The sequence below is a fragment of the Oncorhynchus keta genome, unplaced genomic scaffold, assembly GCF_023373465.1.
Source record: "Oncorhynchus keta strain PuntledgeMale-10-30-2019 unplaced genomic scaffold, Oket_V2 Un_contig_2347_pilon_pilon, whole genome shotgun sequence".
Lineage (NCBI taxonomy): Eukaryota > Metazoa > Chordata > Actinopteri > Salmoniformes > Salmonidae > Oncorhynchus > Oncorhynchus keta.
Window position 1 is genome coordinate 103830 of NW_026283402.1, and position 101171 is coordinate 205000.

Consider the following 101171-nt stretch of genomic DNA (forward strand, 5'->3'; position numbering starts at 1 on the left):
TTATCTCAACCTCTACTTCTCAGACTCTTTGCTGCAGAATTTGGAACTGAAAATTGTTTTGAAATTGAAACATGCTATGGTGCCTCTGTGGGAAAATATACGATCATGGGGTCACTTGAGGCAGAGGTTTTGATCCCTCCTTATGAGAAATGTAAAATTGAGGAAGTGAAATATAGAAACACAGTCAAAGACCTGTGGTGCAAAGTTGTTTTCAAACTGAAAAGTGCAACATATCTAAGTGATCTGAACTGTGCTTTAGTGTAAATACAGATCAAGCCCCTGTTAGGAATCAGATAATGATTCTACTACTTTACCGTATGTGGAGAAACAGATAGGTAATATATCTGTACCGTATGTGGAGAAACAGATAGGTAATATATCTGTACCGTATGTGGAGAAACAGATAGGTAATATATCCGTACCGTATGTGGAAAAACAGATAGGTAATATATCTGTACCGTATGTGGAGAAACAGATAGGTAATATATCTGTACCGTATGTGGAGAAACAGATAGGTAATATATCCGTACCGTATGTGGAGAAACAGATAGGTAATATATCCGTACCGTATGTGGAGAAACAGATAGGTAATATATCCGTACCGTATGTGGAGAAACAGATAGGTAATATATCCGTACCGTATGTGGAGAAACAGATAGGTAATATATCCGTACCGTATGTGGAGAAACAGATAGCTAATATATCTGTACCGTATGTGGAGAAACAGATAGGTAATATATCCGTACCGTATGTGGAGAAACAGATAGGTAATATATCCGTACCGTATGTGGAGAAACAGATAGGTAATATATCCGTACCGTATGTGGAGAAACAGATAGGTAATATATCCGTACCGTATGTGGAGAAACAGATAGGTAATATATCTGTACCGTATGTGGAGAAACAGATAGGTAATATATCTGTACCGTATGTGGAGAAACAGATAGGTAATATATCTGTACCGTATGTGGAGAAACAGATACGTAATATATCTGTACCGTATGTGGAGAAACAGATAGGTAATATATCTGTACCGTATGTGGAGAAACAGATAGGTAATATATCTGTACCGTATGTGGAGAAACAGATAGGTAATATATCCGTACCGTATGTGTAGAAACAGATAGGTAATATATCTGTACCGTATGTGGAGAAACAGATAGGTAATATATCCGTACCGTATGTGGAGAAACAGATAGCTAATATATCTGTACCGTATGTGGAGAAACAGATAGGTAATATATCTGTACCGTATGTGGAGAAACAGATAGGTAATATATACCGTATGTGGAGAAACAGATAGGTAATATATCTGTACCGTATGTGGAGAAACAGATAGGTAATATATCTGTACCGTATGTGGAGAAACAGATAGGTAATATATCTGTACCGTATGTGGAGAAACAGATAGGTAATATATGTACCGTATGTGGAGAAACAGATAGGTAATATATCTGTACCGTATGTGGAGAAACAGATAGGTAATATATCTGTACCGTATGTGGAGAAACAGATAGGTAATATATCCGTACCGTATGTGGAGAAACAGATAGGTAATATATCTGTACCGTATGTGGAGAAACAGATAGGTAATATATACCGTATGTGGAGAAACAGATAGGTAATATATCCGTACCGTATGTGGAGAAACAGATAGGTAATATATCCGTACCGTATGTGGAGAAACAGATAGGTAATATATCCGTACCGTATGTGGAGAAACAGATAGGTAATATATCCGTACCGTATGTGGAGAAACAGATAGGTAATATATCCGTACCGTATGTGGAGAAACAGATAGGTAATATATCTGTACCGTATGTGGAGAAACAGATAGGTAATATATCCGTACCGTATGTGGAGAAACAGATAGGTAATATATCCGTACCGTATGTGGAGAAACAGATAGGTAATATATCTGTACCGTATGTGGAGAAACAGATAGGTAATATATCCGTACCGTATGTGGAGAAACAGATAGGTAATATATCCGTACCGTATGTGGAGAAACAGATAGGTAATATATCTGTACCGTATGTGGAGAAACAGATAGGTAATATATCCGTACCGTATGTGGAGAAACAGATAGGTAATATATCTGTACCGTATGTGGAGAAACAGATAGGTAATATATCCGTACCGTATGTGGAGAAACAGATTAGGTAATATATCCGTACCGTATGTGGAGAAACAGATAGGTAATATATCCGTACCGTATGTGGAGAAACAGATAGGTAATATATCTGTACCGTATGTGGAGAAACAGATAGGTAATATATCTGTACCGTATGTGGAGAAACAGATAGGTAATATATCCGTACCGTATGTGGAGAAACAGATAGGTAATATATCCGTACCGTATGTGGAGAAACAGATAGGTAATATATCCGTACCGTATGTGGAGAAACAGATAGGTAATATATCCGTACCGTATGTGGAAAAACAGATAGGTAATATATCTGTACCGTATGTGGAGAAACAGATAGGTAATATATCCGTACCGTATGTGGAGAAACAGATAGGTAATATATCCGTACCGTATGTGGAGAAACAGATAGGTAATATATCCGTACCGTATGTGGAGAAACAGATAGGTAATATATCCGTACCGTATGTGGAAAAACAGATAGGTAATATATCTGTACCGTATGTGGAGAAACAGATAGGTAATATATCTGTACCGTATGTGGAGAAACAGATAGGTAATATATCCGTACCGTATGTGGAGAAACAGATAGGTAATATATCTGTACCGTATGTGGAGAAACAGATAGGTAATATATCCGTACCGTATGTGGAAAAACAGATAGGTAATATATCTGTACCTATTTGCATTGAGATTTAAGTTCTTAATATGACATCTTGCATTTATTGAAATCTGTCATCTAGATGGTTCCTCTGTCTACAGCTTCTATCAATACCAACAGTGTCACATGTTATAAACCACTGCCATAAAATGTAAGTTATGTCAACACGGGAAATGTTGTTAACCTCATATTAGTATACAAGTTCATTCAACTAAATTGTACATCCAGGGTAAACTTATATTGAGTGAATACAGCAAACGATTGAGTCATGTGCGTGGTCCATATCTTTCTGAGAGATACATTCATCGGTTCATTTTCCATGAAGATGTTTAAATCAAACAGGTCTACCTCTGCTTTCTTAAACTTTTTTTAAACAAATATATTTTGTTATACAAACATATTTTCAATGTTAGTTATATTTTAATCAGTTAGTGGGTCACTGTTATTGTTACATTCTGACATCAGGACACAGATATTAAGATGTAAGTCAATAGACTTGTAGTGTGATGAAGGATGCGGTGACAGTCTTGTGCTCCCCACACTGAGTGAAGTTTGGTGTGCCTTGTGATGAAGTATGCGGTGACAGTCTTGTGCTCCCCACACTGAGTGAAGGTTGGTGTGCCTTGTGATGAAGGATGCGGTGACAGTCTTGTGCTCCCCACACTGAGTGAAGGTTGGTGTGCCTTGTGATGAAGGATGCGGTGACAGTCTTGTGCTCCCCACACTGAGTGAAGGTTGGTGTGCCTTGTGATGAAGGATGTGGTGACAGTCTTGTGCTCCCCACACTGAGTGAAGGTTGGTGTGCCTTGTGATGAAGGATGTGGTGACAGTCTTGTGCTCCCCACACTGAGTGAAGGTTGGTGTGCCTTGTGATGAAGGATGCGGTGACAGTCTTGTGCTCCCCACACTGAGTGAAGGTTGGTGTGCCTTGTGATGAAGGATGTGGTGACAGTCTTGTGCTCCCCACACTGAGTGAAGGTTGGTGTGCCTTGTGATGAAGGATGTGGTGACAGTCTTGTGCTCCCCACACTGAGTGAAGGTTGGTGTGCCTTGTGATGAAGGATGCGGTGACAGTCTTGTGCTCCCCACACTGAGTGAAGGTTGGTGTGCCTTGTGATGAAGGATGCGGTGACAGTCTTGTGCTCCCCACACTGAGTGAAGGTTGGTGTGCCTTGTGATGAAGGATGTGGTGACAGTCTTGTGCTCCCCACACTGAGTGAAGGTTGGTGTGCCTTGTGATGAAGAATGTGGTGACAGTCTTGTGCTCCCCACACTGAGTGAAGGTTGGTGTGCCTTGTGATGAAGGATGTGGTGACAGTCTTGTGCTCCCCACACTGAGTGAAGGTTGGTGTGCCTTGTGATGAAGGATGTGGTGACAGTCTTGTGCTCCCCACACTGAGTGAAGGATGGGGTGACAGTCTTGTGCTCCCCACACTGAGTGAAGGTTGGTGTGCCTTGTGATGAAGGATGCAGTGACAGTCTTGTGCTCCCCACACTGAGTGAAGGTTGGTGTGCCTTGTGATGAAGGATGCGGTGACAGACTTGTGCTCCCCACACTGAGTGAAGGTTGGTGTGCCTTGTGATGAAGGATGTGGTGACAGTCTTGTGCTCCCCACACTGAGTGAAGGTTGGTGTGCCTTGTGATGAAGGATGCGGTGACAGTCTTGTGCTCCCCACACTGAGTGAAGGTTGGTGTGCCTTGTGATGAAGGATGCGGTGACAGTCTTGAGAAAACCCAGTGGCGGCATCCTTTATTTATTTGTATGTATCTGGGGAGCGGTTTCCCAGACATAAACATTTATCAAAACATGTTTTGTCATGAAGTGTTGCAAAGTAGCCGGAGACGTGGGAATATTTAGTACAGGGATGGGCAACGGGCGACCCACAGGCAATTCCTTCTCTACACCCCATGGCAAAATGAGTAGAATTACAGGAAATGAGCTGTAAAACAGCTGATGTTCCTCTTCGCCCCATGGCAAAATGAGTAGAATTACAGGAAATGAGATGTAAAACAGCTGATGTTCCTCTTCGCCCCATGGCAAAATGAGTAGAATTACAGGAAATGAGCTGTAAACCAGCTGATGTTCCTCTTCGCCCCATGGCAAAATGAGTAGAATTACAGGAAATGAGCTGTAAAACAGCTGATGTTCCTCTTCGCCCCATGGCAAAATGAGTAGAATTACAGGAAATGAGATGTAAAACAGCTGATGTTCCTCTTCGCCCCATGGCAAAATGAGTAGAATTACAGGAAATGAGCTGTAAACCAGCTGATGTTCCTCTTCGCCCCATGGCAAAATGAGTAGAATTACAGGAAACTAGCTGTAAACCAGCTGATGTTCCTCTTCGCCCCATGGCAAAATGAGTAGAATTACAGGAAATTAGCTGTAAACCAGCTGATGTTCCTCTTCACCCCATGGCAAAATGAGTAGAATTACAGGAAATTAGCTGTAAAACAGCTGATGTTCCTCTTCGCCCCATGGCAAAATGAGTAGAATTACAGGAAATGAGATGTAAAACAGCTGATGTTCCTCTTCGCCCCATGGCAAAATTAGTAGAATTACAGGAAATGAGCTGTAAAACAGCTGATGTTCCTCTTCGCCCCATGGCAAAATGAGTAGAATTACAAGAAATTAGCTGTAAACCAGCTGATGTTCATCTTCGCCCCATGGCAAAATGAGTAGAATTACAGGAAATGAGCTGGAAAACAGCTGATGTTCCTCTTCCCCCATGGCAAAATGAGTAGAATTACAAGAAATGAGCTGTAAATTAGCTGTTCATTATCTCCAGCACAATGCCAGAGTCTAAACATGTTGTCATCTTCATGTTCATTATCTCCAGCACAATGCCAGAGTCTAAACATATTGTCATCCTCATGTCCATTATCTCCAGCACAATGCCAGAGTCTAAACATGTTGTCATCCTCATGTCCATTATCTCCAGCACAATGCCAGAGTCTAAACATGTTGTCATCCTCATGTCCATTATCTCCAGCACAATGCCAGAGTCTAAACATGTTGTCATCCTCATGTCCATTATCTCCAGCACAATGCCAGAGTCTAAACATGTTGTCATCCTCATGTTCATTATCTCCAGCACAATGACAGAGTCTAAACATGTTGTCATGCTCATTATCTCCAGCACAATGCCAGAGTCTAAACATGTTGTCATCCTCATGTTCATTATCTCCAGCACAATGCCAGAGTCTAAACATGTTGTCATTGTCATGTTCATTATCTCCAGCACAATGCCAGAGTCTAAACATGTTGTCATCCTCATGTCCATTATCTCCAGCACAATGCCAGAGTCTAAACATGTTGTCATTGTCATGTTCATTATCTCCAGCACAATGCCAGAGTCTAAACATGTTGTCATCCTCATGTTCATTATCTCCAGCACAATGCCAGAGTCTAAACATGTTGTCATTGTCATGTTCATTATCTCCAGCACAATGCCAGAGTCTAAACATCTTGTCATCCTCATGTTCATTATCTCCAGCACAATGACAGTCTAAACATGTTGTCATCCTCATTATCTCCAGCACAATGACAGAGTCTAAACATGTTGTCATTCTCATTATCTCCAGCAGAATGCCAGAGTCTAAACATGTTGTCATCCTCATGTCCATTATCTCCAGCACAATGCCAGAGTCTAAACATGTTGTCATCCTCATGTTCATTATCTCCAGCACAATGCCAGAGTCTAAACATGTTGTCATCCTCATGTCCATTATCTCCAGCACAATGCCAGAGTCTAAACATGTTGTCATCCTCATGTTCATTATCTCCAGCACAATGACAGAGTCTAAACATATTGTCATCCTCATTATCTCCAGCACAATGCCAGAGTCTAAACATGTTGTCATCCTCATTATCTCCAGCACAATGCCAGAGTCTAAACATGTTGTCATCCTCATGTTCATTATCTCCAGCACAATGCCAGAGTCTAAACATGTTGTCATTGTCATGTTCATTATCTCCAGCACAATGCCAGAGTCTAAACATGTTGTCATCCTCATGTCCATTATCTCCAGCACAATGCCAGAGTCTAAACATGTTGTCATTGTCATGTTCATTATCTCCAGCACAATGCCAGAGTCTAAACATGTTGTCATTGTCATGTTCATTATCTCCAGCACAATGCCAGAGTCTAAACATCTTGTCATCCTCATGTTCATTATCTCCAGCACAATGACAGTCTAAACATGTTGTCATCCTCATTATCTCCAGCACAATGACAGAGTCTAAACATGTTGTCATTCTCATTATCTCCAGCAGAATGCCAGAGTCTAAACATGTTGTCATCCTCATGTCCATTATCTCCAGCACAATGCCAGAGTCTAAACATGTTGTCATCCTCATGTTCATTATCTCCAGCACAATGCCAGAGTCTAAACATGTTGTCATCCTCATGTCCATTATCTCCAGCACAATGCCAGAGTCTAAACATGTTGTCATCCTCATGTTCATTATCTCCAGCACAATGACAGAGTCTAAACATATTGTCATCCTCATTATCTCCAGCACAATGCCAGAGTCTAAACATGTTGTCATCCTCATGTTCATTATCTCCAGCACAATGCCAGAGTCTAAACATGTTGTCATTGTCATGTTCATTATCTCCAGCACAATGCCAGAGTCTAAACATGTTGTCATCCTCATGTCCATTATCTCCAGCACAATGCCAGAGTCTAAACATGTTGTCATTGTCATGTCCATTATCTCCAGCAGAATGCCAGAGTCTAAACATGTTGTCATCCTCATGTCCATTATCTCCAGCACAATGCCAGAGTCTAAACATGTTGTCATCCTCATGTCCATTATCTCCAGCAGAATGCCAGAGTCTAAACATGTTGTCATCCTCATGTCCATTATCTCCAGCACAATGCCAGAGTCTAAACATGTTGTCATCCTCATGTCCATTATCTCCAGCACAATGCCAGAGTCTAAACATGTTGTCATTCTCATGTTCATTATCTCCAGCACAATGCCAGAGTCTAAACATGTTGTCATCCTCATGTTCATTATCTCCAGCACAATGCCAGAGTCTAAACATGTTGTCATCCTCATGCTCATTATCTCCAGCACAATGCCAGAGTCTAAACATGTTGTCATCCTCATGTTCATTATCTCCAGCACAATGCCAGAGTCTAAACATGTTGTCATTGTCATGTTCATTATCTCCAGCACAATGCCAGAGTCTAAACATGTTGTCATCCTCATGTTCATTATCTCCAGCACAATGCCAGAGTCTAAACATGTTGTCATCCTCATGTCCATTATCTCCAGCACAATGCCAGAGTCTAAACATGTTGTCATTGTCATGTTCATTACCTCCAGCACAATGCCAGAGTCTAAACATGTTGTCATCCTCATGTCCATTATCTCCAGCACAATGCCAGAGTCTAAACATGTTGTCATCCTCATGTCCATTATCTCCAGCACAATGCCAGAGTCTAAACATGTTGTCATCCTCATGTTCATTATCTCCAGCACAATGCCAGAGTCTAAACATGTTGTCATCCTCATGTCCATTATCTCCAGCACAATGCCAGAGTCTAAACATGTTGTCATCCTCATGTTCATTATCTCCAGCACAATGACAGAGTCTAAACATATTGTCATGCTCATTATCTCCAGCACAATGCCAGAGTCTAAACATGTTGTCATCCTCATGTTCATTATCTCCAGCACAATGCCAGAGTCTAAACATGTTGTCATTGTCATGTTCATTATCTCCAGCACAATGCCAGAGTCTAAACATGTTGTCATCCTCATGTCCATTATCTCCAGCACAATGCCAGAGTCTAAACATGTTGTCATCCTCATGTCCATTATCTCCAGCAGAATGCCAGAGTCTAAACATGTTGTCATCCTCATGTCCATTATCTCCAGCACAATGCCAGAGTCTAAACATGTTGTCATTGTCATGTTCATTATCTCCAGCACAATGCCAGAGTCTAAACATGTTGTCATCCTCATGTCCATTATCTCCAGCACAATGCCAGAGTCTAAACATGTTGTCATCCTCATGTCCATTATCTCCAGCAGAATGCCAGAGTCTAAACATGTTTTCATCCTCATGTCCATTATCTCCAGCACAATGCCAGAGTCTAAACATGTTGTCATCCTCATGTCCATTATCTCCAGCAGAATGCCAGAGTCTAAACATGTTGTCATCCTCATGTCCATTATCTCCAGCACAATGCCAGAGTCTAAACATGTTGTCATCCTCATGTCCATTATCTCCAGCACAATGCCAGAGTCTAAACATGTTGTCATCCTCATGTCCATTATCTCCAGCACAATGCCAGAGTCTAAACATGTTGTCATCCTCATGTCCATTATCTCCAGCACAATGCCAGAGTCTAAACATGTTGTCATCCTCATGTTCATTATCTCCAGCACAATGCCAGAGTCTAAACATGTTGTCATCCTCATGTCCTTTATCTCCAGCACAATGCCAGAGTCTAAACATGTTGTCGTCCTCATGTTCATTATCTCCAGCACAATCCCAGAGTCTAAACATGTTGTCATCCTCATGTCCATTATCTCCAGCACAATGCCAGAGTCTAAACATGTTGTCGTCCTCATGTTCATTATCTCCAGCACAATGCCAGAGTCTAAACATGTTGTCATTGTCATGTTCATTATCTCCAGCAGAATGCCAGAGTCTAAACATGTTGTCATTGTCATGTTCATTATCTCCAGCACAATGCCAGAGTCTAAACATGTTGTCATTGTCATGTTCATTATCTCCAGCAGAATGCCAGTCTAAACATGTTGTCATTGTCATGTTCATTATCTCCAGCACAATGCCAGAGTATAAACATGTTGTCATCCTCATGTTCATTATCTCCAGCAGAATGCCAGAGTCTAAACATGTTGTCATTGTCATGTTCATTATCTCCAGCACAATGCCAGAGTATAAACATGTTGTCATTGTCATGTTCATTATCTCCAGCACAATGCCAGAGTATAAACATGTTGTCATCCTCTTGTTCATTATCTCCAGCACAATGCCAGAGTATAAACATGTTGTCATTGTCATGTTCATTATCTCCAGCAGAATGCCAGAGTACAAACATGTTGTCATTGTCATGTTCATTATCTCCAGCACAATGCCAGAGTCTAAACATGTTGTCATCCTCATGTTCATTATCTCCAGCACAATGACAGAGTCTAAACATATTGTCATCCTCATTATCTCCAGCACAATGCCAGAGTCTAAACATGTTGTCATCCTCATGTTCATTGTCTCCAGCACAATGCCAGAGTCTAAACATGTTGTCATTGTCATGTTCATTATCTCCAGCACAATGCCAGAGTCTAAACATGTTGTCATCCTCATGTCCATTATCTCCAGCACAATGCCAGAGTCTAAACATGTTGTCATCCTCATGTCCATTATCTCCAGCAGAATGCCAGAGTCTAAACATGTTGTCATCCTCATGTCCATTATCTCCAGCACAATGCCAGAGTCTAAACATGTTGTCATTGTCATGTTCATTATCTCCAGCACAATGCCAGAGTCTAAACATGTTGTCATCCTCATGTCCATTATCTCCAGCACAATGCCAGAGTCTAAACATGTTGTCATCCTCATGTCCATTATCTCCAGCAGAATGCCAGAGTCTAAACATGTTGTCATCCTCATGTCCATTATCTCCAGCACAATGCCAGAGTCTAAACATGTTGTCATCCTCATGTCCATTATCTCCAGCAGAATGCCAGAGTCTAAACATGTTGTCATCCTCATGTCCATTATCTCCAGCACAATGCCAGAGTCTAAACATGTTGTCATCCTCATGTCCATTATCTCCAGCACAATGCCAGAGTCTAAACATGTTGTCATCCTCATGTTCATTATCTCCAGCACAATGCCAGAGTCTAAACATGTTGTCATCCTCATGTCCATTATCTCCAGCAGAATGCCAGAGTCTAAACATGTTGTCATCCTCATGTCCATTATCTCCAGCACAATGCCAGAGTCTAAACATGTTGTCATCCTCATGTCCATTATCTCCAGCACAATGCCAGAGTCTAAACATGTTGTCGTCCTCATGTTCATTATCTCCAGCACAATGCCAGAGTCTAAACATGTTGTCATCCTCATGTCCATTATCTCCAGCACAATGCCAGAGTCTAAACATGTTGTCATCCTCATGTCCATTATCTCCAGCAGAATGCCAGAGTCTAAACATGTTGTCATCCTCATGTCCATTATCTCCAGCACAATGCCAGAGTCTAAACATGTTGTCATTGTCATGTTCATTATCTCCAGCACAATGCCAGAGTCTAAACATGTTGTCATTGTCATGTCCATTATCTCCAGCACAATGCCAGAGTCTAAACATGTTGTCATTGTCATGTTCATTATCTCCAGCACAATGCCAGAGTCTAAACATGTTGTCATTGTCATGTTCATTATCTCCAGCACAATGCCAGAGTCTAAACATGTTGTCATTGTCATGTTCATTATCTCCAGCAGAATGCCAGAGTCTAAACATGTTGTCATTGTCATGTTCATTATCTCCAGCACAATGCCAGAGTATAAACATGTTGTCATCCTCATGTTCATTATCTCCAGCAGAATGCCAGAGTCTAAACATGTTGTCATTGTCATGTTCATTATCTCCAGCACAATGCCAGAGTATAAACATGTTGTCATTGTCATGTTCATTATCTCCAGCACAATGCCAGAGTATAAACATGTTGTCGTCCTCTTGTTCATTATCTCCAGCACAATGCCAGAGTATAAACATGTTGTCATTGTCATGTTCATTATCTCCAGCAGAATGCCAGAGTATAAACATGTTGTCATTGTCATGTTCATTATCTCCAGCACAATGCCAGAGTATAAACATGTTGTCATTGTCATGTTCATTATCTCCAGCAGAATGCCAGAGTCTAAACATGTTGTCATTGTCATGTTCATTATCTCCAGCAGAATGCCAGAGTCTAAACATGTTGTCATTGTCATGTTCATTATCTCCAGCAGAATGCCAGAGTATAAACATGTTGTCATCCTCATTATCTCCAGCAGAATGCCAGAGTCTAAACATGTTGTCATCCTCATTATCTCCAGCAGAATGCCAGAGTCTAAACATGTTGTCATCCTCATTATCTCCAGCAGAATGCCAGAGTCTAAACATGTTGTCATCCTCATTATCTCCAGCAGAATGCCAGAGTCTAAACATGTTGTCATCCTCATTATCTCCAGCAGAATGCCAGAGTCTAAACATGTTGTCATCCTCATTATCTCCAGCAGAATGCCAGAGTCTAAACATGTTGTCATTGTCATGTTCATTATCTCCAGCACAATGCCAGAGTATAAACATGTTGTCATTGTCATGTTCATTATCTCCAGCACAATGCCAGAGTATAAACATGTTGTCGTCCTCTTGTTCATTATCTCCAGCACAATGCCAGAGTATAAACATGTTGTCATGCCATGTTCATTATCTCCAGCAGAATGCCAGAGTATAAACATGTTGTCATTGTCATGTTCATTATCTCCAGCACAATGCCAGAGTCTAAACATGTTGTCATCCTCATGTTCATTATCTCCAGCACAATGACAGAGTCTAAACATATTGTCATCCTCATTATCTCCAGCACAATGCCAGAGTCTAAACATGTTGTCATCCTCATGTTCATTATCTCCAGCACAATGCCAGAGTCTAAACATGTTGTCATTGTCATGTTCATTATCTCCAGCACAATGCCAGAGTCTAAACATGTTGTCATCCTCATGTCCATTATCTCCAGCACAATGCCAGAGTCTAAACATGTTGTCATCCTCATGTCCATTATCTCCAGCAGAATGCCAGAGTCTAAACATGTTGTCATTGTCATGTTCATTATCTCCAGCACAATGCCAGAGTATAAACATGTTGTCATTGTCATGTTCATTATCTCCAGCACAATGCCAGAGTATAAACATGTTGTCATTCCTCTTGTTCATTATCTCCAGCACAATGCCAGAGTATAAACATGTTGTCATTGTCATGTTCATTATCTCCAGCAGAATGCCAGAGTATAAACATGTTGTCATTGTCATGTCCATTATCTCCAGCACAATGCCAGAGTATAAACATGTTGTCATTGTCATGTTCATTATCTCCAGCAGAATGCCAGAGTCTAAACATGTTGTCATTGTCATGTTCATTATCTCCAGCAGAATGCCAGAGTCTAAACATGTTGTCATTGTCATGTTCATTATCTCCAGCAGAATGCCAGAGTATAAACATGTTGTCATCCTCATTATCTCCAGCAGAATGCCAGAGTCTAAACATGTTGTCATCCTCATTATCTCCAGCAGAATGCCAGAGTCTAAACATGTTGTCATCCTCATTATCTCCAGCAGAATGCCAGAGTCTAAACATGTTGTCATCCTCATTATCTCCAGCAGAATGCCAGAGTCTAAACATGTTGTCATCCTCATTATCTCCAGCAGAATGCCAGAGTCTAAACATGTTGTCATCCTCATTATCTCCAGCAGAATGCCAGAGTCTAAACATGTTGTCATTGTCATGTTCATTATCTCCAGCAGAATGCCAGAGTATAAACATGTTGTCATTGTCATGTTCATTATCTCCAGCACAATGCCAGAGTATAAACATGTTGTCATTGTCATGTTCATTATCTCCAGCAGAATGCCAGAGTACAAACATGTTGTCATTGTCATGTTCATTATCTCCAGCACAATGCCAGAGTCTAAACATGTTGTCATCCTCATGTTCATTATCTCCAGCACAATGACAGAGTCTAAACATATTGTCATCCTCATTATCTCCAGCACAATGCCAGAGTCTAAACATGTTGTCATCCTCATGTTCATTGTCTCCAGCACAATGCCAGAGTCTAAACATGTTGTCATTGTCATGTTCATTATCTCCAGCACAATGCCAGAGTCTAAACATGTTGTCATCCTCATGTCATTATCTCCAGCACAATGCCAGAGTCTAAACATGTTGTCATCCTCATGTCCATTATCTCCAGCAGAATGCCAGAGTCTAAACATGTTGTCATCCTCATGTCCATTATCTCCAGCACAATGCCAGAGTCTAAACATGTTGTCATTGTCATGTTCATTATCTCCAGCACAATGCCAGAGTCTAAACATGTTGTCATCCTCATGTCCATTATCTCCAGCACAATGCCAGAGTCTAAACATGTTGTCATCCTCATGTCCATTATCTCCAGCAGAATGCCAGAGTCTAAACATGTTGTCATCCTCATGTCCATTATCTCCAGCACAATGCCAGAGTCTAAACATGTTGTCATCCTCATGTCCATTATCTCCAGCAGAATGCCAGAGTCTAAACATGTTGTCATCCTCATGTCCATTATCTCCAGCACAATGCCAGAGTCTAAACATGTTGTCATCCTCATGTCCATTATCTCCAGCACAATGCCAGAGTCTAAACATGTTGTCATCCTCATGTTCATTATCTCCAGCACAATGCCAGAGTCTAAACATGTTGTCATCCTCATGTCCATTATCTCCAGCTCAATGCCAGAGTCTAAACATGTTGTCGTCCTCATGTTCATTATCTCCAGCACAATGCCAGAGTCTAAACATGTTGTCATCCTCATGTCCATTATCTCCAGCACAATGCCAGAGTCTAAACATGTTGTCGTCCTCATGTTCATTATCTCCAGCACAATGCCAGAGTCTAAACATGTTGTCATTGTCATGTTCATTATCTCCAGCAGAATGCCAGAGTCTAAACATGTTGTCATCATGTTCATTATCTCCAGCACAATGCCAGAGTCTAAACATGTTGTCATTGTCATGTTCATTATCTCCAGCAGAATGCCAGAGTCTAAACATGTTGTCATTGTCATGTTCATTATCTCCAGCACAATGCCAGAGTATAAACATGTTGTCATCCTCATGTTCATTATCTCCAGCAGAATGCCAGAGTCTAAACATGTTGTCATTGTCATGTTCATTATCTCCAGCACAATGCCAGAGTATAAACATGTTGTCATTGTCATGTTCATTATCTCCAGCACAATGCCAGAGTATAAACATGTTGTCGTCCTCTTGTTCATTATCTCCAGCACAATGCCAGAGTATAAACATGTTGTCATTGTCATGTTCATTATCTCCAGCAGAATGCCAGAGTATAAACATGTTGTCATTGTCATGTTCATTATCTCCAGCACAATGCCAGAGTCTAAACATGTTGTCATCCTCATGTTCATTATCTCCAGCACAATGACAGAGTCTAAACATATTGTCATCCTCATTATCTCCAGCACAATGCCAGAGTCTAAACATGTTGTCATCCTCATGTTCATTATCTCCAGCACAATGCCAGAGTCTAAACATGTTGTCATTGTCATGTTCATTATCTCCAGCACAATGCCAGAGTCTAAACATGTTGTCATCCTCATGTCCATTATCTCCAGCACAATGCCAGAGTCTAAACATGTTGTCATCCTCATGTCCATTATCTCCAGCAGAATGCCAGAGTCTAAACATGTTGTCATTGTCATGTTCATTATCTCCAGCACAATGCCAGAGTATAAACATGTTGTCATTGTCATGTTCATTATCTCCAGCACAATGCCAGAGTATAAACATGTTGTCGTCCTCTTGTTCATTATCTCCAGCACAATGCCAGAGTATAAACATGTTGTCATTGTCATGTTCATTATCTCCAGCAGAATGCCAGAGTATAAACATGTTGTCATTGTCATGTTCATTATCTCCAGCACAATGCCAGAGTATAAACATGTTGTCATTGTCATGTTCATTATCTCCAGCAGAATGCCAGAGTCTAAACATGTTGTCATTGTCATGTTCATTATCTCCAGCAGAATGCCAGAGTCTAAACATGTTGTCATTGTCATGTTCATTATCTCCAGCAGAATGCCAGAGTATAAACATGTTGTCATCCTCATTATCTCCAGCAGAATGCCAGAGTCTAAACATGTTGTCATCCTCATTATCTCCAGCAGAATGCCAGAGTCTAAACATGTTGTCATCCTCATTATCTCCAGCAGAATGCCAGAGTCTAAACATGTTGTCATCCTCATTATCTCCAGCAGAATGCCAGAGTCTAAACATGTTGTCATCCTCATTATCTCCAGCAGAATGCCAGAGTCTAAACATGTTGTCATCCTCATTATCTCCAGCAGAATGCCAGAGTCTAAACATGTTGTCATTGTCATGTTCATTATCTCCAGCACAATGCCAGAGTATAAACATGTTGTCATTGTCATGTTCATTATCTCCAGCACAATGCCAGAGTATAAACATGTTGTGTCCATGTTCATTATCTCCAGCACAATGCCAGAGTATAAACATGTTGTCATTGTCATGTTCATTATCTCCAGCAGAATGCCAGAGTATAAACATGTTGTCATTGTCATGTTCATTATCTCCAGCACAATGCCAGAGTCTAAACATGTTGTCATCCTCATGTTCATTATCTCCAGCACAATGACAGAGTCTAAACATATTGTCATCCTCATTATCTCCAGCACAATGCCAGAGTCTAAACATGTTGTCATCCTCATGTTCATTATCTCCAGCACAATGCCAGAGTCTAAACATGTTGTCATTGTCATGTTCATTATCTCCAGCACAATGCCAGAGTCTAAACATGTTGTCATCCTCATGTCCATTATCTCCAGCACAATGCCAGAGTCTAAACATGTTGTCATCCTCATGTCCATTATCTCCAGCAGAATGCCAGAGTCTAAACATGTTGTCATCCTCATGTCCATTATCTCCAGCACAATGCCAGAGTCTAAACATGTTGTCATTGTCATGTTCATTATCTCCAGCACAATGCCAGAGTCTAAACATGTTGTCATCCTCATGTCCATTATCTCCAGCACAATGCCAGAGTCTAAACATGTTGTCATCCTCATGTCCATTATCTCCAGCAGAATGCCAGAGTCTAAACATGTTGTCATCCTCATGTCCATTATCTCCAGCACAATGCCAGAGTCTAAACATGTTGTCATCCTCATGTCCATTATCTCCAGCAGAATGCCAGAGTCTAAACATGTTGTCATCCTCATGTCCATTATCTCCAGCACAATGCCAGAGTCTAAACATGTTGTCATCCTCATGTCCATTATCTCCAGCACAATGCCAGAGTCTAAACATGTTGTCATCCTCATGTTCATTATCTCCAGCACAATGCCAGAGTCTAAACATGTTGTCATCCTCATGTCCTTTATCTCCAGCACAATGCCAGAGTCTAAACATGTTGTCGTCCTCATGTTCATTATCTCCAGCACAATGCCAGAGTCTAAACATGTTGTCATCCTCATGTCCATTATCTCCAGCACAATGCCAGAGTCTAAACATGTTGTCGTCCTCATGTTCATTATCTCCAGCACAATGCCAGAGTCTAAACATGTTGTCATTGTCATGTTCATTATCTCCAGCAGAATGCCAGAGTCTAAACATGTTGTCATTGTCATGTTCATTATCTCCAGCACAATGCCAGAGTCTAAACATGTTGTCATTGTCATGTTCATTATCTCCAGCAGAATGCCAGAGTCTAAACATGTTGTCATTGTCATGTTCATTATCTCCAGCACAATGCCAGAGTATAAACATGTTGTCATCCTCATGTTCATTATCTCCAGCAGAATGCCAGAGTCTAAACATGTTGTCATTGTCATGTTCATTATCTCCAGCACAATGCCAGAGTATAAACATGTTGTCATTGTCATGTTCATTATCTCCAGCACAATGCCAGAGTATAAATATGTTGTCGTCCTCTTGTTCATTATCTCCAGCACAATGCCAGAGTATAAACATGTTGTCATTGTCATGTTCATTATCTCCAGCAGAATGCCAGAGTATAAACATGTTGTCATTGTCATGTTCATTATCCCCAGCACAATGCCAGAGTATAAACATGTTGTCATTGTCATGTTCATTATCTCCAGCAGAATGCCAGAGTCTAAACATGTTGTCATTGTCATGTTCATTATCTCCAGCAGAATGCCAGAGTCTAAACATGTTGTCATTGTCATGTTCATTATCTCCAGCAGAATGCCAGGGTATAAACATGTTGTCATCCTCATTATCTCCAGCAGAATGCCAGAGTCTAAACATGTTGTCATCCTCATTATCTCCAGCAGAATGCCAGAGTCTAAACATGTTGTCATCCTCATTATCTCCAGCAGAATGCCAGAGTCTAAACATGTTGTCATCCTCATTATCTCCAGCAGAATGCCAGAGTCTAAACATGTTGTCATCCTCATTATCTCCAGCAGAATGCCAGAGTCTAAACATGTTGTCATCCTCATTATCTCCAGCAGAATGCCAGAGTCTAAACATGTTGTCATTGTCATGTTCATTATCTCCAGCACAATGCCAGAGTATAAACATGTTGTCATTGTCATGTTCATTATCTCCAGCACAATGCCAGAGTATAAACATGTTGTCGTCCTCTTGTTCATTATCTCCAGCACAATGCCAGAGTATAAACATGTTGTCATCCTCTTGTTCATTATCTCCAGCACAATGCCAGAGTATAAACATGTTGTCATTGTCATGTTCATTGTCTCCAGCAGAATGCCAGAGTATAAACATGTTGTCATCCTCATTATCTCCAGCAGAATGCCAGAGTCTAAACATGTTGTCATCCTCATTATCTCCAGCAGAATGCCAGAGTCTAAACATGTTGTCATCCTCATTATCTCCAGCAGAATGCCAGAGTCTAAACATGTTGTCATCCTCATTATCTCCAGCAGAATGCCAGAGTCTAAACATGTTGTCATCCTCATTATCTCCAGCAGAATGCCAGAGTCTAAACATGTTGTCATCCTCATTATCTCCAGCAGAATGCCAGAGTCTAAACATGTTGTCATCCTCATTATCTCCAGCAGAATGCCAGAGTCTAAACATGTTGTCATCCTCATTATCTCCAGCAGAATGCCAGAGTCTAAACATGTTGTCATTGTCATGTTCATTATCTCCAGCACAATGCCAGAGTATAAACATGTTGTCATTGTCATGTTCATTATCTCCAGCACAATGCCAGAGTATAAACATGTTGTCGTCCTCTTGTTCATCATCTCCAGCAGAATGCCAGAGTCTAAACATGTTGTCATTGTCATGTTCATTATCTCCAGCACAATGCCAGAGTCTAAACATGTTGTCATTGTCATGTTCATTATCTCCGGCAGAATGCCAGAGTATAAACATGTTGTCATTGTCATGTTCATTATCTCCAGCACAATGCCAGAGTATAAACATGTTGTCATCCTCATGTTCATTATCTCCAGCAGAATGCCAGAGTCTAAACATGTTGTCATTGTCATGTTCATTATCTCCAGCACAATGCCAGAGTATAAACATGTTGTCATTGTCATGTTCATTATCTCCAGCACAATGCCAGAGTATAAACATGTTGTCATCCTCATTATCTCCAGCAGAATGCCAGAGTCTAAACATGTTGTCATCCTCATTATCTCCAGCAGAATGCCAGAGTCTAAACATGTTGTCATCCTCATTATCTCCAGCAGAATGCCAGAGTCTAAACATGTTGTCATTGTCATGTTCATTATCTCCAGCACAATGCCAGAGTATAAACATGTTGTCATTGTCATGTTCATTATCTCCAGCACAATGCCAGAGTATAAACATGTTGTCATCCTCTTGTTCATCATCTCCAGCAGAATGCCAGAGTCTAAACATGTTGTCATTGTCATGTTCATTATCTCCAGCACAATGCCAGAGTCTAAACATGTTGTCATTGTCATGTTCATTATCTCCAGCAGAATGCCAGAGTATAAACATGTTGTCATTGTCATGTTCATTATCTCCAGCACAATGCCAGAGTATAAACATGTTGTCATCCTCATGTTCATTATCTCCAGCAGAATGCCAGAGTCTAAACATGTTGTCATTGTCATGTTCATTATCTCCAGCACAATGCCAGAGTATAAACATGTTGTCATTGTCATGTTCATTATCTCCAGCACAATGCCAGAGTATAAACATGTTGTCATCCTCATTATCTCCAGCAGAATGCCAGAGTCTAAACATGTTGTCATCCTCATTATCTCCAGCAGAATGCCAGAGTCTAAACATGTTGTCATCCTCATTATCTCCAGCAGAATGCCAGAGTCTAAACATGTTGTCATCCTCATTATCTCCAGCAGAATGCCAGAGTCTAAACATGTTGTCATCCTCATTATCTCCAGCAGAATGCCAGAGTCTAAACATGTTGTCATCCTCATTATCTCCAGCAGAATGCCAGAGTCTAAACATGTTGTCATTGTCATGTTCATTATCTCCAGCACAATGCCAGAGTATAAACATGTTGTCATTGTCATGTTCATTATCTCCAGCACAATGCCAGAGTATAAACATGTTGTCATTGTCATGTTCATTATCTCCAGCAGAATGCCAGGGTATAAACATGTTGTCATCCTCATTATCTCCAGCAGAATGCCAGAGTCTAAACATGTTGTCATCCTCATTATCTCCAGCAGAATGCCAGAGTCTAAACATGTTGTCATCCTCATTATCTCCAGCAGAATGCCAGAGTCTAAACATGTTGTCATCCTCATTATCTCCAGCAGAATGCCAGAGTCTAAACATGTTGTCATCCTCATTATCTCCAGCAGGATGCCAGAGTCTAAACATGTTGTCATCCTCATTATCTCCAGCAGAATGCCAGAGTCTAAACATGTTGTCATTGTCATGTTCATTATCTCCAGCACAATGCCAGAGTATAAACATGTTGTCATTGTCATGTTCATTATCTCCAGCACAATGCCAGAGTATAAACATGTTGTCGTCCTCTTGTTCATTATCTCCAGCACAATGCCAGAGTATAAACATGTTGTCGTCCTCTTGTTCATTATCTCCAGCACAATGCCAGAGTATAAACATGTTGTCATTGTCATGTTCATTGTCTCCAGCAGAATGCCAGAGTATAAACATGTTGTCATCCTCATTATCTCCAGCAGAATGCCAGAGTCTAAACATGTTGTCATCCTCATTATCTCCAGCAGAATGCCAGAGTCTAAACATGTTGTCATCCTCATTATCTCCAGCAGAATGCCAGAGTCTAAACATGTTGTCATCCTCATTATCTCCAGCAGAATGCCAGAGTCTAAACATGTTGTCATCCTCATTATCTCCAGCAGAATGCCAGAGTCTAAACATGTTGTCATTGTCATGTTCATTATCTCCAGCACAATGCCAGAGTATAAACATGTTGTCATTGTCATGTTCATTATCTCCAGCACAATGCCAGAGTATAAACATGTTGTCGTCCTCTTGTTCATCATCTCCAGCAGAATGCCAGAGTCTAAACATGTTGTCATTGTCATGTTCATTATCTCCAGCACAATGCCAGAGTATAAACATGTTGTCATCCTCATGTTCATTATCTCCAGCAGAATGCCAGAGTCTAAACATGTTGTCATTGTCATGTTCATTATCTCCAGCACAATGCCAGAGTATAAACATGTTGTCATCCTCATGTTCATTATCTCCAGCAGAATGCCAGAGTCTAAACATGTTGTCATTGTCATGTTCATTATCTCCAGCACAATGCCAGAGTATAAACATGTTGTCATTGTCATGTTCATTATCTCCAGCACAATGCCAGAGTATAAACATGTTGTCGTCCTCTTGTTCATTATCTCCAGCACAATGCCAGAGTATAAACATGTTGTCATTGTCATGTTCATTATCTCCAGCAGAATGCCAGAGTATAAACATGTTGTCATTGTCATGTTCATTATCTCCAGCACAATGCCAGAGTATAAACATGTTGTCATTGTCATGTTCATTATCTCCAGCAGAATGCCAGAGTCTAAACATGTTGTCATTGTCATGTTCATTATCTCCAGCAGAATGCCAGAGTCTAAACATGTTGTCATTGTCATGTTCATTATCTCCAGCAGAATGCCAGAGTATAAACATGTTGTCATCCTCATTATCTCCAGCAGAATGCCAGAGTCTAAACATGTTGTCATCCTCATTATCTCCAGCAGAATGCCATTGTCTAAACATGTTGTCATCCTCATTATCTCCAGCAGAATGCCAGAGTCTAAACATGTTGTCATCCTCATTATCTCCAGCAGAATGCCAGAGTCTAAACATGTTGTCATCCTCATTATCTCCAGCAGAATGCCAGAGTCTAAACATGTTGTCATCCTCATTATCTCCAGCAGAATGCCAGAGTCTAAACATGTTGTCATCCTCATTATCTCCAGCAGAATGCCAGAGTCTAAACATGTTGTCATCCTCATTATCTCCAGCAGAATGCCAGAGTCTAAACATGTTGTCATCCTCATTATCTCCAGCAGAATGCCAGAGTCTAAACATGTTGTCATTGTCATGTTCATTATCTCCAGCACAATGCCAGAGTATAAACATGTTGTCATTGTCATGTTCATTATCTCCAGCACAATGCCAGAGTATAAACATGTTGTCGTCCTCTTGTTCATTATCTCCAGCACAATGCCAGAGTATAAACATGTTGTCATTGTCATGTTCATTATCTCCAGCAGAATGCCAGAGTATAAACATGTTGTCATCCTCATTATCTCCAGCAGAATGCCAGAGTCTAAACATGTTGTCATCCTCATTATCTCCAGCAGAATGCCAGAGTCTAAACATGTTGTCATCCTCATTATCTCCAGCAGAATGCCAGAGTCTAAACATGTTGTCATCCTCATTATCTCCAGCAGAATGCCAGAGTCTAAACATGTTGTCATCCTCATTATCTCCAGCAGAATGCCAGAGTCTAAACATGTTGTCATCCTCATTATCTCCAGCAGAATGCCAGAGTCTAAACATGTTGTCATCCTCATTATCTCCAGCAGAATGCCAGAGTCTAAACATGTTGTCATCCTCATTATCTCCAGCAGAATGCCAGAGTCTAAACATGTTGTCATTGTCATGTTCATTATCTCCAGCACAATGCCAGAGTATAAACATGTTGTCATTGTCATGTTCATTATCTCCAGCACAATGCCAGAGTATAAACATGTTGTCGTCCTCTTGTTCATTATCTCCAGCACAATGCCAGAGTATAAACATGTTGTCATTGTCATGTTCATTATCTCCAGCAGAATGCCAGAGTCTAAACATGTTGTCATTGTCATGTTCATTATCTCCAGCACAATGCCAGAGTATAAACATGTTGTCATTGTCATGTTCATTATCTCCAGCAGAATGCCAGAGTCTAAACATGTTGTCATTGTCATGTTCATTATCTCCAGCAGAATGCCAGAGTATAAACATGTTGTCATCCTCATTATCTCCAGCAGAATGCCAGAGTCTAAACATGTTGTCATCCTCATTATCTCCAGCAGAATGCCAGAGTCTAAACATGTTGTCATCCTCATTATCTCCAGCAGAATGCCAGAGTCTAAACATGTTGTCATCCTCATTATCTCCAGCAGAATGCCAGAGTCTAAACATGTTGTCATCCTCATTATCTCCAGCAGAATGCCAGAGTCTAAACATGTTGTCATCCTCATTATCTCCAGCAGAATGCCAGAGTCTAAACATGTTGTCATCCTCATTATCTCCAGCAGAATGCCAGAGTCTAAACATGTTGTCATCCTCATTATCTCCAGCAGAATGCCAGAGTCTAAACATGTTGTCATCCTCATTATCTCCAGCAGAATGCCAGAGTCTAAACATGTTGTCATTGTCATGTTCATTATCTCCAGCACAATGCCAGAGTATAAACATGTTGTCATTGTCATGTTCATTATCTCCAGCACAATGCCAGAGTATAAACATGTTGTCGTCCTCTTGTTCATTATCTCCAGCACAATGCCAGAGTATAAACATGTTGTCATTGTCATGTTCATTATCTCCAGCAGAATGCCAGAGTCTAAACATGTTGTCATTGTCATGTTCATTATCTACAGCACAATGCCAGAGTATAAACATGTTGTCATTGTCATGTTCATTATCTCCAGCAGAATGCCAGAGTCTAAACATGTTGTCATTGTCATGTTCATTATCTCCAGCAGAATGCCAGAGTCTAAACATGTTGTCATTGTCATGTTCATTATCTCCAGCAGAATGCCAGAGTCTAAACATGTTGTCATTGTCATGTTCATTATCTCCAGCAGAATGCCAGAGTATAAACATGTTGTCATCCTCATTATCTCCAGCAGAATGCCAGAGTCTAAACATGTTGTCATCCTCATTATCTCCAGCAGAATGCCAGAGTCTAAACATGTTGTCATCCTCATTATCTCCAGCAGAATGCCAGAGTCTAAACATGTTGTCATTGTCATGTTCATTATCTCAGCACAATGCCAGAGTATAAACATGTTGTCATTGTCATGTTCATTATCTCCAGCACAATGCCAGAGTATAAACATGTTGTCATCCTCTTGTTCATTATCTCCAGCACAATGCCAGAGTATAAACATGATGTCATTGTCATGTTCATTATCTCCAGCAGAATGCCAGAGTCTAAACATGTTGTCATTGTCATGTTCATTATCTCCAGCAGAATGCCAGAGTATAAACATGTTGTCATTGTCATGTTCATTATCTCCAGCAGAATGCCAGAGTCTAAACATGTTGTCATTGTCATGTTCATTATCTCCAGCAGAATGCCAGAGTCTAAACATGTTGTCATTGTCATGTTCATTATCTCCAGCAGAATGCCAGAGTCTAAACATGTTGTCATTGTCATGTTCATTATCTCCAGCAGAATGCCAGAGTATAAACATGTTGTCATCCTCATTATCTCCAGCAGAATGCCAGAGTCTAAACATGTTGTCATCCTCATTATCTCCAGCAGAATGCCAGAGTCTAAACATGTTGTCATCCTCATTATCTCCAGCAGAATGCCAGAGTCTAAACATGTTGTCATCCTCATTATCTCCAGCAGAATGCCAGAGTCTAAACATGTTGTCATTGTCATGTTCATTATCTCCAGCAGAATGCCAGAGTCTAAACATGTTGTCATTGTCATGTTCATTATCTCCAGCAGAATGCCAGAGTCTAAACATGTTGTCATTGTCATGTTCATTATCTCCAGCAGAATGCCAGAGTCTAAACATGTTGTCATTGTCATGTTCATTATCTCCAGCAGAATGCCAGAGTCTAAACATGTTGTCATTGTCATCCTCATTATCTCCAGCAGAATGCCAGAGTCTAAACATGTTGTCATCCTCATTATCTCCAGCAGAATGCCAGAGTATAAACATGTTGTCATCCTCATTATCTCCAGCAGAATGCCAGAGTCTAAACATGTTGTCATCCTCATTATCTCCAGCAGAATGCCAGAGTCTAAACATGTTGTCATCCTCATTATCTCCAGCAGAATGCCAGAGTCTAAACATGTTGTCATCCTCATTATCTCCAGCAGAATGCCAGAGTCTAAACATGTTGTCATCCTCATTATCTCCAGCAGAATGCCAGAGTCTAAACATGTTGTCATCCTCATTATCTCAGCAGAATGCCAGAGTCTAAACATGTTGTCATCCTCATTATCTCCAGCAGAATGCCAGAGTCTAAACATGTTGTCATTGCCATGTTCATTATCTCCAGCACAATGCCAGAGTATAAACATGTTGTCATTGTCATGTTCATTATCTCAGCACAATGCCAGAGTATAAACATGTTGTCGTCCTCTTGTTCATTATCTCCAGCACAATGCCAGAGTATAAACATGTTGTCATTGTCATGTTCATTATCTCCAGCAGAATGCCAGAGTCTAAACATGTTGTCATTGTCATGTTCATTATCTACAGCACAATGCCAGAGTATAAACATGTTGTCATTGTCATGTTCATTATCTCCAGCAGAATGCCAGAGTCTAAACATGTTGTCATTGTCATGTTCATTATCTCCAGCAGAATGCCAGAGTCTAAACATGTTGTCATTGTCATGTTCATTATCTCCAGCAGAATGCCAGAGTCTAAACATGTTGTCATTGTCATGTTCATTATCTCAGCAGAATGCCAGAGTATAAACATGTTGTCATCCTCATTATCTCCAGCAGAATGCCAGAGTCTAAACATGTTGTCATCCTCATTATCTCCAGCAGAATGCCAGAGTCTAAACATGTTGTCATCCTCATTATCTCCAGCAGAATGCCAGAGTCTAAACATGTTGTCATTGTCATGTTCATTATCTCAGCACAATGCCAGAGTATAAACATGTTGTCATTGTCATGTTCATTATCTCCAGCACAATGCCAGAGTATAAACATGTTGTCGTCCTCTTGTTCATTATCTCCAGCACAATGCCAGAGTATAAACATGTTGTCATTGTCATGTTCATTATCTCCAGCAGAATGCCAGAGTCTAAACATGTTGTCATTGTCATGTTCATTATCTACAGCACAATGCCAGAGTATAAACATGTTGTCATTGTCATGTTCATTATCTCCAGCAGAATGCCAGAGTCTAAACATGTTGTCATTGTCATGTTCATTATCTCCAGCAGAATGCCAGAGTCTAAACATGTTGTCATTGTCATGTTCATTATCTCCAGCAGAATGCCAGAGTATAAACATGTTGTCATTGTCATGTTCATTATCTCCAGCAGAATGCCAGAGTATAAACATGTTGTCATCCTCATTATCTCCAGCAGAATGCCAGAGTCTAAACATGTTGTCATCCTCATTATCTCCAGCAGAATGCCAGAGTCTAAACATGTTGTCATCCTCATTATCTCCAGCAGAATGCCAGAGTCTAAACATGTTGTCATCCTCATTATCTCCAGCAGAATGCCAGAGTCTAAACATGTTGTCATCCTCATTATCTCCAGCAGAATGCCAGAGTCTAAACATGTTGTCATTGTCATGTTCATTATCTCCAGCAGAATGCCAGAGTCTAAACATGTTGTCATTGTCATGTTCATTATCTCCAGCAGAATGCCAGAGTCTAAACATGTTGTCATTGTCATGTTCATTATCTCCAGCAGAATGCCAGAGTCTAAACATGTTGTCATTGTCATGTTCATTATCTCCAGCAGAATGCCAGAGTATAAACATGTTGTCATCCTCATTATCTCCAGCAGAATGCCAGAGTCTAAACATGTTGTCATCCTCATTATCTCCAGCAGAATGCCAGAGTCTAAACATGTTGTCATTGTCATGTTCATTATCTCCAGCAGAATGCCAGAGTATAAACATGTTGTCATCCTCATTATCTCCAGCAGAATGCCAGAGTCTAAACATGTTGTCATCCTCATTATCTCCAGCAGAATGCCAGAGTCTAAACATGTTGTCATCCTCATTATCTCCAGCAGAATGCCAGAGTCTAAACATGTTGTCATCCTCATTATCTCCAGCAGAATGCCAGAGTCTAAACATGTTGTCATTGTCATGTTCATTATCTCCAGCACAATGCCAGAGTATAAACATGTTGTCATTGTCATGTTCATTATCTCCAGCACAATGCCAGAGTATAAACATGTTGTCATTGTCATGTTCATTATCTCCAGCACAATGCCAGAGTATAAACATGTTGTCATTGTCATGTTCATTATCTCCAGCAGAATGCCAGAGTCTAAACATGTTGTCATTGTCATGTTCATTATCTCCAGCAGAATGCCAGAGTCTAAACATGTTGTCATTGTCATGTTCATTATCTCCAGCAGAATGCCAGAGTCTAAACATGTTGTCATTGTCATGTTCATTATCTCCAGCAGAATGCCAGAGTCTAAACATGTTGTCATTGTCATGTTCATTATCTCCAGCAGAATGCCAGAGTCTAAACATGTTGTCATTGTCATGTTCATTATCTCCAGCAGAATGCCAGAGTATAAACATGTTGTCATCCTCATTATCTCCAGCAGAATGCCAGAGTCTAAACATGTTGTCATCCTCATTGTCTCCAGCAGAATGCCAGAGTATAAACATGTTGTCATCCTCATTATCTCCAGCAGAATGCCAGAGTCTAAACATGTTGTCATCCTCATTATCTCCAGCAGAATGCCAGAGTCTAAACATGTTGTCATCCTCATTATCTCCAGCAGAATGCCAGAGTATAAACATGTTGTCGTCCTCTTGTTCATTATCTCCAGCACAATGCCAGAGTATAAACATGTTGTCGTCCTCTTGTTCATTATCTCCAGCAGAATGCCAGAGTCTAAACATGTTGTCATTGTCATGTTCATTATCTCCAGCACAATGCCAGAGTATAAACATGTTGTCATTGTCCTCATTATCTCCAGCAGAATGCCAGAGTCTAAACATGTTGTCATTGTCATGTTCATTATCTCCAGCAGAATGCCAGAGTCTAAACATGTTGTCATTGTCATGTTCATTATCTCCAGCACAATGCCAGAGTCTAAACATGTTGTCATTGTCATGTTCATTATCTCCAGCAGAATGCCAGAGTATAAACATGTTGTCATTGTCATGTTCATTATCTCCAGCAGAATGCCAGAGTCTAAACATGTTGTCATTGTCATGTTCATTATCTCCAGCAGAATGCCAGAGTCTAAACATGTTGTCATCCTCATTATCTCCAGCAGAATGCCAGAGTCTAAACATGTTGTCATCCTCATTATCTCCAGCAGAATGCCAGAGTCTAAACATGTTGTCATCCTCATTATCTCCAGCAGAATGCCAGAGTCTAAACATGTTGTCATCCTCATTATCTCCAGCAGAATGCCAGAGTCTAAACATGTTGTCATCCTCATTATCTCCAGCAGAATGCCAGAGTCTAAACATGTTGTCATCCTCATTATCTCCAGCAGAATGCCAGAGTCTAAACATGTTGTCATCCTCATTATCTCCAGCAGAATGCCAGAGTCTAAACATGTTGTCATCCTCATTATCTCCAGCAGAATGCCAGAGTCTAAACATGTTGTCATCCTCATTATCTCCAGCAGAATGCCAGAGTCTAAACATGTTGTCATCCTCATTATCTCCAGCAGAATGCCAGAGTCTAAACATGTTGTCATCCTCATGTTCATTATCTCCAGCACAATGCCAGAGTATAAACATGTTGTCATTGTCATGTTCATTATCTCCAGCACAATGCCAGAGTATAAACATGTTGTGTCATTGTCATGTTCATTATCTCCAGCACAATGCCAGAGTATAAACATGTTGTCATTGTCATGTTCATTATCTCCAGCAGAATGCCAGAGTCTAAACATGTTGTCATTGTCATGTTCATTATCTACAGCAGAATGCCAGAGTCTAAACATGTTGTCATTGTCATGTTCATTATCTCCAGCAGAATGCCAGAGTCTAAACATGTTGTCATTGTCATGTTCATTATCTCCAGCAGAATGCCAGAGTCTAAACATGTTGTCATTATCTCCAGCAGAATGCCAAAGTCTAAACATGTTGTCATCCTCATTATCTCCAGCAGAATGCCAGAGTCTAAACATGTTGTCATCCTCATCTCCAGCAGAATGCCAGAGTCTAAACATGTTGTCATCCTCATTATCTCAGCAGAATGCCAGAGTCTAAACATGTTGTCATCCTCATTATCTCCAGCAGAATGCCAGAGTCTAAACATGTTGTCATCCTCATTATCTCCAGCAGAATGCCAGAGTCTAAACATGTTGTCATCCTCATTATCTCCAGCAGAATGCCAGAGTCTAAACATGTTGTCATCCTCATTATCTCCAGCAGAATGCCAGAGTCTAAACATGTTGTCATCCTCATTATCTCCAGCAGAATGCCAGAGTCTAAACATGTTGTCATCCTCATTATCTCCAGCAGAATGCCAGAGTCTAAACATGTTGTCATCCTCATTATCTCCAGCAGAATGCCAGAGTCTAAACATGTTGTCATCCTCATTATCTCCAGCAGAATGCCAGAGTCTAAACATGTTGTCATTGTCATGTTCATTATCTCCAGCACAATGCCAGAGTATAAACATGTTGTCATTGTCATGTTCATTATCTCCAGCACAATGCCAGAGTATAAACATGTTGTCATCCTCTTGTTCATTATCTCCAGCACAATGCCAGAGTATAAACATGTTGTCATTGTCATGTTCATTATCTCCAGCAGAATGCCAGAGTCTAAACATGTTGTCATTGTCATGTTCATTATCTACAGCACAATGCCAGAGTATAAACATGTTGTCATTGTCATGTTCATTATCTCCAGCAGAATGCCAGAGTCTAAACATGTTGTCATTGTCATGTTCATTATCTCATGTTGTCAGCAGATCTCCAGCAGAATGCCAGAGTCTAAACATGTTGTCATTGTCATGTTCATTATCTCCAGCAGAATGCCAGAGTCTAAACATGTTGTCATTGTCATGTTCATTATCTCCAGCAGAATGCCAGAGTATAAACATGTTGTCATCCTCATTATCTCCAGCAGAATGCCAGAGTCTAAACATGTTGTCATCCTCATTATCTCCAGCAGAATGCCAGAGTCTAAACATGTTGTCATCCTCATTATCTCCAGCAGAATGCCAGAGTCTAAACATGTTGTCATTGTCATGTTCATTATCTCCAGCACAATGCCAGAGTATAAACATGTTGTCATTGTCATGTTCATTATCTCCAGCACAATGCCAGAGTATAAACATGTTGTCGTCCTCTTGTTCATTATCTCCAGCACAATGCCAGAGTATAAACATGATGTCATTGTCATGTTCATTATCTCCAGCAGAATGCCAGAGTCTAAACATGTTGTCATTGTCATGTTCATTATCTACAGCACAATGCCAGAGTATAAACATGTTGTCATTGTCATGTTCATTATCTCCAGCAGAATGCCAGAGTCTAAACATGTTGTCATTGTCATGTTCATTATCTCCAGCAGAATGCCAGAGTCTAAACATGTTGTCATTGTCATGTTCATTATCTCCAGCAGAATGCCAGAGTCTAAACATGTTGTCATTGTCATGTTCATTATCTCCAGCAGAATGCCAGAGTATAAACATGTTGTCATCCTCATTATCTCCAGCAGAATGCCAGAGTCTAAACATGTTGTCATCCTCATTATCTCCAGCAGAATGCCAGAGTCTAAACATGTTGTCATCCTCATTATCTCCAGCAGAATGCCAGAGTCTAAACATGTTGTCATCCTCATTATCTCCAGCAGAATGCCAGAGTCTAAACATGTTGTCATTGTCATGTTCATTATCTACAGCACAATGCCAGAGTATAAACATGTTGTCATTGTCATGTTCATTATCTCCAGCAGAATGCCAGAGTCTAAACATGTTGTCATTGTCATGTTCATTATCTCCAGCAGAATGCCAGAGTCTAAACATGTTGTCATTGTCATGTTCATTATCTCCAGCAGAATGCCAGAGTCTAAACATGTTGTCATTGTCATCCTCATTATCTCCAGCAGAATGCCAGAGTCTAAACATGTTGTCATCCTCATTATCTCCAGCAGAATGCCAGAGTATAAACATGTTGTCATCCTCATTATCTCCAGCAGAATGCCAGAGTCTAAACATGTTGTCATCCTCATTATCTCCAGCAGAATGCCAGAGTCTAAACATGTTGTCATCCTCATTATCTCCAGCAGAATGCCAGAGTCTAAACATGTTGTCATCCTCATTATCTCCAGCAGAATGCCAGAGTCTAAACATGTTGTCATCCTCATTATCTCCAGCAGAATGCCAGAGTCTAAACATGTTGTCATCCTCATTATCTCCAGCAGAATGCCAGAGTCTAAACATGTTGTCATTGTCATGTTCATTATCTCCAGCACAATGCCAGAGTATAAACATGTTGTCATTGTCATGTTCATTATCTCCAGCACAATGCCAGAGTATAAACATGTTGTCGTCCTCTTGTTCATTATCTCAGCACAATGCCAGAGTATAAACATGTTGTCATTGTCATGTTCATTATCTCCAGCAGAATGCCAGAGTCTAAACATGTTGTCATTGTCATGTTCATTATCTACAGCACAATGCCAGAGTATAAACATGTTGTCATTGTCATGTTCATTATCTCCAGCAGAATGCCAGAGTCTAAACATGTTGTCATTGTCATGTTCATTATCTCCAGCAGAATGCCAGAGTCTAAACATGTTGTCATTGTCATGTTCATTATCTCCAGCAGAATGCCAAAGTCTAAACATGTTGTCATTGTCATGTTCATTATCTCCAGCAGAATGCCAGAGTATAAACATGTTGTCATCCTCATTATCTCCAGCAGAATGCCAGAGTCTAAACATGTTGTCATCCTCATTATCTCCAGCAGAATGCCAGAGTCTAAACATGTTGTCATCCTCATTATCTCCAGCAGAATGCCAGAGTCTAAACATGTTGTCATTGTCATGTTCATTATCTCCAGCACAATGCCAGAGTATAAACATGTTGTCATTGTCATGTTCATTATCTCCAGCACAATGCCAGAGTATAAACATGTTGTCGTCCTCTTGTTCATTATCTCCAGCACAATGCCAGAGTATAAACATGTTGTCATTGTCATGTTCATTATCTCCAGCAGAATGCCAGAGTCTAAACATGTTGTCATTGTCATGTTCATTATCTCCAGCAGAATGCCAGAGTCTAAACATGTTGTCATTGTCATGTTCATTATCTCCAGCAGAATGCCAGAGTCTAAACATGTTGTCATTGTCATGTTCATTATCTCCAGCAGAATGCCAGAGTATAAACATGTTGTCATCCTCATTATCTCCAGCAGAATGCCAGAGTCTAAACATGTTGTCATCCTCATTATCTCCAGCAGAATGCCAGAGTCTAAACATGTTGTCATCCTCATTATCTCCAGCAGAATGCCAGAGTCTAAACATGTTGTCATCCTCATTATCTCCAGCAGAATGCCAGGTTCTAAACATGTTGTCATCCTCATTATCTCCAGCAGAATGCCAGATTCTAAACATGTTGTCATCCTCATTATCTCCAGCAGAATGCCAGAGTCTAAACATGTTGTCATCCTCATTATCTCCAGCAGAATGCCAGATTCTAAACATGTTGTCATCCTCATTATCTCCAGCAGAATGCCAGAGTCTAAACATGTTGTCATCCTCATTATCTCCAGCAGAATGCCAGAGTCTAAACATGTTGTCATCCTCATTAACTCCAGCAGAATGCCAGAGTCTAAACATGTTGTCATCCTCATTATCTCCAGCAGAATGCCAGAGTCTAAACATGTTGTCATCCTCATTATCTCCAGCAGAATGCCAGAGTCTAAACATGTTGTCATCCTCATTATCTCCAGCAGAATGCCAGATTCTAAACATGTTGTCATCCTCATTATCTCCAGCAGAATGCCAGAGTCTAAACATTTTGTCATCCTCATTATCTCCAGCAGAATGCCAGAGTCTAAACATGTTGTCATCCTCATTATCTCCAGCAGAATGCCAGAGTCTAAACATGTTGTCATCCTCATTATCTCCAGCAGAATGCCAGAGTCTAAACATGTTGTCATCCTCATTAACTCCAGCAGAATGCCAGAGTCTAAACATGTTGTCATCCTCATTATCTCCAGCAGAATGCCAGAGTCTAAACATGTTGTCATCCTCATTATCTCCAGCAGAATGCCAGAGTCTAAACATGTTGTCATCCTCATTATCTCCAGCAGAATGCCAGAGTCTAAACATGTTGTCATCCTCATTATCTCCAGCAGAATGCCAGAGTATAAACATGTTGTCATCCTCATTATCTCCAGCAGAATGCCAGAGTATAAACATGTGAAAACGCCACATTTTTAGGTTTTGTCGAAAAATATATAACGTTCTAGCCAATGTCATTAAAAGCAAAACCATTTTAAAAACAGTGATTTTCATCAAACACTGAGATTTGTGGTGACGTGGGGAGCAGGTAAATACCCTCCCGCTGGCTAGAAACTGGTTGCAGGTTTGGAAATCACTCTCTTTTTCACTTTTAATCCTACCCTGTGATGTCACTAGCTTGGTTTCAATCCAACTGGCGACAGATTTTCATGTGAATTTTGTAAAATATCCATAAGGAAAATATGCACATTTTCCCACCAGTGCCGAGTTTCCCCCAAACTGACTTGGCGGAAACAGTGGGTGATGCCAGTGGGTGATGCCAGTGGGTGATGCCAGTGGGTGATGACAGTGGGTGATGACAGTGGGTGATGACAGTGGGTGATGCCAGTGGGTGATGCCAGTGGGTGATGACAGTGGGTGATGACAGTGGGTGATGACAGTGGGTGATGACAGTTGGTGATGACAGTGGGTGATGACAGTGGGTGATGACAGTTGGTGCTGACAGTGGGTGCTGACAGTGGGTGATGACAGTGGGTGATGACAGTGGGTGATGACGGGCTTCCATCGCATTTTCAACTGTGTTGTGTTAAATAGCACGTGCCCACTCTGGTCCTTGTATGTACGCTGTAGCCAGCAGCTGGCAGATACAGTGGGGTAGGCTTGTCTACATGACAATATTATTGATAAGAGTAAGATTTGTTTTATTTGTCAAACGGCAGCCAAGCATCAATCATCATGTCACCAGAATAGGACCCTGGATATTTATTGGAAAGGAGCATCAAGTTCATCACCTCCCTGTGAAGTTCATCATTACTTATTTAATCTGTAGGCTAATAAACTGTATGCTTGCCTGAGTAGTAGTGTGAGGACCACACAACATGTCATCACAACGATATGATGGTTATCATATCAATATCTGCCTATAAAGGTGGTGTTTCCACCACCGTTTCTCACATAATTCACTTTACCAACACTAAACGAGTTTACCCAAAAATGTGCTGTTTCCATCAGGCCTGCCGTGACATGTTTTACTCAAATAAAAAGGTTGGATGGAAACCTGGTTACAGAGACAGAGACACAGAGAGAGACAGAGAGAGAGACACAGAGACAGAGAGACACAGAGACAGAGAGAGACAGACACAGAGAGAGAGACAGAGAGAGAAAGAGAGCGAGAGACAGAGACACAGAGAGAGACAGAGACACAACGAGAGAGACAGAGACACCGAGAGAGACAGAGAGAGCGACACAGAGACAGAGAGACACAGAGAGACACAGAGACAGAGAGAGAGACAGAGAGAGAGAGACAGAGACACAGAGAGACACAGACACACAGAGAGACAGAGAGAGTGACACAGAGACAGAGAGACACAGAGAGAGACAGAGCGACACAGAGACAGAGAGACACAGAGAGAGACACAGAGAGACACACAGAGAGACACAGAGAGAGACACACAGAGAGAGACAGAGACACAGAAGCAGAGACACAGAGGGAGAGACAGAGAGAGACACAGAGAGAGACACAGAGACACAGAAGCAGAGACACAGAGAGACACAGAGGGAGAGACACAGAGAGAGACACAGAGAAAGAGACACACACAGAGAGACAGAAAGAGACACAGAAAGAAAGAAAGCCTCAGTCTCTAAGCGGTACCTGGCAAAACACTCCCTTCAATTAAGTCAATTCTGGACATCTCTTCACAAAACGCCCTCTCCCAATTGGCCGACCGACATGTCACCCATCACCAGCTTATTCTCATAACAGGTGGGGCCCCGCCCCTGCTGTCCTTGATTGGCTCCACCCCCATTTCTGTCCTCTAATGGGGTGTGCTGGGCTGCTCTCCAGCAAAGCCTATTCAGGAACACAGTTGCTCCTAAAGCTCCAACCAGCACCCCCAGCAGGACACAGGAGATGTATACCCATACCGGTGATCTCGACAGCCCCGGGTCCACCCTGCCTTCGACACTGAGGTCCTCCATGGTGAGCTGGTAGGAGGCTGTAAGGCAGGGTTCGCTACCCCAGGAATAATCACCCTGGGCTGTGCAGCGGCAGGAGTAGAGGCCCAGGCTGGATTCGGAGACAGTGACCTCCAGGTGGGAGTGGTGCTTCAGGGTGTAGCGGCCCTGGGGGTGCTCCCAGATGCAGGGGAGAGGGGAGAGATGGGGGTGGTCACAGGGGAGGAGGACCACCAGGCCCATCTTCACACGCAGCTCCTTCACCACAGGGGAACAACGACCTGAGATGGGAAGGGGGTGGGAGAGACGACAGAGAGAGGCAGAAGCAGAGAGAGAAAGAGGAGTTGAAGGGAGAGGAGGAGTGAGAAGGAAGGATGGAGAGTAAAAGAGAGAGAAAGGGAGAGATAGGAAGTATGGTCAAGAGGAGGGAGGGAGTTAGTAGATGAGAGGAAGAGCGAGAGATCGTCCTAATTCTGTTTGGAAATGTTGTAGATTTGGTGGATGTGTTTAATAGTGGAATAGATGTGATATAATAACCTTATGCATGTTTAATAGTGGAATAGATGTGATATAATAACCTTATGCATGTTTAACAGTGGAATAGATGTGAGATAATAACCTTATGCATGTTTAACAGTGGAATAGATGTGATATAATAACCTTATGCATGTTTAATAGTGGACTAGATGTGATATAATAACCTTATGCATGTTTAATAGTGGAATAGATGTTATATAATAACCTTATGCATGTTTAATAGTGGAATAGATGTGATATAAGAACCTTATGCATGGGTAATAGTGGAATATAACTGATATAATTATATTATATAACCTTTATTTAAAAACAAATTCTTATTGACAATAACGGCCTACCCCGGCCAGACCCTAAACCAGACGATGCTGGGTCAAATGTGCGCCGCCCTATGGGACTCCCAATCACAGCCGGTTGTGATACAGCCTGGAATCAAACAAGGGTCTGTAGTGCGCCTCTAGCACTATAATTCCAATCAACCTGTTTAATAGTGGAATAGTGTTCGTACTCACCCTCTCCAGTGCCACACACCTTCAAAGGGTCCTCTGACTCCCTCTGCACTGGAGAGCTGAGAACAGAGGAAGAACAACGAGAGACGGTGAGATGTGAGGGTGACAGTGAAACAACTAGTTTGAAAGGAAGGAAGATAAAGCAATGTTCTGAACAGCAGGAGAGAGAGAGAGAGAGAGAGAGAGAGAGAGAGAGAGAGAGAGAGAGAGAGAGAGAGAGAGAGAGAGAGAGAGAGAGAGAGAGAGAGAGAGAGAGAGAGAGAGAGAGAGAGAGAGAGAGAGAGAGAGAGAGAGAGAGAGAGAGAGAGAGAGAGAGAGAGAGAGAGAGAGAGAGAGAGAGAGAGAGAGAGAGAGAGAGAGAGAGAGAGAGAGAGAGAGAGAGAGAGAGAGAGAGAGAGAGAGAGAGAGAGAGAGAGAGTGAGAGAGTTAAGCCACACATACGCCCAGGTAGTGAGCGGGCAAACAGTCCCAACTCTCACACTCGCCCAAGCCAATAGCATGTACCAGATGCTCAGCAGGCTCTGCTCACACTTACTGGCCTGAGGCCAAACCACACGACCAACAACATTGGACATTCTATGGAACAAAAAGCCTTCACTATATCATCCTGGAATATCCAAGGCCTGAGGTCATCTGCCTTTGGCCTAAAGAGCAGAAACCCGGACTTCACCAAAGAAATCGGTAACACAGACATTGTCATCCTGCAAGAAACCTGGTATAGAGGAGACGGACCCACTGGTTGCCCTCTAGGTTACAGAGAGCTGGTAGTCCCATCCACCAAACTACCAGGTGTGAAACAGGGAAGGGACTCAGGGGGTATGCTAATTTGGTATAGAGCAGACCTAACTCACTCCATTAAATTAATCAAAACAGGAACATTCTACATTTGGCTAGAAATTCAAAAGGAAATTATCCTAACAGAGAAAAATGTCCTCCTGTGTGCTACCTATATCCCCCCACTAGAATCCCCATATTTTAATGAAGACAGCTTCTCCATCCTGGAGGGCGAAATCAATCATTTCCAGGCCCAGGGACATGTACTAGTCTGTGGCGACCTAAATGCCAGAACCGGACAAGAACCTGACACCCTCAGCACACAGGGGGACAAACATCTGCCTGGAGGTGACAGCATCCCCTCCCACATATGCCCCCCTAGGCACAACTATGACAACATAACCAACAAAAACGGGTCACAACTCCTGCAGCTCTGTCGCACGCTGGGTATGTACATAGTCAACGGTAGGCTTCGAGGGGACTCCTATGGTAGATACACCTATAGCTCATCTCTTGGCAGTAGTACTGTAGACTACTTTATCACTGACCTCAACCCAGAGTCTCTCAGAGCGTTCACAGTCAGTCCACTAACACCCCTATCAGACCACAGCAAAATCACAGTCTACTTAAACAGAGCAATACTCAACCACGAGGCATCAAAGCCAAAGGAACTGAGTAACATTAAGAAATGCTATAGGTGGAAGGAATGCAGTTTGGAAACCTACCAAAAAACAATTAGGCAACAACAAATTCAATCCCTTTTAGACAATTTCCTGGGTAAAACGTTCCACTGTAATAGTGAAGGTGTAAACTTGGCAGTAGAAAATCTTAACAGTATATTTGACCTCTCAGCTTCCCTATCAAATCTAAAAATCTCAAATAGAAAACCGAAGAAAATTAACAATAATGACAAATGGTTTGATGAGGAATGCAAAAATCTAAGAAAGAAATTGAGAAACCTGTCCAACCAAAAACATAGAGACCCGGAAAACCTGAGTCTACGCCTTCACTATGGTGAATCACTAAAACAATACAGAAACACACTACGGAAAAGAAGGAACAGCATGTCAGAAATCAGCTCAATGTAATTGAAGAATCCATAGACTCTAACCACTTCTGGGAAAATTGGAAAACACTAAACAAACAACAACACGAAGAATTATCTATCCAAAATGGAGATGTCTGGGTAAACCACTTCTCCAATCTTTTTGGTTCTATAACAAAGAACAAAGAGCAAAAACATATACATGATCAACTACAGATCTTAGAATCAACTATTAAAGACTACCAGAACCCACTAGATTCTCCAATTACATTGAATGAGTTACAGGACAAAATAAAAACCCTCCAACACAAAAAGGCCTGTGGTGTCGATGGTATCCTCAATGAAATGATCAAATATACAGACAACAAATTCCAACTGGCTATACTAAAACTCTTTAACATCATACTTAGCTCTGGCATCTTCCCCAATATTTGGAACCAAGGACTGATCACCCCAATCCACAAAAGTGGAGACAAATTTGACCCCAATAACTACCGTGGAATATGTGTCAACAGTAACCTTGGGAAAATCCTCTGCATTATTATTAACAGCAGACTCGTACATTTCCTCAATGAAAACAATGTACTGAGCAAATGTCAAATTGGCTTTTTACCAAATTACAGTACAACAGACCATGTATTCACCCTGCACACCTTAATTGACAACCAAACAAACCAAAACAAAGGCAAAGTCTTCTCATGCTTTGTTGATTTCAAAAAAGCCTTCGACTCAATTTGGCATGAGGGTCTGCTATACAAACTGATGGAAAGTGGTGTTGGGGGTAAAACATATGACATTATAAAATCCATGTACACAAACAACAAGTGTGCGGTTAAAATTGGCAAAAACACACACATTTCTTCACACAGGGTCGTGGGGTTAGACAGGGATGCAGCTTAAGCCCCACCCTCTTCAACATATATATCAACGAACTGGCGCGGGCACTAGAAAAGTCTGCAGCACCCGGCCTCCCCTGCTAGAATCCGAAGTCAAATGTCTGCTGTTTGCTGATGATCTGGTGCTTCTGTCACCAACCAAGGAGGGCCTACAGCAGCACCTAGATCTTATGCACAGATTCTGTCAGACCTGGGCCCTGACAGTAAATCTCAGTAAGACCAAAATAATGGTGTTCCAAAAAGGTCGAGTCACCAGGACCACAAATACAAATTCCATCTCGACACTGTTGCCCTAGAGCACACAAAAAACTATACATACCTTGGCCTAAACATCAGCGCCACAGGTAACTTCCACAAAGGTGTGAACGATCTGAGAGACAAGGCAAGAAGGGCATTCTATGCCATCAAAAGAAACATAAATTTCAACATACCAATTAGGATTTGGCTAAAAATACTTGAATCAGTCATAGAGCCCATTGCCCTTTATGGTTGTGAGGTCTGGGGTCCGCTCACCAACCAAGACTTCACAAAATGGGACAAACACCAAATTGAGACTCTGCACGCAGAATTCTGCAAAAATATCCTCCGTGTACAACGTAAAACACCAAATAATGCATGCAGAGCAGAATTAGGCCGATACCCACTAATTATCAAAATCCAGAAAAGAGCCATTAAATTCTACAACCACCTAAAAGGAAGCGATTCACAAACCTTCCATAACAAAGCCATCACAAACAGAGATGAACCTGGAGAAGAGTCCCCTAAGCAAACTGGTCCTGGGGCTCTGTTCACAAACACAAACACACCCTACAGAGCCCCAGGACAACAGCACAATTAGACCCAACCAAATCATGAGAAAACAAAAAAGATAATTACTTAACACATTGGAAAGAATTAACAAAAAAACAGAGCAAACTAGAATGCTATTTGGCCCTAAACAGAGAGTACACAGCGGCAGAATACCTGACCACTGTGACTGACCCAAAATTAAGGAAAGCTTTGACTATGTACAGACTCAGTGAGCATAGCCTTGCTATTGAGAAAGGCCGCCGTAGGCAGACATGGCTCTCAAGAGAAGACAGGCTATGTGCTCACTGCCCACAAAATGAGGTGGAAACTGAGCTGCACTTCCTAACCTCCTGCCCAATGTATGACCATATTAGAGAGACATATTTCCCCAGATCACACAGATCCACAAAGAATTCGAAAACATATCCAATTTTGAAAAACTCCCATACCTACTGGGTGAAATTCCACAGTGTGCCATCACAGCAGCAAGATTTGTGACCTGTTGCCACGAGAAAAGGGCAACCAGTGAAGAACAAACACCATTGTAAATACAACCCATATTTATGCTTATTTATTTTATCTTGTGTCCTTTAATTATTTGTACATTGTGTATATATATATATATATATATATATATATATATATATATATATATATATATATATATATATATATATATATATATATATATATAATATGACATTTGTAATGTCTTTACTGTTTTGAAACTGTTGTATGTGTAATGTTTACTGTTAATTTTTGTTGTTTTTCACTTTATATATTCACTTTGTATGTTGTCTACCTCACTTGCTTTGGCAATGTTAACACATGTTTCCCATGCCAATAAAGCCCTTGAATTGAATTGAATTGAATTGAGAGAGAGGGAGAGAGAGAGGGAGAGAGGAGAGAGGAGAGGGAGAGGGAGAGAGAGAGAGAGGGAGAGAGAGAGAGAGAGAGAGAGAGAGGGGGAGAGAGAGAGAGAGGGGAGAGGGAGAGAGGGAGAGAGAGAGGAGAGAGAGAGAGAGAGAGAGAGGGGGGGGAGAGAGAGAGAGAGGGAGAGAGAGAGAGAGAGAGAGAGAGAGGAGAGAGAGAGAGAGGGAGAGAGAGAGAGAGAGGGAGAGGAGAGAGAGAGAGAGGAGAGAGAGAGAGAGAGAGAGAGGGAGAGAGAGAGAGGGGGAGAGAGAGGAGAGAGAGAGAGAGAGGGAGAGAGAGCGAGAGGGAGAGAGAGAGAGGGGGAGAGAGAGAGAGAGAGAGAGAGAGAGGGAGAGAGAGAGAGAAACATCCTATATTATTATTATTATATTATATATTATATTTATGTTGATTTATTTCCCTTTTTGCACATCATTACAACAGTGTATATTTAGACATATTATGACACTTAAAATGTCTTTATTCTTTTGGAGTGTACTGTTAAATGTAAACTTTTTATTGTTTATTTCACTTTTGTTTATTATCTATTTGACTTCCTTTGGCAAAGTAAACATATGTATCCTACGCCAATAAAGCCCCTTAAATCGAAATTGAATTGACAGAGACAGAGACAGAGAGTGAGAGACAGAGACAGAAATAGAGACAGAGAGAGAGGCCGACCAAGGAGGGCCTTAACATATGTTTCCCATGCCAATAAAGCCCTTGAATTGAATTCAGAGAGAGAGAGAGAAAGAGAGAGAGAAAGAGAGAGAAAGAGAGAAAGAGACTCAAACCCCCACAAAGAGAATGCCATGTAGACTCACTCCGCAACACAGCCTCTCGTGTTGACGTCCCACACACAACCTAGTCCTGCTGCCCGGGCACACACCTGACAGCTGGAGTACACTCTGCACCCCTCTACTGGCACACGGGACAAAGAGGATGGGGAGCCCACCACCACATGGCCCTGGGAGGGAGCAAAGAATTAAAGATGTCTGTGTCTGTGTGTGTGTGTGTGTGTGTGTGTGTGTGTGTGTGTGTGTGTGTGTGTGTGTGTGTGTGTGTGTGTGTGTGTGTGTGTTACCTGCTGTGTGAGGATGTTGTTGATGGGCTCTACTGAGGTTGTCAGAGGGATCTCCTGCAGCAGAGTAGCAGTACGACCAACAATAGACACACTGTGTAACTCCCCCTGATCTGTGTGAAAACACACATCAATTCACACCACAGAACATCATCAACCACAAAATGAGAATATTTTCTGATATGTTCAGCATAGTCAATGAACTGCCTGGTCTATTGATTACTTGATGTTTCTCTCTCTCACCTGTTCCCAGATGTAGTAGGGCAGCATCACTGTTGGAGATGTTGGTAGCTGTGATCCTGGTGTATGTGGTTCCCCTCCTCACCAGAAGGGGCGCTGCGTCCACAGTGTTCGTCAACAGAGGATGTTCCTTGGCAAACTGCAGCACGCGGTCGGGCATGTTGAAGGAGGAGTTGTAACCCTGGGCTCTCAGGACATGGTTGATACACTGAGGGGGCACAGAGAACAGTTCAGCGTGTTATGACGATGATGGACATACTAGGACACTATATGATAATAACCCTGAAATGGAAAATGACTACCTGGATCCGTCCAATAACAAAGAAACACTCATTTTCGAAAGAAGCACTAACTTTCACTATCCGTAGCAAAATGTTTTTAAAATGTTTTCTATTGCATGCCCTAATAAATACAACCCAGGTGAGTCTGGTGAATACCTGTCCAGGTCGGGGGTCGGGTACAGACTCAGAGTTCCCACTGTTCACACAGTTCCTCTTCATATCTCTGAAGCCTCCCGTCGCAAACACCTTGGTGATGTCAGCCAGGCTGTACACACACACTGCTGACACGCGCTCTCCTTTCCTAAACACAGACACACACACACACATTAACATGTTCATTGCAGTAATGCCGTCTGTATGAGTCACTGTAACATAATATTCATATTTTAGTGATTCTCCTCTCTCTTTCCCTCACAATCTGTCCTCTCTCTCATTCACTCTCCACCCCATTTCCCATCTCTACTCCTCCTCTACCTCCCTCTCTCCCCATCTCTACCCCCCTCTCTCCCCATCTCTACTCCTCTTCTACCTCCCTCTCTCCCCATCTCTACTCCTCCTCTACCTCCCATCTCTATGCCTCCTCTACCTCCCTCTCTCCCCGTCTCTACCCCCCTCTCTCCCATCTCTACTCCTCCTCTACCTCCCTCTCTCCCCATCTCTACCCCCCTCTCCCCATCTCTACTCCTCCTCTACCTCCCTCTCTCCCATCTCTATGCCTCCTCTACCTCCCTCTCTCCCCATCTCTACTCTCCCCATCTCCTCCCCCCTCTCTCCCCATCTCTACTCCCCCCTCTCTCCCCATCTCTACTCCTCCTCCTCCCTCTCTCCCCATCTCTACCCCTCCCCATCTCTACTCCTCCCCCCTCTCTCCCCATCTCTACCCCCCTCTCTCCCCATCTCTACTCCTCCTCTACCTCCTCTCTCCCCATCTCCCTCCCTCTCTCTCTCTATCCCCCTCTCTCCCCATCTCTACTCCCCCCTCTCTCCCCATCTCTACTCCCCCCTCTCTCCCCATCTCTACTCCTCCTCTACCTCCCTCTCTCCCCATCTCTACTCCTCCTCTACCTCCCTCTCTCCCCATCTCTACCCCCCTCTCTCCCCATCTCTACTCCCCCCCTCCTCCCCATCTCTACTCCCCCCTCTCTCCCCATCTCTACTCCTCCTCTACCTCCCTCTCTCCCCATCTCTACCCCCCCCCATCTCTACTCCTCCTCTACCTCCCTCTCTCCCCATCTCTACTCCTCCTCTACCTCCCTCTCTCCCCATCTCTATCCCCCTCTCTCCCCATCTCTACTCCCCCCTCTCTCCCCCTCCTCTACCTCCCTCTCTCCCCATCTCTACCCCCCCTCCCTCCCTCTCTCTTCCCCTCTCCCCCCCTCCACCCCCTTACCCCTGGGAGGTGAAGAGGGTGTAGAAGTGTGTGCTGCTGGGGTCTCCCAGGCGGTGTTCCAGAGGGTAGGCGTGGGTCAGGACGGTGTAGTGCTGGCCACTGTCCCGGTCCTGACACACCAGCTGAGCCTTCAGGAAACTGGTCCAGCGCTTCTGCAGGGTCTTAGAGCCCCCCACGTCTCCCTGGCAGATAGGGAAAGGGATGGGGGAGAGGGGGGTGAGAAGGATGGAGAGAGAGCACGAGTCAAAGCACACATGAGCAAAATAGAGGGAGAGAGAAAGAGAGGAAAGAGAGACAGACAGACAGAGAGATGTATCTCACCTTGCAGACTCTGGCCAACCGTGTGACCCTGACCTTGGTGTAAAGGTCGTACTCTAAGGCGTTCTCCATGAAGAAGAAGTAGATTTTATCATCATCTCCAGGACTCTCCCTGACCAGGGCCGAACTCACAAACTCTGGATCTGGACTCATCAGAGAATGACATATTAATGACATATTGTGTGTCGTGCTTCCCAGCTCCAGTCCTCAACAACTCGACGGTTCACATTTTCCTTGTAGCCCCAGACAAACATGCACATTTTCATTGTAGCCCCAGACAAACATGCACATTTTCTTTGTAGCCCCAGACAAACATGCACATTTTCCTTGTAGCCCCAGACAAACATGCACATTTTCCTTGTAGCCCCAGACAAACATGCACATTTTCCTTGTAGCCCCAGACAAACATGCACATTTTCCTTGTAGCCCCAGACAAACATGCACATTTTCCTTGTAGCCCCAGACAAACATGCACATTTTCCTTGTAGCCCCAGACAAACATGCACATTTTCCTTGTAGCCCCAGACAAACATGCACATTTTCCTTGTAGCCCCAGACAAACATGCACATTTTCCTTGTAGCCCCAGACAAACATGCACATTTTCCTTGTAGCCCCAGACAAACATGCACATTTTCCTTGTAGCCCCAGACAAACTTGCACATTTTCCTTGTAGCCCCAGACAAACATGCACATTTTCCTTGTAGCCCCAGACAAACATGCACATTTTCCTTGTAGCCCCAGACAAACATGCACATTTTCCTTGTAGCCCCAGACAAACATGCACATTTTCCTTGTAGCCCCAGACAAACATGCACATTTTCCTTGTAGCCCCAGACAAACATGCACATTTTCCTTGTAGCCCCAGACAAACATGCACATTTTCCTTGTAGCCCCAGACAAACATGCACATTTTCCTTGTAGCCCCAGACAAACATGCACATTTTCCTTGTAGCCCCAGACAAACATGCACATTTTCCTTGTAGCCCCAGACAAACATGCACATTTTCCTTGTAGCCCCAGACAAACATGCACATTTTCCTTGTAGCCCCAGACAAACATGCACATTTTCCTTGTAGCCCCAGACAAACATGCACATTTTCCTTGTAGCCCCAGACAAACATGCACATTTTCCTTGTAGCCCCAGACAAACATGCACATTTTCCTTGTAGCCCCAGACAAACATGCACATTTTCCTTGTAGCCCCAGACAAACATGCACATTTTCCTTGTAGCCCCAGACAAACATGCACATTTTCCTTGTAGCCCCAGACAAACATGCACATTTTCCTTGTAGCCCCAGACAAACATGCACATTTTCCTTGTAGCCCCAGACAAACATGCACATTTTCTCATCAGTGGTGTTTCCACTAAACTGTCTATTTGCGGATAAAAATCAATGTGTGATGACGTAGACACACAAAACATTATTTTTGGCTTAAGTTTTCATGTACAGAATAAAAATGTAAAGTTCAATGTGTTTCCATTTTCAACTGTACCGATAGTTATATCCCAGGTTCGGTTAAATAGCAAATGTGCATATTCTGGTCTTGGCACGAGCGCTCTAGCCAACAGCTCACAGATACAGTGTGGGAAGGCTAGTCTACATGATGAGATTACTATCAATAAGAGCAAGAATATTTGTATTTGTCAAACTGCAGTCAAGCATCGATCATCACCAGAATAAGACTCTCGATATTTATTGGATAGGAGCGTCAAAATCACCTTTCACTTTCAGTTATTTCATCTGTAGTCTAATAAACTGCATGACTTCCTGAGTCGTAGTGGGAGTAGTGGGAGTACCACACAACATGTCATCTGTAGTCTAATAAACTGCATGACTTCCTGAGTCGTAGTGGGAGGACAACACAACATGTCATCTGTAGTCTAATAAACTGCATGACTTCCTGAGTCGTAGTGGGAGGACAACACAACATGTCATCTGTAGTCTAATAAACTGCATGACTTCCTGAGTCGTAGTGGGAGGACAACACAACATGTCATCTGTAGTCTAATAAACTGCATGACTTCCTGAGTCGTAGTGGGAGGACAACACAACATGTCATCTGTAGTCTAATAAACTGCATGACTTCCTGAGTCGTAGTGGGAGGACAACACAACATGTCATCTGTAGTCTAATAAACTGCATGACTTCCTGAGTCGTAGTGGGAGGACAACACAACATGTCATCTGTAGTCTAATAAACTGCATGACTTCCTGAGTCGTAGTGGGAGGACCACACAACATGTCATCTGTAGTCTAATAAACTGCATGACTTCCTGAGTCGTAGTGGGAGGACAACACAACATGTCATCTGTAGTCTAATAAACTGCATGACTTCCTGAGTCGTAGTGGGAGGACCACACAACATGTCATCTGTAGTCTAATAAACTGCATGACTTCCTGAGTCGTAGTGGGAGGACCACACAACATGTCATCTGTAGTCTAATAAACTGCATGACTTCCTGAGTCGTAGTGGGAGTACCACACAACATGTCATCTGTAGTCTAATAAACTGCATGACTTCCTGAGTCGTAGTGGGAGGACAACACAACATGTCATCTGTAGCCTAATAAACTGCATGACTTCCTGAGTCGTAGTGGGAGTACCACACAACATGTCATCTGTAGTCTAATAAACTGCATGACTTCCTGAGTCGTAGTGGGAGGACAACACAACATGTCATCTGTAGTCTAATAAACTGCATGACTTCCTGAGTCGTAGTGGGTAGTGGGAGGACAACACAACATGTCATCTGTAGCCTAATAAACTGCATGACTTCCTGAGTCGTAGTGGGAGGACAACACAACATGTCATCTGTAGTCTAATAAACTGCATGACTTCCTGAGTCGTAGTGGGAGTACCACACAACATGTCATCTGTAGTCTAATAAACTGCATGACTTCCTGAGTCGTAGTGGGAGGACAACACAACATGTCATCTGTAGTCTAATAAACTGCATGACTTCCTGAGTCGTAGTGGGAGACTTCCTACCACACAACATGTCATCTGTAGTCTAATAAACTGCATGACTTCCTGAGTCGTAGTGGGAGGACAACACAACATGTCATCTGTAGACTTCCTAATAAACTGCATGACTTCCTGAGTCGTAGTGGGAGGACCACACAACATGTCATCTGTAGTCATCTGCATGACTTCCTGAGTCGTAGTGGGAACAACACAACATGTCATCTGTACTAATAAACTGCATGACTTCCTGAGTCGTAGTGGGAGTACCACACAACATGTCATCTGTAGTCTAATAAACTGCATGACTTCCTGAGTCGTAGTGGGAGGACAACACAACATGTCATCTGTAGTCTAATAAACTGCATGACTTCCTGAGTCGTAGTGGGAGGACAACACAACATGTCATCTGTAGTCTAATAAACTGCATGACTTCCTGAGTCGTAGTGGGAGTACCACACAACATGTCATCTGTAGTCTAATAAACTGCATGACTTCCTGAGTCGTAGTGGGAGTACCACACAACATGTCATCTGTAGTCTAATAAACTGCATGACTTCCTGAGTCGTAGTGGGAGTACCACACAACATGTCATCTGTAGCCTAATAAACTGCATGACTTCCTGAGTCGTAGTGGGAGGACCACACAACATGTCATCTGTAGTCTAATAAACTGCATGACTTCCTGAGTCGTAGTGGGAGTACCACACAACATGTCATCTGTAGTCTAATAAACTGCATGACTTCCTGAGTCGTAGTGGGAGGACAACACAACATGTCATCTGTAGCCTAATAAACTGCATGACTTCCTGAGTCGTAGTGGGAGTACCACACAACATGTCATCTGTGTAGTCTAATAAACTGCATGACTTCCTGAGTCGTAGTGGGAGGACAACACAACATGTCATCTGTAGTCTAATAAACTGCATGACTTCCTGAGTCGTAGTGGGAGTACCACACAACATGTCATCTGTAGTCTAATAAACTGCATGACTTCCTGAGTCGTAGTGGGAGGACAACACAACATGTCATCTGTAGTCTAATAAACTGCATGACTTCCTGAGTCATAGTGGGAGGACAACACAACATGTCATCTGTAGTCTAATAAACTGCATGACTTCCTGAGTCGTAGTGGGAGGACAACACAACATGTCATCTGTAGTCTAATAAACTGCATGACTTCCTGAGTCGTAGTGGGAGTACCACACAACATGTCATCTGTAGTCTAATAAACTGCATGACTTCCTGAGTCGTAGTGGGAGGACAACACAACATGTCATCTGTAGTCTAATAAACTGCATGACTTCCTGAGTCGTAGTGGGAGTACCACACAACATGTCATCTGTAGTCTAATAAACTGCATGACTTCCTGAGTCGTAGTGGGAGTACCACACAACATGTCATCTGTAGCCTAATAAACTGCATGACTTCCTGAGTCGTAGTGGGAGTACCACACAACATGTCATCTGTAGTCTAATAAACTGCATGACTTCCTGAGTCGTAGTGGGAGGACAACACAACATGTCATCTGTAGCCTAATAAACTGCATGACTTCCTGAGTCGTAGTGGGAGGACAACACAACATGTCATCTGTAGCCTAATAAACTGCATGACTTCCTGAGTCGTAGTGGGAGGACAACACAACATGTCATCTGTAGTCTAATAAACTGCATGACTTCCTGAGTCGTAGTGGGAGGACAACACAACATGTCATCTGTAGTCTAATAAACTGCATGACTTCCTGAGTCGTAGTGGGAGGACAACACAACATGTCATCTGTAGTCTAATAAACTGCATGACTTCCTGAGTCGTAGTGGGAGGACAACACAACATGTCATCTGTAGTCTAATAAACTGCATGACTTCCTGAGTCGTAGTGGGAGGACAACACAACATGTCATCTGTAGTCTAATAAACTGCATGACTTCCTGAGTCGTAGTGGGAGTACCACACAACATGTCATCTGTAGTCTAATAAACTGCATGACTTCCTGAGTCGTAGTGGGAGGACAACACAACATGTCATCTGTAGTCTAATAAACTGCATGACTTCCTGAGTCGTAGTGGGAGTACCACACAACATGTCATCTGTAGTCTAATAAACTGCATGACTTCCTGAGTCGTAGTGGGAGGACAACACAACATGTCATCTGTAGTCTAATAAACTGCATGACTTCCTGAGTCATGTCAGTGCATGGAGGACAACACAACATGTCATCTGTAGTCTAATAAACTGCATGACTTCCTGAGTCGTAGTGGGAGTACCACACAACATGTCATCTGTAGTCTAATAAACTGCATGACTTCCTGAGTCGTAGTGGGAGGACAACACAACATGTCATCTGTAGTCTAATAAACTGCATGACTTCCTGAGTCGTAGTGGGAGGACAACACAACATGTCATCTGTAGTCTAATAAACTGCATGACTTCCTGAGTCGTAGTGGGAGGACAACACAACATGTCATCTGTAGTCTAATAAACTGCATGATGACTTCATGTCATCTGTAGTCTAATAAACTGCATGACTTCCTAGTGGGAGTACCACACAACATGTCATCTGTAGTCTAATAAACTGCATGACTTCCTGAGTCGTAGTGGGAGGACAACACAACATGTCATCTGTAGCCTAATAAACTGCATGACTTCCTGAAGTGGGAGTACCACACAACATGTCATCTGTAGTCTAATAAACTGCATGACTTCCTGAGTCGTAGTGGGAGGACAACACAACATGTCATCTGTAGTCTAATAAACTGCATGACTTCCTGAGTCGTAGTGGGAGTACCACACAACATGTCATCTGTAGTCTAATAAACTGCATGACTTCCTGAGTCGTAGTGGGAGTACCACACAACATGTCATCTGTAGTCTAATAAACTGCATGACTTCCTGAGTCGTAGTGGGAGGACAACACAACATGTCATCTGTAGTCTAATAAACTGCATGACTTCCTGAGTCGTAGTGGGAGGACAACACAACATGTCATCTGTAGTCTAATAAACTGCATGACTTCCTGAGTCGTAGTGGGAGTACCACACAACATGTCATCTGTAGTCTAATAAACTGCATGACTTCCTGAGTCGTAGTGGGAGGACAACACAACATGTCATCTGTAGTCTAATAAACTGCATGACTTCCTGAGTCGTAGTGGGAGTACCACACAACATGTCATCTGTAGTCTAATAAACTGCATGACTTCCTGAGTCGTAGTGGGAGTACCACACAACATGTCATCTGTAGTCTAATAAACTGCATGACTTCCTGAGTCGTAGTGGGAGGACAACACAACATGTCATCTGTAGTCTAATAAACTGCATGACTTCCTGAGTCGTAGTGGGAGGACAACACAACATGTCATCTGTAGTCTAATAAACTGCATGACTTCCTGAGTCGTAGTGGGAGGACAACACAACATGTCATCTGTAGTCTAATAAACTGCATGACTTCCTGAGTCGTAGTGGGAGGACAACACAACATGTCATCTGTAGTCTAATAAACTGCATGACTTCCTGAGTCGTAGTGGGAGGACAACACAACATGTCATCTGTAGCCTAATAAACTGCATGACTTCCTGAGTCGTAGTGGGAGTACCACACAACATGTCATCTGTAGTCTAATAAACTGCATGACTTCCTGAGTCGTAGTGGGAGTACACACAACATGTCATCTGTAGCCTAATAAACTGCATGACTTCCTGAGTCGTAGTGGGAGTACCACACAACATGTCATCTGTAGCCTAATAAACTGCATGACTTCCCTGCATGACTTCCTGAGTCGTAGTGGGAGGACAACACAACATGTCATCTGTAGTCTAATAAACTGCATGACTTCCTGAGTCGTAGTGGGAGTACCACACAACATGTCATCTGTAGTCTAATAAACTGCATGGTTTCCTGAGTCGTAGTGGGAGGACAACACAACATGTCATCTGTAGTCTAATAAACTGCATGACTTCCTGAGTCGTAGTGGGAGTACCACACAACATGTCATCACATGACTCCCAGTTTACTTCCATATGATGGTTGTTACATCAATACGAGCATATAAAGACGTTTCCATCTCCACTTCTCACATCCTTCATTCTACCGCCACAAAAAGATCCCACCATGTCCAACGGACAAGTTATCTGTTGGCATTTATAAAACTGTACCAAAACATCCTGTTTCCATCAGAGCTGTGGTGATGTTTATTTTATACCGTATGACTTTACTGGCATAAAACACGTGGATGGTTATAGACATAGACCATCATCAAAGAGAACTCATTATGTAAGTAACACTACACTGCTAAACCACATCCTAATATATAATATAATAATAATATATGTCATTTAGCTGACGCTTTTATCCAAAGCGACTTACAGTCATGTGTGCATACATTTTACGTATGGGTTAAACTCTTCATTGGACACATTCTGTTGTTGTTTGGTGTTACAGAAGTTTGGACAGTAGAAGTATTTTATCATCTTTCCCAACATGCATTGGGAGTGTGTGTGATTGACAGATGGGTCTCACCACTGAGCCAGTTGATGGACTGATGCACGCGCACCTCTTGACCTGTTGCCCTGGTGATGTCAAACATCGTGCCCAGGAAGTTAGAAGGGGAGGCGGTGTACAGCACTCCATCTACAGTACACACATAGACAGGATGTGATAGTGTGAGCGTGTTTGTGAGTGTGAGTGTCTAACCTACAGTAACAGCAGAGTGTGTGTCTAACCTACAGTAACTGCAGAGTGTGTGTCTAACCTACAGTAACAGCAGAGTGTGTGTCTAACCTACAGTAACTGCAGAGTGTGTGTCTAACCTACAGTAACAGCAGAGTGTGTGTCTAACCTACAGTAACTGCAGAGTGTGTGTCTAACCTACAGTAACAGCAGAGTGTGTGTCTAACCTACAGTAACAGCAGAGTGTGTGTCTAACCTACAGTAACAGCAGTGTGTGTCTAACCTACAGTAACAGCAGTGTGTGTGTCTAACCTACAGTAACAGCAGTGTGTGTGTCTAACCTACAGTAACAGCAGTGTGTGTCTAACCTACAGTAACAGCAGTGTGTGTGTCTAACCTGCAGTAACAGCAGTGTGTGTCTAACCTACAGTGTGTCTAACCTGCAGTAACAGCAGTGTGTGTGTCTAACCTGCAGTAACAGCAGTGTGTGTGTCTAACCTACAGTAACAGCAGTGTGTGTCTAACCTACAGTAACAGCAGTGTGTGTGTCTAACCTGCAGTAACAGCAGTGTGTGTGTCTAACCTGCAGTAACAGCAGTGTGTGTGTCTAACCTACAGTAACAGCAGTGTGTGTCTAACCTACAGTAACAGCAGTGTGTGTCTAACCTACAGTAACAGCAGTGTGTGTCTAACCTACAGTAACAGCAGTGTGTGTGTCTAACCTGCAGTAACAGCAGTATGTGTCTAACCTACAGTAACATCAGTGTGTGTCTAACCTACAGTAACAGCAGTGTGTGTCTAACCTACAGTAACAGCAGTGTGTGTCTAACCTGTAGTAACAGCAGTGTGTGTGTCTAACCTACAGTAACAGCAGTGTGTGTCTAACCTGTAGTAACAGCAGTGTGTGTGTCTAACGTGCAGTAACAGCAGTGTGTGTCTAACCTACAGTAACAGCAGTGTGTGTCTAACCTACAGTAACAGCAGTGTGTGTGTCTAACCTACAGTAACAGCAGTGTGTGTGTCTAACCTGCAGTAACAGCAGTGTGTGTCTAACCTACAGTAACAGCAGTGTGTGTCTAACCTACAGTAACAGCCGTGTGTGTCTAACCTACAGTAACAGCAGTGTGTGTCTAACGTGCAGTAACAGCAGTGTGTGTCTAACCTGCAGTAACAGCCGTGTGAGGTTGTCTGGGATCATAAGGACATTTCCCCTTCCCATTCTCCATCTTCACTTTGTCACCACCTTCCTTCACTAGGACAAACGTCACTGGGTCCTGAACACACACACAGTCTATATTCAGTAGTGTATGTGGACCAGTGGAGGCTGCTGAGGGGAGGACGGGTCATAATAATGGTTGGAACGGAGACAATGGAACGGCATCAAACACATGGAAACCATATGTTTGATGTATTTGATATGGTTCCACTGATTCCGCTCCAGCCATTACCACGAGCCTCGTCTCCCCATTTAAGGTCCCACCTCCTGTGACGTGAACATCATGTGTGTAAGCCTGTCAACTAAATACATGAACTGAATGAATAACATGTGTTTCACCACAACAGTTAAAGAGCATCTAGCAGGTGTATCATAATAATATTATAGGTGTAGAGTATAATAATAATATTATAGGTGTAGAGTATCATAATAATAATAATATTATAGGTGTAGAGTATAATAATAATAATGATAATATAGTTGTAGAGTATAATAATAATAATAATAATATTATAGGTGTAGAGTATAATAATAATAATGATAATATAGTTGTAGAGTATAATAATAATAATAATATTATAGGTGTAGAGTATAATAATAATAATAATAATATAGGTGTTGAGTATAATAATAATAATAATAATATAGGTGTAGAGTATAATTATCATAATAATATAGGTGTAGAGTATCATAATAATATAGGTGTAGAGTATAATAATAATATAGGTGTAGAGTATAATAATAATAATATAGGTGTAGAGTATAATAATAATATAGGTGTAGAGTATAATAATAATAATATAGGTGTAGAGTATAATAACAATAATATAGGTGTAGAGTATCATAATAGTATAGGTGTAGAGTATCATAATAATATTATATGTGTAGAGTATAATAATAATACTATAGGTGTAGAGTATCATAATACTAATATAGGTGTAGAGTATAATAATAATATTATATGTGTAGAGTATAATAATAATAATATAGGTGTAGAGTATAATAATAATATTATTGTATGTGTAGAGTATAATAATAATATTATTGTATGTGTAGAGTATAATAATAATAATAATATAGGTGTAGATATAATAATACTAATATTCTATGTGTAGAGTATAATAATAATATAGGTGTAGAGTATAATAATAATAATATTATATGTGTAGAGTATAATAATAATATAGGTTTAGAGTATCATAATAATAATATAGGTGTAGAGTATAATAATAATAATATAGGTGTAGAGTATCATAATAATAATAATAATACCAATAATAATATAGGTGTAGAGTATCATAATAATAATGAAAATATAGGTGTAGAGTATAATAATAATATAGATGTAGAGTATAATAATAATATAGGTGTAGGGTATAATAATAATTATATAGATGTAGAGTATAATAATAATATAGGTGTAGGGTATAATAATAATAATATAGATGTAGAGTATAATAATAATATAGGTGTAGAGTATCATAATAATAATATAGATGTAGAGTATAATAATAATATAGGTGTAGAGTATCATAATAATAATATAGATGTAGAGTATAATAATAATATAGGTGTAGAGTATAATAATAATAATAATTATATAGATGTTGAGTATAATAATAATAATATAGGTGTAGAGTATAATAATAATATTATAGGTGTAGAGTATAATAATAATAATAATAATACCAATAATAATTATATAGGTGTAGAGTATCATAATAATAATGAAAATATAGGTGTAGAGTATAATAATAATAATATAGGTGTAGAGTATCATAATAATAATAATAATATAGGTGTAGAGTATAATAATAATAATATTATAGGTGTAGAGTATAATAATAATAATAATAATACCAATAATAATAATAATATAGGTGTAGAGTATAATAATAATAATGAAAATATAGGTGTAGAGTATAATAATAATAATGATAATATAGGTGTTGAGTATAATAATAATAATATAGGTGTAGAGTATAATAATAATATAGGTGTAGAGTATAATAATAATATAGGTGTAGAGTATAATAATAATAATAATAATATAGGTGTAGAGTATAATAATAATAATGATAATAATAATAATAATAATATAGGTGTAGAGTATAATAATAATAATGATAATATAGGTGTAGAGTATGAGAAGAGTCAGAGGAGAGAGAACGTGACTGACTATGAAAGCACACTTGGGATTGTAGGCGTAGGAGCCACAGACGTAGATCCTTCCATCCTTCAGAACCTCCAGCAGACAGATGTAGTTATAACAGTCATCCTGTAGAGGGAGACAAAGAAACATGTCTCAAACAGCATCCTATTCTCCCCTATAGGCCCAGGTCAAAAGTGGTGCACTGAATAGGGGACTAGGGTGCCATTTAAGATTAGCTGAGGGGGAAAACAGAAGCCTGTTTGTATCTCTAATTCTTTACGATCTATGGAGCAAAGAACCACCCTTGCTGTCTCTGGCTGGTCGGTTCCCCTCTCTCCACTGGGATTCTCTGCCTCAAATCCTATTACAGAGCCTGAGTCACTGACTTACTGGTGCTCTTCCATGCCGTCCCTAGGAGGGGTGCATCACTTGAGTGGGTTGAGTCACTGTTGTGGTCATCCTGTCTGGGTTGGCGTCCCCCCTTGGGTTGTGCCGTGGCGGAGATCTTTGTGGGCTATACTCAGCCTTGTCTCAGGATGGTAAATTGGTGGTTGAAGATATTCCTCTCGTGGTGTGGGGGCTGTGCTTTGGCAAAGTTGGCTGGGGTTATATCCTGCCTGTTTGGCCCTGTCCGGTGGTGTCTCCTGACCCCTCCTGTCTCAGCCTCCAGTATTTATGCTGCAGTAGTTTATGTGTCGGGGGGCTAGGGTCAGTCTGTTATATCTGGAGTACTTCTCCTGTCTTATCCGGTGTCCTGTGTGAATTTAAGTATGCTCTCTCTAATTCTCTCTTTCTTTCTTTCTCTCGGAGGACCTGAGCCCTCGGACCATGCCTCAGGACTAACTGGCATGATGACTCCTTGCTGTCCCCAGTCCACCTGGCCGTGCTGCTGCTCCAGTTTCAACTGTTCTGCTTGCGGCTATGGAACCCTGACCTGTTCACTGGACGTGCTACCTGTCCCAGACCTGCTGTTTTCAACTCTCTAGAGACAGCAGGAGTGGTAGAGATACTCTTAATGATCGGCTATGAAAAGCCAACTGACATTAACTCCTGATGTGCTGACTTGCTGCACCCTCGACAACTACTGTGATTATTATTATTTGACCATGCTGGTCATTTATGAACATTTGAACATCTTGGCCATGTTCTGTTATAATCTCCACCCGGCACAGCCAGAAGAGGACTGACCACCCCTCATAGCCTCTCTCGGTTTCATCCTTGGTTTTGGCCTTTCTAGGGAGTTTTCCTAGCCACTGTGCTTCTACACCTGCATTGCTTGTTGTTTGGGGTTTTAGGCTGGGTTTCTGTACAGCACTTTGAGATATCAGCTGATGTAAGAAGGGCTATATAAATCATTTTGATTTGATATGATATGCGGAAACAGTTCAAGTGCCCTGGGATAAGGAATATTTTGGGGATTTTCAAGTCCCTGATTGCCTTTTAGTTTAAGCTAGGCTGAAGCGCATTTGGCAACTCCTTCTTACAACAGGGCCATAACAGAGCAGGATAAAGTTGCCTCTAGACACAGATCTCAGGTCAGTTTACATTCCTTACCATAATGGCTAAGGTTAGGATTTGGGGTAGATAGCATGATCCTAGATCAGGAGAACCTAGCTCTAAACAGATCAATAAAATATGGTTATAATCAGAAGTACAATGCAGGGTTTCTCAACTTAGGTGCCAGGAACACAATGTGTACAGGCCAAGGTTGGTTTTCATATTACTCCCATTGAATAAACGGTAGTGAAGAACTCTAACTCCCGGACTATTTAAGGTAAGTCATGCTTCTGTTTATCAGTCTTTGAAGATGACCAGATACAAAGTGAAAAGTCATCTGAAAGCCAAACATACAGGATGTGATGTGTTGACAGGAAGCTGAAGAGTCAGTAAAGCAATCGTTATGGTAACGGTATCATACATCATGCCATAGGTGAGTATGACAAAAGGCAAAGGTGATGGGTGTGAAGCATGGCATCTCACCGACACCTTTAACCACGTACATACACTACAGAGCAGCACACAGACACACAGACACACACAGACACACAGTTTTCTTGCCACTTCAAACACAGATCAAGAGCACCCCACGTTGCTCACCACTCTCTTGCCTTTACCCATACAGGACTTCCTCTCCTCTTCTGTTGCCTCCCACTTAATCTGCAGAGACGGAAGTCAAAGAGAGAACACACAAACGCATACAGTTACATCCCACAGTTAAACATCAGGTTGAGCCCAGTACTGGACTAAAAAGCAGTGTCAGTAGAGAATCTCTATTGAGAAAGTTGTCCAGGACTAGGTTTAATCAATGTCTGGCATAGTGTGTTTGCTCCGCTCTCTTATCTCCCTGTCCCTCCCTCCGTCCTCTTATGTCCTTGTCCCTCCCCCATCTCTGTCTCTCCCTCCCTTTCTCTCTCACTGATGGGTGTTTCCAGGTGAGGTTGGAGGTGTGCAGTGCCAGAATGGAGCCTCTGGCTCCCAGGTAGAGTGTCTCAGAGCTGGGGTCTTGCAGGAGGACGCTGGCGTTGGACACCCCCAGAACTGCACCTAACCCTGAGGAGGACATGACATAACATTAGGGATGTGCCCCAAATGGCTATTTCCTACAGTGCACTACTTTGGACCAGGGCTCCGTAATATATAGACTCCCCTGCTCCGCCCCATTTATTTGCCTTTGACCTTTGAGTGAATGTGCAAAGGATGAGACTGACTTACAGGGACTTTTACAGAACCATTTCTAAGCATCAGTAATTGTGTCACTTCCTCTACTGAGAAATACTCTTGTGGTTTGTCGGCTGCTACCCAGAGCTGGGGTGCAATAATTAGTACAAACAACAAAAAATGGTTTCTATTGGACAAATTCAGTTAGGTCCATCCCCATTTCATTCCGTTTAAGAAATGTTTTGCAACAGAATCAGCATAATAAATAAACCCCTACTCACCAGTCACTCAATGCTGATTTAGGTAGACAATTGTGGGGCTAAACTCTCCTTTGCATTTGCTATTTAGTCCGTGACATAGGCTCAATATGTGTCCGGTAAACTGCTCCTTGTTGCATTTGTGTGTTAACACACACACACACACACACACACACACACACACACACACACACACACACACACACACACCACAAAGAGTGGGGCATCTTAATCCTCCACATTCTCTGTATTACAATCTAAGACCTATAGCCTAGGCCTATCTATCCATGAAAGCAGGCAAAACTAGGATAACACTGTAACCCCAGTCTATACTCACTCTGCATTATTCCAGGTACTTAGTGAAAACAGCAGTGAAATGACACGCCTGTCTTCAGTCATTTTATGCCTCCATCCTTCCCATCTGGTTAAATGTTGAATTAAGTAATTAACCTCTCCACTCCCAGATTAATAAATTACGCTACCAAAACCACACTGGGTGCTGATAATAGACTTCTTACAAATCTACTTGTTTGCTAGGCAACATAATTTGCATTGCTATGACTAATTAGATTGTTGCCTCCATAACGTTACCGTATCCATTAGGAATTGCTATACATTTTATTGCTATACATTTTGTATGTAGAGCGAGAGAGAGGCCGTTTGTCCAACTGTACTGTACTCACCTCCGTGAACATTGGGAATTGGTGTTTGACAACGAGATGAACCAGTTGTGAGCCACAAGATCACGGCCATAAAACAGGTGGTCCGCATGTTGAGAAGTGACATCAGGAAGAATGTCCGTTGATGACCGCGCGTCAGTTACGCATCATTAAAAGTGCGCTCGGGGCGTTCTGTCAAAAGTGGAGGACAGGGGGGAACGAAGCGCCTACAGAAACCAAGAAAACAAAAAAGTACGGTTCAAGTGTATCAAAATACGGCGTTTTTTTATTTATTCTCACCTACCTATTCGGTGTCCGATTTGGTGCTATTTCTAACACGGTATAATAGGCTACTAAGCCTCCTGGTGAGGTACAGTACAGTATGTAATAGAACTATTACAACGTGTTAAACCAGGAAGCGTTCAAATATCTCTAATTCAAACGTCAATACACGCCCACAACCACAGAGGAGCCTAAAATATACAGTAGTAGGCCTATTAACGTTCACATATTCCCAGGTAAACAGCATTGAACTGAACAGTAGTCTGATTTATTGAGGGGCACAATTAAAAAAACACAACAAAACAATCAATGCACAAAACAAATAGTGGAAGGAGAGTTACTGGATACACACCCATTATTGTTTTATTGAATCACATCAGTAAAACAAAGTAAATGAGGAAAAGGATGTGAGACTGAGCGGAAGTCATTGGTTTCTGTTGGGGAGGCGGCGGCTAACACTGTTTGAAAACATTTACATCGACCACTGACAGACTTGTGGAAGATCTCTGTGGCTCTTTTCTCCCATGTCCATTACACTGGTGTGCAATATTGATATTCATAACACGTTATACAAAAGGTATTACATCATAAGAAAAAACAATGATTCTGTATGTGAAAACAAGTTCAATAAATAAAGTAAGTAGACAATAACATTGTGAAATGAGTGAATGTGTGTATTGGTCTGAATATCTCCTTCTGGGCGCTGATCAGAAGTAGTGCACCTTAAAGGGCCATTTCAGACGCAGCAGAGGATCCTAAATGAACCCCATGTTTTCATAGATGACCTCTGGTGACTGGCGTCCAGCAGTGGGCCTCCTGGTGGCCAAGGTCCTGGTAACGGTCAACGACGATGATGATGATGAGGAGGAGGAAGAGGGGGATGATGATGATGATGGTGATGAAGAGCCTGGCTTGCAGACCTGGCTGTAAAGGTGGGCGAACGGGTCAGTGTTGGGGCCCTTGGCTGGGGTCCCCACACAAGGCTCACTATAGATGGGTTCCTCTTTGCCAGGTTCCTGCCCCCGCTGGTCCTGGCTCTGTTTCTGTTGTTGAGTCTTATCAGGTAGAGGACTCGCATGGTCGTACACCTCGGAGTAGACCGGCTCTGGCTTGTTGTTGTGGTGATAAGAGCAGGAAGAGGAAGTGGGTGGGGGTGGTGGTGGTGTAGATCTCGGGGGTGTGAGTGAGAGGATGTCTGCTGGGTCGGCGTACACTGGTTCCGTTCGGTTGACATGGTGATTGCGGGGGTGTAGAGGGATAGAGGGGGTGAGGGTGGAGGCTGTTGGGGGCGTCAGATAGGAGTTGAGGCTGGGGGCTTTGGGTTTAATACTGTCTGCTGGCTCAGAGTAAGGACACTCCTCAGAGCCAATCAAATTAGGCGGCTGTGAGTATAAACACTGCTCTGAGCCAATAGCATTTGAAAATACTGGTTTAAAACTGTAGCTGCCCTCCAAAATGGTTGAGCTATCTGGTAGTTTGGGCAGTGGGGAACGAGCACGAGGCATATTAGGGCTACGGTTAGCAACCACAGTGTCGCCCTCACATTCGTCCCCGGCGACGGCCTTCTGTTCCCGTATGGCGGTCTCGATGAGGCTGAAGATGTCGTCAGCTTGGCACGTCTCAAAGGTGAAGGTTCCGGGTCCAGAGTCACAGCGCCGGCCCGCCTCGATGTTGAACGTCAACTGTGGGAGAACCAAGAGGACACAATGATTTGAGAAAATTCCCACAGGTGTTCACTGGAAAATTGCATAACTGAATGTGGGCACCAAACGTATTATAACCTGCAACCTTCTTGATTGGACACTGATGACCCTACAATGATCCTTAAGACACATCCTTTTTTGGAGCCACACTGCCCTAAAAAGGCCAAACACAGTAACTCTGTTGTAATGGCCAGGTATATTATCTGATTAGTGTGGGATTTAGTTTCCTGACACAAGAACAGTTGATCAGAACATATCATGAAGTACCAGAAATTGCTGTCTTTTTAGAGAGAAAAATACTTTGAAGTCAGAATTTGCAGTCAAAAAAATGATGTAGTTACTGCGTTTTGCCTTTGTAGAGCAGCATAGTACCGTACTGTGACGGCCTTGAAATTAGACACTAGAGAGTAGCATTAGATTAAAACTAGTAACAGATTAGGAATCTAATTCTATGGCTCAATGAGATTCTAAATTCCATGGTTCTACTGACCTTGTCTCTGCCATAGCGTCGTATCAGCCGATAGGGCCAGTCCTGCAAACAATTCCTGGTCTCCGCCTCCTTAAGGACCAGCCCCTCCTGGGCCACTTGCAGCCAATAGTACTCCCCCTGGAGGCCGCAGCGCATCGCTACATCCGTCTGCTTCACACCCACCCTGAACTCACTAACTGAGGGGAGAGAGGAGGGAGAGTGGAGGTCATGACTGAAGCACTATGGACGGTGTTCATTTCTATTTCTGGTTGTATATTTTGTGTTTATCTTTCCTTTGATCGTAGTAATATCACTGAAAAGAAGAACCTGTTCCAAGACAGCAGTAATCATACGTCCATTAGACATAAACAGACAGAAGAATGGCTGTTCGTTATAGTGTTCGTTATAGTTTGTGTGGCCACTAGGACATCTGATGTGCTTCTCACCTTCCTCCCTGGAGACGTAGATCTGGTTGTCCTCCATCTGAATTTGGGGCTGCTGACCAGTGGAGCCTCCCTGGGAGACAAGACATGTATTTACATTAGACAGTGAGAACTGTCCTCACAAATATCTACACTCTTAGAAAAAAAAGGTGCTATCTAGAACCTTAAAAGGGTTCTTCGGCTGTCCCCAAAGGAGAACCCCTTTTGGCTTCCATGTAGAACCCTTTCTACAGAGGTTTATTTATACAGGGAACAAAACAGGTTTCTCCTATGGGGTCAGCAGAAGAGCCCTTTTACAACCTATTTTCTAAGAGTGTACACATCCTCTATATAATAACAGTTTGGTGATGAAAAGAGTTTAATGATAGAGAGACCAGTGAATAATGGCGTTTGCTGTTAGCCTTGAACCAATACCGAGACAAATTCCTAATTCAGCATTGTTGAATGCTAATAAAGTATAATTCTACTTCGATCTGTAACTGTCAAAATGTTGAATTGAGACTGATCCATAACAGTCACAAGACAACAACAGAAGCTGCTATTCTCACCTGGAAGGCGAGGTCACACATCCTCTCCACCCACTCCACGCAGTCGTCCTTATCTGCTGCGAAGACATACCTCCTGCCGTCGGTCTCCACACAGAAGGCGGCCATGTTGTCTTTGGGGCAGGCCTCAGCGTGTGGGGGCAGCCTCAGGACCCTGATCACCTACATTTACATTTTACTCCATTAGCAGACACTTATCCAGAGGCTGTAAAAAATGTGACTTGGTGCGTCTCAGCTTGGCACTCAGTATTAAAGAGATAGATCGGGGTAAGGCTTGTGCAAGCTCTAACAGCTCATAGATCGGGGTAAGGCTTGTGCAAGCTCTAACATCTCATAGATCGGGGTAAGGCTTGTGCAAGCTCTAACATCTCATAGATCGGGGTAAGGCTTGTGCAAGCTCTAACAGCTCATAGATCGGGGTAAGGCTTGTGCAAGCTCTAACAGCTCATAGATCGGGGTAAGGCTTGTGCAAGCTCTAACATCTCATAGATCGGGGTAAGGCTTGTGCAAGCTCTAACAGCTCATAGGAGCAGGGGCCTATCTCTTGTTTCTGTAGCATGAGCCAGTTTGATGTAAAAGTACGCCCTCTGGACAGGACGCTAGTCTCTCGCAGGGCCTTAGGCTTGTCCATATCCTGAGCCAATTATAGTGCATTCAACTAAGTTAGGTAAGACAACCACATACTGTATCACAGTCAGTGCCAGTAAAAAAAAATCCTCAATAATGCAACTAATCAAAGTCAGTGCTAGTAAGGAAGACAAGTACAGCAGTAAGGTTGACCTCTGACAGGCGGATCACCCTCTTCTCCTTAACTTTGTCCTGGTGCTTCCAGACCCCAGAGGGACCGGCCCGCTCTCCTCCCCCCACTTCCTGGCGCTCTAGCCTGGCTACACCGCAGCGGCTGGAGGGGTAGAGAGTCAGCCAATGCTGCTTCCACTTCTGGAGGGAGGGCGGAGGGAGGGAAGAAAGGGGATGAGGGAAGACAGAAATAATGGGGAGAAAAAGAGAATGGGAGAAAAATTTGTGGGTGAGAAAAATAATTTAAAAAAAAGTGAGTATCTAGTTTTGCCATTTTGCCCACAACACCTTAGTCAAATGACTCAGAATATCACCCCCCCCACACCTTCTCCAGCACATCTGCCTATTTTTAAATAAAGGTGCAGTGGTAGATGAGGTATGTGTGCTCAGGTACAGTACTTGCGTTGTTTTACGTGTGCCTAGCCGTGTTTAAATTTACATCCCAAATGGCACCCTATCCCCTACATAGTGCACTCGTTTTGACCAGAGATCCTGTGAGTCCTGGTCAAAAGTAGTGCACTGAAAAGGGAATAGGGTGCCATTTGGGACACATTGTGTTGGAATGTGCCATGAGGAAACTGTGAGCAGTACTGTGTCTGGGCACGCATGTGAGGATCCGTTCCCCCCTCACACCTTTACACACGCACCATTACCTTTACACACGCACCATTACCTTAACACACGAACCATTACCAACGTAGCCTGTCTCTGCAAAAAAGACTTCAACATGTCGGCTATCATAAATGTCCTCCTATACTGCAATCATATACTTTAAAATGTCAAGTGGAATGGTAGAGGGATTAGATGGCTGTCATACACAGTACAGTAGTTTACATGATAACAGCAATAGCCAATATCAAAACACTTCAAATAAACTAAATAAAAACTTACATTACAAGACTGTTATGAAGCTGCATTCAAAATCTAAATAAATACAATATGTTCCTATTGACTTTTATTGTCATTCCACAAAAACAAGATAGATAAAGTACCAGGATGTGTACAATTAAGTGAGCCAAATAAAGTTAAATAAAGTTACGTGCTTACCTTTTCTACATTTCTGTGTTGAAGGTAAACTTGTCCTGCTTTCACATGAGTGTCCATTATGTTCAAAGCGTCTCTCGACATTCAACTGAACTTTAACGGATAACTTGGATTTGACTGTGATATATGTTAGTTTACGGTATCCTAATCCTACACTTGTGATTTCAGTACCGTCAAACTCTCCCCCTGACAAATGTAGCTGTGCTTTTCTTTCGTTACGTCAGAGGCTAAACCTACAGTGAAATTATGACCGCGTCCACACCTTTCTCTACTACGTCTGGTCCAGGGCGTTAATGCACGTTCCTCTAACTACCTGAATCGACAAAAGACCAACCCTTGTGATGTCATACAATGAACAATTGCCTACACAGAGAACCATACAGTGAATAAGACGTGTATTGTGAAGACTGAAGGAAGTGAAACCGCCCATTCATGGTTGATTTTATTACGATGTTTGAATTGTTCATTGTTCTTTCATTTATGACCAATGTTTTTAGAACGGCTACGAAGACTCAGATTATTTTGGGACGCTGTGACATCGCCCTATTTATGATATCGCTGCGTAACTAAGGACTCGATCAAAGTATATTATGTTGCCTCAAACGTTCCAACGTTCTATGGAACATAGACTATTATGGGTTTTCCAACACACATTTAACCACTGTCTCACGTAGCCTGTTTTAGTTTTGCTAGGCTTGACCCTGATTTATCCTTGACGAATGACCATCTTAAATATCAGGGAACAAGACCAATTGAATGCACTCTTTAAGGCACATTCAGGTATGTCTAGTTCGGGTTTATCATTGCCATATTTGATCATTTTCATAACATAAACACTAGGCTATTCAACTAGTAAGAATAGGTCATTCATGAGAATGTCTCATAATGCTTACTGTAATGAAAACTTTTCACTGATGCTCTTGGTTGGTTAAAGGTGGGGGTTCATCCATCTCTCCACTCTTCTCTCCTCCAGTCTCGGGGCCCTCAGGCCAGAGTGGGGCAGCAAAGCACCTATGGGGCTGACTACAAGCCCCCCAGTGATCGGCACCTCAGGCTGTTCAGGCTGCATGCAGAGCCGTCTTGCACCACACACCAGAAGGTACAACTAACTCGCTCTGTCTCTCCCTCACACACCAACACTTTTCCACTTGTATACTAATGCCATACGCTGTAAAAGGAAAGGGTTCCTGGAGTATCCTTTAGGGATTCTTCAAATTGAAACTGTGGGGGAACCCAAGTTCTTTGAAGAACCCTCTAAAAGGGTTCTTCAAATAACTCCCTTTAAAGTATCCTCAAAGAACCTTTTGGTGTACCCCCCCCCCCCTATTTTATAAAAATGTATTATTAATCATCAGCATAACAATAACACAATATTTTAATTGTCAGTGTTTATTATGATTTTAGTAGCAAAGCAGAATTCACTCATCTCAATCTGAGGTAAACTCCCAGCAGAGCTCCAAGTCACATGGGTTTATCCTCTGGCCTGTTGATGTTCAATTACTGTGTTAAGGTTCTCCGTATTCACAGCCAGAATGATTTTGCAGTGCATGGTGATCCAACAGGTCTCCTGTTATATTCAACAGAGGTGTAGGGAGGGTGAAGTCTGTGAATCCAACAAATAGTACTTATACAGATGATCAACAAAACATGCACATGACAGTATTCATACCTTGGTTTATGTGGTGAATGTGAATGACAAAACTGTTTTGATAATGGTTTTCATACACATACCATGTCCATAATGTAAAGGCCTATAGGATATTAATTGAAGAGGTTAGGAAGGAGGATGGTAAATGTGATCTGCATAACATACCAATTCTAATTGACATACCTTTTTATGCCTCTTCCTCTGTATACCTGCAGTAACCAAAGTGAGCAGTTCAGTCATCTGCAGCCAATACATCCAGCCTTCATCTTATTCTCACCTCTTTGATGGTTTTATATCCATTCAATTGTCCATTTTCTGTTTTAGAAAGATTAGCATAAATATGTAAAGATAGATGGTATCATCATAAAACAATATACATTTAGATGATAATAGGGACAAACCTTATTTAAATTGAGGAGATCTTTACATTTAAGTTAAGGGCCTGCACCTGCTGTCCTTTCAAATTCAAATACACATTTTTGTTTGGTTCCTGCAAGAAACCCCAAGAACTAAGATGGTTCCTCGATGAACCCCACCTGCTATGGGGTTCTTCTAAGAACCTTTTGGGGGCAATTTTCAGTGCCAAGAACCCTACGGTTCTTCAAAGAACTTTGAGGATCATAGAAGAACCTTTGTTGAACTCTTAATTTTTAGAGTGTACAAACCGTACACATTCACACTGCCCACTGCCCCTGGCCTGCCTGCCTGCCTGCCTGCCTGCCTGCCTGCCTGTCTGTCTGTCTGTCTGTCTGTCTGCCTGCCTGCCTGCCTGCCTGCCTGCCTGCCTGCCTGCCTCTGCCTTGCCTGCCTGTGCCTGCCTGCCTGCCTGCCTGCCTGCCTGCCTGCCTGCCTGCCTGCCTGCCTGCCTGCCTGCCTGCCTGCCTGCCTGCCTTCCTGCCTGCCTGCCTGCCTGCCTGCCTGTGCCTGCCTGCCTGCCTGCCTGCCTGCCTGCCTGTCTGTCTGTCTGCCTCCTATCTGTGTGTCTGTCTGTCTGCCTTCTGCCTGCCTGCCTGCCTGTCTATCTGTCTTCCTATCTGTGTGTCTGTCTGTCTTTCTGCCTGCCTGCCTGTCTGTCTGCCTGTCTTCCTATCTGTCTGCCTCCTATCTGTGTGTCTGCCTGCCTGCCTGCCTGCCTGTCTGTCTATCTGTGTGTCTGTCTGTCTTTCTCTTTGCCTGTCTGTCTATCTGTCTTCCTATCTGTGTGTCTGTCTGTCTTTCTGCCTGCCTGCCTGTCTGTCTGTCAGTTGGCGGATATGTGGGCTCAGTACTACAGACAGTGTTTCCAGACCATTACCAACGGCCCACAGAACCCCGCCTTTGCCTTCAGTCAGGTGAGTCCCTCAGCCACAAGAACTAACTTACTTGTCTTACCTGTCCCTAGATTGGCATACCTTAGGGGCATTTCATGGTAGATGCATTGATATTATCTTAGTCAGTCTCAAACCCTCTCTCTCTCCACCTCTCACCCTCTCTCTGTCTCTCCCTCTCTCTCATCCTCGCTCTCTCCCCTCTCTCTCTCCACCTCTCACCTCTCACCCTCTCTGTCCCTCTTCTCTCCCCCTCTCCCTCTCCCGTCTCTCTCATCCTCGCTCTCTCACCCTCTCTCTCTCCACCTCTCTCCCTCTCTCACCCCTCTCTCTGTCTCTCTTCTCTCCATCTCCCCTCTCTCTCTCCTCCTCTCTCTCTGTCTCTCCATCTCCCCTCTCTCTCATCCTCTCTCTCTGTGTCTCTCTACAGAAGGGGAGAACAGTGAGGGCAGCTATGTTGGACAGTGAGAATGTCAGTAAGATCCAAGTAGAAAGGACAGCTCCTCCAGAGAAGGGGCAGAGCCAGATACCACCACAGCGTTCGAGCTCCGACTCTGGGGAACGAAGGTCGGTCTCTCCCTCTCTCTCCTCAACCTCAGTCCATAACTCCCTCCCGTCCCGCCCTGCAAGGAAAGAGGCATGGACACATGCAACAGGGGACCCGGCACTGGGGATCACAACGACACCCAAGGACATGGTGGAGCTGCCTCACATCGGCAGTGGAGAAGGTGAGAGAGGGAATACCCTGTTCAGTTTGTATTGACAACATGTTTTTATTTGAGGCTTTGAATGGCCTTATAACTCCAGTTTATCTGCTTTTGTTTCCTTTAGTGCAAGATGATAGACCAGCACCAATAACATATGTGTGTGTACTACCTGTTCCTGTTGTCACAGGAAGTGATGGGGAACTTCCTCTGCAGGTGGAGCGGTTAAGGGCGGAGCAGTTCCGTCGGGACATGACCCACTCATCTAGGCTGGAAGGCCAGATCAACCAGCGCATAGCCACCCAGTCTAACCTCATGCACCTAGGTAGGTCCTATAGAGACATAACAATATATTAAACACTGTTCTATACCCATAGCCACCCAGTCTAACCTCATGCACCTAGGTAGGTCCTATAGAGACATAACAATATATTAAACACTGTTCTATACCCATAGCCACCCAGTCTAACCTCATGCACCTAGGTAGGTCCTATAGAGACATAACAATATATTAAACACTGTTCTATACCCATAGCCACCCAGTCTAACCTCATGCACCTAGGTAGGTCCTATAGAGACATAACAATATATTAAACACTGTTCTATACCCATAGCCACCCAGTCTAACCTCATGCACCTAGGTAGGTCCTATAGAGACATAACAATATATTAAACACTGTTCTATACCCATAGCCACCCAGTCTAACCTCATGCACCTAGGTAGGTCCTATAGAGACATAACAATACATTAAACACTTTCTATATAGCCACCAGCTCATTAGGTAGGTCCCCAAATAGAATACTAAATGTGTAGGTAGGTAGAGACATAACAATATATTAAACACTGTAGTCACCCAGTCTAACCTCATGCATATGCTTTCTATCACCAGCCTTATGTCCCAAATAGAACACTAATGTGTGTTTATATATATATATATATAGTGCACTACTTTTGACCAGAACCCTATAGGCACTATATAGGGAATATGGCTTTGGTCAAAAGTAGTGCACTATATTGCGAATAGGGTGCCATTTGGGATGTACAACCTGCATGCACCTAGGTAGGTCCCATAGCCACCCAGTAGGGGGAAACATAGTACTCAACACCATCCACCCTGATCCTAGATCAGCACTCCCTACTCTGAGACGCTTTAATACGGGCCGAGCAATCACCATCCACCCTGATCCTAGATCAGCACTCCCCACTCTGAGACGCTTTATACGGGCCGAGCAATCACCATCCACCCTGATAGATCTCATCCACATCTGAGTGTTTGTAGGGCAATGCCATCCACCCTGGTAGATGACCACCTACTGAGACACACGGGAGTTCACCATCCACCCATCCTAGATCAGCACCCCTATTCTGAGACACTGAGAGGCCCGCAGTCACCATCCACCCTGATCCTAGATCAGCACCCCACTCAACTGGTACAGTAATCATCCACATCCACCCTGATCCTAGATCAGCACTCCCTACTCTGAGACACATGGGCACAAGGCCATCCACCCTGATCCTAGATCAGCACTCCCTACTCTGCACTCTGTTCGGGACAGCAATCACCATCCACCCTGATCCTAGATCAGCACCCCATGCTGAGAGTTTTATTTGCATCTCACCATCCAGCCCTGATCCAGATCTGTTCACTGAGACGCTTTAATAGATCACCATCCAATCCTAGATCAGACTACTCAGACGCAGATTACATGATGATTCATCCACATACAGTGATTCATTCAACGGTGTGACCACCTACAGCCAACCCACTGGGACAACCCTCACACTGGTGCTGCAGTGGTTATGCCTGAAGCCCACTCAGACTGGTACAGTAGATCACATCCACATACCAGAGGATTGAAAGGATAGTATCTGTTCATACTTACTTACCTAAGGCCATGGTGCACAGGCTTATGGACGACTCCTCTCCTTCGCACTCTGTTCAGACAGTCTCCTCCAGATCTGTTCCACCCCATGCTAGATTTTTCTTTGCATCTGTCTCAAGCTCCTGCAATCTGTTCAAACATAGATAGATAACTCAGACTACTACAGAAAAACATAGTGATTCACACATACAGTGATTATCTCCCCTTCCCCAGCAAATTAACAGTAGTGGTGCTGCAGATTATCTACCCCTAAAAAACATAGCTAGATTATCTAGCCAGAAAAAAGCTGATTATCAATAAATCCAGTTGGGGAGTATTGGGGAAAAGCAGCTCCACCGCTACTGTTATACCTGTCCTCCAGACCTTCAAAAACATAGCTAGGTTATCCACCCCCTAAAAAAACATAGCGATGTTATCTACCCCCTAAAAAAAACATAGCTAGGTTATCCACCCCCTAAAAAAACATAGCTAGGTTAGGGCAGGATTATGACAGACTTTAATATGCTTCACCATCCATCCAGGAGGGCCTGGGTGTCAGAGTACCAGGACCGGTACCAGGGCCCGGATCACTACGTCCCTGGGCAGAGGAAGCCCCCTAGTGGCCTGAAGGAGCCCTGCACCGCCAAGTACCAGCCTGGTGCCCACACAGCAGACCAGACCCGAGGACACATCTGCTCAGAGTATCAGAGGCACTTCACTAAGAAGGTAATATCCCAAACGGAACCATATTCTCTTCGTAGTGCTCTACTTTTGACCAGGGCCTTATGGTCCACTTTGAGAATAATGTTGCGACAAAGACCCAGTTTCAAGGCTCCCTATTAGAGTAAACATAAGGCTGCACTTACACACCACTACACTAGACACTCTGTAGAGGCTGTGACTTTCACCTCGTGGTGCACCGAGGGCTCTGCAGAGATTGAGATTTACATGGGCCCTTGCTATCCGGAATTAACGGGACGTCCCTGCCCCATTAACGTTTACATTTCAAATCGTATTGGTCACATACACATTTATGTTATCGCGGGTGTAGCAAAATGCTTGCTTTCCTAGCTCCAACAGCACAGTAGTATCTAGCAATTCACAACACACACAAATCTAAAAGCAAAATAATGGAATTAAGAAATATTAGGGTGAGCAATGTTGGAGTGGCAATGACTAAAATACATTATATGCATATGAAATGAGTAAAACAGTATGTAAATATTATTAGTGACTAGTGTTCCATTATTAAAGTGACCATTGATTCCATGTCTGTGTATATAGAGCAGCAGCCTCTAAGGTGCAGGGTTGAGTAACCGGGGTGGTGCAGGGTTGAGTAACCGAGGTGGTGCAGGGTTGAGTAACTGGGGTGTAGCCGGCTAGTGACGGCCATTTAACAGTCTGATGGCCTTAGAAGTTGTTCAGTCTCTCGGGCCCAGCTTTGATGCACCTGTAGTGACCTCACCGTAGCGGGGTGAACAGGCTGTGGCTCAGGTGGTTGATGTCCTTGATTTTTTTTGGCCTTCCTGTGACATTGGGTGCTGTCGGTATCCTGGAGGGCAGGCAATGTACCCCTGGTGATGCATTGGGCAGACTGGACTATTTCAGATTGTCAGTGAACTTCAAGCTGTTCAGCTTCTCCACTGCGTTCCCATCGATGTGAATAGGGGGTTTGGTGTAGTGCGAGTGCCAGTCTTTTTGTACCATCATGCAACCTCACCATCATACCACGTTCGGCTTCACAATGACAGCACTGGTGTTGACAAGATGACAAACAGATCTGGGATCAGGTTACACTTGCAGTATAAACCCAGCCCAACAATGAACAACTGCTAACTTCAATCATTTACAGAGTTGAGCAAAAGGAGGAAAGACAATACAATTCATTATGTTGTTCCTCTGGTTTTGCTGCAGAACTACCCTGGCCTGTCCAGACCCAAGACCAGCCCTGCGTACAGACAGAACAGAGTCAACTGACCTAAACCATCTTCAGGATTTGACCTGCATGGTCTCTATTCCATGTTCAACCTGACAAAGGTTAATAAAAAAATAACATTTGAAATATATTTTGACAATTCAGAGATACTCGTTTGTGTCGACATTATCAAACCCACAGCGTGATCTTTTGAGGGGTCCTTTAGCTACAGTAATGACAGGTTACTGGACATGTAATAACACAATCAAACCTGTATATAAAACAATGAACAAGACACCAAAGTCCCAGAGGGTACCTGATCTTTATTCCATCATACTTTGTCCTCGTTTGCTAATGCAAGTCGCACACTGTGACAGGATTTCAACTCAAGTTTTTACATATCAACCAAACGGAAAAACGAAATTGTTGCCATGGAAATCCCTCGCAGGTCAGCTACGCCCCCGCAGCCAAATCCCATCCAATCCTTCTGTACACTGCAGTCTGTCCATCTTTCGCCAAGCCTACTTTGCCCTACACACTACCTACCCTAAAACCAGCCTCCAAGGAAAAGAAAAACATCCAGAAAAGAGAAGACAAAAAAAGGAAACTGCAACAATGATCAGGGGAGAGAAATCTCCAGCCACGATCACCACGACGACAGACTCACACGGCTGCACTTGAGATTGAGGAGAAAGAACAAAAATAAAACACCAAACTTTCTACGCAGATCTGACCTCCAGTTCTGCCGTCTGTCCAATAAGAACATCTTATACTGATGGCCCCTCCCATTCTGTCCAATAGGATTATTTTATACTGATATGGCCCCTGCCCACCCTTCTCCCATCACTGCCCCCTGCCTAGTTAACCACATAGGAACAAAACGGAAATAAAAGGCTGCATTCCCTACTCAGACGGTGCTGACGCATTCCAGATCTTACAACTCCTGAATAGGTATTTTATTTAATAGGTATTTTATTTATAACCCTAACCACATGTCATAGCAATCTGGTGCCCGACGGCACAGTAGATGACTTGGCACGAAACCATCGGTTGATGCATGCAACGTCTGAGCAGAGGAATGCGACCAAAAGCTTATTGAAGAGTATACCCCAGCCCACCCTCCAACCCCGCCCCATGTACCCCACACAGCCCAAAAGCAGGCAAGTGCAAGGGTGTCTGCTGGGAAGCCAGCAGTCACAAAGAGTCTTTATGAGGGTTCCCCCTACTGGCAGGAGGACCCTAGTATTTCATTCCCGGAACAAACTCCTTCGCCTCTGGGTTCAAGCTGCTCTTGCGCTGTAAAAAGAGAGGAGAGGATTAGTATAGGAGCAAACAAAAAAGGACCCAGACCTGTATGAACAGGTCAAAATAACAGGGCCTCAACATTAAAAACGGACAAGAGGAGACGGTTCGGATTGTAACACGCACCACAGGATAGTTTCTCCAGCTGATGGTCGGTTCCCTGCCAGATTAACCCTAGTCCCAGACTAAAAACATATTTTAATGGAGAATTAGGACTAGGACTAGGCTTAATATTTTTTGGGGAAACTGGGCCAAAAAGTAGAAGAGGTATCGTGTCTGTGCTCAAACAACTGGAGAAGATGGGCTACCTACGGTATCTAGGTACTGAATGTGGATAACACTGGAGAAGATGGGCTACCTACGGTATCTAGGTACTGAATGTGGATAACACTGGAGAAGATGGGCTACCTACGGTATCTAGGTACTGAATGTGGATAACACTGGAGAAGATGGGCTACCTACGGTATCTAGGTACTGAATGTGGATAACACTGGAGAAGATGGGCTACCTACGGTATCTAGGTACTGAATGTGGATAACACTGGAGAAGATGGGCTAATCTAGGTACTGAATGTGGATGGAGAAGATGGGCTACCTACGGTATCTAGGTACTGAATGTGGATAACAACTGGAGAAGATGGGCTACCTACGGTATCTAGGTACTGAATGTGGATAACAACTGGAGAAGATGGGCTACCTACGGTATCTAGGTACTGAATGTGGATAACAACTGGAGAAGATGGGCTACCTACGGTATCTAGGTACTGAATGTGGATAACACTGGAGAAGATGGGCTACCTACGGTATCTAGGTACTGAATGTGGATAACACTGGAGAAGATGGGCTACCTACGGTATCTAGGTACTGAATGTGGATAACAACTGGAGAAGATGGGCTACCTACGGTATCTAGGTACTGAATGTGGATAACAACTGGAGAAGATGGGCTACCTACGGTATCTAGGTACTGAATGTGGATAACAACTGGAGAAGATGGGCTACCTACGGTATCTAGGTACTGAATGTGGATAACACTGGAGAAGATGGGCTACCTGAGGTATCTAGGTACTGAATGTGGATAACAACTGGAGAAGATGGGCTCTAGGTACTAGGTACTGAATGTGGATAACAACTGGAGAAGATGGGCTACCTACGGTATCTAGGTACTGAATGTGGATAACAACTGAGAAGATGGGCTACCTACGGTATCTAGGTACTGAATGTGGATAACAACTGGAGAAGATGGGCTACCTACGGTATCTAGGTACTGAATGTGGATAACACTGGAGAAGATGGGCTACCTACGGTATCTAGGTACTGAATGTGGATAACACTGGAGAAGATGGGCTACCTACGGTATCTAGGTACTGAATGTGGATAACACTGGAGAAGATGGGCTACCTACGGTATCTAGGTACTGAATGTGGATAACACTGGAGAAGATGGGCTACCTACGGTATCTAGGTACTGAATGTGGATAACAACTGGAGAAGATGGGCTACCTACGGTATCTAGGTACTGAATGTGGATAACAACTGGAGAAGATGGGCTACCTACGGTATCTAGGTACTGAATGTGGATAACACTGGAGAAGATGGGCTACCTACGGTATCTAGGTACTGAATGTGGATAACACTGGAGAAGATGGGCTACCTACGGTATCTAGGTACTGAATGTGGATAACACTGGAGAAGATGGGCTACCTACAGTATCTAGGTACTGAATGTGGATAACACTGGAGAAGATGGGCTACCTACAGTATCTAGGTACTGAATGTGGATAACACTGAAGATGTACGGATAGGTACTGAATGTGGATAACACTGAGAAGATGGGCTACCTACGGTATCTAGGTACTGAATGTGGATAACACTGGAGAAGATGGGCTACCTACGGTATCTAGGTACTGAATGTGGATAACAACTGGAGAAGATGGGCTACCTACGGTATCTAGGTACTGAATGTGGATAACACTGGAGAAGATGGGCTACCTACGGTATCTAGATACTGAATGTGGATAACACTGGAGAAGATGGGCTACCTACGGTATCTAGGTACTGAATGTGGATAACACTGGAGAAGATGGGCTACCTACAGTATCTAGGTACTGAATGTGGATAACACTGGAGAAGATGGGCTACCTACAGTATCTAGGTACTGAATGTGGATAACACTGGAGAAGATGGGCTACCTACGGTATCTAGGTACTGAATGTGGATAACAACTGAGAAGATGGGCTACCTAACACTGGAGAAGATGGGCTATCTAGGTACTGAATGTGGATAACACTGGAGAAGATGGGCTACCTACGGTATCTAGGTACTGAATGTGGATAACACTGGAGAAGATGGGCTACCTACGTATCTAGGTACTGAATGTGGATAACACTGGAGAAGATGGGTACTGAGGTACTGAATGTGGATAACACTGGAGAAGATGGGCTACTAGGTACTGAATGTATCTGGAGAAGAGGTACTGAATGTGGATAACACTGGAGAAGATGGGCTACCTACGGTATCTAGGTACTGAATGTGGATAACAACTGGAGAAGATGGGCTACCTACGGTATCTAGGTACTGAATGTGGATAACAACTGGAGAAGATGGGCTACCTACGGTATCTAGGTACTGAATGTGGATAACACTGGAGAAGATGGGCTACCTACGGTATCTAGGTACTGAATGTGGATAACACTGGAGAAGATGGGCTACCTACGGTATCTAGGTACTGAATGTGGATAACACTGGAGAAGATGGGCTACCTACAGTATCTAGGTACTGAATGTGGATAACAGAGAAGATGGGCTACCTACAGTATCTAGGTACTGAATGTGGATAACACTGGAGAAGATGGGCTACCTACGGTATCTAGGTACTGAATGTGGATAACACTGAGAAGATGGGCTAAGATAGGTACTGAATGTGGATAACACTGGAGAAGATGGGCTACCTACGGTATCTAGGTACTGAATGTGGATAACACTGGAGAAGATGGGCTACCTACGGTATCTAGGTACTGAATGTGGATAACACTGGAGAAGATGGGCTACCTACGGTATCTAGGTACTGAATGTGGATAACACTGGAGAAGATGGGCTACCTACGGTATCTAGGTACTGAATGTGGATAACAACTGGAGAAGATGGGCTACCTACGGTATCTAGGTACTGAATGTGGATAACAACTGAGAAGATGGGCTACGGTATCTAGGTACTGAATGTGGATAACACTGGAGAAGATGGGCTACCTACGGTATCTAGGTACTGAATGTGGATAACAACTGAGAAGATGGGCTACCTACGGTATCTAGGTACTGAATGTGGATAACACTGGAGAAGATGGGCTACCTACGGTATCTAGGTACTGAATGTGGATAACACTGGAGAAGATGGGCTACCTACGGTATCTAGGTACTGAATGTGGATAACACTGGAGAAGATGGGCTACCTACAGTATCTAGGTACTGAATGTGGATAACAACTGAGAAGATACTGAATGTATCTAGGTACTGAATGTGGATAACACTGGAGAAGATGGGCTACCTACGGTATCTAGGTACTGTGGATAACAACTGGAGAAGTACGGTATCTAGGTACTGAATGGATAACACTGAGAAGATGGGCTACCTACGGTATCTAGGTACTGAATGTGGATAACACTGGAGAAGATGGGCTACCTACGGTATCTAGGTACTGAATGTGGATAACACTGGAGAAGATGGGCTACCTACGGTATCTAGGTACTGAATGTGGATAACACTGGAGAAGATGGGCTGGAGAAGACCTACGGTATCTAGGTACTGAATGTGGATAACACTGGAGAAGATGGGCTATCTATCTAGGTACTGAATGTGGATAACACTGGAGAAGATGGGCTACCCGGTATCTAGGTACTGAATGTGGATAACAACTGGAGAAGATGGTACTGAGGTACTGAATGTGGATAACACTGGAGAAGATGGGCTACCTACGGTATCTAGGTACTGAATGTGGATAACAACTGGAGAAGATGGGCTACCTACGGTATCTAGGTACTGAATGTGGATAACAACTGGAGAAGATGGGCTACCTACGGTATCTAGGTACTGAATGTGGATAACAACTGGAGAAGATGGGCTACCTACGGTATCTAGGTACTGAATGTGGATAACACTGGAGAAGATGGGCTACCTACGGTATCTAGGTACTGAATGTGGATAACAACTGGAGAAGATGGGCTACCTACGGTATCTAGGTACTGAATGTGGATAACACTGGAGAAGATGGGCTACCTACGGTATCTAGGTACTGAATGTGGATAACACTGGAGAAGATGGGCTACCTACGGTATCTAGGTACTGAATGTGGATAACACTGGAGAAGATGGGCTACCTACGGTATCTAGGTACTGAATGTGGATAACAACTGGAGAAGATGGGCTACCTACGGTATCTAGGTACTGAATGTGGATAACACTGGAGAAGATGGGCTACCTACGGTATCTAGGTACTGAATGTGGATAACACTGGAGAAGATGGGCTACCTACGGTATCTAGGTACTGAATGTGGATAACACTGGAGAAGATGGGCTACCTACGGTATCTAGGTACTGAATGTGGATAACACTGGAGAAGATGGGCTACCTACGGTATCTAGGTACTGAATGTGGATAACAACTGGAGAAGATGGGCTACCTACGGTATCTAGGTACTGAATGTGGATAACACTGGAGAAGATGGGCTACCTACGGTATCTAGGTACTGAATGTGGATAACACTGGAGAAGATGGGCTACCTACGGTATCTAGGTACTGAATGTAGATAACACTGGAGAAGATGGGCTACCTACGGTATCTAGGTACTGAATGTGGATAACGCTGGAGAAGATGGGCTACCTACGGTATCTAGGTACTGAATGTAGATAACACTGGAGAAGATGGGCTACCTACGGTATCTAGGTACTGAATGTGGATAACAACTGGAAAAGATGGGCTACCTACGGTATCTAGGTACTGAATGTGGATAACGCTCCACAGCAAATACATTTCAGGATTTTAACTCTCAGGTTAACTCTAAGGGACAAAATATGAATCCTTGTCCTGGACTGAATAAAGAATCTCCGCTGAACATGCTTTTTAGACCAGGATTCAACTTTATCTGGGAAACTGGCCCTATAAATATAGTGACGTTTTGGTCGACGACGCTCAGACATGCTGCTCGTGTAGAGACAGATTGTGACACACTCTGACGGACAAACATTCTGACAGGACTTACCGCGAGTTCATCTGCGTTGCCATTGGAGACAGATAGCCCGTTGAGCTGTTGCTGAATCTGCCCCACCCCAGGGGCGAGGTCTCTGGCGGGGATGAACCAATCCTGATCCTCCTCTTCCAGCATTTCCTGGAAACAGCGTTCTAAGAACTCCTGTTCCAGAAGCTCCTCCTCCACCTGGGATGACCACACAATAGGGGAAGAATAGGGCTGGATTACAATCAGCAGTAGATTATTATTTCTTAATATGTCTTTCCTCATGTCCTCTATACTTGACTCCTTCTCAAAGCACTGGAGGGCAGCCCAGGTTCGAGGCGCGTGTACAAAACATTAAGAACAGCATTAATTTGCCGGGGCAGGGGCTTTACAAGGTGTCCAAAGTGTTCCACAGGTATGCAGGCCCATGTGGACCACAATGCTCCAACGTAATATGAGTTCTATTTAATTTTACACCATTTGAGCTAGAGATGAGCCTTTTCTTTGCTTTAAAGCTGAAAGCATGACTGTCAGAAATGTGTTTTCCCTCTCTGGCACTGCTGAGTGACAACTTGCAAAGCCTACTCAGATTGGCCTATGCTGCTGGTCACACCAGGGATGAAGAGACAATGTATCAACTTTGCTCACTCTGCGGGCTGCTCCAATGTAACAGAAGACTGATAAGGATCTACATCCCTGATAGCCTGCTAAATTATATTTTAAAAATGGATGGAAAAAAATAGATGTGCAGGAAGAGCGGACGAAGAGAAGCAGGTGAGTGACGGTGGAAGGGGATGTGGGCCATGCGGCTTGCTGATCAGAGCTGATATGAACATTATCGGACCCGTCGCATATAAGGACCGGCGAATACAATAAACTATTTGAGATAAAAACTCAGCAAAAAAAGAAAACTGTCCTCTCACTGTCAACTGCGGTTATTTTCAGCAAACTTAACATGTGTATATATTTGTATGAACATAAGATTCGACAAAAACTGAACAAGTTCCATAGACATGTGACTAAAAGAAATGGAATAATGTGTCCCAGAACAAAGGGGGGTCAAAATCAACAGTCACTATCTGGTGTGGCCACCAGCTGCATTAAGTACGGCAGTGCATCTCCTCCTCATGGACTGCACCAGATTTGCCAGTTCTTGCTGTGAGATGTTACCCCACTTCCACCAAGGCACCTGCAAGTTCCCAGATATTTCTGGGGGGAATGGCCCTAGCCCTCACCCTCCAGTTAAACAGGTCCCAGATATTTCTGGGGGGAATAGCCCTAGCCCTCACCCTCCAGTTAAACAGGTCCCAGATATTTCTGGGGGGAATAGCCCTAGCCCTCACCCTCCAGTTAAACAGGTCCCAGATATTTCTGGGGGGAATAGCCCTAGCCCTCACCCTCCAGTTAAACAGGTCCCAGATATTTCTGGGGGGAACAGCCCTAGCCCTCACCCTCCAGTTAAACAGGTCCCAGACGTGCTCAATGGGATTGAGATCCGGGCTCTTCGCTGGACAAGGCAGAACACTGACATTCCTGTCTTACAGGAAATCATGCACAGAACAAGCAGTGTAGCTGGTGGCATTGTCATGCTGGAGGGTCATGTCAGGATGAGCCTGCAGGAAGGGTACCACATGAGGGAGGATGTCTTCCCTGTAACGCACAGCGTTGAGATTGTCTGCAATGACAACAAGCTAGGTCCGATAATGCTATGACACACCGCCCCAGACCATGATGGACCCTCCACCTCCAAATCAATCCCGCTCCAGAGTACAGGCCTCGGTGCAACGCTCATTCCTTCGACGATAAACGCAAAACTGACTGTCACCCCTGGTGAGACAAAACCGTGACTTGTCAGTGAAGAGCACTTTTTGCCAGTCCTGTCTGGTCCAGCAATGGTGGATTTGTACCCACAGGCAACGTTGTTGCCAGTGATGTCTGGTGAGGACCTGCCTTACAACAGGCCTACAAGCCCTCAGTCCAGCCTCTCTCAGCCTGTTGCGGACAGTCTGAGCACTGATTGGGGGGATTGTGCGTTCCTGGTGTAACTAGGGCAATTGTTGTTGCTATCCTGTACCTGTCCCGCAGGTGTGATGTTCAGATGTACTGATCCTGTGCAGGTGTTGTTACACGTGGTCTGCCACTGCGAAGACAATCAGCTGCCCGTCCTGTCTCCCTGTAACGCTGTCTTAGGTGTCTCACAGTACGGACATTGCAATTTATTGCCCTGGCCACATCTGCAGTCCTCATGCCTCCTTGCAGCATGCCTAAGGCACATCCACACAGATGGGCGATTTTTTCGGAGTCAGTAGAAAAGCCTCTTTAGTGTCCTAAGTTCTCATAACTGTGACCTTAATTGACTACCGTCTGTAAGCTGTTAGTGTCTTATCGACCGTTCCACAGGTGCATGTTCATACATTTTTTATGGTTCATTGAACAAGCATGGGAAACCCTTTACAATGAAGGTCTGTGAAGTTATTTGGATTTTTACAAATTATCTTTGAAAGACATTGTCCTGAAAAAGGGACGTGTCTTTTTTTGCTGGGTTATATATTTTTATTACTGAAATTATTAAAGAAACTGACAGGCGCCAGTTGGTTCTTAAGATCGGTCGGGCCGGAAAATGTGGTATCATCACATGAAACAGTAATACGGTATTCTAAAAATGTTGGTTTCATAAGTATCATGACGTTTTGGTACCGTGGTACTGGTATATAACACTACTCTGAATGGCACACATACACAATCTATGTCTCAATAGTCTCAAACTTCAAAACCCCTTATTTAAGCCGTGTCCTCCCCTTCATCTACACTTATTGAAGGGGAATTAACAAGTTATATCAATAAGGGATCATAGCTTTCACCTGGTTAGTCTATGTCATGACAGTGCATGTCAGAGTAGAAACTATAGCATGAAGTCCAAGGAACTGTCCGTAGATCTCCAAGATAAAATTGTGATGAGGCATATATCTGGGGAAGGAAATATGGGAACTACCCACTTTGCCTAGAGCTGGCCGTTCGACCAAACTGAACAACCGGGCAAGAAGGGAGAACCTGCCAGAAGGACAACAGTCTCTACAGCACTTCACCAAGTTGGGCTTTATGGGAGAGTGGCACATGACAGCATGGCTGGAGTTTGCAAAAAGGCATGTGAAAGAGAGCACAAGGCAAACAATTCTGTGGTCTGATGGGAAAATTGTAACTCTTTGGCTGCCGCTCCCCATCTAACTTAACAGAGCTTGAGAAAACCTGCAAGGAAGAGTGAACATGCACCTTGATCCTGAGAGTAGAGTACAATGCCAGGCAATATCTATCCAGGGCAACATTCCTCACCTTTTAGTGTGTGTGTGGTCTGTACATCTGTGTGGGAGGTCCCTCTGTCTATCACCGAGTCTGTATGCCTGTGTGTGCACCTGTGTGCATACGTACATGTGTATGTACATAAAGAGTGGTCCTAAAAATCACTGACCTGTCTGTTGTAATCCTCCTCGTTCTCCATCCACATGTAGTCAGCGAAGGGGTTGTTGTTGTTGCCCACCTCTCCCTCCTTGTGCCCATTGGCCACGTTCTCTTTCCCGGGGGCACTGCTGCCACCTGGTGTTTTCGCCATCTCAGGACTGTTCATCTCCGCAGGCTCTGTAGGGTTAACAGTTTCACACATGCATAAATGGCAACCCACTTTAAAATGAGGCAAATGGCTTTCAAATTGAGAGTAAAGCTCAGCTTGGGTAAACTGAATAAATTACGTGTTTAATAAACATTTAAGGTCAAAAAACGTAGCTAAAACATAAGAGTGAACAAATGTATATTGCCAAAACGCAAATAAAGTCCATACTTCATTATTTTACTTACTACTTGCTAGTGTCATACTAGTTAAAGTAGACCAAGAGTAGCGAGTCAGTGGCTGCGCTTACAGCTGACGTGGATACAATTACTAGCTAGCCAGTTCCTACCGTTATAACTCAACAATACCTAGCTAACGCGTTACCTGTATCGTCAGCATTGAAGGATGCACATGTCACGAGAAAAAAAAAAGGTGATGACAAACCCCACATGGAGCGAGGCCTACCTGCGTGTCACAGCTGCAACAAGCCAACCAGACAATTAGCTAACTGGAGTAACATTAGTTACAGCTAACATTACCGTTCATCGCAGCACAAATCCTATTTTGAGTATTGGCAGTTTGCTAGTGAGCTAGTTACAGTAGCTAGCTTACTAGTTGGTAAACAACGTTAGGTAGTTTGCTAGTTGGTACACAACGTTAGCTAACTACGTAGCTAGCGAACTCAGAAAACTAGCACGGACTAGCTAAGTAGCAGCCTGAAAATAACGTGTGATATAAAAGGGTTGTAGTTTCGACTAAATTTACTGTAGCCATCAAGTCACTGATGAAACGATTTATTTAAGTTAGCATTCACTAGATAACTAACACATCGTGCAATCACCCTATGAAAAAGGCTTTGGCATACTAACGTTACTAGCGAGCAAGAAAGCTACTTGGCTAGCGAGCTTGCTAACTAACTTGAAATATATAAAAACACGCATAATGGATCAAACTTGGCTAGCAAGCTGTTTTTGATGTACAGACTGAATGTTACGTCACCTGGAACTAGCATAGCCTTCTTACTACCTTGGATTGTCTTTATAGCTAGCTATAAAACTGTTAGCAGGTAGCTAGCTGGTAGTGGTAGAAACAAGCTAAATCAAACTTAGCTCGAAGGCTAACAACGTGATATGCACACACGATTCAAGTCAACTTGTATCTGGAATGCACAGCAGCCAGTAGCGCAACAAAAACGTAGCTACCTGGCATCGTTGGATAAATATTTAAAGACCACTCGATATATCTTCAATGTTTGACAGGACAATTCGTCGACTTTACAGCTAATTTGCTATCAAGCTAGCCAACTCACTACATTCCATCAAGACGCTCACGGGGGACTTCCGTTTCGTCGTTAAGTTCCCCCAGCCCGCTATATCAGTCGTCATATATCTATCTACCTCAGCGCATCAACTGAGAGGTTGATGTCATGGGGATGCGATTATTTTTCTTTTTATTTATTTTTAATTTCACCTTTATTTAACTAGGCAAGTCAGTTAAGAACAAATTCTTATTTACAGTGACTGCCTACCAAAAGGGCCCTGCGGGGACGGAGCCTGGGATTGAATAATAATAATAATAAATACAATATTTTAATATAGGTCAAAACACACATCACAACGAGAGACAATACAACACTACACAAATAGAGACCCAAGACAACATAGCAAGGCAGCAACACATGACACACAACAAAACATATATTAAAACATGGTACAAACATTATTGGGCACAGTCAACAGCACAAAGGTCAAGAAGGTAGAGACAACAATATGTCACACAAAGCAGCCACAACTGTCAGTAAGAGTGTCCATGATTGAGTCTTTGAATGAAGAGATTGAAATTAAACTGTCCAGTTTGAGTGTTTGTTGCAGCTCGTTTCAGTAAGCTGCAGTGAACTCCAGGGAGTGTTGCTTTGGGGACCTTTAACAGAATGTGACTGGCAGAACAGGTGTTCTGAACAGAAGATGAGGGATGCAGTAGATATCTCACATAGGGGGAGTGAGGCATAAGAGGGTTTTATAAATAACCATCAACCAGTGGGTCTACGGGTATACAGAGATGACCAGTTTACAGAGGAGGACTTGTGTTGAACTGCAGAAAAGTGCTCTTCAGCTTGAGGTCACAAACTGATGGCCAGACATTCTCCTTCAGGATTTTTTGGGAGAGAGCAGAATTCATGGTTCCATCAATCACAGCAAGTTGTCCAGGTTCTAAAGCAGCCCGAGACCATCACACTACCACCACCATATTTGACTGTTGGTGTGATGTTCTTTTTCTGAAATGCTGTGTTACTTTTACGCCAGATGTAACGGGACGCACACCTTCCAAAAAGTTCAACTTTGTCTCATCAGTCCACAGAATATTTCCCCAAAAGTCTTGGGGATCATCAAGATGTTTTTTGCCAAAAGTGAGACAAGGCTTTATGTTCTTTTTGCCATGGATGCCATTTTTTCCCAGTCTCTTTCTTATGGTTGAGAACACTGACCTTAACTGAGGCAAGTGAGGCCTGAGTTCTTTAGATGTTGTGGTGGGCTTTGTGAGATGAGTCATCGCTGCGCTCTTGGGGTATTTGTAGGCCGGCCACTCCTGAGAAGGGATTTGGGATGCACCGTGGTTCACTAAGAGGTTTTAGAAATAACCCTTTCCAAACTGATAGATGTCAATTACTCTGTTTCTCATCTGGAATTTCGTTGATCGGGCATGAAGTCTTGCTTGAGTTCTTTTAGCCTACTTCACTTTTTTTTCCCTTAATAAATAAAATTATCAATTGAAAACTGCATTTGTGTTTACTTGGGTTATCTTTGTGTAATATTTCATTTAGTTTGATGATCTGAAACATTTAAGTGTGACAAATGGCAGAAAATAAGAAACAGGAGAGATGACCAGTTTATAAACAGATAAGATAAGCATTCCTGCAACATTGTTTTGTTAAGTGAATTGATTGCACCCAAATTGGCCATTTACATTTATAGGATACCTATAATATTCAATAAACATAGTAGCCTACATCAGATTTGGACCAAACCTCATCTTAACAATGATTAAAATGTGAGGAATCCAAATGAACGGTAAAAAGCCACCCACGTAACCCCCTAAACCCCACACCAAGCCCACCCCAACGGCCAGTATACCTCATTCATTCTCTATGTCTGACAAGTAGTACAAAGCTGTGGCTAGTAGTATTGTGTCTTCATACTATTTCATGCATCCTCTGTGAATTTGGTGATGGTTATTTTCCCCTGTTCAGAGAAATCAGTCATCGAAGTGTATGTGCCATCATACAACCTAATATTACCATGTTCTGGTGCTGTTCCTACTATTAGTGGAAAAAGGTGTGAAGAACACCCACTCAAAGTTAATTCAAGGCTGAACCTTCAAATGATAATCATTTATAAATGCAGAGTGAATAGTTAAAATTAGAACAATGTATTTGCCCAAGGAAAACTAAAAACTGCTTTGAGGGCTACTCATTCTTCATTTCATTCTTTCACTTTCTTTCTTCATTGCATCTTCTATTGTGGAATGTTGCTACATCCCAAATCATATTGGTGACCAGTTGAAGTGGTTGGTTCCTTGATGGTGCAGATGATGCTTGTTTTTGGTAAACAACATGTGTCTTCTCTGTTTGGCCAAGAATAGGATCTTGCTGGATAACTTGGACGGATTCATTTCAACTTCAGGTCCATGTTTTTATCATCCACAGCATCGGCATTTCCAATCCAGCACTCATCATCATAGCAGCAAACTAGACAATAGAAAATCAGATCAAAATCAGATCTATGGGTTTCCCGAGGTCCAAGTCAAACTTAATGGCATCATCTGTGTCACTGCAAACTGTCTTTGCACCTATGAGGCTTTTGAAGAGTGTAACAGAGTGATGGAAGCTGCTGGTTCCTGGCAGATTTATTGTGTTCTAGCTTGCTGCTATGATGATAAGTACTGGATTGGAATGACAGACTCTGGGCATGATAAAAACATGGAGGTAAAGGTGAAACTTCTGCATCCAATAAGGTCATTTTATTGGCCAACCAGAAGACACATCCCTCCCTCCCTCCCTCCCTCCCTCCCTAACAGCTACACCTTCATGCACCCTCACCAAGTAACCTGTGTTTCTCCTGTTCGTAAACTGATGCCACCCAACACCTCACTTAATGGACCACACCTGACATGCAAATGTTTTCCACTGGTTATGACAACACTAAGTGATGTTTAGTATGGTTGAAGAGAATATGCCGTGCAGTGTAGAATGTGTTATGGATGGATAGGGCCCGAGTTTTTCCAGACCAGGTCAAGTCAAAAGGCCAGGAAATCTCTAGGACCTAGTTAGACAATATGGTGATTAGTGCATTATAGCTGGAACTGCCCACTGATTTCAAGGATAAATATATATAAACATGATTATTGTATTGTCCCCCACAATTAAATCAGGGAGGAGACTATGGATCGGTCACATTCCATCCGACCGTCAGTCACACGTGATATCTCAGTCAGCACTGGCGCCATTTCTATGAAAACTGGCTAAAAGATGCGTCTTGCTATAGAGATCTGTCATTTACTTAAACTGAAAGGCCCAAGTGTTACGTTCTGACCTTAGTTCCTTTGTTATGTCTTTGTTTTAGTATGGTCAGGGCGTGAGTTGGGTGGGTTGTCTGTGTTCGTTTTTCTATAATTTGGGATTTCTGTGTTCGGCCTAGTATGGTTCTCAATCAGATGCAGCTGTCAATCGTTGTCCCTGATTGAGAATCATACTTAGGTAGCCTGGTTTCACTTTTGATTTGGGGGTTTCGGGACTGTTTAGTTTATTCACGGTTATTGGTTTGGTCCAGTGGTCTGTTGTGTTTTAATTAAACATTATGGACACTTACCAAGCTGCGTATTGGTCCTCCGATCCTTCTCGCTACTCCTCATCAGAAGAGGAAGACGAGATCCGTTACACCAAGGGGGACGATATAGTAATCAACTGAAATCAAACATTTTTAACAAGGATATCTCCTGTCTCGTTTGATCTTGAATTGTTGTCACTAATTGGGGGCGCTGCATTATTCGTGGGGGATAACATGTTTACTGTTACCTTGTTTGATATTATAATTCATTATTTTTTATATAAATATACAGGCAAATCCTTTGTGTATCATCGTTAATGAAGACAGACAGACAGACAGGGAGCTCCTTAATAATTATTTATTGAATCAGATCATCCCCAACAATATCTACATTGTAACGTTCAAGCACCATCATCCATCATTTCAAGAGAAAACACATGTATATGTTTGGTGCCAGTCTGTCTTAGTCAACTGAAATGTCTGTCTCTCTTCCAATAAAATATCACACTACAGTTGAAACAGAATGACACCAGGTCTATTTATAAACAAGTACATTATAGCCGGGATTCAAAACAAAACCACGCTATATCAAACTTGATATTTTAAGGTCATTTCAAATTGAGCCGACGTGCAACATTTACTTTCAATCTCATGTCTGCGAATGCAGTACTGTTGACCTTAAAAGCGACGTTGTCTATAAGTGCGATTGGATTGAATCCCGGCCTGTATATCCACATTTTCTTGCTAAATATGGAAGACTTGAGAAGTGCTTAGGCTGGTTTACACATTATGCGGGTATATAAACTGCAGACCCAATATTACCAAACAAAATCGACAGGGCGGGGAATCAAACCCTCACTTTCTAGTCTACTGATTACTTTGGAAATAGATTCAAACATCATGCATTGGAAAACAATCACAATTTAATTTAAAAAAACATAACACAGAAATATAATGACATAGTGTACATTTTTTAAAGCACTAATGGTTGAAGAGATTTTACTTCATGTCTTAGAGACTTCTGATGCAGGGTAGTTTCCCAACCCTGTGGAGGTAGAGGAAGGGCTGCACAAACCCAGAGATTATAACAATGCACAAACAAATAGACATGCCTATAAAAAAGTATATATAGGGAATGTAACTTTTAGTCTGTGCCATCAATGCCATTGGGAGTTGAGACACAGTAGCATACACCAGGATAATCAAAATGATTTTAAAGGCCTTCATCTTAATGCTGTTTGTCCCCTCCCTGTCCCCATCCCCCGGGACTGGACGTTTCAGAGCCCAGAGAACTGAGAGGCAGCAGAATGACATCAGAGAAAAATAGATCATTGACTGGGCAAATATAGAGTAGAAGAACAGTGGTAAATAGTTAGCAGACAAAGATAAACAGCAGGACACAAGAACCATCAGCCAGACAACACTACAACACCCCACCCTGTATCTCAGGGGTTTGTACTTCAGGAAGACCACAGGGTGGACCACCGCCAGGTAGCGCTCTACACAGATACAGGACAGGAACAGGGGACGGCCAGTGAAAACAAACCCATAGGAAAAAATAGCAACTTTTGCGATAAATTCAGACTGGATGTAGAGTTCAGCCATGCTGAAGGTATTAAAGAGGCTGAAGATGATCTCAGACAGGGTCAGGTTGAGAGAGAAGAACTCTGAGGCCATCGTCCCTCCAGCTCCAGTCAGTATCAGCCACAGGATGTAGATATTGGTGGGGAGACCCAGGATGATGTTGATTGAAAAGGAAGCAGTAAGAAAGGGGAATAAGTATGCTGCAAGGAAAGCCTTTTCTTTCAGATCAATGAGCGAGACAGGAGGAGATGTGAACGTATCATTGCCTTTAGTTAAATTCATCTCAACGATGTATGTAACTGTAATGTGTGAAAGTTCTTGAGATCTGTAAAGGAAAGAGCTAAATAGAGAGAGAGAGATGGAGAGAGGGAGGGAGTGAGCGGGAGGGAGATGGGGAGAGAGAAGAGAGTGAGAGAGAGGAGGATTGTTATATAACAACAGGTTCATGCAAAGTATTTCTCTCGCTATAATACCAGTCTTTATTCATATTATATTTGTACATACAATCATTCTGTTACTAGTCTAATAGGGTGTTTGGTAAAGACACTTTTTTTTTTACCCTGTTTGAAAAACATATGTGAATCACTGAATCCTGTCAACTAGGTGCGCAGCCTAGTTAGAACCACAAGAAAGCACACCAAAAAATAGAGCAAAATGGGGGGAAGGAGGGAATCAACGAGGAAGAGAGAGGGAAAGGGAGGGATAGAAAGGGAGATAGGGAAAGGGAGGGATAGAGTGGGAGAGAGAAGGAAAGGGAGGGATAGAAAGGGAGAGAGAGGGAAAGGGAGGGATAGAAAGGGAGAGAGAGGGAAAGGGAGGGATAGAAAGGGAGAGAGAGGGAAAGGTAGGGATAGAAAGGGAGAGAGAGGGAAAGGGAGGGATAGAGGGGGAGAGAGAGGGAAAGGGAGGGATAGAAAGGGAGAGAGAGGAAAGGGAGGGATAGAGGGGGAGAGAGAGGGAAAGGGAGGGATAGAAAGGGAGAGAGAGGGAAAGGGAGGGATAGAAAGGGAGAGAGAGGGAAAGGGAGGGATAGAAAGGGAGAGAGAGGGAAAGGGAGGGATAGAAAGGGAGAGAGAGAGGTACAGAAACAGGGGAGGACATTTTTACAAGCAAAAGTATCATGTAAACTATTTATAACTTGCTATAATTGCAGTCTTTACTCATCTTATATATGCACATATAATCATTCTGTAACCAAGGCAATAGGGTGTTGATACAGTATTATTCTGGTATTGACAGATTATTTTTTACATTGGTTGAAAAATGTACTAAAAACACAGAGTACCATCAACTAGGTGTGCAGCTGTGCCAAAATCACAATGAAACACACACAAAACCTAATGATGCTAAATTAATAAAGATACTCTCTTACCAGCCTTTGTAGATCATATAATCAATAGAGATGATCACTTTGTAAACATGACGAAATATCAAAATATGTCAATATATTTGTAGAAATTGCTAATATTACAATATTTTTGCTCACAAGCTACATCAATCTATCTCAGTTGAGATAAAGTAAATTCTAAATGAAAAATTATTATTATAATTTAAAAATACGAATGTAACTATTTAACTCACCTGTAGCCTATTGATTCAGCGTCTCTGTCCTCTGAGGTGTGGTGGGTTGTGTCTGTCACAAGTGCTGGAACTGATGACCTCACACTAAATATCCAAATCTCTGCCCTGCCCTGCCACACCTGCTTTTCATGTCATCTCAACCTGCTGATGTAGACCACAGTGTATCTACAATGGTACCATATTCCTTATGAAGTGCACTACTTTTGACTAGAGCCCTAGTTAAATAAAGTTGAACTAAAATAAAATAAATAAATGTAGGGTACATGTATCAATTTTATAAGTCGACCAGAGTACTGACAAGAGGAGTGTCAGACTGTAGGCAAATAACAAGTACAATTATTTTTGTTAAGCGTGCATTCAACAGTCAACACTGTTACTTTAATTGTCACCGTTAAAAGTAATTTTCTCTGGAGATTCGAAAAAAAGTGTTTTCCATATTTTGGAATGTTCTAATGAGGTGAAAGAAATTATCAATTTTTACAAAATGACATTACCCAAAAGCCAATCCATTTTTGGAACGATTCAGTCACCTCCTCCTCAGAGACACCTGATACAGTCCAGTGTCCACAGGGGGATTGGATGACTATCCATGTCCTGAGGATGTCGGGAAATGCCTTTTAAACCGGCCACTAGGGGCAACAGGGAGCGCAATACCATCAAGTACGCTTTGGTTGGGGGTTATGAGTGTAATCCCATGACTCGTGATCAGTAGGGGACACTTTTTATTTGAACCCTATCTCAAGCTCTAACTCTCACCTTAACCATTCAGAATTAGTTCTTGAACCTTAACCTTTTTAACCTCCCTCCAAACAGAGAGGACACGTCTCTCTCTCTCGAACTTTTGCTTCCTCCTGCCCTCCGGCGCTCCCTCCCTCCCGTACGTACGCACACACCCCCCCTCCCCTATAACCAAACCCTCAGCCACCCCCACCAAGGCACCTAATTCTGCCCATCACCTGGCTTAATGGACCACACCTGACATGCAAATGTTTTCCACTGGTAATGACAACACTAAGTGATGTTTAGTGTGGTTGAAGAGAATATGCTGTGCTGTGTAGAATGTGTTATGGATGGATGGATAGGGCCCAGAGTTTCTCCAAACCAGGTCAGGTAAAAAAGTCAGGATAAACTCCAGGTCCTAGTTACACAACATGGTGGTCAAGGCAGAATAATTCTATGTAAATGTCTTGACACCATTATAGCTGGAACTGACCATTGATTTAATGGAAAAATATAATATATATAATTGTATTTGTTATTATAGTTATTGTTATTATTTATTACAAATATACAGACATATCCTTTAAATTATCCTCTTTAAAGAAGACAGAGAGACAGGAAGATCATGGTTAAGTATGTATTTAATCTCATCAACCCAACAATATCCACACTGTAACTTTCAAGCAAATTAATCATTCATCATTTCAAGAGAAACACATGTAAATGTTTGGCGCCAGTCTATTTCGGTATTAACCAGCTAAATTGTCAGTCTTTCTGCCAATAAAATGTCATGCTAAAGTTTAAACAGAATGACACTAGGTCTATTTACAACAAGAACATTATGAACGGGAGTAACGATTGTCTGTAGAAGGAGAAGCGGACCAAAATGCAGAGTGGTGGTTTTTCATGTTCTTTAATTAAATGAACGAGACATGAAATAACTAAACAATACAAAACAACAAACGGAACATGAAAACCTATACAGCCTATCTGGTGACAACAAACACAGAGACAGGAACAATCCCCCACAAACACACAGTGAAACCCAGGCTACCTAAATATGGTTCCCAATCAGAGACAATGACTAACACCTGCCCCTGATTGAGAACCATATCAGGCCAAACACAGAAATAGACAAACAAGACATCCAACATAGAATGCCCACTCAGATCACACCCTGACCAACCAAAACATAGAAACATACAAAGTAAACTATGGCCAGGGCGTGACACCGACCTACACATTTATATTACTTATGTGGAGTTCCGCTCCAATGGACAGGAGTGTATTAAAAGTGTGGAAAAGTATGTGTTTAGGTGAAAACAAGTCAAAATTAAACAAAAATGTTTGCTGTGTGTCTTCACTCTGTCTTCTTCCTCCCCGGGCCTGCTGTTTCAACATAGCACCAAGAACCTGTCTGTCTCTCTGCCTGTCTGCCTGCCTCTCACTTTTCCCACACTATTTACCCTTTGTACGGTGCGAAACTACACAATGTCTTGCAGGAACCTGCACAATGTTATTACAATGCATTATTTTGATACATTATTTCGATACATTGTAAAAAATCAAGTATTTTCCCACACTATCCGAGCCTGGTGCAAATTGGGGGAGGGACAAATAAATTGCTTTGCATGTGTGGCTCCTTACCACAATCAGTATGGCAAAAATAATCTCTGCTCAGAGGGCCTTAGAAACTTTTAAAACTTTTTGCATAGAGAGAAGCTAGTGTGGAAGGAGCTTCTCTCGCTTTGGAAGATGAAGAATTTTCAGAATATGAAGATCATGTTTCTGTCAATTCGCAGTCTGACAGTGAGTTGGAAGAAAAGGATGAGATTGACGCTCAGTCAGCCCCAGGACCAGCTCATCAGCAACCAGCTCATCAGCAGCCTGCAGGAGGATAAATATGAATGTCAAAAAAATGTGTATTTGAATGGTCTTCTTGCCCAAGGAATGATCCAGTCCGCATGGCTGTCAATGTGATAAGGATGCATCCAGGGCCGACGCGGATGGCGGTTACTCGTGTTCAGGACACAAAGTCTTCTTTTGAACTGATCATCCCAGACACCATCAAGAAAATCATTCTGGACCTCACTAATTTGGAGGGAAGATGTGTTTTTGGAGAGAGATGGAAGGAGATGGAACAAACTCATTTGTATGTATACTCTGGGGTTCTTATCCTTGCTGTTGTTTTCAGATCCGAAGATGAATCCACAGAATATCCTGTGTGATGCAGAAACTGGCAGAGAACTTTTCTGTGCAACAATGTCTCTGCAGATCTTCCACATGATTTCCAGGATTATCCGCTTCGGTAGCCGAGCTGGTCATCCAGCAGACCAGCTCGTTGGCTGAGAGACAAGCTGGCTGCAATGGAGTCTTTGTGGGACAAGTGGATGGATAACCTTCCGCTGCAATGGAGTCTTTGTGGGACAAGTGGATGGATAACCTTCCTCTGTTTTACAACCCTGGACCCTGGACAGTTTATTCCATTTAGGGGCCGCTGCTGAGGGACAATCTAGAGACATTGTTTTCTGATTATACCCGTAATTGGAGACAAGAATCCAATCTCTGACCTGCTCTTCTTTACAGAGCATACAGCTGCTTGGTAATGGTCGACAGATCCTGGTATTTGAAGAACAGCAGCTTGACAATCGACTCTTCACCATTAACACCTATAACAATGGCACCGTAATGAGTCAAGGCCTAGACGCTGCACTTATCCTCTATACATACAGTATGTATGTGTATATCTATATATACAGTGGGGCAAAAAAAGTATTTAGTCAGCCACCAATTGTGCAAGTTCTCCCACTTAAAAAGATGGGAGAGGCCAAAATACCAGCAACAGTGTGTGAAAACCTTGTGAAGACTTACAGAAAATGTTTGACCTCTGTCATTGTCAACAAAGGTATATAACAAAGTATTGAGAAACTTTTGTTATTGTTATTTCCAACATAATTTGAAAATAAATTCATTAAAAATCCTACAATGTGATTTTCTGGATTTTTTTTTCTCATTTTGTCTATCATAGTTGAAGTGTACCTATGATGAAAATTACAGGACTCTCTAATCTTTTTAAGTGGGAGAACTTGCACAATTGGTGGCTGACTAAATACTTTTTTCCCCCCGCTGTATATATTTGTAAAAAATATATATGGGGGATTGTAAGTTATGCATTCAATTACATTGATGGAAACTATAATCTTTCTGCAATATTAAAGCTGATTTACTCCCGTAAAATTGAATTTGAGTCACTTCAAACTGCCAAAGGTGAACAAGGCTTGAGTGACAGCATCTATGCAGAAGCTAGGGACAGAAGACTTCCAAACCATGTGAACGTGGCCATAAAAAAAACGCAACAAAGAAACAGATATAGTTAACATTTTCATCATTCTCTTATCCAGACAGATTACGGTACTGAGTGCATACATTTTTCATATTTGTCCCCCGTGGGAATCTAATTCACAGCCCAGGCATTGCGAGCACAATAGTCTGCCAGCTTTGCCACACAGGACCATAGGTTAGTTTAGGAAGTGCATTTCCACCAGGCAGATCCAGACAGATGATAAGACATAGAAAATGAGTTAAAACTTCTTAATGACTTTGGTTCCTGTACAGGAACCAAATCAGCGAAAATTCCAGAGCACCAACTAATTGTACTCGTTAAAACTCAAACTTTCATTAAAATTCACATGCAGGGTACTCAATTCAAGCCACACTCGTTGTGAATATAGCTAACATGTCAGATTTGTAAAATGCTTTTCGGCGAAAGCATGAGAAGCTATTATCTGATAGCATGCATCCCCCAGAAACACACAAAGGGGACGTAAACAAAGAAATGAGCGTAGCCGGCGCTACCCAAAACGCAGAAATAAAATATAAAAAATTCATTACCTTTGACGAGATTCTTTGTTGGCACTCCTATATGTCCCATAAACATCACAATTGGGTCTTTTTGTTCGATTAAATCGGACCATATATACCCAAAATGTCCATTTATGAACACCGTGAAATCCATGGAAAAATGCACGTTTCCCAACTTCAACCTACTTCTGTAATCCAAGTTTAGGTATTAGTAGACGTTAATAAACGATCAAATTGATCACGGAGCGATCTGTATTCAATAACTAGAAGTTTAGAAAACGAAGTGCAATTTCTAGTCGACATCTTTTTTGGGTGCACATCTGAAGACCGGATGTGGTATTCAGTGATCTGACCAAGAATAAATGGGCCTGGAAATCACAACACTGGCGACATCGTGTGGAATCTGTAGGAATTGCAAGGACTGTTCCATCATTTATGACAAGCCTTAGACAATAAAAACACTGGCGGATGGATTTTTTCTTTGTAGATTTTGTGATAAGGTTTTCTTGCGATTTTGACAACGGAACTCGTTCTGTTATAGTCACAGACACCCTTGAACCAGTTCTAGAAACTTCAGAGTGTTTTCTATGCACACATACTAATCATATGCATATACTATATTCCTGGCATGAGTAGCAGGACGTTGAAATGTTGCGCGATTTTTAACAGAATTTTGAAAAAAGTAGCACGATCTCTAAGAGGAAGGCGTAAGGTTAGGGGTTAGGGTCAGGTTTAGGGGGATGGGTGTAGCGTTAGGGGTTAACTTTAGGGCTAACGTGTGGAGGGAAACCTTGTTGAACATCAACATGAACCCCCAGGCCCCCGCCACCCACCCCACCCTTTACCTTAGTCCTAATCTTAATTAATTTCTATGTCTAAATTTATCCAATCTGTTATGAATTGGATTTATTGCACTCGTTACTGAGATGGTTGTTCCAGTTTAGAAGATGAAGGTAGTGTCCATATTCAATCTTCCCTACCCTGGCAGTCATTCTGCATGCAGGTTGCAGGTGATTATCAAATCCACTTGTTGGATATCTGAACTCTGGTTGGATTCCAATAGGAATTACACATCACTTTGCAAGCCAGCATAATGCGACTTGCAGGCCTGATGTGGCCTGTAAACCAGGAGATTCCTAACAACACTGTGTTGGTGTATAACTTGGCCCTCAAAAAAAAGCCTTAAATATGTACATACAAGATGAGTAAAGCAATATGTAAACATTATTAAAGTCACTAGTGTTCCATTTTAAAGTGGCCAGTGATTCCATGTCAATGTTTATAGGGCAGCAGCCTCTAAGCTGCAGAGTTGAGTAACCGGGTGGTAGCCGGCTAGTGATGGCTAATTTAAGTCTGATGGCCTTAGGATATAAGCTGTTTTTCAGTCTCATGGTCCCAGCTTTGATGCTTTGATGTAGTGACAATTACTAATGTAGCAGAAGCCTACTGTATGTGTCCATCTGAAAGAGGGACTCCAGGAAGATCCCCATTAAATGTATTTGTAATCTTCAACTGCAAGGTTTTGGCTTCACTTTTCTTCACAATAAATGTCATTCTACATTTCTACGGAAAAAAACATATCGCACCTTGAATTCGCACTTGACACAAACTGCAAAACCATCCATGAGCCAGGATCTCTACACTGTCAACCCTTTGTCCAGTTGACATGTTGCCTGTGTTTAAGTAACTTTGATTGGTAGATGGTGAGGTTTGACTTCTGTTCAGGACAGAAGTGTTCCATCACGTCCAACTACATCAACATTTGTAATTGTCTGATGCAGATTTTCTTACAGGAAATAATAACGTTGCCAGCTGGTCTTGTTAGCATAGGGCTGAGAGTGCCAAGTTATCTTATGGGGAAGCATGTAGTGATTTATAGCGTGCAACTATGTCAATTCATTTAATTGGTTGATGTGGATTTTGAGAAAGATGTCTAAAAAAATGTTTGCTGGTATGTACCCAACCATTTCAAACCTTGATTAGATTGCGATAGGATCAAATATGCCTCTATTTATACATGAGAATATTTGGGAGAAGATTTTCCAAAATTACTTTTGAGCTGATTTACCGGTAATTTTGTTATTTTTTGTCTAACAATGAAAATTATGTAAGTAAAATCTTATTTTATTGACAAATAAAAATAATTGCATATGGGCCACCTATTGGGAAATCCTGACCTATACTGTATGCACTATGCAATTAGAAAGAGATCCTGAATCAAAACAACAGATTAATACTGTGTATGTCTGGAGCCCATATGATTTGATTATGGAAGGTGAAAGAGTCAGTCCTTGCAGGTGGCTGGGTTAACCTGTGGCTGGGGGAGACAGGTGCTGAGTAATATGAGTGATGATGCTTATATTTCTGACAATACCAGAATGCAAATCCCTGAGCAGGTGTTTGTGTGCATGTGTGTGCGTGTGTGTGTGTGTGTGTGTGTGTGTGTGTGTGCGTGCGTGCGTGCGTGCGTGCGTGCGCGTGTGCGTGTGCGTGTGCGTGTGTGTGTGTGCGTGTGCGTGTGCGTGTGTGTGTGTGTGTGTGTGTGCGTGCGTGCAGCATATGCATTTTGATAATCTTTGTTTTGTTGATGTTTCGCTAATATAGGATTTCAAGTCAAATAAAATAACTTTCTGTAAACTAGTCATACAATGGTGTTCCATTCATCAACGCCCATCAAAGTGTTTATGTAAATAACACAACACGTGACTTGTTAGGAAGAACACAGGACAGAGAGCTTTGGCTAAAGTCATTCGTACATGTAGGTGTTGTACCATCGGGTTGGTCTCAGAGTTCTCCTGGAGAGAGACGAACAAATATCACAAAGCAACGTCTGAGTTACCAAACCAACTAAGGTAGGTTATTTTACATTGTCACCTTATTGAGCCTAATTGTTTTACCTCTCCTCTTCATGTTTTCATTCAGACTTTCTGAGATAATTCACAATGTCTAGACTGACATGAGAGGAGACTTACATTTATACAAGTATTTTCATGTATTTTTGCATCAATATTTTAAATCATTTTTTTTGCCAAAAATATATTAAAAACATAAAGTCATGAATTGAATGATCTCCCTTCTCTCATATCTCTTGTTCCAAAAGGATGAATGCCTCTTCAGGAAATCATACTTACTTTGACAGATGGGAGTTTTGCTTGGACCAGGGCTATGTTGCGCCAGTGCTTGGCCATGCTGTCCAGGCCCTGTGTTTCCTACTGGGGACGCCAGCTCTGGTCTGGTGCCTCTGGCTCTCTCTGAGTGGAAGTATCTCTGGAGGTCTCAAACCCACCCAGGTCTTCCTTATTAACCTGTTTGCAGTGGAGCTGGTGTTCTGTGTCGAGGGTGTCATTGATGGGATCCGATGTCTACTCATCCAGACTGTCTTACTAAGGCAGGCTATTTATGTCCTGTACTACCTCGCCTGGACCTGCAGGCCCCTGCTCCAGAGCTGCATCTGTGTGGAGCGCTACCTGGCGGTGGCCCAACCTGTGGCTTTCCTCAAGTACAGACTCCGGAGGTACAGGGTGGTGTGTTCTACCGCTGTCTGGCTGTTGTCTCTCGCGTTTGCATGTTCTCCTGTCACTTCAATGAGTTATGGAACTCATGTGATCAGTTGTGTCTATTGCCTTGGGTTGGCCGTCATTTCTTATTGCTGCTTCTTCATCCTGCGTGTGCTGAAGCAGCCTGGTCCAGGAGAGGTAGAGGGGGGCAGAGGGGGAGAGGAGAAACAGGGGACGACAGACCCACATAAGATGAGAGCTTTTGGGATCATCTTAACCAACCTGGTGATCATCTTGGCGAGCTCCATCCCGGTGGTTGTTGGTTGGACCGCTCTGTTATCTAGTCTTGACTTCTTCTGCAAGGTCTTCCCCTTGTTAAAGATTGTTTACATCCTCAGTGTCCTGGTCTCACCCCTGATGCACCTCTACAGGGAGGGAAGGCTGCCATGGCGTAGAGGGCCAGAAACACGTTAGACTTATAGTTGTGGGCACTAAAAGCACAGGTTTTTGTGACAAACCAAATGACTAAATGATGGTAGAGTGTTGTGTTAAATGTTCTATCAATACCGAGGCGCAGCCTAACTTCTTAGTTCCTGAAACTGTAGTTTAGACATACTGTACCTACACTGTAGGGGAAAGGTTGTTTTGAATTTATCAGGTTATCATTCTGTTCCATTCCCTTTAATCATATTGTTCATGCTATTTAGAGGTTTTGACATTTGTAATAAGTTGTTTATGGTTAAATTAAACAATGTGGACAGAAGGGTTAATGGGTTGATTGACGTGTGTGAAATTGCCATTCAATTGTCGTTGTATAGCTGTTAATCTGCGTGAAATTAGGGAGACAAATTGTGAGATTTTACTATAACCACATGCTCACAGTTATATGCTATTCCTGACTAATTTTCTTGTTTTGACACATTGTAACCCACTAATAACTGTATATACAACTATTTTATCTTTCTAAATAATCTTTTAACTTGTTTTAAATCTTGGATAGCAGTTGCTTCTCTAACTATTGAGTGGTGTTCTACGTTGAAATGTATAGCTGTATGTTTAAAAATAATTGTGGAATAAAGCAAATCTGATTCAACATTTCAGGTCCTTGTCTGTCCCTCACTTATGATTACTTAATGTCAGCAAATATGTATACACCTTCAGTGATGAATGAACATGACTTGGCTAATTGTTTAAAATCTTTACATTAGCTTCTATGATTAGCTGCCTCTATCTATCCTACCCTGCGTTTCTAAGGTCTTCGAAAGCCAAGTCAACAAACAGATTACCGACCATTTCGAATCCCACTATACCTTCTCCGCTATGCAATCTGGTTTCAGAGCTGGTCATGTGTGTACCTCAGCCACGCTCAAGGTCCTAAACGATATCTTAACCGCCATCGATAAGAAACAATACTGTGCAGCCGTATTCATTGATCTGGCCAAGGCTTTGGACTCTGTCAATCACCACATCCTCAACGGCAGACTCGACAGCCTTCTCAAATGATTGTCTCGCCTGGTTCACCAACTACTTCTCTGATAGAGTTCAGTGTGTCAACTCGGAGGGTCTGTTGTCCGGACCTCTGGCAGTCTCTATGGGGGTGCCACAGGGTTCAATTCTTGGACCGACTCTCTTCTCTGTTTACATCAATGTTGTCGCTCTTGCTGCTGGCGAGTCTCAGATCCACCTCTACGCAGACGACACCATTCTGTAAACTTCTGGCCCTTCTTTGGACACTGTTAACAACCCTTCACGCGAGCTTCAATGCCATTACAACTCTTCTTCCGTGGCCTCCAATTGCTCTTAAATACAAGTCAGTCTAAATGCATGCTCTTCAACCGATCGCTGTCTGCACCTGCCCGCCTGTCCAACATCACTACTCTGGACGACTTAGAATATGTGGACAACTACAAATACCTAGATGTCTGGTTAGACTGTAAACTCTCCTTCCAGACTCATCAAAGATCACATCAAACATCAAACATCAAACATCTCCAATCCAAAGTTAAATATGGAATTGGCATCCAAATTCGCAACAAAGCATCCTTCACTCATGCTGCAAAACATACCCTTGTAAAACTGACCATCCTACCAATCCTCGACTTCAGTGATGTCATTTACAAAATAGGCTCCAATACCCTACTCAATAAATTGGATGCAGTCTATCACAGTGCCATCTGTTTTGTCAGCAAAGCCCCATATACTACCCACCACTGCGACCTGTACACTCTCGTTGGCTGGCCATCGCTTCATACTCGTTGCCGAACCCATTGGCTCCAGGTCATCTACAAGACCCTGCTAGGTAAAGTCCCCCCTTATCTCAGCTTGCTGGTCACCATAGCAGCACCCACCTGTAGCATGCGCTCCAGCAGGTATATCTCTCTGGTCACCCCCAAAACCATTTCTTCCTTTGGCCGCCTCTCCTTCCAGTTCTCTGCTGCCAATGACTGGAACGAACTACAAAAATCTCTGAAACTGGAAACACTTATCTCCCTCACTAGCTTTAAGCACCAGCTGTCAGAGCAGCTCACAGATTACTGCATCTGTACATAGCCCAACTATAATTTAGCCCAAACAACTACCTCTTTCCCTACTGTATGTATTTAGTTATTTTGCTCCTTTGCACCCCATTATTTCTATCTCTACTTTGCACATTCATTCACTGCAAATCAACCATTCCAGTGTTTTACTTGCTATATTGTATTTACTTCGCCAACATGGCCTTTTTTTGCCTTTACCTCTACATACACACAAGTATGTCAGATGGGGTAAAAGCGTTGTGCTCTGAGGTGTTGCTTTATGTGTTTTTTTAAACCAGGTTTGCTCGTTCACTATATGAGATGGAAAGGAGTTCCATGCACTCATGGCTCTGTATAATACTGTACGTTTCGTTGACTTTGTTCTGGACCTGGGGACTGTGAAAATACCCATTGTGGCATGTCTGTTGGGGTAAGTTTGTGTCTCAGTGCTTTGTGTAAATTGACTATGCAAACAATTTGGAATTTCCAACACAGTCCGTCTCTCTTCAACTCTTAGTCAAGAGAGTCTGGCATGCATAGTATTTATATGAGCCCTCTGATTACAATGAATGGTAAATGCCCTGCTCTCGAACACAAGGAGTGGTGCGGACGGCCCAGTCCATCACTGGGGGCGAACTCCCAGCCATCCAGTTGATTTATAATGACTTCAGCCACCCCAGCAAAGGACTGTTCTCTCCGCTACAGTCTGGCAGGCGATACAGGAGCATCAGGTCTCAGACCAACAGGATCCAAGACAGCTTCTATCTCCAAAAAATGAAACTGCTGAAGAGATAATCAATGGCTGTCTACATACACCCACAGACTACCTGCACTGACTCTACCTGCGCTGACTCTACCTGTGCAGACTCTACCTGCACTGACTCTACTAGTGCTGACTCTACCTGCGCTGACTCTACCTGTGCTGACTCTACCTGCGCTGACTCTACCTGTGCTGACTCTACCTGAACTGACTCAACCTGTACTGATCTACCTGTACTGACTCTACCTGCACTGACTCTC

General features: G+C 42.6%; 4 protein-coding genes and 3 long non-coding RNA genes across 14 annotated transcripts; 3 read left to right on the forward strand and 4 right to left on the reverse strand.

Annotated features, from left to right (window-relative positions):
- Positions 1–33459: 33459 nt before the first annotated feature.
- On the reverse strand, positions 33460–59159 carry LOC127921764 (semaphorin-4F-like). Of its 3 annotated transcripts, XM_052505373.1 has the most exons (15): positions 59030–59159; positions 58750–58952; positions 57568–57701; positions 57249–57308; positions 55179–55277; positions 52946–53057; positions 51634–51744; positions 44161–44300; positions 43840–44021; positions 42606–42750; positions 42172–42376; positions 41932–42041; positions 41672–41814; positions 36435–36490; positions 33460–35669 (listed from the first exon to the last, which is right to left on the reverse strand). In XM_052505373.1, the coding sequence occupies exons 2-15, from the start codon at positions 58850–58852 to the stop codon at positions 35131–35133; spliced, it is 2139 nt and encodes a 712-aa protein (XP_052361333.1). In that variant the 5' UTR covers positions 58853–58952; positions 59030–59159; the 3' UTR covers positions 33460–35130. The 3 variants fall into 3 exon arrangements, with proteins under 3 accessions (XP_052361333.1, XP_052361334.1, XP_052361332.1); XM_052505374.1 differs by having other exon boundaries at positions 41932–42036; positions 58750–59137; XM_052505372.1 differs by having other exon boundaries at positions 58750–59137.
- A 94-nt stretch (positions 59160–59253) lies between these two features.
- Positions 59254–64278, reverse strand: LOC127921765 (docking protein 1-like). 2 transcript variants are annotated; one of them, XM_052505375.1, is made up of 6 exons: positions 64013–64278; positions 62933–63106; positions 62171–62329; positions 61626–61695; positions 61201–61376; positions 59254–60689 (listed from the first exon to the last, which is right to left on the reverse strand). In XM_052505375.1, exons 1-6 carry the CDS (start codon positions 64091–64093, stop codon positions 59763–59765), a joined length of 1587 nt encoding a protein of 528 aa, XP_052361335.1. In that variant the 5' UTR covers positions 64094–64278; the 3' UTR covers positions 59254–59762. The 2 variants fall into 2 exon arrangements, with proteins under 2 accessions (XP_052361335.1, XP_052361336.1); XM_052505376.1 differs by having other exon boundaries at positions 62948–63106; positions 64013–64276.
- A 194-nt stretch (positions 64279–64472) lies between these two features.
- On the forward strand, positions 64473–68380 carry LOC127921766 (uncharacterized). Of its 2 annotated transcripts, XM_052505377.1 has the most exons (5): positions 64473–64789; positions 64983–65108; positions 66902–66988; positions 67395–67692; positions 67859–68380. In XM_052505377.1, exons 1-5 carry the CDS (start codon positions 64766–64768, stop codon positions 68023–68025), a joined length of 702 nt encoding a protein of 233 aa, XP_052361337.1. In that variant the 5' UTR covers positions 64473–64765; the 3' UTR covers positions 68026–68380. The 2 variants fall into 2 exon arrangements, with proteins under 2 accessions (XP_052361337.1, XP_052361338.1); XM_052505378.1 differs by lacking the exon at positions 66902–66988.
- A 1609-nt stretch (positions 68381–69989) lies between these two features.
- Positions 69990–72134, forward strand: LOC127921760 (uncharacterized). Its single transcript, XR_008109505.1, has 2 exons — positions 69990–70257; positions 71446–72134. It is a non-coding gene; the product is annotated as an uncharacterized LOC127921760 (long non-coding RNA).
- LOC118371827 (polyadenylate-binding protein-interacting protein 2B) lies at positions 71750–83003 on the reverse strand. Of its 4 annotated transcripts, none has more exons than XM_035757453.2 (4): positions 82879–83003; positions 81435–81601; positions 77996–78169; positions 71750–72742 (listed from the first exon to the last, which is right to left on the reverse strand). In XM_035757453.2, exons 1-4 carry the CDS (start codon positions 82952–82954, stop codon positions 72686–72688), a joined length of 474 nt encoding a protein of 157 aa, XP_035613346.1. In that variant the 5' UTR covers positions 82955–83003; the 3' UTR covers positions 71750–72685. The 4 variants fall into 4 exon arrangements, with proteins under 4 accessions (XP_035613346.1, XP_035613350.1, XP_035613349.1 ...); XM_035757457.2 differs by having other exon boundaries at positions 82772–82939; XM_035757456.2 differs by lacking the exon at positions 82879–83003 and adding an exon at positions 82569–82596.
- Positions 73332–74966, reverse strand: LOC127921761 (uncharacterized). The gene is made up of 3 exons (XR_008109506.1): positions 74787–74966; positions 73947–74349; positions 73332–73595 (listed from the first exon to the last, which is right to left on the reverse strand). It is a non-coding gene; the product is annotated as an uncharacterized LOC127921761 (long non-coding RNA).
- On the forward strand, positions 74333–77919 carry LOC127921762 (uncharacterized). The gene is made up of 2 exons (XR_008109507.1): positions 74333–74512; positions 76877–77919. It is a non-coding gene; the product is annotated as an uncharacterized LOC127921762 (long non-coding RNA).
- Positions 83004–101171: the final 18168 nt, after the last annotated feature.

What these genes read in the sequence shown, in the direction of transcription:
- LOC118371827 (XM_035757453.2), bottom strand. Translation starts at nt 82,954, where the DNA reads ATGACGACTGATATAGCGGGCTGGGGGAACTTAACGACGAAACGGAAG. An exon ending in AGGAGGATTACAACAGACAG is followed by an intron (nt 78,170 to 81,434) that starts GTCAGTGATTTT and finishes TGGTCATCCCAG; the next exon opens with GTGGAGGAGGAGCTTCTGGA. An exon ending in GCAACGCAGATGAACTCGCG is followed by an intron (nt 72,743 to 77,995) that starts GTAAGTCCTGTC and finishes CTCTTTTTACAG; the next exon opens with CGCAAGAGCAGCTTGAACCC.
- LOC127921765 (XM_052505375.1), bottom strand. Translation starts at nt 64,093, where the DNA reads ATGTCGAGAGACGCTTTGAACATAATGGACACTCATGTGAAAGCAGGA. An exon ending in CAGAGGTCAACCTTACTGCT is followed by an intron (nt 62,330 to 62,932) that starts GTACTTGTCTTC and finishes ATGTAAATGTAG; the next exon opens with GTGATCAGGGTCCTGAGGCT. An exon ending in CTACGTCTCCAGGGAGGAAG is followed by an intron (nt 61,377 to 61,625) that starts GTGAGAAGCACA and finishes CTCTCCCCTCAG; the next exon opens with TTAGTGAGTTCAGGGTGGGT.
- LOC127921764 (XM_052505373.1), bottom strand. Translation starts at nt 58,852, where the DNA reads ATGTCACTTCTCAACATGCGGACCACCTGTTTTATGGCCGTGATCTTG. An exon ending in TCACCTGGAAACACCCATCA is followed by an intron (nt 57,309 to 57,567) that starts GTGAGAGAGAAA and finishes CCGTCTCTGCAG; the next exon opens with ATTAAGTGGGAGGCAACAGA. An exon ending in GGTTGGCCAGAGTCTGCAAG is followed by an intron (nt 44,022 to 44,160) that starts GTGAGATACATC and finishes CCTATCTGCCAG; the next exon opens with GGAGACGTGGGGGGCTCTAA.
- LOC127921766 (XM_052505377.1), top strand. Translation starts at nt 64,766, where the DNA reads ATGCACTCTTTAAGGCACATTCAG. An exon ending in ACTCTTTAAGGCACATTCAG is followed by an intron (nt 64,790 to 64,982) that starts GTATGTCTAGTT and finishes TCTCTCCTCCAG; the next exon opens with TCTCGGGGCCCTCAGGCCAG. An exon ending in CTTGCACCACACACCAGAAG is followed by an intron (nt 65,109 to 66,901) that starts GTACAACTAACT and finishes TCTGTCTGTCAG; the next exon opens with TTGGCGGATATGTGGGCTCA.